The 110,871-nt window shown below is 40.7% G+C and overlaps 3 protein-coding genes across 3 annotated transcripts; 1 reads left to right on the top strand and 2 right to left on the bottom strand.

Annotated features, from left to right (window-relative positions):
• Positions 1–5,941: 5,941 nt before the first annotated feature.
• On the bottom strand, positions 5,942–62,345 carry USP10 (ubiquitin specific peptidase 10). The gene is made up of 14 exons (XM_049805342.1): positions 62,207–62,345; positions 41,383–41,451; positions 37,660–37,705; positions 31,939–32,964; positions 25,935–26,026; positions 24,259–24,368; positions 23,737–23,792; positions 22,221–22,324; positions 21,343–21,442; positions 19,900–20,080; positions 16,099–16,264; positions 10,849–10,993; positions 9,473–9,538; positions 5,942–7,034 (listed from the first exon to the last, which is right to left on the bottom strand). The coding sequence occupies exons 1-14, from the start codon at positions 62,225–62,227 to the stop codon at positions 6,847–6,849; spliced, it is 2,370 nt and encodes a 789-aa protein (XP_049661299.1). The 5' UTR covers positions 62,228–62,345; the 3' UTR covers positions 5,942–6,846.
• Positions 62,346–68,054: 5,709 nt separating this feature from the next.
• Positions 68,055–84,744, bottom strand: KLHL36 (kelch like family member 36). The gene is given in 6 exon segments (XM_049805583.1): positions 68,055–71,536; positions 77,963–78,120; positions 78,929–80,002; positions 83,893–83,974; positions 84,239–84,331; positions 84,333–84,744. Coding segments are annotated over 6 exon segments (2,064 nt in total). The 5' UTR covers positions 84,434–84,744; the 3' UTR covers positions 68,055–70,980.
• Positions 84,745–89,278: 4,534 nt separating this feature from the next.
• COTL1 (coactosin like F-actin binding protein 1) lies at positions 89,279–110,635 on the top strand. Its single transcript, XM_049805918.1, has 4 exons — positions 89,279–89,496; positions 89,963–90,045; positions 99,999–100,156; positions 109,274–110,635. The coding sequence occupies exons 1-4, from the start codon at positions 89,420–89,422 to the stop codon at positions 109,382–109,384; spliced, it is 429 nt and encodes a 142-aa protein (XP_049661875.1). The 5' UTR covers positions 89,279–89,419; the 3' UTR covers positions 109,385–110,635.
• Positions 110,636–110,871: the final 236 nt, after the last annotated feature.

The raw sequence follows: 110,871 nt of genomic DNA, 5'->3' as shown, positions 1-110,871 counted from the left end.
CCGACAGTGGTGAACCATCGTGCCCTCACACAGGCTGCCACCCCCCAAACCACGCAGCTCTGCAGCCCTGACTCATAGCCCTCAGAAGGTGCTGTTCACTCCAATTACCAGAAAGTTGAATTAACTCATTTTAAATCTCACGTACAAATGGTTTCCAGATCTCAGGGAAATTCAGTATTTCATAATCTCCACAAATGTTCCTATGGGAAATTTATCCCTGTAGGATGGTTTGGGCTGTCTGACTTCTCCATCAACTCTGCTGCTTTACAAAGACTCGGTTCTTAAATTTTTTGTTTTTAGTATACACCAGTATGGTTTCACTGTAGAAGTCAAACACGGTGCACGGTTGTGCTTAGGGATGAGCACAGCCCGGAACGAGACTTTTTACCCACCTCATTTTGTCTCGAGTCAGCAGTTTCAGGTCATACATTTGACCAAAGCCAAAACAATCAGAAGTTACTTTTAATCATTCAGCATTATTACCGCCTTGATTATAACGTCTCCATTTCATATGTGGTAAAAGCCACATAAAGCAGGCTGCATATATAAGTATGTATTAGGGGAGAAGGCTTTTAATGCAATAGCCAATGAATAGGAAGAAACACAGATTTCACTATGCCCTCCTAATGGAACATGCAGACAGTATGTCTTGATTTTCAACTTCAACTAAATTCCCCTTTATTTCCTATTCAAATAGTAGCTCAGTAATAACAGCACCGAACATGAGCAGGGGCAAAGAACAGGGCGAGAGACTGAAAGCCCGAGTGCTAACTCCTGTTACTATCTGGTTTTGACTCCTGCTCCAGAACAGAGGGAGTACAAGGGGAATAACGGGGATGAAGCAAACCCGGTGGCAAGAGGAAACATGCAGAAACTTGGCTGTAATTACGTACAAGAAAAACGTAACGGAGAAGACCAGCAACCCATCAGCTACCCCTGACGGACACCGGGCAGGCAGTGGCACTGCCACGCTCGTGTTTGGGGGAACCATCCTCAGCTTTCCTCTCTGCTGACGTTTCCCCTCCAGTTTGGGCTTTATCTCTACTGGAGGATGATGCAGGGGGGGCAGAGGTGGCCGAGAAATCTCTGCTGTGTTTGTCCTGCCCCTCCGCAAGGATGAGATGAAGATGCCCAAGTCTCTCGGGCATGATGCTGCCTTGGAATTATAGGGAGGCTGCTCCAGCGGATGAATTAAGAGCGTGGGGATCCCGAATCACTGGAGCGAAAGCCAGGCATTTATAGGTTTACTCCCAAACACAATATTTGGCACTGTGAACCCCTATTTATTCTCTCTTGCTTCTTTTGGGACAGCTTCCCCAAATGTTTAATCTGCTGATGATACGCAAGAAAACAACTCCCCACAAAACTTCCCAAAGCCTGCGCTGGTTCGTCAGTGCCCAGGTAAAAATTGAGGCAAGACAAGGAAATAAGCACACAAGCAGCAGCAGTTTCAGAAAATTTTGGGGGCACCGCTGACCGCACTAAGTACAAGTGAAACGTGAACTAAAAACTACAAAACACCTCACCTTGTTATTGCAGCTCACCACATTTCCTGGGGACATCTGCAGTGAGAGATGTTGAAACACGCTGTTTTAATACTAAAGTAACAAGTACGGATCTGCAGACTGAAACAGTTAAGAAATATTAACCCAACGCTCATTTTTTGAGATTTCACTCCCAAAGAGAGAAGGTGAATTGCAATCGCAAGCTCCGTAGCCATTACATCTGGTGATTTGCTAATACAAATTCTTTCCAAACCCCTTTGGGTCATTAGAAATAGCCTGGAATAAAACCCACAGTTGCACGAATCCCCAAACATCTTGGGAACACCCAGTGCATGTCGAAGGCGTACGCTTCATTCCTATTCAAAACAAGAGAGAGATTTATACCAGATTTATGAAGATAAACCCCTTGTCAACAGCCCGGGAGCTCCCTGAAGTCTGGGCAGCATTTTTGGCAGCGGCTTGAGAGCTGGAACACCACGAAAGTCATGTGTGCCACCACTGCCCTCTGCTGCAGCCCATCCCGCCTCGGGAGTGACAGCATCTCAGGGGGATATTGTGGAAAACAGTACAGTTTCTTAATTAAAAACCACACGATCTCCCCATACCTCCCAAGCACCTTGTGCTTTTGATAATCTTTCATCCCTCACCCCACCAAATCATCCCCCATGCAGACCTGGCTTGTGGCGTAAGATTTTTCTAACAGCCTTTTGGATTTGCACATCCAAAGTTTCTAGTTTTGAAAACTTGAGGTCTTAATGTGCATTTTTCAAAAACCATTTCTTAAAACCTGGTTTAAACATCAGTAAACAACCACCAGATTGGGGGGGGGGAGGGGGGAAGAGCGTGTCTTGGGTGTTGGGTTGTTGTTTTTTTTTTTTTACATAATCCCTCACAGACAAAGCAAATATCAAAAGGCTGCAAAATCCTTGTTTTGCAACAATGGGAGGAGTTTAATATAGAAAATAAAAATTGTGGTTATGTGTTCACATCAGACTGTTGCCACACACTTTTTAGTCTTTTTCTTCCTTTGAGTAATAAACTGCAGAAGACAGATTTTAGCAACAAGTGCATTTGTAATATCCTTAGTGAAAAATCAAAAAATTAATACCATCTGAACAACTTCCATTTCATAGTAAGAGAGGATTTCAACACTTGCTTTTTAAACTGGCAATTACTCATTGCCATTTCTTTAAAATAATTAGTAACACCTGTAACCTGTTCCTGTTAAGTGAAATGTAGAACTGAATATACAGAGTGAATTGCATTTTTGCAGCAGGAGCTCCTCTTTTATAAAAGTTGTCAGGATCGGACAAGACAACATGTCTATACAGGTCTTTTATGAACAGGAAAGGTCTAGGTTGTACACCAGAACTTGTGTTGTGATATAAATTCATTTTCTATTATTTTAGCCCAGGGGATAATACACAGGACATGAGAGAAGCCCCTGGAGCTCCCACAGCTGCAAAGGAACACAGCACTGTTCAACACCAAAAACCTCCTGATAGCAAAAAATATCAAATAGGATGTTCTCAGGACCAAGCATGTACTAGGCAAATCTATATTAGGTGATTAAACTGCAATTTAAATACTGTAATATTAGTCCATCATATAATGCAGCAACTCTAAGCAAACCTCAGCAGAAGCACAAGCACAGCTCAATGAAGTACTACTAAAATCTCATTAATTGTACACCAGTTCGTTCTTTCTCATCCTAGTCTTCATTTCTTCCTCCCCTCTTCTTCACTTTACCCTTTTTAAGCTATTTCTGCTGTGCTGGACTCCACTTGAAACCGCTCATCACAAAGAGGAGTCCACTCCAGGTTGAACAGTCGTTTCTGAGGTTGACGAGTCACCTATAACCAAGAAGACTCGTTTCATTATTTACGGGAAGACTGAGACTCATACAGCATTTCCTTCTCAGAAGATAACAAAATGCAGGACTTCAGAGAGCAAAAACTTGGAACTTAATTTCAAGGTACACTCCCAAGTCCCCGGAAAGCCTTGCTGCTTGCAAACAGCAACCATCCCCCCTAAATAAAAAAATAAAATTGTTATTACATCTGTATTTTTAATACACCTGTATTAAACCCATCCACACTTGGTTAAGACATCTGTAAACAGTAAAAGCTTTGTGCTAGGAATCCCTCACCATCAGGAGTCCCATTAGTGCAAGAGTAGACCAACAACACGGGGTGCAATTTGTTTCTACTAAATATACCCATTGTCCTACCTGCAAACTCCAACCTGTAGTTTTTGAGTAACATGGGTCAAAACTCACCAGCCAACCATCTTGTCCAGTCAAAACCAAAGTTAATTGCAAGGACCTGATATCGAGTAATGTATTAATTACTTATCATCTGCAATTTTATCTGGACTATTCTGGTACGCCTACACTACCAGAAAGGTACCTTTTCACAGCCCACTAGAGATACAGGTAAAACATTCAACACAGCCACAAGAGAGGGAAAAAAAAAAAAAAAAAAGAAAAGTATTTCTATTTCTGCAGTACAGAAAACTATTTCAACCAGGGTGCAGAAACAGGACATGAATAATAACCAGTACAGAACAGCAATTTCAAAACCTCGTTTCTTTCCTATTTGGAACACCCGCGCACCCCCAAACCCACTTCCCCCGGATTTCAAATTCAAAGCAGAACCAATGTCTCACCAGCACCGGCTCTGGGGTAGTTCCCATCACGGGCAGCCCTGAATTAGGAAACCCTAGAAGCCCCAGCCCTTTGGCAGCCCCCGGCACGCTGCCTCGGTAGCCCCAGCTTTGGGGCACCGTGCCCAGTGAGCAGCCAGGAGCTGAGGTTTTCCCTGCAACTGGCCAAAATCAAACCAAGCTTTGGACAGAAAACTGTTACGGAGTTGGTGGAATGTCACCAAAAATCAAGAAGTGTGTCTCAGTCACAACCTTCAGATCAGAAAATACTAATAAAATTTGCTGATCAATGAAAAGATTAACTATAGGTTTGGATATCCAACTAACAAAAAACCATAAAATTTTCTCAGCATCGGGACTGCGGTAGTGATAGAAAGTTAACATGGCCTAATAATTCAAGAAAGAAACAGAAGATGACCCATTTGAAGATCACCCAACTTTGAGCAGGGAGAAGAGGACCACCGCAAACAGCCTCGCCCCGGCCACGGGGCTGGATGCTCATTCCTGACAACGGAACAGCATCATCATCAGCGATTCACAGGCAGGAAAGTCCCAAGTTCTCCATCGTCTGATGAGAGGGAAGAAAAGCCAGAAGGCAAATCAGGAGGGCTTCCTTCAGCAAGCCTTACTGCCCAACCAACACCTGGGCAAGTCGCAGGAATTTTGTTTCCGCTACAGGAACCGCACATCCACCACGACTGCCCTACACAATGAAATCATGCAAACTACAGCCATGATTTAACACGTCCACCTCTAACTCCCTCCAGAAGGAGGCATGAACAACTTTTCCCTCTTCTGTAAAGTGACCGATTGCGGTTTGACTTGGGCAGAACAGGCAAGAGCGTGTCAATGGGCACATGCTGAAACCTAAAGGCATTTACAGGGCTGCTTCCTTCTCTTGAAAAAGCTAACACTGCTTCTCACTGAAGACCGGCGTCCATCTCCTGGACAGACAGGCCATTCAAAGTAAAATGAAATCAGCAGTTTAAAGAAATGCTGAAGGAATTTATTGGAACACAGTACCTGTAAAATTATGCAGCTAATTTTATTTCCACAGCTTTGCAGAAAATACCTTTTTTTTTTCCTAAATGCCACCTTCAGAAGCGAACAGTATTTGGTCAGAGTATTGGCAGTTTAACCTTTTACTGACAATCCCTGTTAAAATTAGCCCTGTTTCACTTGCTGCAATTGTTAACACTTTTCCAATGATGCAATAAGCAGGTAACACCACTATCATCAAATGAAGGATTAAACATATAGATTGTTGGGTTTTTTTAATCACGTTCAGCAGCAGGGAACGCAACAGGAAGCTGATCAAGGCAACATTTTTACCAAAGATTTCAATGAAAATGTCAACTGGCTAAAGAAGGGAATATTTTAGTCAAGGGTAAACAAACCAACAGCTACCTCCAAAAGAACCACACAAAGCTTTCGGGTAGGATACAGAAGAGAATCGATTCCCTCTTCTGGCCAAGGGGCGTTCAGCCCTGGGACCACCACGTCCCGGGTGCAGGCCCTGTGTCAGACTTGTAGCTGTTCTGGGTTGACTGGTCTCCTCTCCCGTTCCCTCTCTCTCCTCAAAGTTCAGTTCCAGCTCAGTGCCTAATGGGAACATTTCTGAAGTTTTGAGAAGTTGTAAGAGACAAAATCATCTGCCCTTCATCTGGGGATCGCTATCTACACCTTGTGAAAGCGCTACATAGCAATTTTTCGAGTTTTCAAGGGTAGAATTACACTAGAGGAAAAACAAATCCCACACACACACACAAACCTTAAACCAACTTTGTGACTTTTATTGATGGGCGACAACTTTATACTTCTAGATATCACTAAACTGTGTACAATTAGGAACTCAACATTATAGGAGAGCAGACAGCAAAATTAAACAAAGCAGACTTAAAGAAATATCAATCTTAATTATTTTGCCCATTTTTTTTAATTTCATGTACACAGAAGCATAAATGCAGTTTGAAATTTCTTAATAGCAATAAAGTTACAATCACCCATCTATATAGACTAACATCTTAACTCCAAATATTTGATCTGCAATGTGTACTTAAGCAGTTTCTCATCGCACAATTATTAAAATGTGTCTTCCTATTAGGAACCAGCAACTCTGCAATTTGTACGTTTGTACATTTTTTGAAGCACGTAGGACCATTTCCATCTCATACACATCGGCTCATATTTTACCACTTATCAAAAACTATTGGGGAAGCAGAGAGCACTTTTTATTTTTTTTATTTTTTTATTTTTTTACTTAAGTAAAGATAAAACATTTTCACAGAAATCTACAAGTTCTGTTGCTGGTGCAGGGTTTTCTTCTACTACGCAATTAGAAAGTGGGAATCAAATGCAAATCCCCTTTTATTATCTTAGGATTCAGCATTAACTCAGATTAATATTTTTTTTTTGTATTTTTGTGATTCATGAGACTGAGTCTTTCAGCCAAGTGACTTCATTCTGCAAAGTCAAAAGTCAACACAAACTATGTTGTGCACAAACCCAAGGTAGTTTCCATTATCACTCTATCCCATAGTTGCAAGGGAAAAAAAAGAAAAAGAACAAAAAAGAAAAAAGATTCACTCAAAAGAGCATTTACAGGAGAAAAAAGTTAGTGATAGTTGGCGTTCTACAAAGCAGGTATCTTGCACACACAGCGTAAAAGGGGAAAGTTTCACAGCAGGTCAACTCGGCGGTAGTACAGGAGGTAGGCTGTGCGTTCTGCAGACGGCTTCACCACCTGGTACTGATTTATCACTTTGACTGCCTGGTCATCAATGCGTAACCAGCCATTTAGACCAATTTGGAAGACGTCCGTAGTGTAATGGCCACCAGTTGCGCTGTTTCCATGATGATAGACAACTGCAAAGAGAAATTCATGACGCACATATACACTATACGTAGATAAATATCCACTGAAAAAGTAAATAAAGAAAAAATGTCATATACTGCTTTCTCCATAGCAGACTCATGGTTTAGCCAGTTGATATGATCTGGCTTAAGCAAGAATCTTTAAGTGTTTAGTGCCTGCTTACATTTGATGCTGTGTAATATTAGTCAAGTTTCTCCAGAATACCGAATCTCATGATTCTAAAAGGAGGTGTAAGTGAATTAAGAAGCATCAAATTGCTTTTTATAAATTCCTAGAGGATTTTCTGGGAAGGATTTGCCTCACAAAGGCCATCTGCAACAGTGCAGCACACCTTGCAGAGCTTCCAACGGGTACTGCCACACTTAGCAAGATATTGTAAGCTACACATTCACTCTGTCTGCTGACAACAACAGTATGTTATTGAAAAAAAAAGAAAAAAAGTCAGGTAAAACTATGTAGTAGTCTATTAAAAAAAAAAAAAATCGGGCAAGACTATGGAGTATTCTATGAGGCAAAAAATCATAAAACTTTCCTTCATGCAAAAACCCCTAAATTTGAAGACAAAAATGAGATGACATTATGCAACCCTGTACAACAGAACACTTTTCAAATGGCATTGATTGCAAATGTAAGCCAGTTATTCCCCCTCTGACCTTTTTGTTTTGTTTTGTCTTAAATGCAATTTTATTCTGAGAACAGGTTCTATTGAAATACCAATCTACAAGTTTCACGTTTATTAGTTCTCAGTAACCTCCTTAACAAAATTGTGAACTGAACACCTCTGATCAACTGCTAATACTGCTACTTCCAAGACACAAACTGGCTTCTTTCCTCAGTTATCTCCATTGCCAGAAGTGTTCCGCAGAAAAGACGTCTCAGCTCTCCTTGCAGAAACCAAACCCAAAGCTTAATGCTGAGCTCTCAGTGCTACGTGTGGCAACTGCCTCCAAATGGAAGAGATCTTTTATCTATGTAATTCTAATGATGCACGTAAGAAGCTGCATTTAACTCCTTCTAAAAACATGAGAGCCCTAACCATACACTTAACAAGAACAAATAAAAAAACGGAAGGAATTGCCGTGTTTGACACAAGAGCAGAAGTATACAATTATGAAATTGTTTACGCTCTTTCAGACTAGAGTCACACTTCAAGCTCACTCAGATTTTCTTTCTTTCTTCACACTTCTATGAAAATAAACATTTCAGAATAACTTAAGCAAAGCAAAAAGGCAGAATATACTACATATATACATTTGGGGGAATTTAGGAAATAATTTTTTTACAGTAGCTTAAACTTGAATTATTGATGTTCTAAAATTTCTTGTTAGATAGTTAGGCAAACCCTGGATGATATCTGAAACATAATTCTTCAGAAGCTTATTTTAGTAATTTAAAATTCATCTAACAAGCTCAGTTTCTGTGGATGAGAAGTCCTAGACTGACAGAAGACTGCTGAGGTATTGTACTTTTCCATAGGAGTTAGAAAAAATTACAGCGGTAACACATCTTCTTCAAGCCACCTTAAGTACACTGTCTAAACTTGTCCCATGAAAACCACTATCAATAAAAAAAAAAAAATTACACTGCCAGAAACAGTCCTGAATTTCCACAAGAGACAGGTATGTTATTTCCTTCTGTAACCTCAGCGGTCACAAAACTGAATCCAAACCACCAAGTCACATAAGGCCACCAGTACTGGCACACATTTGGCGACGTAGAAGTTAAGACCTCTGGTTCTCCGTTTATTATGTTCTCCTGACGCCAACACAAACAAGCAGGTGCAAATTGTAAACTGTGTAGGAGTTTTAAACTTCAGGAAATTCATTACTGCCCAGAGACCGTTTTGTTCAATATCAAAATGCGGTTTCTGAATTCTTACACGAACTTCCAATCTTAACTACCAATTTAGGTATTTCATATACATCACAGACACTCTTAAAAACATTGCTTCCTCACACAAAAATCATGGTCTCCAAGTTAAACTTTTCCACCTACAACATGCTATTCATACCCTGCCAGCAATACTCATCTTGAGGGTTCAAAGGGATGCAAAGCCAGCATTCAAGGAGCCGTTTCAAAAGACATTTGAAACATTATTCTGAGAATATGTGGTGTATTTTAGGCATAGTTGTATTACAGCTGCATTTCAGCTTCTGATATTTTTCAGGGTGGATCTGTCAGAAAACTCTGTTTTTGCGCAAGCTTCAAGCTGGATCAGTCAGATATTTAAATTAAGATATAGCAATATATGTGTACATGCACATATGCAAGAAATCACTAAATATAAGAACTTGACACCCACAAGTTACTTCAATATAATTTTAAACAAAAGTATTTTATATAATTCAAGAAACTCCAGTGTTTCTAGAATTCTATATGCAGAATTTGTATTGGCAATAGAGGGACTAGAGGCATATAGATAAAATACCTGCAAAGAGCCGGTAGGTTCTTTGGCCTTTAAAAATTTTACTTTTCACACCAGGAGATAGTAGCTCTGGAGGAGGAAAAAAAAAAAGTCACAAAGGCAATAGTTAGCAATTTTAAAATTCCATTTCAAAGGGATCAGTTATTTCTAAGAGAAACCAACACTACCATAGATTAATTGTCTCCTGCAGCCTTTAAAGAATGGTCAAGGTTCTAATACTCAGTTTGCTGACACTAATGTTTACAGAAGGTTTAAAACTACCACAAAAAAAAACCCTGAAGAAAAAGGGGGGAAGAGATCAGACCATTAATTTCTTTTCCTTGCATTCCTGCTGTCCGAAAATGACAAAAATCAATTTCAGATTCATAGCCATACTACAACCAGTTTTGTCAATCAAGGCAAACTGAACTAGTTCTACAAATACCCATTCTTTAAAGAATTTTTAAAATAAAATATTAAGTAAAATAAAAGTGTACTGTCTGACAAAGTATGCATTTCACCTGAGACATGAGTAATCATTATTTTTATTTATTTTTTTCCTACTTAAACTACTGGCTGGCTAACAGTCAATTTGTCCGATCAAAAGAAAATGCATTTAATTTGGCAAGCTTCAGATGCTGGATTATATGAAAGTTTTCACACTTTGTAAAATTGGTATCTCTTAAGACATTTGTTAAAAGAACGAACTTTGTTGCTTAACCTCTGAACTCCAGCTTACTTGTCTGCCTTCAGGTTGCATTTTCTGTAACACAGTTTCCTTTAATCAGTCACTATTTATATTAATATATAATATTCATATTTATATTAATATATAATATGATATTATAATGATTTGCCACTTCTCTGAATGAAATCTGACTTAAAAATATGTAGTATTACTTGGCAACAGCCTTGTATAGGGACATACCCCTCATTCAACAGGATAAATTCCAATATTTGTCCTCAGCAGTCTATAACCTTACTCCTTAAGCCTGCAGGAAGCTCTTACTTGGCCAACCTAACATCCAGGATGTACCACAGCTTTTAAGATCTTTCGCCATAATGTTCTTTGCAAAATGGATGCCCAAACTCACATACAGGCACAAGACTGAACCCAGAAACCTAAATATATTCTTTTTATGGGGAAAAAACACACCACCCCCCAAAAAACCAAACCAACCAACCCCCCCCAAAAACCCACACAAACAAAAAACCACCACACCACACCCCATACAAGACATTCATCCAAATTACTAAGTTTCTAGACAACAATGGAGAAGAAGTCTTGTGCATAACACTGGGAATAAGGAAGAAAACTGAAAAACACAAACAGATATCCCTAGGAAACACAACATTACCTTTTCTCTAAAGAGGACAAAATTCTGTTCAAAAATCCTTACCTTTACTAATTTCCAGATCAACAGGATACTCAATATTCTTGATAAGCTTCTGACATCCACCAGTTTTCTCATACACAAACCGCTTGAGGTGTAAAACAAGAACAGGGGGGAGTTCTTCTAGTGTCACTCTTCGACTGATCTCCACCTAAAACATACACAGAACAAAGATGAAGAAAAACTGTTGTTTTTTGTTAGCTGCTCAAAATTACTCCTTTAAAAGAGGAATAAATATTTAATTTTACATATGCTAGCAGAAAAACCACAGATTTTCTAAAATTAATATTAATTTATGATAAACACTGCAGTTTATGACTTAAAGCAGACTGGGTCTTCAGTCAAAGTGTTGTCTTAAAGGAGAACCCCAATACCTTTTAGTAGAATGCAATGTGTTAGAATGAGCAGAAATATTTGTACTAAAAAGAGCTTGCTGGAGATCCCTCAGGAGAAACTCCTCATGACAGTTTAGTGATTAATAATTCTTAGCAAGCTATTATACTCTAATTGAAGGTCAATAACTTGTAACACATGTTGAATTCAGAGAACTCTAAACTGTAGAAGACAACAGCACCACACCTCAGTACCCAAGGCAATAAGAGCAGACGCATTTTTACAAAAAGCTGAATAGAAGGAAAAATAAGAACTAATCTGAATCATAACTTAATTTTCAATAGGTAAATTAATTATAATCAAAAAATAATCTCTAGAAAACAAAGGCAAACTTAAAATAAAAGATTTTGATGTAAGCACCTAAATCTACATCTATCTTGAGAACTTCCACTGAATGCTTCAGAAATAGTGATTGAAATGGAAAAGCAGTATTACAACTACTTTGCTAAGAAGTTTGAATGCTGTGTCCTTTAAAGAGCATCCTGAGCACAACTCGTGATTCCCCACTGAAATACTAGTTTCTACACCAGACTCCTGCAGTTTTAACTAGTACCGTTTTTATTCCCTGCTTCTCACCAAAAGAATCCTAAAACACTGCTGAAAAACACCTTCTCACAATGGTATCATTAAAATACAGACCTATTCACAGGGAGGATAAAAATAATTAATGTATTATGAGATCAGTACTGCAACATTTCAAAATTTTTTTCACATTAACCAGAAGATGTTTGTCATTCAAGAAGTTCCTCAAAAAAAAAAGTGAGCTGTTACATAGGCTACATAAAAATGAGTAAGCCATCATGACAAGCTGCTATGGAAGAGATTGGTAATTATATATTTTTCTTTCTAAAACAATATGCTGGGTTCTTTAAAAGGTTCTGAAGAAAATTCAAAAAGTACGAGTTATAACCTTACTGCTTTCTACTAAATACTGATTTTTATATAATTATAACCAAAAAAGCCGCAAAGTTACCGTCTGAAAACCTGAAACTGAACTCAGAATTGCAGAACAAAAATGTTTTGCCTTCCTAGAAATTATGACATAAAAACACTTCTCCAAATAACTGGTTTCATTTTTTCAGCATTTTTTTATTGAGAAAAATCTCTTTATTGTAATCATCAGCATATTATTTTTCAATACTGGCCCTCATTCTGCTCGAACCTACTAAGTGTGGAATAGAAACTATTACCTCTTTCCAAGCACAAAAAAGTAAAACCTCTTAGGATGCTGAAGCAAGCAGATTTTGTAGAGTACTTGATTTCCTCATGGTTCTCAGCTGATCCATTTTACAAGAAGCCATTCTACATTTGAAACAGAAACAGCCTCTACAAACTGTGTAAAATTTCACCTGTATCTCAAGGGTTCAAAATATGACCTTCTGCATCCAAAACCCATCAAAACTCTGGCAAACGCAGCAGCTTCACTGAGCACTGAGAGGAGTTGTTTGTGTTTTGTTTTGAGTTTCTTTTAAAACCAGCAAGCTAAACAGGACCCTGTTCTTTTCCATTCAACAAGTGCCTGCTGGTGCCCACCTCCTCACTTTCCAGGAATCAGCATGCAGAGTAAGAAGTTAGAAGGCAAACTCTGAAAGTGAAGGTAACAACATGAGGTTCACACAATTCTTCCATGAACTCATGAGAGCATGCATCTTCCATGCATCTCGGCATGGAACAACTTCTGCTTTTAGCAAGAAAATCCAGAGAGGCTTTATAGAGGGAAAAAAACATGCACTTGATTCACCCGGTTATTCCTATCTCAAGATTTTCCTGTATTGAGTCCTCTAAATCTCAAATCTGAACTTTTTGAATTCAGAGTTTTGTGCAAGAAGAACTTAACAGCTCCCAGCCCAGGAATAGAGGATGCTGAAGATGTCACTGCAGTGGTTTAAGCAGTTGCCATTCTCTGTCCTCAGTAACCAAGCTGGCGTATGCGAACAGATGCCTGCACCTCAGCTGCGCAGCTCCGTATTAGCTTAAACCACAGATCAAAGCAGTTTTGTGTTTCTCTGGTGCCAGACTGAGGAGCAGCAGCTGAGGAATAAGCACGTGTTCTGCTGTCCTGACTGTGCGAAGGGGTCCTGACTTGTGGCAGCAACATTACCAGCTAAAAGTGCCATAAATGTTTGTTTAGTGAACATGAGTCAGAGTCCCAAGAAAATACTTGTAAGATCCTCAAGGAGCAGTTTGAGAACTCCAAGGGATGTGAAGACTCCTTCTCAGGAGTACATGGAAGGTATCCTGGAAAAGCAAATGAGGTAAGGCTAGTTTGTTACTCAAGAGTCTTCACTTTTGTTAGACAACATGAGCAGGTCTGCAAATAGGAGTAAGAGACTGAAAAGAAAATCAATTCAGTCAGGATAAAAATTAAGCCCTTTAAAAAAAAAGGCATATTAACTGTTGAAATATTCAGGATTTAACAAACCGATCTGCAAGACCAGAAGGACCAAACCAACTTTCTTCAAATGCTGGTAAACAAGTGAAATTAAACCAGAAACAGCGTAAGAATGCCACTCCATTTTAAACACCTGTTTTCATTTAAAAAGCCTAATTATTTTAAATATTGCATGAAAAACTGATTTCCTGTTTACATTAATATGCACATAAAATTCAAAATCAGCTCAAATTTATTAAAAAACAAACTTTAAGAGAAACCTTCCACATGTATTTAGAAAAGTTCTTTTCATGTCTATTGTTTATACCTTCAACTTGTAAAGAACACAGTCCAGAATAAAACAATCAGAAGACAGTAATCATTTTTAATAAGGTAATAATATGATTTTTTCGCTTTATCAGTAGTCCTGAGCTCCCCTTTTGTAAAACAGAGATGAAATACTTCTTTGCAATACATTCTGAAAATTACTATCTGCAAAGTCCTATGCTTGTTCTACAATCAGTATGTTCAGTGTTTTCACTACACTTTTAATACAAGAATGGCTATTTTAACTTTTGGAAAAAAAAGATCTAAAAGACATTGTGAATGCTTGTATTTCCATTGAGACTCTAAAATATAAGCCAGACCAAACCTCCAGCACCTAATTTGAACACCCATTTCTTCCAAACCTCGTAATTGAGCACTGGGTTGTCAGTAAAGAAGTTAAAACCATCTGCAGTAAAAACCAAAAAATGAACGAGTAGCAAAACAAAATATATGTGGTAAATAATGATGAGCTTGCATTGCAAAAGTTTTTCACATGGAAGACAACTGGAGAAATAAATGTTCTCTAACACTCCTACTGAGTATACAAGGCAGACAAATTTCAGCTATCCATCTTTAGCTTTTCAAAGAAAATCCTTTCCATCCTTCCTTCATCTAACCATATTCTCATTGGGAGTATTTAGAAAACAGATACAGAAATGAATGTCAGAGAGAATAACTACAACTCAAGAGCCTCCTTCCATCTTGGCCTTCTGAAAGAAGTTATGAATAGTGCACACAAAACTGCCATCGGACCAAACCATGCACACGAGATATGATGGTTTTACTAATGCACAGCAGAAGCAGCAAGGCAATACCTTAGTGGGGAAAAAGTTTAATTTATTACCCTATATCACAAGCTCTCAAACTGTAGTGCCAAAAGCATGCTTTTCTTCCCATGAAGTATTTTTCTACTGCAATTACTATTATGTATTGTATTATTTGAAAAGTAAGATTAAAAAAATTGCAGAGCTGCACAAGAATACAGCATAAAATGTCCTAGTACTTGAAAGTGACAGAGAATCACAGGGTTTGGAGATATCAAAAGGTCCTCCACTCCATCCCCTCTGAATCAATTATAACGATTTCTGTAAGTCCTGACTGGTGTTTCTCCAGCCTTCTCCTAAAGCAGCAAGAACAACTCTACAAGCACTGCAGGTAATACCTAGTCTAGGTCCTATTCCTATCTACTGCTTGAGTATCACTGAGAAAAATCAGTCTTTTCCTTTTCAGAGCAGCCTTTGGCATATTCAGTTTTACATCTGGTTCCATCTCTCCACTTCCATGTTTTTTCTTCTTGATGCTGAACAACAACTCCCCCTCACTCGTTCCTTTTGCATCAGAAATTCTATACTACCATTCATTTTGATTGCTCTTTTCCAGATATTCTCCAACTGTGAAGAACATTTTTCTTGAACTGATGACCTAAAACTGAATACAGTATTACTGACAAGTTGGGGGTTTTAGGGCTGCGTACAGCAAACCAGACCAGTCAACTAGTGCCAAGGACACTGAACAGAGGTGTTACTGGCTATTGAAAGATTTCAGATTATTAATCCAGAAAGAAAGACCGTGACCATCAGATGTTTTAGTGAGGTCTAGATGAACTTCTACCAGGCCTACCACCAGTAAATATTTTCAATTTTGATTTGTAAGTGAAATGTGTAAATCAAAACCCATCGAGGACAGCCTCACAGACAACCACGCAAGTGTTCTGCTACAAGAGTTTTCTTCTTAAAGCTAGAGTGTACTTTCAAGCAATAATCTGAAGAGCTGCTCCTTTAACTAAGAACATCTGGCAATACCCAGGAATCAGTATGTTAAGAACCGCTACAAGCTATTTTACTCATAATAGTATGTATTATTACCACAATTCACCCTGTTAATTTAATATATGCTCCAGTAAAATCTCCAACCAATTATTACACCAACTCAGAAAACATACCTATTTACAGGCATGGTTTTGTTTAAGAGTTAGGTCTCTTCCTTTCAGTGTATAAGTTCAAGTGTAATAAATTTTACCGCTGCAGGACGCTTTGAAAAGGTTAGTACCTCTTTTGTTAACATAAGTAATAGTGTTCAAGTAACTATTTGTAAGGCAAGAGCTGTGTAAAAACCCTTTTAAAAAGTTTATTATTTGGCTGTAAAAAGGGGTCAACAGAACACACCTCTTGCTTGGTTTTTGTGGTATAACCCTGGACAGACTCTCTTGCCACCAAACTTTCCAACGCATCCTGAACTGTGCGTATCTTGTCTGACTGGATATCCAGTTGCAGGGTGAAGAAAGGTTGCAGTGTAGCAGACTCCTTAGAACTCTGCTGGTAAACAACAGATCTATGGAAACAAAAAAAAAGTTAAAATGTAATAAAGCAGAGTCATTTTCAACAATATAGAACCTTCAAGTAAGAACGGCTTGAAGTCTACTTTAGTAACTTGATTTATAGTTAATCCAAAGCAACACACACAAATATAAGATTAAGGATAAGTTTCAATGACTTGAATCCACTTTACTGCAATTTAAATGCTTTTCACACCCACTTAGAGCATACTGAATGGGATAACATTTGAATTGTTTTATTTATGCAAGGACTAAACCAATTGTTGGATAAGCATCAAGTTTAAAGAAAAATAATGAAATTTTTGATAATGCATTTAAAAAGATTCACCAGTGAACTCTTTTTGTTGAGTTTTGAAATTATGTTTTCAAACAGATCTTTAGAAGTGCAAAATACTAGTGCTTATCTAACAGCATGTTCTACTGTAAACATTACAACTGATGCCAGATTCTCCAATAAGAATACACAAATTTTGTAGTCACTTCATTAAAACCAATTTCACAGTGATTTTAAATTGTTAGCTTAAATCTTGCCATAGGAAGTATGAACTATGCTCCATCAAAGACTGGCATTTCCTTTTTCTCCCATCACTTTCTGCGTCCAGGCTTTCTCCATTTACTCCTTTGTACATAAACTGGAGTCATTTGGAAAACTGGTAGGAGTAACAACCTAGTACATGAGAACATGTTTCCTGTTTTTTCGGGTTTTATTTTTGTTTGAAGTGTATTCAGTTGCAGCCTTTAAGTAGCCTGGCTTGGTGATCATTCTCTTGTGCAACAAGACAGTACACTCTTCAGCCACAAGATGACTGCACTAAGTGAACTCTTTCTGATTTTCATTTCTCTTAAACTTCACTGAAAACTTAAAACCATCAAACATGGCTCAAGATTTTTTTTATTTTATTTTGAAAGCAGTACTTGCATCAAAAAGCTCCAGATGCTACAAAAATGAGGTTTTATACAGCCAAAGAAATCATTCATTTACAATATTGTTACGCTTCTCAGTGCCTTATGAAGCTTGAAAGTAAGATAATTAACATAGTATTAATTCATGTAGCCATGCTGAAACTTCTCCAGGTCACGGACAATATGTTAACATACAGGTTTAATGCCTGTACTGCAAACTCCTATCAAAAGAGCCCCTTGACTCAGGCAAAGCCCTGAAGCACCAACAGAAAGCCCATGCATCTTTATATTGGCAAATATATATCCTTTAGAGGAAAGACAGCGTATGAAAAACAGTAGCATCTTTATTTCAGTTTAACACTTCCTCCTTGGCTATATTTAAGGACAAAAACTTCAACACATGGCAAGTGCAGTGTTTCAACAAACAAACCCTTCACTGTTTAAGTCTTGCTGCTTTTGGATACACTTCCGCAAACCCTTTTTAAGCTAACCATTATTTAGTTCAATAATCAACAGAAAAATGCTAACAACTCCCAACAGTTTTCAAATCCATGTATTAAAATTCAATTAATAATATGGATAATATTCTGAAAATATAACATTCAGGAATAATTATTAATATTTTTATTTAAATGGCAACATTTCTTCAAAACATTTTCTTCAAAAAGATATGCAGAAACTGATTTGATAGCAAAACCTTTGCTGGACTATGATTTTCTGTAACAATACCATTTATTAGAATAATTACAAATTTCAATTGGTCAAGGGAAAATGCATCATTCTCAATGAATAATTACTCTCAGGTCCTGCAAGAACTCTACAGTAAGAATTTTTCAGGAATACAAGCACTGCCCATTGCTACCCTGCTTAAACTACAACAATGTAATTGATGTATTTTCTTCTAAAATAACAGTGCATTTGAAGGGAAAAGTTGGTACTACTTACGGAAATATTTAGCAGACTCCTAACTGGCTTGTGAGCTAGCTTGCATAATAAATACTTGAAATTCACACAAGTTGAAAGTCAAAAGGGACTCCTGCACATGAACAAACCAGACCCTGATAGAACTGTGTATCTTTGTACTTACACATTTAAGTCTCACATTGCTTAAGGAAGACTTTTTGGATTGTTGGGGGGTTTTTAAGCAATTATGCCTAAATAGGCATTTAAAAGACAATTAAAGCCTTGAAAGGACAGCCTAAAGTTTCCCAAGCCAAAAGATGCCAATTTAAACCATGTTTTCCTAGCTGCTTTTTCCATTCGATTTTTCCAATTTCTGATGCTTTCCTTTAGCGGAATTCTACTGGTAATTCTGTATTCAATCCTTCCTACCTCCACCCTCAGCTTCAGAGGATGAAGCTTTCCAACATCACAACATGGGATACTGTTTTGCAGTAAACCCTGTGACCTGGTTTGGAGGCTAAATAAAGTGGATGTGGTGACAGCAGACAACAGACATTGGATTGGACCCTGTGGTTCTGTTGCTTAGTGCAAGTTCTTGCCTTTTTTCAGTATTACCTTTGCTGTATGTCATTTTCTGTGGACTTCTGCAGAAGACAGAGCTCTCTTGGTCTTCTTAATTTAAAAACTAATGGAATCATGTAAAGATCTAAACAATTCTGACCATGATAAATATACTAAGGGTATTAACAATACCTTGGGTATGTGAACATACCATCAACGTGGAACTTCATCAATATGTACAAACATCTGTCTGCCAATTTCTATGGAAAATATCATTTTATTTGCCAGCTGTCTGACTCAAATCCCAGAAGAATAATTTCAGTGCATTTCACAGGCAGAAGGCACTAGCCCACATTATTCACACCTCTAGACTGAATACCTGGCAACACAGGGAGTCAAACAGTAGCAATTAAGTGTCTGTCTCCAATTTAAAAATAATTCTTCAAGTCTAGTATTTTTGTTTTGGAATATGTTTTCAGCAAGTGTTTACCTTACTTTCATTTTAAATTACACATTTCTTCAAACAAGTCATAAGGCTTCCTTTCCAATAAATATTCTTTCAGTATCTACTTTCTGCCTTCATCTGGTATCAGAGCTGAATACAAGTAATGTCCCACATTCTTTTCATTCCTGTAACATCTTGTAGTAATTTACATTTTTCCAAACTTCTTTCGCCCTTAACATTAACTATTACACATAACTTTCCTGCCTCTGGGAAGCATAAGTGTCTAAATAACCAAAAGTTTATGATTTTTAATTTTATGTCATTCTTTTACTGACCAGATTTAACTCTTTGCAAATCTCACTACCCCTTAGTATCCTTATTTACAAAATGAGTCAAGACTCCTCAGAGGTCACAAAAATTAGGTAGCTGTAAAGTTGTTTGGAATTCTTAGACGTTAATATGCAAAGCATACATATTTCAAACTCCTCCTCTATGTGCAGTTCAGGGCTTTTGTTCTATAAACAATCTGTTCTTTTAAGACACTTAAAAAAGATTCAGACTCTACAGTAAGTCATAGAATCATTTGCTCATTGATCAATCCTTTGATCATTCTGTTCCATCTTCTGAACTCTCTCTTGCATAACAAATGTTTCATGGTAGAATGTTCACCTCTCCTGGCCTGAACAAACTGTGTAGCAGTCTCTTCCATCCAACTATCCAATAATGGTGAAAAATACAGAAAGCGAAGTAGAGGAAAATGTTAAATGTAAAGGCAAAGCAGCCTATGGCCTCAACAACTTCTATAAAAAAATACTATACCTTATATGACCACCAAAAATATCTGTAATTGGGGTCTGAACAAAGTCAGCCTGCCGAGTGACTGATGATTTGTTGCGAGGTCCTACTTGCTCCCATTCATCCTCACTGCCTTCCCCTTGTTCATCTTGCTCCTCTTCTTCATGAACAGTCTGAGCCTCAGGGCCATTGGAAACTGAGAGCTCTTAAAGTGAAGAAGAAAAAAACCATATTGGTATTTTACAAATAAAACACGTATACAGATAAAGAATTTGAAAGGCAAAAAAATCCAATTCAAATAATTTTCAGATGATAAAATGTTCTCATAGATCATGTATTTGAGAAAGTAAAAGAGAAGTAGTATATTCCAGGCTCACTCACAGCTGGACATATCCATGCATTAACACAATACAGCTCACTGATGACTGTATGTAAACAAATGTAGTTTTCTAGCAAAGTTTGATATATTTTTAGTATTAAATTTATGCGGTAGAAAATTAGAAGTCAAGTGTTACTCTGGAAACATAATTATGCCATTATTAAATACAACTCCTTTTCTGCACAGAAATTTTACAGGGAACCCAAAGCTTAGCAAATATTTTCTTTGCAAGTGCCAAAGTCAGGAGGCTATAAACTGCACACAGCTAAAGAACAAAATATGAAATGATCATTTTATATCATCAAGAATTTACCCTACTAATGAGAAATTGGGTAACTAGTGATCTTAATTCTATGAAGACTAAGCGTTTTGTTTCATTTTTAATAGGGGACCCAAACATAAAGCCACTGTAAAATAAAATGGCATTTTATTCTGCATAAATTCTAATACTTCTTCCAAAGAAAATTTTTCTCCAATTTCGTCAATAAGAATTTTAAAATAAGTTGGTATGTTTTGTTTTATATTAGATAGAAATTAGCCATTAGTCTAGAAGTTTCCAGTTCAAAAAAAGATCTTAACAGTGGTTTAAAGATCAGTGAAAAAACACACTGATGTATTTTTGAACTACCATGGAGAGAGCCAAAACCCCAGTAAACAACTGACATTGCAGGTATTATGAATGGCAGGCAAACGTACCTATGCTTAAGACAAGACTAGTCAGCTTGAGTTAGCCTCAAATAATGCTCAGTTGAGCTCCGTAAAAATTTGCAATACAGAAATTCATTGTTCAGGAAGACCAAGTGTATGACTTATTATTATTGTCATTCAGAGTATTTACAGAACGATAATGCTTTTCCAAATCCCAGTAACACTTCAGATCATTCATAAACTGAACAGAATGGACTCATTTTATCCTTCGGACACTTTTTAACAAAAGATTGTTAATGTCTTTTGAGTCCCCTAAAACATGGCACTCTATCCCTATCTCAACATCTACTCCAAATATTACTCTGTATTACAGAATCGCCACAAAAAAAGGAGAATAATTGAAAGAAATTAAGTTTGCTACAAAAAAAAAATCCACTAACTTTCATTATGTGGAGAGAGAAGTTTCTTTAGGGTCAGCATTTCTTCATGTAGTCCATTGAGGATAAATCCCAAGTATTCTTCAGCATCTTCTTGCCTGCCCTGAATAAAATGGTTTTTTTCAATTATTATATGACATTTTCATGTTTTCATTTTAACAGAAGGTTAATGACATTGAACATCTAGCTTTCTCCTGTAAATTTAGACTCAATAGTTGGTAAATTAGTGAAGTTGTAAAATGAAATAAAGTTTAAATTTTACTATAACAACCCCTCATTAACCTGCCATAAGCATTAAGTACACACATAAGCTTGACCTGGAAACAAGCATTTCTGCATTCTCCTCAATACAAGTTCAATTTAACATCCAAGCTGGTAATTTTTTTTTTTTTGGTTTTTTTTGGGTTTTTTTGGCTATTTCTTTTACAAGTAATATTAAAAAAAGTAATATTAAAAGTTGCTGTCAAACCAAGGCCAAATCAAAAGATGGTTTGAACTATTATCTTTGCTTTAAATTAAAACTAAACGTGAAATAGTATTTTGAAGTCTCTGTGGACCTTCAACCATTCCAAGCTGAATCCCAAGCAGAAATGAACTACTGCTCATTTCTTAAATATAAATCAATAGGTACCTTCTCTATAAAAAGAGATATTCCATTCCAATAGTAATTTATTATTCTGACATACCGAACCGCCAAACTTGTAATTAACATCTTCCTATAATTTAAGTCCCAAGACAGTCTGGTTTCATTGTAATGAACTATCAACTAATTGATTTTAGTGGTATTTAGGCACAGAACCTGATGTATGGCTTTATATTGTTTTAATGACAGTTACTGCCTTGCAATGCAATTACATAAGTCAAAGATTTGTAAGTCACACCTTTTCTGACAGACTTGACTTTATAACCGTCAAAAGTCTATAAATATACGTAGGTTCAAAGGCAGCTCCTGGTCGGATGTCTCTCACAATTTTATCACCTAAAGCTGCAAGGCAAAAAAGTACATATAAATAACAATATATAGAAGTTTTTCTACATTATAGCTTAACACTCTCTTAACACATCACTACATTTTGGAATCCAAAATTATTTTTTTATTAATAGTCTTATTACAATTTTAGTGACTCAAGCTCAGAATTCATAAGATACAACTCTCTTATCCGTACACATTTTTTAAAAGACGTCTTATGTCACCCTACATAGACTTACAGGTGGTCTGGAAAAGTTAGTACTCTTTTTATAGTCAACACTCTGGAGATTAGCAAGAATATCAATAACCATCAAAAAAGAATAATTCTATTTAAATTTTTGTACTACTTTTGTACTCAAAGAACACTTCCTTAAGTCTTCTATATATTTGTAATTCTAATAGATCACTTTTCCTCACTGCAGAGGAAAAAAAAACAAAAAAAACAAGGAAGAGTTTGACAGAATGTTCAACCTAGTGGCAATACAAGGCCTCAGAAACTATATTTGAAAACTTCACAATACAATAAAATGACCTAGAAGTATAAAAAGTTGCATAAGACAGTAAGATTTGTTTTACAGAAATAAAACTTAAGCAGCAAACCACAGAAATGTCTGAACTGTTTGGAAATCACTGGAACAACCAGCTCCTTGTGATATTTTCTTATAACGTTACATAAACACATTCCTGAAACTGTTCTTATTTCTATAAGTTTTTAATACAACAGATTTGGTTCAGAGAATAAAAAAATGAAACCTACAAGATAATTTATTTGCATCAAAAACCCCCATTCTATTCCTCACTACATAATCATCACTGATCCTAAACACACATTAGCAAGACCCATACACTTCTGAAGTTTTCACACTGAAATAGTGCATAGGATAGGAATTAGAAGCCATGATAACATGCCTGCAGGCAATCTCTAACTGCTAAAGAGACATATTACAGCTCCATTTTGTTCCAAACAAAAGTGAGTGTTTAGTATATAAGGAAAAGTGATAGAATCGAGCAAGTTGATAAACCAAACAGCTACGAATATGTAAGGAAGGAAATGGGAGTAAAATACAGTGAGTATCAAATGATTTTGTTACAAAGGGCATGTTCTTAGAAGACAACATTTAAGCTAATCTTCAACAAAAACTATTCTTACTGCACTTGTACATTTGGTCTACCAAATAAAAGAAAAAATTTAAGGTGCAAAACCTATGACTTCTTGACATGAATCACCAGTAAGAAAACACATAACACTGACAGAAATGCAATAACAAACTTTTTAAGATATCAAGAAACGCCATAAGTCCAAAGAGCCATGAAGGGGATTAAGCACCAATATTTAGAGGTCTGAAGTACAATCATACAATGCAGATCCTTACCACAAAGCCTTCTTATCATGATTTTAAGACTTTTCTCCCTCTATTACCACTCACCTTGTTTTGCTTTAGGAGGTACAGGCATATTAGTGAATTCATTCATTAAACGAACACTGAAACAGAATGGAAGGAACAACTAGACATGAGCAGCAAGTTAAGACTTAGAAGGACAAATAATAAAATTAGATCATTGTCATTACTGACCGCCAAAAAAAACCAAACCAAAGAATATCATAATAAGTCTGAGTAAAGTTCACACAAAAATTAACCTGATCATTGCCAATGAAACCAAGGTGTTAGGTTAGTTCTTGCAGCTCTCACGGTTCAGTTTTGCATATTAAACACTATTTAAAACTGATCTTCCTCAGGCAACAGGAACTATCTTCCTTGACTAGTCAAGCAATTGTAAAATACCAAGTTCATTATAAAAACCATATATCACAAAAAAAAACACAAAAAAGACTTCTGGATACATATCAACTTTCAACAATTACAGTAAACAATCATTTGTTAGATATTTCTGAATGAGCTTAGTCAGATCACAGATTTATTTTATATTTTTTTTAACAAGCTACTTACAAACTGTCTATCATTGGTGTTGAGGTACACGGCCGCTGTGATTTTGAATACATTGGAATGGACTTCATTAAATGATACATTGGAGGGCAAGCAACCAAGGCTTGCAGGGTCTATGCAGTGGCATTAAGGAAATATTCAGAAAATGTAATCTGCATGTTAACCAAATATTCAATTATATTTAAAATTATATGCAAAACAAAGCTAACTCTTTATTGTGTAGACCAATCCAATAACTAAATTGGAACAGATGGATGGACTTTTATAATAGCATTAACTAATAATGTACAGAAGTTATACCAAAAAACCCTAGCATCTTGTAACATGCAGTGATTTCACTAGCACTTCAATAATGTCAAAAACTTTAAGGGGAAAGGAAACAATTTAGTCCAGGAGCAGGAGAGGAAAAGAATCTTCATAGGAAAGACTTCATAAAATTAACAATTTGAAAATTGGCAAGTGATAACCCGTAACATGCTTTCTGAAAAGAATGGAAGAAGCCAGCTGACAGACTGCAAGTTAAAGGTGATGATTCACCCCCATAACCAAACCAAACCAAACAACCCCCACTGTGATGTGAAACATTCTGCAGTGTAAGGAAGAGTCTGGAGTAACCAGTAAAACTACAGCCTATGCTGGGAGAAAATACTTTAAAAACATCAAAGTCAGTGCTACTCGGCAAGAACAGTGAACAGAGGAAATGTATTAAAAGACTGGAGAGGCAGTGAAATGACAAAAAAGGCAGCAACCTCTACAGCTAGAGAGATATATTAACTTGGTCCCTGTAGTGTGCAAAAATTGAGTAACAAATTCCCATGCAATGTTTTAAGACTGAAAAAATGGGAGCTAATACATACAATCACATGAGTGCAGAACTGGTTATGTGAGATAAAAGCTGACGTTTAAAGCACGACCGCTGGTCTGGAAATGCGTTATTAGGTTCTGCAATGATCAGTCTTGAAATTGGTCGTAATATTTTTCACTAGCAGTTAAAGTATCCTAATTGTCACTTCCAGTGAGCCATTGTTAACATAAGTGATAGAGATACATTAATAAAAAAATGATTATTGATAAAATTATCATAAGACAGCACTGAAAAAGGAAGATTTCTGTTACCCAAGGTACAAGTTACTTTTGCAGGGGAATACAATTCTAATACATTAAGAGTGAGCTAATCTTCCATCCCTTTGTAAAAGGGTTATTTTAAACACCACATTTACACAGTTGATATGATAGCAACAGCCTTCTCAAGAGAAAACCAAATGATCCACTTACCAAATTGCTAAAACAAAGCCTAAGAATAGTTGACTTAAAGTACAAAAGAGCAATAACCACTTAAGTTGACGCACAAAGAGTCATGAGTAAACATAACCAGAAATTATAAGGTTTTCAGTCATGAGGAATTTAACAGTTCTGAAGTATTTTGACAGAGATAACAGAGACAAATTGTAAACAAGATTGTGCAACCAGCTGCAGGGGAACCCTGGACACATGGTTCAATGATCCAAAATACCCCTAGATTTCTAGATGCTACCCTTAAACATTTTAACCACAGTAGTAGGATATAGGAAGACAAACACTTTTATAAAATACTTACCAGAATAATCCAGAAAAACTTTGACAGATATAATATACAAATTTTAACTTAAATGTATTAATTTTTTCCAAGGTAAGGATACAGCATTGATGTAGCACCAGTTTCCTTTGTTGATCAGCCCTCGCGGTTGCAAAGACACTGGTTTATGTATTAGTCTTACATTTTCCAGTATTTCTGCAGAATGAGAAACAGTAAATTGAGCATCAACAAAATGCACATGCTAGCCATCAAAACAAATATCTGTTGACGCGTTACAAAATATTTCAAATCAATTAACAAGATTCCCAGAAACTTCAGCAAATAATTTTTGCTCCATTTAAACACTGCTCATATTTCAAATCAGACATATTTCTGCAACCAAAGACATCCTGGAATTTGGGTCACAAGGATGCTGGTACAAAAACTAATCATTGTAATTTCAAAACTGAGATGACCTATTTGTTTTTAGCTTTCCTAAAACCCGATACTTTTATTTCTATAAAGATATCATTAGCTATAATCCCTTGCCACCAATTATATGAAGTATTTCCCAAATTCTTTTGCTTTGAAGAGAGATGAAGCTGATACAGCAGTCTCAATTTACAAGTTTCAATACTATCTTACAACAAAAATACCTTAGTGCAAACAGGACAGAGAGATGTTAACATGGTCTTTGGAACAGTATGTTTTATTTACTGGTTTAAGACTTTCAAAATCTACAAGATAACAGGCTTACACAATATAATGTGTACTGTTTTCCTGCTTTCAAAAGCTTCAGCAATGGCCTGAGTTTAAAAATTAGAAACCACTGTACATAAATAAGTCTCAGTTATGAAACTGAGAGCAACAGGGGAAAGATTTTCCAGGAAGTCTGACCTGTTATTTAGGTACCTAAATAAAAACTGTTTAAGGAAAATATTGGATCTGCTATATTTTAAATTTGCAAAATAAGGACAAGAGCTATACAAGACAGAGTAAAACACACAAATAAACATAGCAATTGTCTACTAAGGAGGTTATTTATTTTTACAATAAATGTGAGAGCCTCTAAAGCCCTTATATGTTACACTACTTACACTTAAAAGTTTGAGCTGTTCACTAGAAGGACTATCTAAACAGACAAGATAACATGACATAGGTGGAAAAGCAGTGGCACAAAGCCATGACTAAGCAGAGGAGGTGGCAGAATTGCAAGCAAAATCCATGTCCTTCTACTTGCAAACTATCTCTTTACCGATAAGATCATATTTCCTGATGACACCACCAGTTCTAACCAAATAAAAACAGGCCAAAAAATAGAAAATATTTAAATCAGTCTTCCATTACATAAAAAACCTGACACCTGAAAGGGCAGACAGCAAAAAAGATGTAAAAAGGGAAGACATCAGCACCTAGCACAGATTCAGGTGAAAATTCTTCTGCAAGTGTTGAAATGTTATTTGTTATTAAATTATTAATGCTCAAGTATTTCAGAATATATTGTTAAAGCAGCTAAGTTTGAAACGTGTTATGCACACATACAATCTTTTTGTTAATCTAACTAGGATATTAGGATAACTAATAACTATAACTAGGAAAATTAGGATAAAAATTATGAAAAAGGTATTTATTTTTAATGTCTATCAGTAACTTTTTAGGTTAACTGTCTTTTTCCCTATTTTTGTATCATACTAAATAAAACTGTTATTAGGACCTTTAGCATCCTCTTGTGGTCATAAAACTGCTTTGTAAACAATGTCTAGAGCAATTACAGCAAGTTTTGTTTCTTTCAACAAAGAATTATTTTTGTGTACAGCAATTATATTCAATACCACATTTTCATCTCACATCTAACATTTACACAATAACTAAAGGAACTTTTAACAAGAGTATCAGAAGAAAAAAAACACACTTACAACCATGAGAAAACCTTCTTAAAATTTCAAAGCCTGTTATAAAGCACACGTCACTAACCAGAAAGAATTCATATTCGCTTTGGTGGATACTGACTTGTGAAACAGCCTTGATTTGAAAACATATCTATCTAGAATAGTATTATCATATTTAGAAATTTCTGTTGGTAAAGAGAAAACATTTTGCTAAAATTTATTCACCAGGTGGGGTTATTACAAATACCTGTCACATTTTTTTTAAGGGAAAGAAAAAAGATAATTCCCTAAATCAATGCAAGTCCAAAGTTTAACAAAAGAGAAACCATGTGGATATGGTCTCCATGCTGAAGAGATATGCGTTACAAGTTAGCAATTTAACACTTAGCTTGAGACTATTATTTGGCAAATATCACATATGTCACTCATATCTTCCTTCATATCCAGACAATGATAAAAAAAATGCCAGGACAACACTGCTAGATAACCCTACACAAAATCAGTTTCTGCAAGAATGCATTTTGATAGTACAACACGATAACTTTCTGAAGTTGTTTATAAAAAAGCCCAAATCTTGCTTGCCTCCCTGCCACAATTACTTCCTCTAGTGCTTACCTAGCTTTATTAGTAAGAAAATTTTTTCTACTATGTAACATTGAAACACCTTTGTTACAAATCAAACTAATTCTTGTCTTGTTCATTACAGTCTTGGAAGAGCAGTGACTTGTCATCTTCTTTATGAATTTGGTTTATGTATTTGAAGTTATATCCATGACGACTCCAACAATCTCATCCGAGACAAAGTAAATACAAATTTTCCATGTTTGCCAAGAGAGTATGGTTTTCAAGTCTTACTTCTGTTTTTGCTGCTGCACTATTACATCTTCCTTCAGAAGTAATGCCCAAAGACTAGCACTTTCATTGAGTCCTCAACAGCAACAACAGAATTTTAGTTATCTTCCATCTTTTCCCTGTAAATTGGTATTAACACACAGTGGAAAAAAACTTTGTGGTCTTCAGCCTTACTACAGACACTTATCAATTCCCTGGAACTTACAGATCCTTTTATTCTCTAATACTATTACCAACCATTTATCCTTTGTACTGTATGCTTGCATTTGATTTCTGTTCTGGTGTATCCTTCCATACTTGCATTTACTGGATTCCCCCCCTCCTAATTTAAAATCATTCCAGATTTATTCAGATCTTAAATGTTTGTGCTCTTCAATTCATCTGAAATTCTGCCTGCTGTAAACATATTTTACATGCACTGTTAATTCCACCATCATCCACAATGAAAACACCACAAGAAAACATGACTCAGAAAATCTTTTTAGATTCTCCCACCGAAATTTTTCCTAAAATTACCAAGAACAGTTAAAAGACTACTCAGAGAACAGCTAGTTTTCCAATCACTTATTTCCCTAGTTACTTGGAACATTACATAAGGCATTATTAACTATTATCAGGTTATGCATCAGAGGGTAGTAACTGTGAAACATGGCAAGTGAAGCCTGGAAGAGAGCCTTATTTTTTACAAATATGGACTATTTATAACCTTACTGTCCCTTAGAAATGAATTATTAAAATGTTTGTCCTAGCATCTAAAGTAGGCTAAGGTGTATAATTAGTATAGTTATCCCTTTCTAAATATGCAAGTGCTTTACCTTACTTCTCTACCATTCTGATGCTATCTGCCTTGAGTTTTGCCAAATAAACATCAATGGCTCATAGTTTGCTTTAGAAGTTCGTTTAAGCGGTTCACTAGTGGTGCCAGTAAAGCTCACCATGCACCTTACCCACTTGCTAAAATTAACTCTTTGGTATTTTTTTCTCATCAAGATTAACATGAATTTTCTTTGTCTGTTTTATTTATCTTCTAGTCCTGATCTTCATCTCCTTATCTTATGTAGCTTTTGTTTAAATTTGAGGACCAAGAAACCACAGACCTTTGCAGTTGAATCAAGTAGCATTAAACAATCTCGAAGGTGCCTGTGAATCGTTAACCTCCCTTGTAAGAACTGGTGAAATTGCAGCACAAACCAGTAAATTGTCCCTGGAAAAGTAACTTATCTTCTTGTGTCCTGAGCAGCTGTTCTAAATAAAAACCGTACAGAAAAGCCTCAGAACTCCAACATCAAGTCAGAAGATTTGCTAATTTTGCTTGCTAAACTCGAGATACTTTAGGTCTAGATTTTACCTGTGTTTAGCACCCTACGGCACTTGTGGTCAAAAATTCATTCCCATTGGCACGAGTTGAAACTGGTGAATTCCCAGCAAATCCAACAACAGGATCTCAACTCAGCCACACAGAAAACAAGGAACACAATCAGCAGCTACCTATGAAAAACATACAGGATTGCTATATACCCTTATACAAGGATGTTAACCTAGGCAAAAGATTTGAAATTAAATATGTACAGAAAAGAGCAAATTATCTGTCTGGAAACCAGAAATTGAAACTCATGTAACACATTTTTGAGTGTGGGGGTATGAACAAAGCACTAATGTACCCATTTTACAAACAGGACACAGAACATTAAAAAAAAGAATAGACAATGAAGAAAGTCACCTTTTTCCACAGAGCACAGCACTGATTACATGGCATTCAGATCCTCAAGTAAACATTTTATACTGAAATCAGTAGCATCTGAATTAAAGGAATTGCAGCAATATAACTCCTACCTAAATCAGCTACAATGAGAAGACGAATTCCTTTTCACTGAAAAAGTATCTATACTCAGACTGTTCCTCTGCAAAACCAGCTAGCTAATAGTGAAGGTGCAGAAGAAAACTGTATAAAAATTACATTGCTATTTCAATACATTAAAGACAAAATAAAAAGCTCTGCTCCCACCTGGTGGCAAAAAATAGTATGGAAACAGTAAAAGTCTAGAAAGTTAACTTACAAGCTGAAGCAACTTGGACAAGAGGAAAAAAAAACTTTTCATCTATGGCAAACAGTTCTGGCTTTATGATTGTCACAAAATAGTTTTAAGTTAAAATTCATTCTTAAGCTAAGAGTACAACAAACTCCACATGTATGGGTTCATACAAACCATAATCACCTGCTTATACATTTTTTTTTTTTTAATACAGTCAACTGCATTTGTAACACCTAAGTAAAAAAACACGCAGAAATATAAATTATTCTGACAGCTTTCCTCTCAATAATTTTAAGTAGTGAAACCATTACTGAGTAAGGAGGGGATGAGAGGCAGGCATATACTTCTGGGTATTCTCCAGGTCAGCTTCTGGTTACAGTAAAAAATTTTTACTTAAGCTGTCACACACAAAACACTACTGTACTTGTAAATTAGCTTGTAGCATAAGTAGCAGGATTTGGTACAAGCCTTTTCACATACAGACTATTTCACAGATTAAAAAAAATCATTTTTGTTCCAACACTCACCAGTCAGTGACACAAAATGCAACCAACTGCATAGTCTTTTTCATGTTTTCTAACTGAATCTGCAAAAACGATCTCATGCACATTCTAGCATTTCTCATTAGAACCACAAATATGACAGGACCAACTGTCAAAGCCCTTATGTTATGCACTGCCTTTCCTGATGTACCCTCTGGACAGTTCCTTGTGGTTATTCTTGAATAGGCAATAGCTAGCATTGTTTCTGAATAAAATAATATTGTTTATAATGGTGAAGGATAACTCTTCAAAATTTGAAAGACAGACCTCTCAAACAGCAAATCAGTAGATATAAAAACTATTTCCTGAATTAGAATTTCTGAAGCAAGACCTATTTAGACATTACACTTAAGGTACTCTAAGTGTCCAGAAATTTCAGGTACTTTGGCATAAATATATCAATGCTCTTCCCTTCTTGTAACAGAAGGCATTACAAGATTGTAAATACTGGATAATATAACACACCATTTTCAGAACAAACTTTTCTAACATAATTCTCCTTATTACAATAGCACACAGCTGAATGCAACCAGCCTATTTAAAAATCACAGATCACTTAAAAATATTGTTTGACAAGTAGCAATAGTTTTACCACATCTGGGATAATGACATGGTAATGTCCTGTTGGAATGTTTACTCAGGGGGATACAAAACTAGCTTATTTAAATTACATCTTCCATAGCAGTGTTTGAACAGTCATCTCATTAAGAACATTAACAGAGGAATCTTCTCTATCAATATAGCATGCTCCTGTTTACAAGCAGAGTTAATACCCTTCCAGTGTAACATCCACTCGTGTGTATTAACTATACCTGCAATCTTTATGGCTACAGGATCCTCTGAAACTGGAACAGGTCCCTCTTTGACTTCAACCTGTTTTTCAGGGACCAGAGTAGATGTGGCAGGAGGGGTATACTTAGTCTCAACATAGACCACAGATGTGGAAGCAGAGGGCTTGGAATTGTGAAAAAGACTAGCCCACGATTTTGCAGGCTGATTAACAGGGACTGATCCTGCAACCGGGACTGTTGCCTCAGTAGTAGGTGAAGCTTCCTCAGGCTTAGCTTGGTCTGAGTCAGTGCTTTCCACAGTGTGCAATTCTACCCCATTGGCAGCTGTGTCCTCACCAGAGGATTCAAGTGTTTGTCCATTAGTAACGCCAAGATTTTCAGTAGTATCAGTACCAGCATAAGACTGTACAACAGCTGTCCTTAAAGGGCTATCTCTGCCAGTCTCTGAGGGGATGCAAAACTGTTCAGAATTAGTAACACGGCATACCTCAGGCTGCCCTGCAGTCCTGGTATTGTCTAGTGTGCTAGAAACAGAATCATCAGAGACGGCTTCATTAACGAAGTCCACAGAGTTGTCCGGGCTGTTGCAAGTCCTTGGTGTGGCCAGGGAGGGTATATCTCCCGTCAGTTCCGTATCCTCCGTGCTTATACTGTTTAGTCCCGATGAATTTGCATGGCCATTTACAAGAGCTTCTGTGGGAGCAATGCCATCGCTGACATCTTCCAAGTAACTGTAGTATCCAGGGGGTCTTTTTTTCTTCTTTTTACGCTCCCTTTGCCCAAGGCCTCCAGACAAGCCATCGTTTTCAGCATTAGAACCGCTGTCCAAAGTGAGGGTTGGATCAGTGAACTGGCAGTCAATGGAATTGTAGTTTGTTTCACCAAGAGTATCATCAGGGGTTTTCTGAGCAGGTGCACAACTGAGAATGAATTCTGGAGCCTGAGGATTCAGAGTACTTGAAATACTGTAGTCGGTGTTATTTAGTACAGATGACTGTGTCTCAATAACTTCATTAACACCAAATTCAATCCTCTGATACTCTTCCCCTGGAAAAGCAAAAGCAAACCTAAGTTAGTGAATGACAACTAATCAGAAAGCTACAAAATCAAGAAAAAAAAGCCCTGTATTTTCCTGCAACTCAGAAAACAAACTACATTCCCTCAAACAAAAATAATTCTTATTCTCTATCTCAATCCTGAAGGCTATTTCAAATGTCATTTTCTTAAAGACAACAGAGTACGATTCAGGTTTTCTTAAACAGAGTATGTAATTTTCCAAATCACTGCACAATTCCTGCAAATAACACCTATTAAATTCACCTATTAAAAAACAACCATTAAAGCTCAATGACTTTAGCAATATTCTGCATCAAGTTAATTACTGGATAATTGCATATAAAATATAGTGCAATATTTAACTCCACACTGCTTCTAAAGCCAGTCTTTTCCACTGACAGTTACAACCAAGCCTTTACCTGTTTAACTTTTAAAAATATCCACGTGTGGAGTTTGTTTTTGGGGGGGCGTGCTTTGGTTTTCCTGGTGTGTAAAGACTTATCATCATCCTTAATAACTGAAAAATATTTTCATTAATTGTATGGAAACACTGCAATTACAGCTTTTGAAACTCTAGGCTCATCAATAACTTATTTAGTTTTATCACAGTTGAATTTATTACTATATGAGAATACAATATACATGACTGTATGATTCTATGACAAGAAATATAACAGATACGCCTCAACATAAGTCAGCATTCAACTTGTACATACAACCAGTACTGAAAAATTTATGAACAGGACTGGTTTTGGGGGGTTGCTTTGTTTCGGGTTTTGTTGGGATTTATTTATTTATTTACCTAGGAATTTTTTACAAGCTCTTTAAAAAAACACCAAGAAATATTCTCGTGGCAGGCTGCAGTATCACAAAATAGTCAAAGTACTGCAATTTCATGGAACTTAATGAGTTTTATAATGCACGCGTGGTAACTAGTCACACTGGAATACTTCAGTTACAACTATTTCCATAACTATCAAATAAAGACCTAAAATTAATGTAACTGAGTCTCAGGAACATTAAAGGTTAAGCTCACATTTTAGTAGTTAAAGTTTTGTAGGTCTTTCTATGATATATATGTTACTGTTTCAAAGGCATTCATTTTAATATTTTGTTTCCTCAAAGATGGGGGGGCCAAGAAACACATTTCAAATTTTTAAGACTGTTACTAGAGAACCAAATAACACTAGATACATATTTCAAAAGGGATGTAAGTGGATACACCACGAAACTTCAAAGATTTTGTGCAACATACATTATGTTTGACACATCAACAAATGCCTATTTTCAACTATACCACAGACACCAAGAATGAGGTGTGTTTTTTTTAAAAAAAAAACAAACAAAAAAACCCAACAACATAACAAAAAAGCAAGCAACAGTTCCTAAGGAAAAAAAAAGTTATTCGCACAACTAAAATAATCCTATCGGAGAACAGAGTCTAGTGGAGAATGTTTTGATACATAACTGTCAATATAACTGTTTTGAAACTCTCCAAATACTTTCTAGAGAAATCTGTTGACGAAAGTTGTAGCTTTAAAAAAAAAGTGAAAGAAAAAGAATCTACAAGGTACATAATTTTTTAATATCAAATGAAGGGTAACAAACATTCAATGTGTGTTGAGGTCTGACTTACACATGCAATAGCAACATATTATGAATTAATGAACAAAGATATATAATACAGATTTTAATTGCTTTTCTGCTTTTATCTATTAACCTAAATGAGAAGTAAATACATTTCAATCTTGCTGCCAGTCAGACTAAAGGAAACTTTTTTTTTTAAAAAAAGAGTGAAAACCTCTCCATACACATCTGATTTCTCTAAGTCATGTTAACAAGAGCCTAAATTTCAAATTTTCTTCACCTTCCCCCTACACCCATGAGAAAGCATTTTATAACACCATGCCTGTCAATCCATCATTCATCAACTACTTCTGCAATCACTGACCTGCTATCACCAACCAGAAAAGAGGGCTTAAGTTTCTTTTTAAAAAAATCAGCAGCCTAGAGGCAGGGAGGTGGAAAGCTGCTGCCTGATATCAATATCCACTTAAGAGGGAAGGGCTGGGAGATCTCGGACATCACCTAATAGTTCAGCAGCAACACTAACTGGCCATCAGGGCTATATGCTGGCTGACCTGTCAGGACACAACACAGCTTGAAACCAGCCACAGCTTCATTTGCTTGCAAATGCAGAGCATGGGGTTTTAAGGGGTACAGGACACAAATCCACAACAAAACTATTCCTCATTAGTTCATCTGCTTACAGAGCAACTTGTTAGTTCAAGCATGAACCACGAGCTAGTTCTTTACCCTTTGTTACAACAGGAACAAGCACAAGCAACAACTGATAACAACTAATATTCCTCCAACCATGAGAAGAATGAATTATTTGGCACATTTCAAATCCCTACCAGTTCAAAATAATCAAAACAAAGCACATGGTTTCCCTTTGTGGGCAAGTTAAGTCTACGACAGCCAAAGTGAGAGTTCTCACTTCCGCACTCCTGTCCTGCTCCTCTACTCTACAACAAGCTTCCAGTAGCTGTGTTACCAAAAGCTAACCTAGCAAAAAAAAAAAAAAAAAAAAAAAATCGCAGTGAGTATTTCCAACCCCCCCCCCCCCCCCCCCCCCCCCCCAGTTTTTGGTGAACTTATCAGCTTACTGTACACTAGACAATCACAAGAGGCAACTCAGGGCAACTGGGGAGCAGAAAACAAAACACAACCCTTACAATTATGACACAATGGTAATTTAGCTGAAGGTGCTACATGAACATCGTAAGCTAAAATCCTGCCAAGAGCATAACTGATATTCTAGCATTTAACACACATATTAGGAAGTTACAACTGAGGAACTAAACTTTACATGTCACAGCAGGATTAGAATAATAAACATCAGTAGCTACTGTATAGTTAGTCTATGGAATGATTGGCAGAAGCTCATTTGCCATAAGATTGTGTCAAGTTTGTTTCAAAAAAAGTGAGAGGGATTTTTTTCTATTTGTTTTGACTTTCCACTTTGCTTCTGGGCATCTTTGTTTCAATCTAGTTCACAATGCTATTTCTGAATGGACTGAAACAGGTATATCTGTCATGAACAACATGACATGCATATTGAAACAAGTATCAACAGATACTCCAAGGACAAAGCCTATGTACAATAGCAAAAGCTTTGAATACACAGTACTAATCAGTCTGAACAGAGTTCTGCATATTAGAGCTTCAGCCATGATTTAATTATTCCTAGTGAGTATTAACAGAACTTCTAATTCTGTAAAAGTTAAATACTGCAGATAAGTATAGAAAAAAATTAGACTATGGGGAGTGACAACATGGTCAGTGTATGTCATCTTATTATAATTATAGATATTCTGCATAAGCACAGCATTCCATTTTAGTTTCCACAGCTTCTTATGCAGCCATCACAGTGACAATATGCATGCACAGTACAGTGCAAGCTTGTTAAAGACATTTTTCAGGCAAAACCTAATTTGCTGTCATTACCTAATCTCAGGGCTGGGAGGGGTTCTCTCAGGGTCTAGGAATGATCTGAAAAACATTTGTACAAACCAGCTTTCTGTATGGCTTGTGAACATTAAAATCTCAGTCTTAAAGAACAGAACTTAAATCCATAGTCAGACAAAGCAATCTATGACTGGACACCCCTGTCATCAACAACAGTTGACAATTTATAACATATGGTCCTTTTAATGAACTTTTCAAACTTCTACCTAAAAATACTCAGGGTCCTAAAACTGGTCTTGTACTAAATAAAGGTTCCAAGTTTTCAAAAATGTTGCATATCTGCTTTCAAATGGGACCTGTTGTCCTTCTTTATGACTGGCTATCTTATTTACCTTTAAATCAAGGCCAAAGTAGCCAAGCATAATGATTAGGTGTTCTTAAACATCAATATGTGCATTTTGGTCCTCTTAAGTACTTCTGAGAAATGTCCAGTCAGACACTTGCGTTATTTTGAAGGAGATCTGTGTAAGTCTCAGCTTCCTTGCTCTCCTCTGGTTCAAGGCAAAAATAACCCCACTAATTTACCTTCCACTTAAAATACTGTGAAAGTTCGGCTTAAACTATGGGTTGAGACAGAGTACATGTGTGACTGCTACAGCTTTACAACAGGAACTCTGTAATGCATTTTACATCAAGAGTCATACTTCCACCAAAAGAAAAAGGATTTTCCAGAGAAATAGCTAAGCCAGACATAAACAAGAGTCAAAAGGAACACCAAACAGAGCACTGCTTGTAGAGCTGTCTTCAGGTTGCAACTGCCAGAAAATATTCATGCTATGGCTCTTACAGGAGGGCCAGCTGAATGCCACACTGGTTACTTATTTCTTCAGTACAAGTGCTCTAGCGAACTTCAGCCCCCCCCATTTTTACAGCTACATCCCACAATATTTCAGCAAGACATTAAAAGTGTGTGGTAGCACAATCAGGGATTAAGCATGTCCACTCTAATTAGCTGATGTTCAATGCAGCATTTTCAATACTTTCATGGATCTTATTCAATAAAGTTGTTTAAAAAACTAACCTGCCGAATATATGCATATACCTGCTGAATGTGTTCTAAAGATTTTAAAGAGAGGCTGTAGTAAATCTAAGGTAAGCAGCACAACCTTTAAGTTAAAAAAAAAGATGTTGATTTCTTACCATCATGAAACTTACCTGTGGACTTAATACCACATGAAACTGTGTCATTGTATGGGGGGAGCTGTACAAAAAAGAAATGAAACTTATTTAAAGACAAAGCAACTCTATTAACATTTGATATCAGTTTCATTTGAAACATCTGAATCCTTAGAAGTAACACCATATTAAGGTTTGATTTTCTGAGAGTATGTCTTGAACACATGCTTCTATATTTATCAAATCCCACACTGTAGCTTCAAGTGTCCTTGCAGATTACCACAATTACTGAAAGAAAAAGATTATCTTGGTTACACACCATAGGCTCATCAAATTCTCAAGCAATTCACCTCACAGCATCAGGATCCTCCTTCATCAACAGTACTCACCACAATTTTACAATGAGGAACATATCCTCTTTTTAGGCAAAAACTGAAGATAGACCAAATTACCTGTGAAAGGATGAAACAAAGTTTTGCACAGACAATAGTCACACCTAAACCTTTTGATTCTCAACCTGCTTCAGCTAAAGTGTTGCCCTTGAAATGTTTCAGCTAAGGTGTACTCTTAATCATATTTTTTAAAAAACAAAAGTTTTTGATCATCAGTCTAAGCGTAATGTAACCATAGCATATAGTTTCTATCCCGATTGCAAATATGTCTGGTTGTCCTGGTTTTGGCTGGGATAGAGTTAATCATCTTTCTAGTAGCTGGTATAGTGTTATGTCTTAGATTCAGTACAAGAAGAATGTTGACAACAGACTGATGTTTTCAGTTGTTGCTAAGTAGTGTTTATACCAAGTCAAGGATTTTTCAGCTACTCATGCCCAGCCAGCAAGAAGGCTGGAGGGGCACAAGGAGTTGGGAGGGGACACAGCCAGGACAGCTGACCCAAACCGGCCAAAGGGGTATTCCAGACCATGTGACATCATGCCCAGTATATAAACTGGAGGGAGTTGTCCAGGGGTAGGGGGGTGGGAAATCGCTGCTCGGGAACTAACTGGGCATCAGTTGGCAAGTGGTGAGCAATTGCACTGTGCATCACTTGTTTTGTATACTACAATCCTTTTGTCGTTATTGTCATTTTATTATTGTTATTATCACTATTAATCTCTTCCTTTCTGTTCTATTATACTCTTATCTCAACCCAGGACTTTTACCTTTTTTCTTCCAACTCTCTCCCCCATCCCACTGGGGCGGGGGAGAAGTGAGTGAGCGGCTGCATGGTGCTTAGCTGCTCGCTGGGGTTAAACCACAACACTGGTATAGAACACTCGCATAGAACACTGGCATCATTTTATGGACTCTGGTTGACAGAACCCCTGCTACTGTGTAACTACAGGTGGGCAATTTCTAATCCCCGCCTTGCCTGCCCCCAGACTCCCCCAGAAGTTGAAAGCCTTCTCCTGTTCCTGCATGTGAACTGGTAGCCATTGCTACATTACAATCCAGCAGCTGCCTGGAGAACAGCTGAACTGTTTCTGCAGAGGGAGATAAAACATTGAGAGTATAGTGCAGTTTTATAATGCTATTCTAAATATTAATTATAATGGTGTAACAAATATCAAAGATTTCTCTGTTGGAGTCTTCAGTTCTCTGAAGCTACAGATACTTCACACCACCGCCTTAAAGCACTATAGACAACAGTGCATCGGAAGTGGCAAGAAAAAAATTTCTGAAGTTACCTTATAAAAAAGTGCATAAAAAGAACACATACTGTAAAATCCATTTATAAACCATAATTCATCTTAATGCAAATGAGAATCAATGGGTCAGAAAGAGGCTCCAAGCTGTTAAGAACCTATTATCCATATTAATATTGAACACAGATTCAATATAATTTTATAGTTAGAGCTAAGAAAAAGTTACCCTAAAAGTCTATCAGTTCATGATAAAACATGTAATTCTTGTTTTTCTCCAATTCAAAGGGCTTAAGAAAATACAAAGTAAAAAAAAGTAGTCCACCTATTGGTCCTCTACATATCTGGTTAATCAACAGCACTTTTGTGAAGCAGAGATTTCTGAGTTGACTGTTTTGTACAACTGGGTCATCTGAATCATCTCAGTCAACAGGTATCTAATAGAACATGTATTAAGACTGCCATGTATAAAGAGACATTCTAGACAACTTTTAGCTTTAACTAGTCCCTTGCCTCAATCCACCTTTCAGTCTCTAGGTAAGGGACTTCAGGAGGACACCAGCATCAACAGATGCTGGGACTCCCAGAACTGGCACTGCCCCTAACAGAATGTATGTCAAACACCACTGCAGTATTATAATGTCAGTCTTGTCCTTCTTGAATTTCACCCTATTTTTTTCAGACCACTTTTCTCCAAAATATCTGCACAGTGTAAAACTAATAAGCATAATTTTTATTTCATCATCCAGATAATTAAAACATTAAACTGAACCAGATCAAGGACAAACTTAAGGAACATCGTTCAACACAGTTTTTTATTTTGATAGCTAACCAGTAAGTGGTACACTTGATACAGTTATAAAATTAAGTAAGACTGGTTCTAATGCTGTAGGTTCATGTTTCCTCAACATACTTTGAGAACAGCTTTATAGAAGTCAAGATATGACATTTTCATTTTCCACAATGTAAGCATTAGAATAGCTCATGTAGTACCCTTAAGGTGACACTACATAGGATGCAAACGTCACACTGCTGCTACTGTATTTAATAGTGGGAAAACAGCAATATAATCAGAAGAAACACATATTACCTGAAGAGATACTCTGCATTGCTTCCCACCTACCAGGAAAGACACAAAGCTATCCCTAAAGGCAAGTAGAAGCCATCTTTTTCTTTCTAAACTTCCCCCACCTCACCCCTTTCCCTTCATGCACTTTTATTGTTTACTGGTATACTATACTAACCACACTTGGAAATTAAGTTACAGAAAACTAAGTCACATTAACAATGGCCATCGGATTTGTAAAATGTGACAAAAGGATTTCCCCATCTACAGCTGAAGCATTCATTTCCTTTATGTTGACGGGGGAGGACGGAAGCATGACTGAAATGTTTGAATGGAAATATCTGGAGGAAAAACATGGAAATTGACATAAAGGAAAATTATTTTTCAAGTCTGGAGATTAGGACAATGGCATAATACTCTTCCATACAAAGGGAAATGGCTTCTTCATTCTCTACCAAGGACTACAGAGAATAAGAGTCTACTATCTGTAGTATGTTATGAACTCAAACACACAAAGACAACTGTTTCCACTCCACGGCCCTCATGGTCACTGTAATTAGTTCATTACTGATCCACTTCTCAGACGTCATGCACAGCCTTCCTTGTAAGCATAGCTTTCATGGTTAGCAGTGCTCCACCTGTCAAAAAATATTAAGAATCCCTGTGCTTCAAAAGGCTCACAAGACTTAGAAGCCCACCTTACTTACAACCAAGAGCACTGCTGAAAAAGTTTTCTTTAGATCCACCTCTAAAAAAAATAAAAAATAAATAAATAAAAGCTGAGGTAATAGGGCTGGATAACTCACTTTCAATATCCTAACACTACAATGTCAGCTATACCATCTCTGAAAGATGACAAGCAGAAGGTGGAATATCTTATTTCTAAAAATTGACTTAACATCCACATACATGGAAAGATGACTCCAGTTCAATATCTTCAGTTTGCAAATTAGCAAGCTAAGAGAATGATAAAAATAACTGTATTGTTATATTTCAAATACAAAGAGATGTAGCTTTAAAATGTTACTTCTAAAAGAGGTTTAAAGTAGATCTTACCTCAACAGAGCATCGTGGAGTCACAAAGAACTGATTAAATTCATCAGGGCTGAACTCCCCAAAAATATACTAAAAATAAAAGAGAAGGATCTTTGTTAAAGAATTATTTATATTCAATACAATTAATAAATTTATGATAAAAATCTATTAAGGTACTAGCATTCAAAAAGATCTGTATGCTGGGAGGCAGAAACTCACCTGTTTGCATCCCAGCTCTCATCTTAATTCTTTCCCAAGGCCTTAGCAAAGTACTTTAGGCTCTAAAACTGTATACAATGCATTTTCCTTCAAATTCCCACTGGAGGTAATCACAGCACAAACTGCAGCTCATCCCATGACTGGTTTTAAACCAACATGTACAGTCAGAAGTTTCATCAGTTCATATACGTCCTAGACACAAGCTAGTTTACCTTCTAAAACAACACAAATACCTACCCTTCACAACAGAAAACACAGGAATTACTTTTCCAGAGTTCTGCTAAACTAATGAATTATGCAAGACTAATGGTACCACTACCTGAGTGCACAAGCACAGAAATTAAACTGCATAGGTGTACAAAAATACATCAAGATCTAAATATCATTAATTTTGGTACAACTGCTCTTACGAATTTTGTTACCCCGGTGCCTGAAACTCTGCACAACAAACCTAAGTTGAAATGTCTTTTCCCAACATAATCTCCCTGTGCCTCTTTAGGTATTTTGCATCTAAATTTCTATGGAGAGGAAAAAAAAACCAAAAAAAAAACACCTTACAAGACCACAAAAAACCCACACTAAAATGAGATTTTATATTTAGTTTACAGAAAATGAAACATTTCCAATAAAAAGGCCTGATGTTGGCATTTCATAGCACTTGGAAGCTTCCATAAACTGTTGGCACATGGAAGGATATTCACATTAAGAGTCACTAGTTACAAATATTATGGCTATTGCAAAAAGGTCAGTTTGGTCCAGTATCTTACAATACCACTCTCATTCACTTTCACTGTACTCTGACAGTCATTCTTTGCTATCCTCCACCCTTCCATTAGAAAAGTTTTTTCAGCAGTGTCAAGTCTTGCTCATGGTAAATCCTTAGCTTGCCTATATCAAGATACAACTAACTAGACGGGGAGTTGAAACATAGAAAAAAGTTCTTAAAATTTGAAAAATCACCTCTAGTGAAGTGCAGACTGTTGCCACAAACTGTAGATACAGTAAATCAATCACAGTATTAATTCTCAGACTTCAGGTGGTTTATTCCAATAACTCATGTACTTGCTGTTTGCATTACTCACAGCCATCTACATTCGTAAATTTCAAAGTTTAAGTCAAATTCCACAGCAGTTACAAAATGTATTTTCTTACACAAAAAGTTATTTATATGTGTATCACTATTACGTGTGGAAAGAGCTTAACCATTTTAATGCCCTTCAGTGTTTTTAAACAAATATTAATATAATCTGGTTTAGTTGACAAACAATTCCAACAGTCAAAATAAACTGGAACATCTGTGATACAATGTTTGAAGCCCAGTGAAACAATGCTTTAAAAAAAAAAAAACCCTTCACTAATCAGCTGCTAACTACCAACTGGACAGTACAACACCTAAACAGCACAGGATCCCTAAATTGTATTTGTGAATGGTTTCACAGTTCTTGGCACAGGACTTAAAACTTGGCTTATGCTCTCAATATAACCAAGTCATTTTTATTCAGTAACATACCAGCTAGAATTTATCATATTCCAAAAACATGCCTAAAAAAACCCACTTGCTGAATCATAACTAAATTATATTTTTAGGAGATATTTTTGATGTAGTCATGCCTCAAAAGAAAACAAATCTCAACTCCAGACTACTAAAAGTTATCTAAATCCAACCCTAATTCTTCCATATAATAATACAATCTTTTCATTTACCAGCATTTTTAACTGAGATGTTAGAGGCCTGGTACTTCTGAGCAAAATAAGTGCTTCTTTTTTAATTAGGGAACACCAAACAAAAGTGAAACAAAATGATCATTAATACTATCTTAATTAAATGGTTTTACTATATAATGATGTATACACATAGGGAAATGCTGTGTCTATGCAACTGTTTCTTCTTAATTTAAAACACATTATCAACATCTAACCCAAAAACCAATCCTAGTCTGACTCTAGCACAAAAATCCTCATCCCATTTGGGCCTGAAGAAACCAGAATTTTATTTGATTTTATGGCTTTATTTAACGATGCTTTACACCTGCAAACACAAAGTAAACCAGTTAAAAGATGCCTGCATAACTGAGAAAAATAGTGTTTCAAAATAAACTTACTAGGCCATATGACTGATGATGACATTAAATCTACCCAACTTAACCGACCTTCCTGTCCTCTGGCTCTCAAGAAATAAGATTTCTGCAAGCTGCACACACAGCACCCTCTGCTAGCACGACAGAACTTTCTACCTTTTTTAAGGCACAACTACATGTTGATGTGAAAGAGAACCGAGATTTCACATCACTTTGGAAGTATAACAATCTACACAAAAAAGGACGCAGAGGGGAAAGCCATTACATTTTAAGCAACCTGAAATACCATGCTAGCTCCCTGCCTGCTGTCCGTCCATCCTACATCTCGATGAATCAGTGTGCCTAGCGCTATACAAATGATCTCTGTGTAAGAAAATACTTGGTTTAGCTGTGAAACAGCTTCAGAAAAACACCACTGTAGTATTTACTCTGAACCATTAATTCAAATGTAAAAGGTTTTTCTGCAACTGAAGTGCTTAAGTAGTAAGCATATTTAAGCAAGAGAGCACTAGGATTTTATAAAACCAATACACTCTTACAAGAAATAATCTCATTATCAGTATGAGCTTTTGGGGTCCTAGCTTGTACACTCTAAATTATTCCACATAATTTCAAAAGCCTCAAAGTTAGCTTTTGTCCAATAATTAGATTTTATTTGTCAGTTTGGAACAATCAAACAAAAGTTTAATTATTTACACAATTCCTATACAAGCTTCTCACGATCAGCATTAATTTACCCCACATTCTGTAAACAACATTTAAAACACAGAGCAGAGATACACTAGCATGTGTTAAAGCTTTGCCAAAGCTGTTTCACACTATTTCAATTCCAGTTTTAGTATTTTCAGGTGTGCATTTGCATAAGAAACAAACATATCCATTAGGACTACATCAAATTGATTCCTTTAAATGCCGAACTCTAATTTGCCCTACACTGTATCAACCTTTAAACTTATGTGTACGTCACAGTACTCCGAGGTCTCAATCATGGATAATAGACTGGGACTTCACCACACAAGTTCTAAGCAAAAAGTGGGTTTCAGATACAGCCTGCTTACCATCAGCCCTAATGCAGGCAAGGGATTGTGATCTGCTCGGAGATAAGCTGCTTGTCATGCCGATCATTACCAATGTGTCAGTACATCAACAGCCTCTTACTTTATAGTTACTGTAACTGTACAGTTACCTGAGCAAAGGATGACCACAATCGCTGTGACAATGCATATGAACAGACAGCTGAATTGTCCCAGTTAGCAAAATCCATGCCTATTACTATCGATAGTATATAAACTAAAGCATGTATGGCAACATGCAAAACCCCAAATATTTAAAAATACTACCAGTGAAAAATTGAAGCTTAATTAGAGCTCTACACAAATTTCATTTTAAGGGCGGGGGGGAGGAATCAAGCTTTCTCCACACAAAAAATACTGTTTGGCACTCAATTACATATTTCAAAAGCTAATTTTGATTTATATGCTCAGACAAAAAAAAGCATCTGCTTGAAAAACATGCTAAATAGTAGTCAATGGTATAAGTAGTAACTCACAAGGTAGAGCATGAACAATGCTTAGAAGAGAGCGTGCAGTCTTACACCAACACTGGATTTTGAAGAAAAACTCTAAGAAAATACTGGGGAGAAGTTTTGAAAAATTCCGATTGTAACGTTACCCCTAGACTTACTTTTAAAGATACATAATCCCCAAGAGGCTTAATTCAGAGTCAAATCTGCTCTCCCTCTCCTTCTCAAACCATCTTTGCAACCTACATAGAAGCCTTCTGTTCTGGCTCCTGGGAAGGAATCCTCTCTCACTTTTTTGGGAGCGCATATTTCACACTGCATTTCTCACACTACTCTCCAGATTATTCAACTCTGCAGAGCTATCATTAGCCTTGCATTAAGTGTATTCAAGGATCCCTTCAGATGGCTCACTCATGAGCTTGATTTCTGCTACAGATTAAGAGCAATGTCAAAACAGTATCATATAAATTTCAATGATCTTCCACTTGCAGCTGTACAAGAAAAACAGATGGAAAATAACAGTTTCCTCTGGGGGAGGCAGGAGCATGAGGGTGTGGAGAGGACAAGGCTTTGTGGAATTCTTGGGGGGGGGGGGGGGGGGGGGGGGACACGGATGACCCCTACCTCTACTACCTTTCCACTTTCTTGTCAGTGTTTCCAAACCTCTCCTTTGGAATGGAAAAACAAAATAGCAAACCCAAAACATACTGATGGATCTATTCATTTTGCAATTCATGACTGTAACCCAATTTGACCATTTACTGGAGATGTACAGTATGTTATTAAAGATTAAAATTAACATGATTTTAACTAATGTGAGTAAACATATACCAACATAACAAAATGCCTTTCTTACACTGCATGATCAGAAATTAATGTTTTTTTCCATCTAGTACCTTCCATATTGAGGTTTATCAACCAATCACTTTAAAGAGAAAATTATTCACATGGGTTGGTTTCCACCCTTTTTTTAAATGCTAGTGTCAAGATACTCTGAACTTCTGGGACTTTTCTAATGTGAATGTCTTCTTGCAGATGCTCATATCTATGAGACCAAAGATGAAAATAAAAGAAAAAAATGCTGGAATAAACCTTTAAAATGAGATAGCATTAGGCAGTGGATACATGACAGACACAAAATCTCTCCCTTCAGATACCGACAGAACAACTAGCATAAAGATTAAAAAAATCACTGCAAAATTAAAGATACTTTGTGCAGTTCTAAAACAGCATCTCTTTTCACATGAAGTTGCTGGTGGTATGGGTACTCCAGTTTTTAATTAAACTTTCTTACGTTACCAGTACTTCAGATTTATTTGCCTTATTTCTACCCATCAAGATTTTGCAATTAAAGTCTGAGGATTGAATTCAAAACATTCTCATACAGCTTTGGAAAGTACCAAAAAAAAAAGTTACAACTAAATTCCTGAAAATGCTTGAAAGAACCAGATACAACTGTAGTTCTGAACTCCTGTAGAAAGGACATCAGAAGACCTGTATCTTTGTCACTTTCTTGAACTTAAAATTGTGAGACTAGAATATTATACAAATACTCTGCAGATGAGAAATTTTTTTAAAAGTGTATGACACTTGCAATACATTTTTTTTATAATACAAGTCAAGAATATTGAATGACACTATTGAAGGTGTTATAGTGGAAAGGACTTTCAGCTTGTGTTTCCAAAGCTCACTAGGCGAGCTGGTCTCACCAATTTTAGTGTTCAGTCTGACATGCTGTAAGAGATCAAATTTTCCTGCATCAAGTACCTGCCTCCCAACATTAGTTCTCTTTAAAAAAACCCACCTGTTATAATACCTCTCTGAGCAACAACCCAAACCCTTCTGATTGTCAGTCACTGGTGTTACCAGTTGCAACAAAACTAGAATCAGTTTCTAAGCTAATCTCTATAATATGATTACAATACTATTAATATCTGCAGTCCAGCAGATTCTACACCACTTTGAACAAAACATTTCATGAATTATACCACCTTTACATCTTCAAGATACTAACTACATCTAGGTAACTAACACAAATTACATAAAACCAATTAATCAAATCTATACAAGAAAATTTGTTCTCTACCACACAGGAATGAAAGTAAGATTACTTTTATATTTGTACAATAACTCTGATTACCATAACTGACCAAGTGGCATCTTAACTATCTCTGAAGACCACAAAAGATTAAAATGCTTGACCTGCAAGCTCTCTCCACGTCAACTGTTTTTGCTGTGCTCTCCTTAACCACTTAAAAAATGAATGCTAATATTACCCCATTGCCTGTAATGAAATCTCCACTGGTATTCCAGTGTAGCAACACGAACACTCTCCTGGAGGAATACAAGGAGGAGGAGTACATGTTACACAGCTGCTTGTCCTAGAAAAATGGGTAGAAATAGCACTGCTGATGCATCATCATCTTGGCATCACCTATGCTAGAAGAAAGCTAGGAAAATGAAGTGTCAATTTCTGCTTTCAAGAAGAATTAACATGGCTTTCACCTATTAACCCAAGAGCTTCAGCTCTTCTAGTCAAATTAGTTTAAGCTGCAAATACTCCCATTTCAACTGCTTCTCCACGAACAAGTTAAAAATACAGCTTTTATTAATAGTGGCAAGGAATAACTCAACTGTATCTAAGCAGAAGGTCTAACAAGTCAAAACTAGTTCACATATAAATTGAAATTATTAAATAGTTTATGTATACCATAAACTATACAATCTTGCTCACCAAGCTACTTCTACAAAGTGTACTTATTCTTAAAGCTACCGGGACAGGCTGTGGTAGAGGAAGAAAATGAACCATTCAGACAGAAGTCTGTTTTCTGGCAAGGAAAAAAGGGCACATGCATATGACTACACTTGGGTTTTATTAGCAGAGAAAAAGCTCTTACATTAGTCATCCCAGCAGCAAGTAAGGTTATTTCTCCCGCACCCTTTACTTCTCTTTCATTTTGTCAAGGTTTGTCTATTTTTTTCTGGAAAGTGTAGGGAAAGACAACCTTCCCTCAGGTTCTCCTTCCTTTTGAGCTGAAATCCATCAAGTCTTACTACACAGACAATTACTTAATTTGATACAACAAGGTCTTCTAACTTCCAAATCTCAAAAAACTTACTGGTTAAACACTTATAAAAACACAGACAAAATTGTGAGACTGAAAAACAGGTTGGGTTTTTTTTAAATTCTGAATTTGTAAGCAACAACCCAAAACCAGGTGCTAAGACCACCACTGGCCATATATTTACAGCCGTATCACAGTCTAAATAGTAGTATTTTAGGCAATCCATTTCTGAAAAAATCCGATGCTGATCTATCCTCTTTACGGAAAAATAAAGTCCATTTTTATAAATAAAAATATATGGAAATGAAGCTGTACTTTAACGTGGAGTAGTTGCATATTAAAGCTTTTAACAGTTAAAAATGCAACGAATCATGAGCAAACCCTTAGTACAGCTCATAGTCCTTTATCACTAGCCTGCAGCTTAAAACTAGAATATTAACAAATCTACACAGTGCCTGGAGAAAGATCACAGCTAGGTAAATGTAGGTCAACTAAGCCCATGAGTCAATGCAGCTCTGCCTGTCTACCATTTAAGCAAAGGCTCAAAAATATAGCACATGAGTGTACCTCCTTCCCCCCCACCCCCACCCCCCAGTTCAGGGTTTCTTGGATGTTATTACAGAATTCTTGCAGCTGAAGTTAGGAATTTTCCACACATTTTACATGAATTAATGTAAGGGGAATTTATTCCACTATGAAAAAAAAAGAATTATCATTCTCAAAAGCTCATTTTCTGATCAGAGGAAAAAACAGATCACTGGCTAGTATGAAAGCACAAGTTGGTGAAATTTCAGCTGTAGCCACAGCATTACTGGAAGAGCAGGTTTAACAAACGGCCCCTACAGCCTGACACTATCATGAGGACACAACATGGATCAGAGCAGTTTATCCTGAAGATTGTAATTCAAATCTTCACAAAAACAGAGCATGTTATTATTCATTTTCATCAATCACATTACGTATTTCAAGTAAGAGCAACACACCAAACAACCACCATACAAAAAAGCTTCCAAAACACACGAGTCAATTTCTTACACCCAAACAAATTCTATTTATGTACACTCTCGACTCTATTACCAAAAGTTAGGTGCTTGTTGGCATTCTTCCATTTCAAACAAACAGCAGCTGCTACAAAGCAAAACCAGCCCAAGGAAGCTGTCTATGAAGTGCTGATTGTAGTTAGTAGAGGGGGTAAAAATGGAGTGGAAGAACAACCACCCATCATCTTACACAGACACCATTGCATTTACAAGTACCTTCCCAACTACAGAAAGACTCTCTTATCTTCTGGTCTCCAAAGTAGGACTACCCCAGCAAAAAAGCTCTGTTCTTTCACATTTAAAGCTTTCCCCAATTGATATGTTTCCTCTGTTCCACAAAATGGAAAAAAAAAATTATGCCCAAACTCAGCCATAATTTTATTTTGTAAATAATAATAGTATAAAGAGGGCAATACAGCTGTATCACTTACATGTGATCATAAAGCAACAGCCCAGTGACAGGATGATTCCATATACATTTTATATACCTTTTATTTGTATCCTGTTAGAGAGCATCATGTATTCTTGCTTAGGAAGTATCTTCTTTGTACCTTCCACCCGAGCCCAAGGTAAGAATATATGTTCATGTGTTACACAAACAAGAGCTGCAGTGAAAAGCAGCCATTTTGGGACTACAGCAGGAATACCTGGAAAGTGCACTCCAGACAGCAAGCAAGAGGGAGGATAACAACTGAATTGTTAGGGCTGATTACATCAAATTTTAGCTTTGTGGAGAGCAGAAGATGGAATTTCTGACACCTTTACACCAGCAGCTCCACCACTAGAAGCCCACAGAACATCTGCCAGTGATTCAGAGAAGTAACATTTTCCAATCTATTTTCTTGCAATGTTAAATCAAAATAAAAGCCAAACAAAAATACTTTCCTATTAAGTTCTCCAAGCAGCAGTCCTTGCAAATATCAAAAGAAAAATAAATACTTCCAAAATGGGTAGATAGGTCCTTCCTCAGTTTTGAATTCAAGAACATTCTTGGTAAAACACCTGTTGCTAAGCCTCTATCTTCACACCCTTGTAGAGTTTGAAAACACCAGCTTCAAGCTGGTTGCTCATAATTGAGCAAACACATTTACTTCAAGCTCTGCTTGCACTGAACTAGTTACTGAGTCTAATGCACAAATTGTAAACTCTTCCTATAATGAAGAAGAAAAATAATTAACACCTGAATTATTCTGATTTACTATAGCCTGATAAGCACTGAGGAGAGAGAAGTTGGAACATGAAGTTACTCAAGAACACAGCCAGTTTAACTACTATTTTATTATAGGTGGGGCAGGCAAAACAATCTGACTAATTTTATTTAATACTTCCCAGTTGAAAAGCTTTGGTGTTAGCCATTTTATTCCCCTGCCAGACTAAAATCATTAGGGCTGCAATCTTTTGTGCCAGATACCTACAGCAGAACAAACTTCTAAGAACACGATAGTAAAATCAGTTTTGCATCTGGAGAACGCTGCTTTGGCCACATTAAGTAGCAAATTGTCTTTGAACACGTCACAGCAGTCCACCCAAATTCCAGACATGCTATATAAATCAGCATTTTTCTGAGGTTTACAAAATCTTTATTTAGCAGGCATTTTAGCAACTAAGATTTTGAGGGATTGTTTTCAATGAGCTTCTCTCAATTCCTCCAGGTGGAGGAACAGCACATGCACTATCTTTTCTACCATACACGTAGTTCATAGCACTGAGGAGCCAGTACATTCCTACTCCGGCAAGGCAGGATGCTCTGGGCTACCAGGACAAAGACAGGCTTTCCCTGTAATGGCTTCCAGCTAGCAAGCTTCAGAGGTGCTTGGCAGCACCCTGGCAGAGAAAAGCTTTTCTTTTTCTGGGCTTACTATACTTGCATTTACCTCACAGGCAACTTTTATCCACCAAATCCATGATTTAAAAAAGTAAAAACTAATACATCTAGACTTGGATGAGGTTATTAAAAAGAAAAAGAGAGGTAGAGCTCTGGGAAGAGTGCAATGAGACCCTGAGTTTTAAGAAATTAAACAAGTTTGACTATAAGCACATTTTTAAGTGGTTCAAGGAGATTACAATTGGTTTGATGAGGCCAAACATGAGGAACAAGAGTTAGATGAAGAGATGACACAGGATCTGAAGTTATTTGTAGAGACAGCACAGGAAAAAAAAAAATTGAAAGAACTGATCTGTGCCTGCCAGACCACCCTCCTCTCCGAAAGCTGAACCGTCACCCAAAATTCTGGAATCGCATAATCCTTCAACTGTTAGTCAGAAGGCTCTTTGATTCAGTTACAGCAGTATGTATCTCAGCTCCTTTAATAATACTCCCTCTCTTGTGAATTGCTTCATGTGCTTTAATAGCAGACGCCCTTTTCCCGTACGCAAAGGTGCTAACCTTGCAGATACAGCATGTGAGATTCAGGATGGCACCCTATTATTTAAGATAAGGAAATTACACTGAAAACTATGCCTCTAAAATCAAGTAATCAAAAGCAAAGCTGCACAAAAATTAAGGCTTCTTGTATGTTCATTTGATTCCCGCTAGTTTGTGTACATTTGATATTTTCTCTGCTTATTTCCACCACTCACATCTTCACAAGGACTAATGCCTCACAGAATCAATACAGAGCTCTTCCAGGGGAAAATTCCACCCTGAGCAGTAAGGAGACCGCTGTTCCAGTTTGAAAAGCAAGCTGAAAAATACACTGGAAGATAAAGAAAAGTAGGAAAAGTGCAGCTAAATGTTGTGGAAAACTAAGATCTATCCCTAATAGCACCATGCCTAGCCAAGTCACCCACACAATGCTTTTCACAAGCAATTACTCAGGGCAGGATTTAAGATGGCTAAGATTAGGTGAGGTAAAAATTAGCTACCTGGACTCCATCCTGACAAGGAATACAGATTAGCACCTTCAGAAGGCAGTTGAGCCCACCTACCCAGGACTGATACGCCTCTTCTGAAGGCCTAACTTCACATCTCAACCCCACATTTCAGACGTGATGAATGCTTAGAACTACAGCTGAATGAGATTTAACCTAGAAAGTTTAGTATTAATCTAAATGTGGTGCAAAGTCCTATCAAAACCACACTGGCCACTGAGAATTAAAAAAAAAAAAGACAATGCAAAAGCTAATGATACCCAGAGCTTGTACAGGGGTAACCACCCCGGCAAGGCGCTACACCTTTAACAGTGACAGTAAGAGAAAACACTGGCCCATCATTAAAAGGAAGCATCACCTGCTCCATTCACCAAGGCCACACAGGTTTTACTCACCTTTTCATTTTGCTGGATGCACAATCCCACCTCTTCCCCTGTGCCAGTTCTGGCACACGCTGGATGATCAGCAAGACAATTATACTCAAACTGAGAGAAAATTATCCAGATTATTTATTTATTTATTGCACTGGGGGAAGGAGGGTTAATAGAAGATAAGGAACCAGCATAAAACAAAAGGTGCAAGTGGCCAGGAGCAAGAAAGAATGAGACTTTCCCCTTTGTGAGTTGTGATCTGCCAAAAATGGGTTATAATCTCATAGAGAAACAGCCAAAAATAAACCAGAGAACTTGCAAAAAACACAATGATTGGTAAATGACTCAAGGGGATCACAGAAACAAAACACAACTACCACCACATAATAAAGTCTCCTATATTTTAAGCTCTGTAACTGCTGAAGTTTGAGAGTAATTCTACAGAGGTTCTTACTCTATTTTCTCTCTGCAGGAACTCAAGCCCCTTCCACTACTTCACCACGTGACGTGTGTATGCCGTACATCCCCCTGGCAGACAGAAACTGAGGACACCATCTATTGTTTTGCTTCTCAGTTTATATGCAGCCATCCATTTCCTCTACCAGTCTGACATGTGGTAAGTGGCAGGTGGAAACTTGAGAGGATCTGGCACTGCCCATGACAGCAACTTTGTATTTTGAAGTGGCATGCAAGTTAAAATGAAAATTGGGACACCACACATACGCCACCTCCTCCTGAGATAGTTTTAAAGCTTAAGCATCTGCAACACAATTTTATGTAGATGCAAGATAACTGTTAAAACAAATGCACAAATTAATACACTGCTGCAACTAAAACACAGATAGGAAGCCTAATAAACACCCATATTTTTCAATGGCAGCATTAAAAACTGGGCATGAATATGGCAGTACATTTACTGTATAACAACGTTGTCAATTTTAGAACTTGGGGGGTTTTAGGTAGCTCATTTCAAAAGACTAACACTGATAGTGGTGCTGCTTCATGTCTTTCCTTATACGAGATCTTCTCTTAGCGTTCAGATTTCTTTTGCACATATGAATGAACAGAATGCAAAACAGAGCACTCAAGATATTTCCAAACACATTTACAATATTGAAGATACTGAAATTCTCTTGCTTTCTGAGGAGGAAAGGGGGACTAAACCAGAGTATACTCTGACATACTATTACTGATAAGGCCCACAAGGCTCTGAGATGACAGTACACAACCGATAGCTCATACACCCCCTCCATCCAGGAAGGAGACGGCCACTTCCTTGGCCTGCACATCCAGCCATCTACAAACAGAAATATGGATACACAGCAGGGGAGACAAACACAACACAGCACTGGCTCTTCAGCTTACTCACTGCAAGGACAGAAGCAGCTGCTGTCTGCAGCGTCCCTGCTCACACCCCTCACCTCCACAAGCACATCTGCAACTCCAGCACCTTCTATCCTCTCCCTCATCTGCCTACAGTACAAAGGAGCAAGAGCATTTTAGGGAACCCCACATAAATATGAGCAAATTGCCATCTAATCCACAACGCTGACAAGCTTGAGCAACAACGATGAAACCACACCCTCACATTTCAGCCTGCGCATTGTGAATTTATAATACTTTCCACTTCCAAAAAACACCAATTTAGGCAGCTTTTGAAAGAACATGCTTCTCATGTGGCTGTACATTACCTCCTTTGGTCCCAAATCCAATTAAAAAAACCTTGCAAATCATAAAAACATTTGGTAAACACAATCAGTCACTCATACTGTTGTTCGAAATGGCTGTTTTGCAAATAAGACAGAAAATACAAACTCAACAAAAGTTTCAAGTTAGTGATGTCTACCATTATCAAATATTGCAACCTCTGGATACTCAGTAAACACACTGTGTTGGACACTCATACTTGGAGCTGACCTTCAAAGATAATATAATAAGCAGTTGTTCACTAATTACAAGCGCTTTTTTTTTTTAAGCTGTCATAAAATAAATAAATTTGAAGCACAAACACTTACACAAAACTTGGTATGCAAACCAAACGGCTATAAAACACCTTAGCTCTTAGCTAAGCCCTAAGATTTTTGGCTAGAAAAAACTGTGAAGAATTCAGACTAACTATAAAGTCGTACTACCATGTAAATATTGTACATGCACATGCTGTATAGCTCAGCACACAACTGAGCACTGCTTCTGGGAATGAGGGATCCCTCTAGCCCACCACAACTTCTGAAGGTGGTACCCACCACTACTAGCAGCAGCATAAAGCGAAGGAAAAAAGTGTGCACAACTGCCCTAATGCATCGTTCCAGGGGTGAACACTGATGAGACCTCAGGGAAATCTCTGTATTAAGGATGCAGTTACACCAAAGCAGAAAACCATAATGGCCTTTACGTGACAATCATTAGTACTAAGTGTAATACATGTCCATTGCCTTTATCCTCCCCAATTAAGGAAACTCGGAGTCTGGCAACATCTGAAACGCTGCATGCCAGCATCTGGTATTTACAGTCATTTTGACTCATGTCAACAAGAGTGACCACCACAATTCAGTGTTGTGTTTGAACAAAGGTAAAGTTCAAAAGACTGAGAATGCAAACCTGTTGACATGAGCAAACTCAACAGCTTTATTTCTTCTGCTCTGAAAGCTGACTACTCTTTCACACTATTATGATTCTGCTGCACTTACGTTTTCTGTTGCTTGCAATGCCAGGATAATTTTATTTACTTCATTCTCGCTTGCTATGAAAGCATATTAACAGCATAAACCTTTTTTTTGTTGTCCTAAGATTTGTTAAGGAGCTTTCACTACCTGGGAGCTTAAACTTCTTCTTAAGGGCCAATAGCCTATGGTCACAGCCTTTAGCTGAGAAGAAAATTGGGAATTGCCCAATTAAGTTGTCTTTGACTTTTTTCCAACTTTGTATCAATAAACTACAGTGCTCCACAGAAATTTTCAGACAGTGGCAGCTTTGGTTTTGTATCCCAAAGGCAGCAGAGGAACAGAAAGTGAGGTTTTCCATGCTTTAAGGACATTACAGCACTATTTCTTATTTTCTTCGGTAACAGCTAGCTATTATTAGAGACCATATGATTTGATGGATCAACTGAAGTAGACTGGAACTCAAGACAAGTTGATTCTTCTTCCAATGGAACTGTAACTTGTGCTCACAATGACTCCCTCTCTCTTTCTCTGATTTATTTCCCTCTCCTTTTATCATACCTAGTCAGGTTTAAAATGACAAAACCATCCCATATTACGTACCGGTATAGCATCATTTTTAACCAAATACCCTCCTAAGTAGCATAGTCCAAAAACATTATTTGCATACAATTAATCTAATTGCCTGTTGCTACCATTAAGCTAAGCAACTGAACTTTTTCCATTTCCCTCTCCGTCCGTTCTAATGCTTACAGCAAGAATCAAAGCGATTATCAATATCTTGCCTTTATCTCCCCTCTTTTCCTGTCAAGAGTAATTTCTTTAACTCCCACCTTGTAAAGAAGGTTAGCTTTGAATTCATTTCCCTCTTTAAAACTTACACTCGGCCTGTTCAAATGAGAGCCATGTGCAACAGGAACTCTGCTTCACCAGACAACCAGGAGTGAGAATACCTGTGGTTTCATACCACGTACAGCATTCGAAGTCTTGATATGTTCACACAGTGAAAGTCAGCACATCTAAAGTCACTCTTGTCACTCAATACTTGGTAATCCCACTTGCATTCTAGGAGTTTTCAACGCAAATAACAGGTTATCTTCAACCACCTTAAAACATATGTGTATTTTTGCAATACAGGCTAAAGAGCAAATTACATACATGTTCCTGCTGAGACAGGTATGTGCATATGGCAAAGCTGTTAAGTACTCGTGAAAATAGGTACATTGCCTTGACACTTGTAAGAATCGCTATTGGTAACATGTTGCTATACTACCAACAAAGGAATCCCCCTCCAAGACAGAACATTTTCACAAAAGCCTTCACTTCTTTGCATGAATTATATACAACTTCTGTATTTTAAGTTTCACTGGTAAATCCATTGCTGGTCTGCAACATTCATGGGGAAAAATGAGGCAGGAAACCTGTGAATCACTACAGCAGGCTCTAAATGTTGTATGAAAAAACATGCCCGCTGCACTAAGGGAATACAGCACTGTTATTTCTGCTACTATGTTCAGTTTCAGGTTCAAACAGAGAGAAGTCTTTCATACACAGAATTCTTTGAAGAAAACCTACTTTCTTGTAGGTTTGGTTTTTTTTAAATGCATCTTTTCACACAACCTTTAGAGATATGTTATTCTGTACAGTTTCTTACAGGGCATTTTTCTCTTCTACCTCAAAGCTGAACCCAAATCAGGGGGGTTACTTTTTTAACAAAGTAAAAAAGTTACAGAACCCTTAAGTGATTTCCCAGTTTGTGTTAATATTCCCTTCAACAGACGGTGATCCATATCCCTTTCTTTCCTACTGTAATTCCAATGCTAATAACATACAATGCTTCTTTTAAAACTTCCATACATCATATGAAGTCACATACAATACTATAAGCTGCAAAATTCCCAAAAGCACTCTTGCACGTTTCTTTCAGTTTGTACAGCACTAACACTTGTGACTATCACAGGATCTCAGGAAGGCCCTTCTTAATTTTATTTTAAACACGTGCTTTTCTGCAAGGTGTATGATTTAAATAAGCCTTACACAAACACTTTATTAGGGCTACTGTGATTTAAGCTACCTTCTGCCTAACTACAGCTGAAGAAAAAACAGACCTTGTAGCGCACACCAAAAAAAAATAAATCAGTAAATCTTATGCTGTCAAACAAGGAGGAAAAGTTCTTAGACATATCTAAAATACCAAAAGCATCTGCAATTAAATTAGGTATTAGAAAGTCAAACACAAAATGAAAAAGACTAACATACTTACAAATTTTACTCTACTAGTGTGTTAATGAATATATTAACATGACTGCTAATCTAATGAAAACCTTTTAAAGTGTTTTAAAAATAATCAACATGGCACCATTATTGGGAATACTTAAAACAAGGAGTCTTAAACACACACGTTACAATTTCATGAAGTAAAAATAGGGTTTAGAATCCCAATTTTAAAACACCAGACTGCTCCATTATGGAATGTTCGCGCGTGTGTATATATATACACACACACGCATGTACACACACGCACTTTTTTCCACCATGAAGCATAACCCTTTGTTCCATAATCCCCAGTTGTATGTTTAATGATCACACATAAGACACTTCCATCAAAAAGAAAAAACGCAGTTCTAGCATGTTTAATTCTTTGGAAATGAACATCTACATTGCTGAAATGGCATTAGAGTGACAAATGACTATAATCCAATGGCCCAAGGCCAGCAACTTCTATTACAACAGATTTAGCTGTTTTGTACGACACAGCATGTTGCATGTATATCGCTAAACAGAAATGAGACTGCTTAGTTTACCTATAAACAAAACCCCACTTAACTTTAAAAGTATTTTAACAGCTACATGAATGGAAAAAGCACTGTGTCTAAGCAACTGCCTACAAAAACTGGCTTTATTAATAGGTAAATGGCTGGATCCATTCTAAAAAGTCTCCAAATCAGTGCTGTAGTCTAGAATGCACAGAATAAGTAACAGTGATTCACAAAACCTGTGGGTTTTCTTCTATGATTTGCATGCTGCCATATAGTTCTAAATTTATGTTCTATGTCAGTTTTCCCAGACTTCCTTTTTTTAAGTTAACCGACCCACATTCACCCACTGTACTCTGCATGGATTCACCATTCACATTTTAGAAAGGCAAGTGATACCTTCTGGCTACCTAAACTCACAGCTTCAGCTGCAGCCTGGATTCCCAAGACCACAGAAGCCTAGAACAACTCACTCCATCAGCAAAAACTCTAGCAAAAGGACAAATCCAGGCCCTTCTCAGCAATGAAAGCAGGAACAAAAAAAACCAAAAAAACCCCAAAACCAAAAGAACAGGGAGAGAGGAGAGCCAAATCCAGCTTCTTTACCCCTTTAAAACACAGAACAGCAACTGAGCGGGACAGGGGAGAAGCAGCAACTACAGCAAGATGATGCACTCAAACACCTCTTCACAAATCCACCCACTGGCAGCCCTTGCCCAGAGACACCTTTCATATTGTGTTCAGGGTGTCCCCCATAGTTTTCAACGTATTTCACGAACCTGACAGCATCCACATCGCCCTCTCTCCAAACACTTCTTTCTGCCTGTAAGGACACTGTAACATCAGACACATCTGCATGGATGCAAGCAAGCTAGCACAAGAAACTCATCCAGCTGCATAACAACCATTTTTTAATATTATTTTTGAGACACATCAATTTCCTAATCAAGGTCACCCACAAACATCAGGCAATACACTGTAATAACAGCACAGAACAAATGCCTACAGACTGCTGCTTCTTTTTTTTTTTTTTTCCTTCCAGAAACAGCACTGGCTTAAGGGAACATCAAACTACACCCTGCCAGGGAGCAACACTCCAAGCCAGCCATAAAAGCGGTAGTTTGCAGTGCAGTATTTCAGGGAGTCAGATTGCATGCCATGTTCCTAGTTCCAGTTATTCTGGTTGCCAGGCCAGACACAGGCCTGGGTGAGGATGAGCAGCTTATGAGCTTGTTCAGCTTTTTCTGAACACAAACTCTACTGGTTTGTACTTCAGCTGGGTTTGGGGGCAATGCGGTACATTTAAAATGGCACTGAGTTAATTTGACACCACAGTAATGGTGAAAGAACAAAACAAGCATAAATGATTCATTCTGCTATGGTATCCTTTCTTCTGCTTAACTTGTTTTCACAAGATTTATAAACGATGCGTTTGTATTAATTCTTTCTATGAAAAACAATAGGAAAAGTGGCTAAAACAACTGTTTATACAGTTCCTACAGAGTATTACTCTTTCCAAACAGGGAAATAGTTTTTAAAGTCTTTCTTTTTTGTTTTTAACAGAAGATTTTTAGATGACCTTGATGACAAATGGTTTCAACTATATCCAGTGCTAAATCAGCTCAACATCTGTAGTGTCATACAAAACCTGTAGTGATACAGCAGGTTTACTGCTAGCTCACCTTAATTAAAAAAAAAAAGTACAGCTTTTGAATATACTCAGAACACACCCAGAAAACTGACAGCAACACTTAAATATCTCATTAAATGATTATGAAATAATGACATGGAATACAGAGGTACAAACGACCAGCAATATCTAAACTGTGTCACCATATACTCATGTGCTTGCCAACTAGCTGGCCATCCAAAATTAATGCTCCTTTGAAAATATACGATACAGTCATGTTTCACGATTCATTTGTTAGAACGTGCAAACTGACTCAAATATTTCTGCCCATTATTACATGAATCCATTAATTGGCAGAAATCTGACTATGCATTTTAGCTATTAGAAGAGAATGATTTTCTTGAACTTTTTTTCCCATGTGACAAAAAGAAAGGTCTCAATTACGGTACACCCGAATTACAGTCACATGGAAAAACGAAGCACTTTTGCCTAGGTCTCTGCATTATGACACAAACATAAGGACTACATAATGTTATTTAGTCTTGTGCTCAGAACAGACAACTTTTATCAAAACTCTAATTTTTCTACTGATCTGCAACACTACCATCCTAAAATAAAAGGGAAACACATGCATGTAAAACCACATGCCTGAACTTATCTTCAGGTTCTCCATCCAAAAGAGTCCAAAACATTATTACCTTCCTTCAGCATTATAGCACTATATTGCTCTAGAACATGTATTCACATAAATCCCAGACAGCATTTAAATAAACTGTTTACATTGGGGGGGGGACACGGGATGGGACACAGGGACAGACGGACTTAAACACAAAAATAAGCTGTATTTAATGACACGAACAAAGCATTAACTGAAAGGTATCTCACAGATGTGCTCCTGTAAATTTAAGCAGTAATCCTCACAAGACCTAAATATCAACCTTTGCCTATAGAGGGGGTTGATTTAAAATAGTCTAGGTACAAGTTACTACTAAAGATGAATTTACAGTCTAGTTTTAATTACAGCTATGCAGCGCTTCACCATAAACTACATCGTCAGCTGAACTTTTTTTGTTTCAAGGTACACCAACTTAATTACGTACAGACACAAGAATGTCCTTAATTCTTCTAAATCAAGAAAAAAGCTGCAATGTAAAACCCAGTCTTATCAAACTGACCACATGCACCGACTGCTGCCTAGTATTGAGGGGAAAGCAGCAAGTAAAACAGCTTCCAAGTTGGACACTGAATCCTTTTGATATATGTGTATTTTAACTATCATTCATTAGGATGGTAAGAAAAAAAGTCCAAAACTAAATGAGTTTCATCCACTTTGAAAGAAAAGTTGAATGATATAAAATTTTTAAAAAAATGTTAAATTTTAAGCAAACTCCAGAAACAGCAACTGCCCTCAGAACACCCACGTTAACAAAATCACATCCCTCTTTCTCTCAAACGTAAATAAATCAAGCTGGACAAGAAATGTCATGATAGTTTTCACTGATTACAAGCTTTTGTTTATGGAAAAATAATTATCAGTGAAACTAGTGCGTCACTTCATTAGATGTGTACCTTAACTGCTCTTCAGAAAAAAAAATACAGAATTCAGAATAAAGCATCACCTTGTCTGAAACACTTCGATTTTATGAAAGATATTTTCCACCACAAAAGACACGGTTTCTTAACAGAATTATCTTTAACACCATGAAAGTTCTCTAAATTTCATTATTTGCTAAAAACAAAGTTGCATGAAGTCTTGCAAATAAACACCTCGGTGCACCACACACATTGCATGACATTTTTGTTTTAAAGCCTTCTGGGAGAAAAGCCTTACAGGAAAGAAATAGTGAAGTTAACCCATTCAATCATTTGCTCTGAGCACACACTAGATTAGACCAGGAATCGAGCTTTTAACTTCCAGTGAAAAACTACCGCGACTGCAGTTTTGTGGGTTGGTTTTTTTTGGTTTTTGTTTTTTTTTTTTACTCCGTGCACAAATCTTCTGGCTGGTTTAGTTCGTGGGAGACAGGGAAACTGCACACGCATCCCCATGCATAGTAATCTTGCAACACTCAGCCCTTTGCACCCCAATGCACTGAGGTTTGTTGAGTGTTTGGGCGGGGGGGGGGGGGGGGGGGGGGAAGATTAGTTTACAAATCTCCTTATTCCCTTCTCATTTTAGAATCGCTTGTCTCCCCCCCCCCCAAAAAAAAAAAAAAGAAAAAGCCCAAGCTATCAACTCTTCCAACCATCCCCTCTTCGCAATGGGGTCCAGCACCGACTTCCCCCCGCAAAGGGCTCCCGCAGGCCTCCTCCGCCCCTCCGCTCCCTTCCCCTCGCCCAGCCGCCGTGACACCGGTTCGGCGAGGAGGGGGCCAGCCCCGGCACGCTGGGCCCCTCGGCGGGGCACGACCGCCGTCAGGAGCGCGGGAGACCGCCGTCCCGGCCGGCAGCGAAGCCCCTCCACCGCCCTGAGGAGATTCAATGAAGCTGCAGAATCACCCTGGGCCTAGTCCCGGCCACCACGCTCCCCCCCTCGGCGAACCGCGCCGCGGGGCCCGGCCGCCCCTCGGAGCCCGTCAGAGACACCCCCCTCCGCAACACCCCGGGGCCGACAGCGCGGGGGCGGCCGGTACCTGGGCACTGTTCACAGCCATGGCGCCCCGCGTCCGTGGGGAGCTCGGCGTCTCCCGGGCGCCTCACGCTGCTGCCCCCGCCGCCGCCATCTTCTCTCTCGCACGCACCAGCCGGGCGGGCAGGCGGCACCGCACTGCGCCTGCGCACAGCGCCGCCGGGGAGGGGAGGGGCGGGGCGGTCGCGCCTCTGCGCATGCGTGCCGGCCGGGCGGCGGTGGCGGGCGGTGGCGGCGCAGGCGCAGTGGAGGGCCGAGCTAGGGGGCGGGGCGGCCCTGAGGAAGGGGCCCGGGCGGCGGGGAGCTGTGAGGTGGTTGCCACCCGTGGGGCGGTCGCCACCCGTGGGGCCGCCTCCCTGAGGCGGGGGGGGGGTGGAGAGGGGCGAGCCTGAGGCGGGAAGGTGGGCGAGGCTGCCAAAAAAAAAAAAAAAAAACCACAAAAAACTTCGCTTTCAGCTCCCAGGCAGCGTCTGGGATGGGGGAAGCTGCTGTGAGGCGGGCGGCCATGAGGCCGCTGTGAGGCGGGCCCAGGCTGAGGAGAGCCTAGGCTGAGGGGAGCCTGCTGCCTCCAGAGCCGGTGGTGGAAGGTTGGTTCCCAGGCTGCTGGAGCTGGAGCCACGCAGCCGTTGGCCCAGCTGAGTAACCCGGGCAAGGTAGCACAGCCGGCCCAGTGCTACTGGAGCGAGGTAGTGCCGTGCAGGAGAAACGAAGCTGAAAAAATGCAAGCGTGCAAGCAGCCAGCCTGCCCCAAGGAATTAGTGGTGGCTTCACCTCAAAAGCCTGTAAAAGGCCGCATGCCAAGGGTTACACGGGCAGGTGAGCGGTAGGCTGCGTGGCCGTGTGCTGGCAGAGCCAAGCTGACCCCTGTCTGTCCCAAATAACGAGAGTCGGAATGGGTTCGGCATTTGTATCTGGAAAAAAAAATAAAAATCTAGTGACTAAGCCAATCTCATGATTTTGAGATGACTGAGTCATAACTGAATACTGAAGCCCCCAGGCAAGAATCCGTTAAATTAATCGCTAATTTACTCCATATTTTTTTCCTTGAACAAACTACCAAACCCTGCAAAAGTCTACTTCAGTTGGGAAGCGAGTGTTTGAGAAAGCTTAATGTTACTGTGGAAGTTGAAGGGAAAAAAGGGAAAAAAAGAACTTTGTGTCGTCTTTGGCTGTTCAAAGAGGATGTTCACTGGAAGTGGAAAGAGGATTCCTCAGCCTCTCTAGGATAAGGACATTCCCCTCCCATTTCATGAAGTGCAACACTTAATGTGTGCTCATGACAGTAAATGATTTTCTATATCGGCGTCTGTCCTTTCAGTTGACACACCCTGCTGCCGCTCCCTTTCTTTTGTTTCTAGCAAGTGTTGCTCTTCTGTCCTAAGGCAGAGAACTAGCAGTGAAAACGGCTGTTGAATATTAAAAGAGAGAAACACAAAAGGGAGACAAATGTATAGGCTTTTTGCATACAGCATTTCAAACATCTGAAACCCCCTCTCCCCTCGGGAGTCTAATTTACAAGGTAAATAATGGAGTGAAAACCCTTACGTAGCTCATCTGGTTGAAGGCAAAAATTCCCTTCTGCCCACAATACTGCCTAAGTAAACTGACTGTTATTGCTGGAAAGGCTGCCCCTTCAAATGGCTGAAAATATAAATGTGCGCAGTGCCTCCCACCTGAAAACCAGTTAATTCAAATACCAGTACTGTTAAAAGCCACAGCCGATGGTGAAAACTGACGTGGGCAGAAAGGATGTCACTGTCTCCTAGTTAAGCAACATTTAAAACGCCTTCAATTTTATCCCGTCTTAATACAGTTTCATTGTGAAGTCTGTTAACATTTTACCACAATATTTTGTAATAATGTCAGTTTTGTAAGTTTTATTGTAATAGCATGCTTTGAAGAAACTTACCTGCTGGAAAGTTTCCACCTCAGTTCTGTTTTGTCATTCATTTTTGCCATTTTTAGTGGTCTGTTAGTGCATTACCGCTTACTGCATTGCACAAATCGGTTTTATTTTCTTTCATCCTTTATGCCAGTGGCCGCAAATTATACCTCCCAAACAACACGTTGCTTTTCCAACTTCAAAAAAATGGTGCTGTATTCTTTCTGTGTATCCATGTTCTTAAGATTCACGGGGTAAAGTAATGTTCCTAACAACATGGTACTGACTTAATTATTTTGTGAATTGTTCAACAACAAATGAGGTCCATGGCCAGGGAAATAAAGGACTGTCTGACATTAGCTGGTTAGCTGAATAAACTACTCCCAAGTCAGCTGCCTCCCAGTACTACTGCAATTGTTCTTATCCTATTGTAAATGCAAAGTGCTTGGGAATGGCTCACCCTTCCATACCATACTCCTCATGATTTCCCTAGATCGTAAGGCCTGTACTCACGGCAGCGCCCAGGAGGTGAAGGATTTATACGTATGACTTTTCTGAAGCAACCAGGACCCACACGTCCACTCTTTCAGGGGCAGAAGGGAATGTCTCCCTGTAGTGTTGCAAGAACTGGCTGATCGCTGCGGGAGGTTTACTGCTGTCCATGTAAAGTTTCCTCCCGGGGCTAAGAGCTTTAGGAGCTCTCAAGACTTTTTCTTCAGAGATGCAGAACTTTTGTCCCAATAGTTTCTAGGTACAGTAAGGGCTTTGCTACTTTGCCAGTCATTCTGGTAATGAGATTCAACTGGGAAGAAAAAAACCAGTCAGCACTATACTGTGTTCTGGGGGGGCCAAGACACCGAAAGCTGCTGCGTAGAGAAAAACCAGAAACATTATTTAAAGCACCAGGACTCAAAGGGACCACGGTGGTACCAGCCTCATGCCCGTAATGGCACAAAAATAGTGCTGGGGAGGGAGCTCTTTTCACTCCATCTGCACCGTTGCCTACCGTGAAGGATTTACAAGCAGCAGTCATCTTCCCTGGTTGGATCTCAGGGAGGGGCTTCTGCTCGTGGGTCAGTTGGCTCCTTGTATTTTAAGTTTCCAATAGAAAACCAGCCTAGTCAAGGTCAACGTCCACAGAGGTGTCATTGGCATAGTCTGTCAGAGGCAGCTGCGACAGTGCTCCTCCAGCATAAGGTCCCAGAGACGCCGTGAACTTTGCCAGAGGTAAATCGAGCTGTTTTCACAGTGGTCACGGGGGCACTAAAGCTGTTATATGATGTGGTGCCTATGAAGAGGAACAGAAGTCACTGCTGAAGCAGGTCCCTTTTGCTGCTCATGGTTATAATAAAACATTTTTACAGCCCCACTAAGGTGCTTCTCCTTCCTTTATAGAACTTGCTCAGGTCCTTCTTGTCGAACCTCTTTTTTTGGACAGCTGCCCGTGCTGCATAGTCACTCCTGAGGTTTTCCCAAAGCCTCAGAGAACTCTGAGTGCTGAAACAAGCTGGCAGAATAAGTTTTGAACTTTCTGTGGCCTAAATTGCACAGGTCAGCAAAAGGCATCCCGCTGTTTATGAAGGGAAGTTGAGACCGCAGCAGCGCAGGAATGGTTACGCAGGTAGCAGCAGTGAGCAGAGTAGCACAGGACACCAATGGGAGGTGTTTCATTCCAAAAACGCATTAATGCAAACCTGACTTCAAACTCCACATTCCTAAATTTGCTGAAAATTTGTAAAAAATACATTTAATTTTGCAATGTGAGGAACTTAGGCATGGACTAATTCAAGTTAACCTGAAACAAATTTGAAGTCTGGACAACCCTTTGGTAGATCATGTGGATGCTTGACTCAATACGTTCTGTGTTTCAATTATTTATGCAGAGCTTTTGGCTGAATTACTTGTGACTTATTCATCCTTATCTTAAATATGAGCTTTCTCTCTTCTCACGCAATCGTCTATTTTAGGGCTACAGTCTCAAAAGAACTTGCAAGTCTTTATCTCACCTTCCTTTCATGTTCTGTCACCGAACCCATCATGATAAAAGCAAAGGTACATTTTTTTTCCCAAAGCTACTCTGAGCTCCAGAAAAAGCCTACGTGATGCTAAAAAATGCGTGTGGTATCAACAAACCCGCTGCTGGGCTGTGTGTCTCTCATTTAGCAGCGGCATTCTCAGAAGGGGGAAGGAAGCTGTAAGTAGCTGGAGCTCGTCTCTGCTCTGACTCACACAGCGCAGTGACAGTACATCTCTGTCTGCACTGAGGATGTATCTGCACTGACCTGGTCCATCAGACAACTCAAAGCCGTAAGTTCATGAAGGCGTAATTAGCTTCTCACTCATTATTACATTCATGAGAGCCGAAATATGACAAGAAACTGAAATAAAAGAATATATAAAGCTTATCACGCTAGCTTTTTTTTTTTCCATAGAAACTTCTTACTGGTCAAAGCTTCGTTAAGATGTATCGGCAAGGCAACGATCACAATTAGAATCTGGACTTATTTTCTGTGAGTTAAGTTGCTTCTAAGAAAGAGTACTAAAGGTTAAACTATTTCTTTCAATTCCCTAGACACGAGATACTTTATTGCTGTCATGTAAGAATACTGAATCCTAAACAGCACATAGAAAATCACCAGCATTTGGAAGAAAGCAGTCTCATCTCTTACAGAGAAAGACAGACACCCAGGCCCATTTTTCTCAATTTAAGGTTTCAACTTGAGAACAAAAATATTTCCAGCTTCTTTCTCAAGCCTTCAAAACAACATCATCTCGCACCACAGTGTAATTTTTCCTCAGGGTATCTCGAGGGATTTATGTTATCTAATGTCAGTGTTACAGGCAGCAGCTCCTTGACATGCTGATGCCAAGATACAGGCATGGAAGCGTGGGAAGAGAAAACCTGAGGTTTTTGGTAGCTGTTTTGTGTCAGGTAAAACGAGCTTTTCTCAGAATTTGGCAATAGGAGCCTTTTTAAAAATGAGGTAGAGCAGTAGTTATTTTTCCCCAGGGCAGGAAGAAAGAGCTATGCTTCCTGACAAGCAGTACAATGTTTTACAAAGCTCACAGACGAAGGCAGTGGTATGTACAGGTGCAGGAGCCAGGCTGATTCCCTAAGAGCACAGACCAGGAGGATACGCCTTTTCTCTACCGAACTTAATTACTCGCCAAGAGGGCTGTTCAGACCTTGAAAAATCAAAGTAGAAATCCACTCGCGTCATACATTATTCTCCCTTGTATTTTCGCAGAATTCCAGCACAATTTCACAAAGCAGTTCAGCACTGGGGAGCTTAAGTTATTTTCAAGCATCGTGTGCTATCTACTAACACTTCCCGAGTGATGATAAGCCACGTCCGGGTACACAACTTCCAAAATCAAGGGGCACTCTGCCAGACTGTGCTTTTCGCAATGCTTACTGCTCTGGGTCTCGTAGGTGCAAATGGTAGTAATTTCTTCCTTTAATAATGGAAGAAATGCTTATGGCAACAACAGGTACAATACCCCAGCGACCTCTAATAACCCGAGAGATGTCCCGTACTCACCTATAGCCTCCGGTTTTGAAGGGACAATAAATGGACTGGGAAAAATAAAGCTGACCTTGATGAGTACTGGGGTTATATTTTGCCTATGCAATTAAGTTTAATATTATGAAGTCATAACTGTGTTTATCTACTCCCCATTCAATACCACCTTTGAAACCACAACTAAACTGCATTGGGTCTTTTGTCACAGCTGCAAAAAAATGTGACAAGTAATTTCTGACCATCTGGTTTGAAGCACGATGCAGAAAAGATGGATTAGATAAGTAAGTTATATTTCCACTTCATATTGTTACATTTAGCTTCTGCCTATTAACATGTTTCTACCATTATCAATGCCACCTAAAAATAACTGCACAACTACTTCTTTCCAATTTATCAAAAAGGAGAACCTCAATTAAATCAATACACAAGTCACACAGTGATGAATATAATATTCTAAACTGGATTTATTGTTTCCAGACATTAATGTAATACATAAACACATTAAAAGGGGGGATATATTAACAAGCAACCCATTAACAGAAACAAAGCAAGTCCTTGAAATTTTTGTTCTATACTTACACATGAAAATGTCCCAGAAAGTTAAGTAGTTGTCAGTCAACATAGCAAGGATTTCAGATATTAAAAAAAACCCCAAAGAACTCATTAATGAGTTTGTCATAACCAAAATGTTTGTTTTGTTTTTGTGTTTGTTGTTGTTTGGGTTTTTTTAATTTATTTTTAGGATAAAAAAAAAAGAATAACCATTACCTCATGCAGTGTACAAAGGCTTTAAAACAAATCCATTAATGCAAATGAACAACTAACTCCTGGGGCTTTTTTAAAAAAAAAAAAAAAAAAAAAAAAAAAAAAAAAAAAAAAGGCAAACCAAAAAAATACCTCAGGGAGTTTCACAAAATTAATTTCAACTAGTTTTCTTAAATTCTTTCTTAGCACTGAAGAAGAAACCTGTAGCTTTCTTGCACTCCAGAAATTTATTCAGAGGTACCTCTTTCAATACAAACATGTTCTTCCAATATATGAGTTCTTTAATTTACAAGAGCTTCAAATGAAATTAAGTGCAAAAATGTTTTCTTAGTGTTTTCCAATTATTGAGGTAAATAGTTAAAAAAAAAAAAAAAAGGCGGATAGCAGGATCCCAACTATACGTACACCAGATGGGGAAAAAAAAAAAAAAGGCAAACGTGAAATACAAGGTTATCGTGCATAAGGGAGATGTGAAAAGATTGAGGAAGAAATAACAGCAACAATCGACGGTTGCCCAGCAGAACTTTAAACCAAAGCCCTTGAAATCCACTCAGCAGATCACCAATAGCTGAAAATAAAGCGTGTTTATTAGCATGTCTGGCGAGCTGGACTATTGGGGAAGAGGCCGTACAATAGTCACAATTATAGCTGACTGCCTGACAATGCTGAGAATGTAAATGCGGCTGTAACAGCTGCGTCGCATCCCAACGAACTACACAAAGACTAAAAGATCCATCAAATGATGAGCTCCTGACGGCAACAACGGGGTCACAATTACAGAGCAGTAGCTTCTATACTAAATAATATAATATATGGCAAACAAGAGACTGAGTTAGCAAAACGTGTTATAAAAAAGTATAAAAGTTGTTTTTAAAAACTTTCTAAAAATTTCTTCTTTTGGGAAGGAGGAATATTAACCTGTGGCCTGGCATTATTACAATAATTGAAGTGGTTGTATCAGATTGCTGGTGATCGACTTCTTCCAAATCAGAGGTGCGTTTGTAAAATGCCCCAGGGTGAATGCCTGAAAGCTGGCCAGACAGTCGGGGAATTTTAATATCTGCAGCAGAATCAGCTGTGTTTGTAGAGGGTGGACTAACACTTGGGTCAGAAATCTCTTTACTTGGTATGCGGAGGATACTGTGACACAGAGGATCTAACAGACAATTTTCAGTTCAGTCCCACTGTCTGGATCCCAAACACAGTCCTGAGTATATTTTGGATTTCTTCCTTTTGAGCCTGTCTCGCTGGGGAAGGTGTTCGGTTGCATGCCTGATGAGCCGTGGCTTTGAGTCCCAGCCAAATCCATCAGAAAAGGCTAATCTGATGAAAAGACATTGTGAACTTGAAAACAAAAAAAGTAAGAGGAGGAAAGTGTGAGCTATTAGCTCAGGTAAAAAAACAAGTTGCTGTTCTTCCAGATTACCGAACCCCAATTAATCATCCTCAGTTGATAAGCTTTTTGACAGCAGACCAGTCTCGTACGGGCCCCTGCTCACACTGGCTATTAGCAGTGACCACGGTGAGGCTTGAGTTAAATGGAGTGGATCCCAGCTTCTACAGCCCGGTAGAGCTGGGGAGGGATATCTTCTTGCTTCAAGTTCACCTGCAGGATCCTCCCACCATTTCTCCCCGCTGTTACCCTAATTCAGCAAACCCCAAACTCGCAGTGAGCTCTATCAGTTCCATCCGCTTTGAAGCCCAAGGCAAACTGCACAGTTTCCATCCAAATCCTCAAATCTTCTTTCAAGTTCTTTGATAAATTCCCCCCCCCCCCCCCCCCCGCCCCTTCCAGGACATGTTTTAAAGCCCAGGAAAAACCTGCTATTGTATTTGGATATGAAAAGTGCCACAACAAGGGATGCAAAAGACATCTCACCTTTCCTAGATTTCCAAGTTCCCAATGCTGTCAATCCAAGCCCAGGTCAATCTCATCGACTCTTTAGCCACACAATAAGGTCGTCTTAATCTTAAGAGTACAGTGGAGTTACTCACTTTTCAAGCTGATCTGACCTGCATTCACCAAAAGCAACATTCTCTTTGAACTCTCACATTCCAGAAATCTGATACTAACAGCTCAAGAATGTATTGTAAATGAAATTTAACGTTATAAAAATTAAAGATTTAAAACATCGAAGATCCATTTCATTTTTTCTTAGCAGTTGCTTCTGAACTCCTTTGAACTGCTCTGTAACTTCAAACCAGACACTGACTATTCTGCCTCCTCCCCCTTGACATTATCATCTCGGCCACAGATTCAACCTTATTTTAAAAATGTTGATATAATAAGATATATGTGGAAATGCCATGAACCACAGAAGTAAAAGACTAAGCCTTAACATTCAGGAGAGCAGCATAACCTCTCTTGCCATACCTCCCCTTATATAGTAGGAGGGGTTTTTTTTTTGGTTTCTTTCGTTGTTTTTATCTTAAACATGAGCTTAATCCAAAAAACACATTCAACTGTACATTTCTGAGGCTTCAGAATATGCTTCCCCCCCCCCCCCCACATTTAAAAAGAAAAAGAAAGAATCAAGGTTAGATAGAAATGATTAAATACAAGGTTCTTTTGGAGTCCACCATCAAAGAGTGGTTTTCCAGAAGTAGTCATCTTCCTCGATCTTGATGTTTTTTTGTTTTCGTCTTTTTCTTTTTGTCCTCTGTTTTGGGTTTCAATGCACAGACACACGCAGACACACCAGCAATTGCTTTGGGTAGGTCAGTTCCTTTGTACCACTTATTTTTCTCTTTATCATAAACCTGGACTGTTTTGGAGAAGACTGTTTCTTCCCAGCTGTAGCCTCCGAGGATATAAATCTTGCCTTCCCAAACTGCCACCCCTGACTCACTGTTTGCTTGCAGCAGAGGAGCAACTCTGGTCCACTGGTTACATTGAGGACTGTACGACTCCACACTCAGAATGTCAAAACGAGCCATGGTTTCTATGTTGTCATCACTGCCACCGATGGAGTAGATGTTGTCCTGTAAGGTGCACATGCTGTGCCAACCTCGGGCAGTGATCATTGGCCTCTTCTCCTCCCAGACATCCGTGCGGTAATCATAACACAGCAGGTTTTTTCTATAGGGGCCAATTTGGTAATCATGGCCTCCTGAAATGTACACAAATTCCTTGTAGACTGTTCCAGCATGGCCATAGGTAAACCTAGGACAGGCAAACAAAAATGATCCGACTTGGTACTCACAGATTTTATCAAGATACACAAGCATTCAACAAGGACTGGTACTGAAGAAGAAAATAAACAGTAACTAAAGACAGAAGAATCCCTAATCCTGTCAGTTACCCAGTAACTATTCTTATTCATACCGCTTCACCCTGCGCTGCAGAGTGCTAAGGTACGACAATCACTTTTTAAGGCATCCTTTTCATACCTGGTCGCTACAGAGCGCTAAGGTATGACAATCACTTTTTAAGGCATCCTCTACAGTGTGTCATACAACAGAAGTAACCCATCCTGCTCTAGTTGGCATGGCCTTCACTCCCATTTTCCTGCTCCAGTGCTTGGGTTGGATCAGTCTGAGAGGGCCAGAGAGGAAAAAATCCACATCTCAGCAAGGGTTTCTATGACAGAAAGAGGAAATAATCATGATACCTCTCAGACTTACCAGTAGCAATTAACCAAGAAAAACCAACAAGAAAACTACTGCTGCCTTCCCCTTCCACAGCTTCAGGATCATGAATCACGTTTCTTACCCACTAGCATTCACAGCCCAGTATATTTGCAGTCATGATACACGTAGTGTCCTTTTCATGAGCTATCCATCTGCTCTACCACTTCTGCTATACAGGTGATAACTTCTTTGGTCACCCCAAGACAAGGCAACAGACCTCAGTCAACCATAGATCAGAGTCCATGTTTGAAGTAAGACAAAATGAGATGGTAGAACCAACATCATGTACATGGTTTCCACAGGGCAGGGCAGAGAGAAAACCCCTTTGATCAGCTATAATAAAGCCACTACAAACCTAACGAGGCTGTTCTTAACTTCACACTAGGATATTCCCAACCAAACCCCTTTGAGCTCTTAGAAGTGGAATGCTAAGGCGAGGGACAGCCTCAGCTTCTTTGAACATACCCTTCCTGCACATGCCTTTTTTTCTTTTTTCAGGTGTGGGGGGTGTCAAAAGATGTAGCTGCAGCACCAGCCACAGCAAACTGGCTCACACATCCATACAAAGAGCCCAAACAATTTAATACCCATAGGGATGCTGATTAATATACTCATCAGCCTGCACTCAGAAGCCTCTACTACCATCCTTTGTAGTCAAGGACTCAAGACAACTCAACTTCTATGGCAGACAAACCTACGTTACCATTACTTTAGCCTGGAATGCTTTTGAACCATGCCTGAACACGCTCAAAACTCGATGTGGATAGAACCTTAAGCTGTTTTTATTTCGCATGGTAATAGTTTCTCTCAGCTACACAAACAGTATCATAACTTCTTCCACACGCCTAAGTGCCAAGCACTTTTGTGCCAAGGGAAAAGGTGGAAAAGAAAAGAAAACCCACATTTACCCTGAAAGCACAACACTTCTGAGAAAAGCTAAAAGACGTTTATTATCCTAGATGCCTCCCTGACCAGTGTCTGAATCAGATATTTTAACAGGCTCCTGCTACAAGAAACAGAAAAAGCCTTGACACATTTGGCCTAAGAATGCCGAGTGACCAGGACAGACCTTTCAACTACAGAGGCTGGAGCACCATCTCTGGAGACGTTGCAGAGATGACTTCAGAACTGTACTATTCCTTAGCCACTCATGAAAAAGAAAGAAAGGAAAAAGAGAGGACTAAGGTATAGTTATGAGACTTGATAAACTCAAAAATTCCACAGCTCACATAGAAGGCTAACCATGGAAGCATATAACTCACACTCAGTGCTTCTGTTTGACATGAAATACCCTGAGCACGTGCACTCCAGCTTTCGCACCTGCCAGAAATGCTATGGCAGGTGTAGTGTACATAGATGCTGCTCTACTGTGTTTGTGGTCTCTTACAGACAAGAACTGGGAAAACATGTCTCCAGTGGCACCCAGTCGGGTTGCTAGAGTCTTTGCTTCTCTATATACACAGGAATGGGTCTTAAAAAGTAGACTACCTATCTGGGAAGTGGGATGGACAGCTTGAATTCATTTCCTTTTTCAAACTGCACTAGATTTTAAACCCACATCTAACCAACAAGCTACCTGGAGGACGTGCAGTGCACTCCACAGTGGAGGCAGTGTCAGGTAACAGGCAGTTTTAAGGAGTCAGAAGGAGAAGAGTACAAGGACACTGAATCCAGCACAAAGCTCAGGGTTATTGTACTGCTGATAGCAATCACATTACATTCAGCATTTGAAAAAAAAAATTAAAATGACCTTAAGTTACAAAAAACTTGAGTGACCTTTGGAGAAGTAGGTTAAATGTTTTCCTATGCTAACTGAAAAGTGGAATTCTGTACACATAAGCAAGCAATAGATATTTTCTCTCAAGCGCATGCATGCAATCTAGCTACAGAAAAAGCACTGATGCTTTTCTTTTTGCCTCAATCAATGACTATATCTAGCGAACAGCAATAGCTACAGGAGTAATCTGAAAGAGGCAATCACATCTGAAGCATCAAATCAACCATCAATTTGTTGTTTTACCAATATAGGGAGATTACCTGTTGAAATACACTAGAGGTGTTTCACTTTGCCTGACTTCTGAAAAGCTCATCCAAAATTGCACATACCCGGCTCTACATTAATAGAAAATTGCATGAAATATAATGCAGAAATTGGAAACAATCAATAAGAATCCTTCTGCAAGCCGTATGGCTTATATGGAGGCATTTCTAAACATGCAGCAGAACAGGACACTTCAATAGAGTGAGTCCAGACATCCTCCAACGGAAAGCATCGAGCGTTTTGGCAGCGTTATCTGTAAGAGTGGCCAGATAAAGATAGAGGCATTAAGGAGAAAGAAGTTTCAATTCAGAACATCTTCTAGAGCCAGTTGCCGATTTTTAATAACTTGCCTAGATACAATGCTGCAAAAATGACAGTTTCTGACACAGTAACAGCATTCGGTAAATGCTAGAAAATCTACCATTTGTTTTCTTAAACAGAAGAACACTTGGCCTAACTCGATAAAGCTTTGGGAATCCCCTACTGCAACCAAAGTCCAGGCGAGCTGTGGTTGCTCTGAATCTCGGTGTCCACCTGTTGCAACCCTGCAAGATCATGACACAACTAGCAGAGCAGATACCATCATTCGTCAACCTGTTCCGACACATTTCCTCATACAACTGCTTTCAGTTGTTCTGCCAAACTTTAACCTAGGGCCACTCAATTAATTTCACTGATGTCTGCAGCAGACTTTTTCATGGTCTATCCAAGATGAGAACACACTGCACCAACTTCTGCTCTGCCAAGCTTGTCAGCCACTGCTGCTCCCTTCCGGGCTAGAAACTATGGCAGCAGCTGCTCCCAAAGAGCCTGGGAAAATGGTGAAAAAAATATAGGACCTCTCTGAAGAATGGGAAAGGTATCCCACAACCAAGGACCTGAATGAGAGTCAGGCAAAATTCACTTGTAGCAGACTTGGACCGGGTCCACCCTTTAGATAGCTTGGCTGAGGTTTTCCACGTCAAGCACCTGCCTCAAGAGGCTGTGTTTTCTTCTTCAGTAAGACAGCATTATTTCAGTCAAAACAGCTCAGCTCCTTCCAAGTAAGTGGTTAGGGAAAACAACGTGTTGTTTTGACCATGTTGGGGTGGGAAGGGGGGGGTGGGGAGAACAGATAAAACAGAACTTGCAAAGCTCTTCCTTAGAGCAGCATGATTGTGCCTGTGTACAGCAACATGGACTCAGGATTTGGCAGAGGACAGGAGGCATGTGTATTCAAGGACGCAACCATTGCCTTTCGCCTGAAAATCTCCACACGTGTGGCAAGCTATAACCCTTGGGAAGAAAAAAAACGTAAAACCATTTTCTGCACGTTCAGAGTGGAAGCTTTAACAAAGATAACATCTGAGAGCCCAAACCCACACAGCTCGAATGGAACTACGCAAGCCTACACCCCAGAATGACCTCGACATGTGCCTATTACTCCAGGGAATAGTTTTCCAGGCAGCTGCTGGCTTAGAGCAGTCAGAAACACCACCAGAGCTGCGGGCAGGGAGCCTGCTTCTGGTGGCCATGCACCCAAGAGGACAAGAAGGCTGCATGTGTTCTCTTCAGAGGGAAGAAGACAGAAAAATGCAGGAAACGAGGCAGCTATGTTGGGACATGTTGCCTGATCAGGCAATCAGGAAGCAGAGGATTGGAGCTTCTGATTTCCTCTGCATGAGGAGAAAAGACTTGCTGCTGGTATAGGGCTGGGGAAGATGTTATTTGGGTAAAAAGAGTAACTAAAATCAGTTTGAGGAACAAAAGCATGTGGTGGGGAGGAAAACGGATCAGATCGAGAGTGTGTTGAAGGGAAGACAGGAGTACACAGAAGGAACTGTAGCTAGCATGCTTTCTTCTAGTCTTGAACAGATTACAAAATTCTCTCTCATCCTTCCTTTGCTGTCAGCAAATCCATCTGAAGTACATCAGGAAAGTTCTGCCCAGATCCCTTCCAGCAGCCACCCACACCTGCCAGAGCCACACCTCTGAGCTCAAGCAGCATTCGCTTGTCCCTGCATTCAGAAGGTTTCTTTCTGTTGTCCACCTCTGCGCTCATTTTTGCCTTTTGAAACCTGTATAAAATTTTTTTAGCTTTATTCCTTCTGTGCAAGAAAACGGTTGGTGCAAACAATATAGTGCCCAACGCAAGAGCTCCCCAAAAGGAGAAAGAGGGCTGAAAAGACAGAAAATCTGAAGGCAGTAAGTGTCCATTAAGATATAACTGAAGACATATTGACACACAAGAGAGCAGCTACATGGAAAACTGGGAAACTATCTGGTTCGCTATGCAGCTGCACAATCACCTGAGGTGGCACAAGGGACAGTTAGCACGGGACGAGGACAGAGCAGGCAGGAAAAGAGGATGCAGAACTATTTTTTGGGGATGCAACAATAACTTAAAATAGTGGCTGTACTACAGCCTAACCATGCAGTTTAGCAACCAGCTAAGTCAGTGCAAGTGGGGTCTATCCCATAAGGGGGACTTCTGCCTCGTCCAAGCGGATCAGCTAGACATTCTAATACAAAATTAACACCCCCACGTCAAAGTTCACTTTTAAATGCTGCACCTGAAAATTCCCAAAGCCAACACACATGTAGCAGTAGGAACATGCAGAAAAACTGCCTCTTTTCAGACAGCTTGCAGTCTGCAAGCTTCCCCAGGACTACTTACGTGCTGGGAAAAAAAATATCCATACCAGTTCTAAGGTGAGTGTTTTTCTAACAACATACAAGGCAGTCAGGTCACATCTACATTTCTTTGAAAAATGTTTTAAAAAAAAAAAAAAAGAAAAACAGCTGTGCTATAATTTCTGTGAGATGTTACTGGGATCTCACAGGTCACGCCAATTAACAGAAGGGCTTAGGAACTGAAGATACTCTTATACACAGCTTCCCAGGAAAGATTGTGGTGTTCAGCCTCAACTCCTAGATCTGCTTATGTGAGCAGAAATAAAACGGAAAAAAGCATCCTGCTTCTGAAGAGCACTCGAGCCCAGCTGTTAGCCTGGATCAGACTCGCATTGCAGCACCTGCCCAAAATAGAATTGGGCAACAGGCTTCTGTGCCTTCACTGGCTGCCTATGGCTCTGCAGCTCTGCAGCTAAGGGAATAAGGGAAAAAAGGCCTCAACTCTAAAAGCAAATTGCAAGTATCCTGTTCGTGATGCCAGTAAGAAAGCAAGTACTGCTGCTGAAGGTGCAGGTTTCAGATGTCATGAAAATACCATCCGTATAGCCAATACTCCCGTAATTTCCATGAATGTGAAATATTACTAAATCTGAATAGCTGTTTGCAAATGAAATGCTTTCGTACCATTCTTACGAAGTCACCACTTAAATGTTGATTCAAAATACTAGCAATGTCCTGTGCTGCTATTACAAGAAGAGCTGCAGTACTAAAGCCTCTCAGAAGTAGAGCAGCTGTTTTAATTCAGACTGAGAGAAAGAGAGGTCACATTTGCCAGGGTTACCTAAATAAAGTGGTTTATCTGCAAGAGCCAACCTGAGCAGCCAAACAGAGAGAAACACCTTACAAGGAAAACAATCACACCAAGGTGACAAAGTAAGGCTAAACAAATTATAAAAGCCTTTGATCAAGATCTAAACAGTGCCTCTGAAAAGGTTCAACTCCAAGTGACCTCAGGAAAAATATTTTAAGAATAGTAGAGCAAAATTACAAAAGCTCTCCCTCCCATGCTTCAGACGTACCTCGGGACAAAAATTAAAACCAATCAAGCTGGCATGAGGCACACTGCCTGGAAGAGCTGGTTGCTCAAATACCAAATGCTGAGATGGTTTGTTACTTGCTGATACCACATTGGTTATATATTCCCTTGCCTCCCTTCTAGGGATACCCATTCATCACCTGAAGTCACATAAGCTCCCTTTACTACCGTCTTCAAACACAAGATAACTTTCTGAACAAGTCCATTACCTGGGCAAGCCTGCTATATAGGACCACGAATCCTTCTGAGGGCTGTAGGTCTCAACTGAAGAAAGTGCCCCATTTTCATTCCTGCCACCAACAGCTACCAGCATGTCGGTAATAGCTCCCAGGTAGAAATCTACACGGCGTTGTCTCATGGAGGCAACCTGTCAAAAAAAAAACCAAACATGCTGACATCTTCAAACATCTGGTAAGCAAGCTGACTTAAGGTATATTCATGAGGCTAGGATAGTTGCTTCTTCCCATTTATTTGGAAAAGAGAGCTACTGGTTTTGGCTGTTATATTCATAAAATACTTTTTGTTTTTCTGCAGTAGGATGTTACAGAGCATTCATTTTCAAAAAAGGGGACAACAGGAAGCATCTAAGAGACAGGTTACTCTACAAATGTTTGTGTTACATGGGCGTCCTTCCAAAACTCTGCAAGAAACATATATTGGAATCACTCAAAACCACAACCGAACCACACAGGATGACTGGTTCTTATAGGAACCTGCACTGGCTGCAGGGTTTTATAGCAGGACTGGAAGTGAATAGCTTGTTCTAAGAGACATTTAGCACAGAGACATTTGCTTTTTGCATCAGACCCATTTTTTATTTAGTTGTATGTGCTACTGCTTGAGAAACATGAACACCTCCATAAGTCCATTCTAGCATTATTCCCAAAAGTAATCTAAAGAGTTGCAGGTGGCTGCTGACCAGGAACTTCACAGGTGAGATGCCCAAATCCCAAGTGAAGTTAAGAATCTGCCCCAAACTCTTTTGTTGTTTGTGTAACTTAAGCATTCCCACAAAGGATTCAAGTAGCTGCTTTTCAACTTAACTAACTTGAACTTCCATTTCCAAGTGTTGCTATGTTGGCTATTCTAATGAGCCCCGTCCTTCCACCAAAAAGAAGAAAACACTCTAAACATTAAGGACTTTAAACAGAGAAATAATACAGCATAAGTCTCACCTTTATCCACTGGTTACAGCGGGGATCATACCTATATAGGAGATTTGAAGCTGCATCCCCTCCATTGTCTCTTGAAAAGCTGCCTCCAGCTATGAAGATGAAGCCTCCCAAGACTGCAACACAGTGGTGACTTCGTCTGGCTGGGAGAGGGGTTTCTGCCACCCACTGCCCCTTTCTGATGTCCAAGAAGCAGGTATCATCACTCAGTTCCAGGCACCGTTCGGAAACCTCCCCACCCACAAAGAGGAGCCTTTCCTCACAGGTCCGCAGGGCTGTGCGTTTGTTCTGCAGCACTGGCTGAGCCGTGACGTTATTATGATAGTTCACTGCCTCCTCTATAAACCCCTCACAGTTTGCTTCTTTGGGAAGAAGAGAGCAGACAGCAGGCTTGACTCGATGGAGGAGATCACTTTTAGGTATCAAGGGAAAATGAATGTTATCCAGAACCTGGTAAGCCTCATTCTCCCTTTCTGGGTACTGGGTAAGCCACTGCAAGGCAGCCTGCAGCAAGTCATGCTCACACTCCTGCTGCACGTTGCTGCTGTCCAGGTATTGGCACAACTTCTGCAAGGAAATGTTCTGCAGGAAGTCCGGGGTGAAAGACAGCGTGCCGAAGTTCTGCAAGATGAAAGAATCAATGTAGGAGTCAAGGCGCTTCAGGTTGTAAATAGAGGCTAGCTCCTGCAGGTACAAGTAGTTCTCCTCGCTGACTTCATTCTCCAGATACTCACAACAGAAGTCAACCACCTTCCAGATCTGCAGCAGGTGAGCTGTTTCGAGCACATAGTCGATATTGCCTCCATCTAAAGACAGCTCACTGCCGTAAAGGAAATCCACCACAGCCTTCAGACCAATGTAAGAGGCTCCAAAAAGTTCAACCTCTTTTTGGTGGGCTTCTCGCATACCAATGGTGAACATAGAGTTGAAGTAGTCACTGCAAACAGCGAGGAGGTTCCGATGGGCAGGGACTCTCTGTTCATCCACCACTAGGACAATGTCACAGAAGAGGCCGCGGTGCCTCTGCTCATTCAGGCTCTGAAGAACTAGACTAGAGTGGTCATCCCATCTGTACACCTGGAATAAAAAAACCCAGTATCAGGCAGATGTTATCTTCACCAAGACAAATTTCAGTGTGCACAAAGTGTTTTTGCATTAGATGTAGTCATACACGAGAGCGAGCAAACTTACTTGTGTTGCACGTTTGTAATAAATTCTGACTTGAAACAGTTAGCAAGCAATGTAGTATGAGCCCAAGCTCCTCACCTTCACTTTGAAAGGCCTATGCAGACTTTTACTGCTTCCTACTCGCCCTTTTTTTTTTTTTTTTTTTATAATTTACTCCTACCTCCTCCACAACGCTGCATCCAAACCTCCTCCCTGATGATTTATACAGGCGCAATTTTCTGAAACTCTTCCACTCATTGTCTTCGAGACATCTTGCTGACATTTCCTTTCTTACTTGTCCCCCAAATGACTCCTTACAGAGTTCTTCTCAACTAAGCTACTCACTAAATATTTGGAGTGGGAGACACACATGCAGCAGTATGCCAAATTTTCATTCAGCCCATGTATTGTTTGGGTTAGTGCTTACTTGACAGCTACCCCCTCTTAAATCTTTTCAGAACTCTAAGCTCGTTAGGGTAAAATCCTTTTCTTTCTTTCCATATTATTCCAGGCACACACACTGCATTCAAAAATAATAGCTGTTTATTTATGTGCAAAGCCACACATGCGGACAACTTATTCCCAGAAGACTTCTACTTGCTTCCAGAAGCCGAGGTAGTTTTTGTTTTAATGAATATGACTAAGTATTTTTCTTCTAAAGAAAGGGGAAAATGCCCTCAGAACATGTCCATTAAGTGCCCTTCTGGGATCCCTCTGGTCCAGACATTCTTCCTACCGGCTCCGGATGTGCCACAGAGCTTTTGAGGCAACCAGTGTTTGCCTCTTTCTCACAGACTCACAGTACCAGTCCTAAGAAGAACCAAAATGGAAATGTTTTGCTACCCCTTGAATGTCCTGCAGAACACGTATTGAAAGGGCTGGTCACCCCAGTATGTCAAGCAATGCAGCTTCTAGGACCATCTTTCCAGAGGAATGGAATGCTCGATGGTACAGTCAGCTACCTTGTGATGTCTCTTAATAAAAGCCAGGTTAAGTTAAATGCAAATACTTAACTTTAATTACCAAATCCAAAACGGGCAGAGTTGCAGAGCCTGTAAGAACATGTAAGAGCAATGAAAGGAGGTGGAAAGGAAGCACATCTTTGTATCGTACCTAAGTTAGCTCTGAACAGTTCTGGCTGTAGGACCCTGGGTCCTGCCCGGTTCTACACCCTCAGACTGCATTCCCAGAAGTGACGCCCTGAAAAGGTGTCTCAGTCCGTATCTACTTCGAAAACAGTCACACAGATAGCCCGAGGTCTCTTCACGCCTCTCAGGCATTCAACCTTTCCTTCACCAAACTGTCGCTTCTCCTAGAAATCCTAACTATCTGTGGCTTTCCTGGTTTCCCAAACAGAAAGCACATGATTATTGCTGTCTGGCCTAAGCCATTAATGGGTTGGCTAAATCACGGTGAGACAACCTCTCTACCCACCTGGATGGGACAGGTCCAAGTCCTCAAGCCAGATTTTTTCCCCTGTGCACAACCCTCACTCTAGATATGCATCCTGTGTACAGAATTTGGTAAATGTACTTTTATACGATGAGATAATGAGGATTAATGCACACAGCTCACCACTGTCCAGACGTGATGGCAGCCAATCATCCTGAGCTAATACCAACCTTGGGAGCCTGACCTCCCACATCTGCCTTTTAGCAGTCAGTGGTATAGCAACAGGCAGTCCGCCAAAGATGAGACCCAAATTAATAACCAAATGTGCTGCTCTTAGCGCGATATCCCAGTGGTTTCTCTTTAGTTTCGCTTACGCTCTTTTCCAAACAATGGAGGCTACGCTGCCAAAAAGACTTCTGTTGGAGTAACTTTGTACATGCAAGTGTACAGAGTTAAACCAACCTAAGTGAAGAGGCTTCAATAATTGTAAGTTTTCTGGGCCAAAACTCTTTAATTTGCCTTATACTCCTTGCCTCCTCATATCTCTGAACTTAAAAAGGAATCTATGGCATAGACAACAAAGTAACTTCCACTGAGGAATAAAACTGCCAGAGATCTGTAACAGAAAAAAATACAGGGTTTAAGGACTGTAAAGTTTTTTCTCTTCATTTTTCTGAGGTTGAGGAGCCCAAGCAGAGACCAGGGGACAGAGGAAGTGGGAAGAATAACAAATACGGCAAAGGACAAGCCACACATTTGTGGCAACTACGATAAAGGACAGTGTATGAACAGACAATAACTAACATCTTACAGCACCCTCTTCTGAATCTGACTCGTGGGGGACAGTTATTGGATTAAACTCAAAAACATATTCCCTCTCGCCTTTGTAAATTGGCTGATCATTTCTCTCTAATATTCTCTAATACCACCATCATGCATAACAAGATTACACTAGAATATAAGATTTGCCAGAGATCCCTATTTACTTAGCTGGCTGTCGAGTCAGCAGCATAATCCTGACTGCAAACACGCCTGACAACTTGTACTCCTAAAATCCTTGTTGCCATGTAGAACTGCTGCTACTTCAGAAATCAAGCATAAAATCATTACATATGGCACTGGATGGACTCAGAATATATTAACATATTTCAGCCACTTAGCAAGTTCATTCGTTCAGTGAGCACATAACGGAAGCTGATAGCTGCACATTTCAAAACCAAGACTAATTTTATACTAAACATGAACATCTTTCTCAAGCTATTTATATTCTGTAGAACAGCTTTAGCATTATCTAGTAATTTTAAGTTTAACAGATAGTGACAGCTGCTGTCTAAGCAAGAAAATAAAACAATGCTGTCAAGTTAATTAATTTTTAATGTGGTGTATTATTATTACATTCAGACTAAACCCTTCAAATGGTAGACAAGATCAGCACTGAGGGAAAGATTATATTGGCAGGGATGCATTTAAAAATTAGTCCTATTTATCTTTTATCAATTGTATTCGAACAGTATTTTAACTTCTTTCAGATTCAGCACAGATCTAATTTCTTTCAGATAGTTCATGCAGTACCACTACTCATCAGTGATGCAAAAGAAAATGAGATCTGTCTCATTCAACTTGCATAAGACAGATTCAGGCACTGAAAAGTTCTTCTCTTCCAGCTGTTGTTGGTAGTACGAGGTACTTGCTCTGCAGCATCTGTAACCTAGTGCTCGCACTAGAACAGAAAAGCAGCTTTCACCACTATGGAACAAAGTGAACATCATAATTACAGCTGATATTAACATCTTGTAAATCTTAGGTCATCGCCCTGATGACCTGCATAAAGAACTACCTAATGTGGACTTGTGTCAATTCCCAGCTAAAATCAACGTATTTGTGCAGACAAAGATTTTATACAAAGAAAATTAACCTCACAAACCTAAGAAAACATCTCAAGTTCACTAGAATAACTACTTGCAGGATCAAGTCTCCTATCTCGTACAAAACAGAGACTAAATCTAAAAAGTAATCCCAACTTTGCTTTTGTAACTAGCCTGGATTTTATGAGATGGATGAGTACAAAAAATTCCCAAGATAGACACATCGCATTTAATGACTGAATTTTTGGTGTAGAGAAAACACTGTGCTGCAGTGATGTGGGTTTCTTTTTTAAGTTATGAGTCACGGCGAGCAGATGCCCATTCGCTGCTGCTGCCTTTTTTTTTTTTTCAATCACTAGGTAGCAACTTCTTCTATCAAAAATATCTGGGCAGGTAGACCACCGTTTTCAAACCTTGTCTTAAAAGCCCAGAATATTCACATTCCTCCAAACCAGTCCATCCTAACGGAGAGCCTTTCCCCCCCTCCTGGTTATTTCTGTAACTTGCTTTTTTTTTTTGTAGGCAACACGTAAACGTACAAACCTTTGAGGATTCACTTATCTTGTGTGGACGACATATCCTGGTTTGCCTGGTTCCCTCCATGACAGGCTGATCCGCAGTACTTCTAGAACAAAAGCAAAGAAAAGATGTTAGCGGCATACCAATCCTATGCTAAAAACCCACACTGCGCTGAATAAATAACACAACGGAGACGACCTGCACATGCTAATCTGCAGTTCGACCACGTTCGGGCTCAAAAAAAAAAAAAATTTTTTTTTCGCTCCCCGATGTTGTTTTCTCGTGTTATTAACCCCGACTCGTGTCAACAAGCCAGCCGTACGACCGGGGACCGGCGCGGATCTCCCTGAGGGTGAAGTTATTTACTTACTGCTCGTTCTGGCTGCCGGGGCTGAAATCATTTCCTCGCCAGCGCCGGCAGGAGCCCGTCGCGGCCCCCCGCGGCCCGGGGGAGGCAGGTAGGAGCCGGGCGGCGGGGCAGCCCCTCGGTCCCGGCCCCTCTCCAGCCCAGCCGGCTGCACCGCGCAGCTCCCGCGCCCCGCCGAGACCCGCCGCGGCGGCTCATCCTCCGGCGGCCGGCCGGTCCTCCGGGAGCTGCATCGCCTGCGGTTTTTCGGGTTTTTTTGTTTTTTTTCTCCACAGCGGGGGGAAAGGGGCCTCGCAACCGGCCGTGCAGCCGCCCAAGGTCGTCGTCCTCCCGCGGAGGAAGAGCCGGGGGTTTACCGCAGCGAGGAGGCCCCGAGGGCGGCGGGCAGCCCCGCCGCCATGGCCGGCCCAGGAAATGCCGGCTGGATGGAGCGGGGAGGGACCGAGGCGGGGCGGGAAGCGGCGCCGGGCAGGGCCCGAGGAGGCTCCGGCGACCCCGTCGACAGCAAATGGCGGCCGGGCTCCCCCCCCCCCAAGGCCGCTGGGAGTTTCCCGCCTCGGAGGTGAGGAGGAGCGGCGGGTCCCGGCGGTGCCGCCGAGGCTGTCGCTGCGGCTGTGTGGTAGTCGGCGGGGTTATTCCGCAAATGTGCAGGTTGGGTGTGTTGTCTGTGGTGTGGGGGTGCGTTAAAGAACGGCGAGAAGGCCGCTCACCGCCTCGTCCACCCGCCTTGGCCGGCCGTGAATCTTATCTGACTGCAAAAATGCCTAGCCTGCAGCAATGCGTGCCGCTGTAGGACTTTTTCTCATCGATTAAGGCCCGGGAGGCTTAAAAGTTAACAAAAAAACACCTTGGCGAACAGCAGGGCTGACAGACAGCACGCCTCCTTCAGGGATGAAGACGCAAACACTTTGTCCACAGACCCTACCCAGTCCCATTTCAGTGCAGTGGTCTTCACTAAAACACAAGTAAAAAATCCCCTTTGTTAATCCAGAGATCCCGTGTCTCTTCCAGAGTTTATTATCAGGACAGCAGAGGCCGGCAAGATTGTGTCCAAGCTCCGTCTGCTCTCACCCAGGACAGCCCAGCTCGGACACGTGTCCCATGTGGTGACGGGGCAGCGGTCGCTGGCGTAAGACGACGTGTACAGCGTGGAGCAGCAGCATTTTAAACAAGGGGACTGTGCCAGGGCTGTTAGCACCTTCACCTACCCCGGCTGTCGTCCAGCCCTCTGCTGCAGGTAGCAGCATCCAGCCGGCTGCGTCTGTTCTTCATAGAATCACACAATGGTTCGGGTTGGAAGGGACCTTTAAAGGTCATCTAGTCCAACCCCCCTGCCACAAGCAGGGACATCTCCAACCGGATCGGGTTGCTCAGAGCTCCATCCAACCTGACCTAGAATGTTTCCAGGGATGGGGCATCTACCACCTCTCTGGGCAACCTGCTCCAGTGGTTCACCACCCTCATCGTAAAATATTTCTTCCTTATATCTAGTCTGAATCTCCCCTCTTTTAGTTTAAAACCATTACCCCTTGTCCTATCGCAACAGGCCCTGCTAAAATGTTTGTCCCCATCTTTCTCATCAGCCCCCTTAAGTACTGGAAGGCTGCATTAAGGTCTCCCTGGAGCCTTCTCTTTTCCAGGCTGAACAACCCCAACTCTCTCAGCCTGTCTTCATAGGGGAGGTGCTCCAGCCCTCTGATCATTTTCACGGCCCTCCTCTGGACCTGCTCCAACAGGTCCATGTCCTTCTTACGTTGGGGGCCCCAGAAATGGATGCAGTACTCCAGGTGGGATCTCACAAGAGCAGAGGGGGAGAATCCCCTTCCTCGACCTGCTGGTCACGCTTCTTTTGATGCAGCCCATGATTACAGTTGGCTTTCTGGGCTGCGAGCGCACATTCCCGGCTGGGAAATGCCTTGCTCGCGTCGGAGGCGGCCCAGGCGCACGGGCTCGGCCCGGCCTCTGCGCAGAGGCAGCGATGCACCCGACCACCACGCTCCGGACGACACAGCTGCTGCTGCTGGGCAGCAGCGGGGAGCCCCACCAGCCCCATGCGCGCCTCCGTGCCGGCTCACATCCAGCTTTTCGTCCACCAGTATCCCCAAGTCCTTCTCCGCAGGGCTGCTCTTTTTCAGCCACCCCAGAGATGATGGGTCTCTACTAATCTAACTGATTATCAAGTCTGAAGATAAGAAGCATTTTTTGCTAGCTTTGGTCTCTTCTGTAGCCCTTGTGACCACGGGGACCCAGGATAAAGACCTGCCATTCCTGGGCTGAGTGAAAAACCTACTTTGGTGACAGCCCTAATGGTAACTATGATCTGTAAATTCCTAGCAGCCTTTTCCTGAAAGAGAGTATTGTTCTCTCCATTATTTCCTCTGCTCCTGCACTGAAAAGACAGAGACAGAGAAGCAGGACTGGGGACAGCCACATAGAAAGATCAGAAAAAAAGCAAAAAGGTGTGATGGGAAAGAGCCACAGGAGCAAGGGAGTAGCAATATATTTTAGGAGAGACAGCTAAGCCTCCTGTGGGCCCATAGCTCTGCAGAGTCATCCTGTTTGATCAGCTCCCTCTACCCATTCTGAGGCCCTTCTTGAACTTCATTAGTACAGTCTAGACAGCTGAAGGTCAGTCCAGTTCATGGTTCTGGAGACCTTTTTGTGAGGAAGTCCCTAAGTCCTCTTTTAAGTCCTTTCACTTTCCCTGTTGTCTGTGCTTCCTCTCTGAGGACTCCTGTGAGATGGACAGATGTTCCTGCCAGGCCAGTGACATCTTCCTGCGCAGGAGGAAAAGACCCATATGCAGAAGATGGAGGTCTCCAAACTCCCATATGAAAAGCAAACAGGGCTCACTGAAGTCAGACAAGTAGGTATTTTCCCCCCTCCATTTACAGCCTGATGAAACTGAGCACAATATTTATTCTTCCATGCGTTAAAAGAAAAAAAATCCATGAAAATATGTCAAAGACAAGGAAGAGAAGCAAAGAGAAGAGGTTTGATCCCATGAAGAAGGCAGCATTTCTGAGGTTTGAGTATGGCACTTTAAAGTGTGAGACATGAAGTTCCTAACAAATGTAATTCAAACACTCCAGCCTCTGGGTCACAGAGACCAAAACAAGGTTGAGTTTTTCTCCTTCTAAGGGAAATGACATTTCAGTCACCCACCTCTGCCCTAGGAAACAACAGGAGCTGAGGAACAAGCTTGAAGAGACAAGGACAACCAGCAGTTGTGACAGGTATAAACAGCAGTGAGGTAGTGCCAAAGGATGATAAATGCAGAATATTAAAAAAAAACAAACCACATTTATGAGCAGATAATGGTCAGCATAAAGGCTTTTAAAAAGAAAAAGTGTTCCTAAAGACAGTTCCAAAAGAAAATCAATAGAAATTCGGAACTATTAATGTGTGATTATATTATCATCTGGAGCCTGCAGTCTACAGATACTGAGTGTGATTCAGCCAGATGCCATGTCCTACACTTGTACTGACTTCAGAAATATTTCTCTCTTCCCTATGACCTCATCTACATCACAGAGATGCACTGCAGCAATACGCTCCTGTTTTGGGCCCTGATGCTACAGGGAACCTCATGTCATTCAGGACTCTCTCTGGAAGAAGCTGCATGCAGGATTAGGGCTTCCTATTCTATGGCAGTAAATGATGTATCTGACAATTAGCGCATGCTCTGGTGCTGTTGTTCCTTGAGGCAGTCTGAAAACACCGATTAACTGTGTGGTAATGAGGTTTCTTACTGTTCATTTACAACATATTGACATGAAAATAAATAATGAACATCCCACTGCAAACTTTAAAAGAAACAAAGTGTGATACTTTTTCTCATGGAATGTAGTTTTTATTAAATTTGCAATATCCAGGCCCCCCCCCCCCCCCCCTCAGGTTTAGGGTAGAAACCCACTAACACGTACAAGGACTGCTTTTTAAAACTCCAGTCCTTGGGCACAACAACATGTGATGACACTTATTTCAAGCCGAGTCCTGCAAAGCAAAGGACCTGCCTCTATTTCTGCGGGCGTAGGACTGAAGTGCAATCTTACAGCCAGCCCTTAATCCTTTGGTGTTTTTTTTTTTTGGTTTTTTTTGTTTTGTTTTGTTTTGTTTTTGTTTTTTGTTTGTTTGTTTGTTTGTTTTTTTGCCTAAACCCCTGCATCTCTCCGTAGCGTTTTGACTCGGGTTAGATGGTGTAGTTTTAATTGGCGGTGCTGGAAGCGCAGCCCGGCAGGGGGAGATCGCTCCATCTGAAAGGGGCTACAAACCCACACCGACACCCGTACCCACACCTGAACCAGCAGCGAGCCCTCACGACTCCAAAGTCACCCTCACAGCCCCCCTTAGGGGACCCCACGGAGAGGGGAACGGTCTCCCACTCCCACCCGCCGGCAGTCTCACAAAGCTTTCCCCGGCTCCTGCCCCTGTGTCCCGGCGCTCCCGGTCCGGAGCTTTCGCCTTTCCCCTCGCCTTTCCCCTCGCCTTTCCCCTCGCCTTTCCCCTCGCCTTTCCCCTCGCCTTTCCCCTCGCCTTTCCCCTCGCCTTCCTTTCCCCTCGCCTACCTGCTCTCAGTCCTCCTTTCCAGCTCGGCTACCTCCCGTGCGCCCTGCCCGGCTCCCGGCCCCGCCGCTCCATTTTGCGCATCCTTTCTTCCCTCTTATCCTCCTCCCGTCCGTCCGTCCGTCCGTCCGTCAGGGGCTGGAAAAACACCGAAAAGCCGAAAACCCCATCACTGCGGCGGACCCTCCGCTCGGGAACGAACCCCTCGCCACCTCCCCATCCCCCCACTCCACCCGGGCATCTCCCCGGCTTTGCATCCTCAAGACAGGTACCCCCCCCACCCCGCGACCCCCCCCACCCCCCACCCTCCTCCTTCGTCGTCGTGGTGTCCCCCCCCCCTCCCCGGGCTATTGCATCACCCCGAACCCCCCGCCCCGGGGCCGGCCGGGGGCAGGCCCAGCGCCGGCCGCGGAGCCATTGGGCAGCCGGCGGCGGGGCGGTGGGCGGGCGGCAGCGGGGCTCGGCACTGCGCGGTGCGGGAGCGGCGGTTCCCCCCCCCCTCCTCCTCCTCCTCCTTCCTCCTCCTCCTCCTCTTCCTCTTCTTCCTCCCAGCTCGTCGCCGCTCCGCGCTGCCCCCCCTTCGCCTCCCCCGGCTCGGCCGCCCGGCCGGCCGGCTCCATGGCCACCAAAATCGACAAGGAGGCGTGCAGGGAGGCGTACAACCTCGTCAGGGACGATGCCACCGAGGTGAACTGGTAGGTGGCCCCCGGCAGCTCCCGGACAGGCACCGGTGCTCTGTGATTCCCCTTGTGCTCTCCCTCCTCCCCAAAGGATGACTTCTATAGACCTGATTCCCCTTCTCCTCTTCCTCCTCTTCCTAAAGGATGGGGGGTTTTGACAGTATGTTCTTCCCCATCTCTTCTTTTCCCTTCCTAAAGGCTGAATGTTAAATGCATTATTGCCCTTCCCTTTCCCCCATCCCAAAGGCTGACTGTTAAATGCCTTATTCCCCTTCTCTTTTCCCCTTCCCAAAGGGTGACTTTTAAATGCCTTATTCTCCTTTCCCCTTCCCAAAGGGTGACTTTTAAACGCCTTAGTCCCCTTCTCTTTTCCCCCTTCCCAAAGGGTGACTTTTAAATGCATTATTTGCCTTCCCTTTCCCCCATCCCAAAGGCTGACCTTTAAATGCCTTATTCCCCTTCTCTTTTCCCCCTCCCAAAGGGTGACTTTTAAATACAATGGCTCTACAATCGTCCCTGGAGACCAAGGGGTAGACTATGAAACCTTTAAAAGGAAATGCACAGGTAAGCTCCGTCTTGATTGCTTTGGCACCTTACCGGGTTTCTTGCTGCCCGGTGCAAGGGGGGAAAGGATGGGAGAAAACTTGGGTAAACTGGAATTAGTGCTGCTGCTTCCCCGTGTCTGCCCTGTCCTGCATGATTGGTTTTCCAGCCGCCACAGAGTGCAACTCACTGAAGTCCATAGTCCAGCTGGTCCTTTGTCTCACCCTTAGACTTAAGGTCCTTTGGGCTTCCCCCACCCCCTCCCCCCCGCTTTGCACAATTTTTCATTGCTTCTCGGTTATAAACAAGATAAAACGCTTGATTAGCAACGGTCTCCTTGTTTAGCACTGCAGTTTCAAAGCAAAAAAGACTCAATTTTTGTGGCTAAAAAGATGCGGTCATACAGATCGTTTTGCAATAAAATTCTTCGGTAAATTGTATTCGTAGCGCTACAGTAACTCCAGTTAGAAGGCTTGCTCGGATTTTTTAAGAACATGAAACCTGAGAAGAGAGTGCTTATGCCGGAGATTGGCTTGAACAATACAGCACTGAAAACAATCGTATATGAGGCATTGCACAACCGCAACAGTTGCGGCTCTAGGTTTAAACGTGGCAGTTGATTGTTGAACTGTCGGTTGTAGAACATTAACAGGAGATATGAAGAGATGGGGAAAATGAAAATAAGTTGAGAAATATTTAACTTCATCTGATCTTAACTTTTGACGTGTTTTACAAAAGCGGGCTTTGATTTTTCTCAAAGTAACTTCTACAGGGAAATTGTATAGCTTTTCCTCCTACCTTGGCTGCTATTTAACAATGTCTCCAAGTGACAAGCTATGGAAGCATTTGTAACTAATACTGGACTATAGCAAAGTTGTCTTCACTGATCTAGTTACTCTACAATCAAGTATTATGGTTAACCTGTATCTTTAAATTATGTATCTGTATTGCGAAGGAGCTGTGTATTGAGCAGTCTCTCCCTTCTCAAGGTGGGGCGAGTCCCAGAGGCACTGTAGTCAGAGTCCCACAGCTATTGAAACGCCAGTGCCTGTCCAAATGGTCTCCCCTGAGATGGAGGGGAGAACTTCTAGTCATTTAAATGAGAGCAGGACTGGTCTCATCAGTCAATAAATATCATAGGAGAAAAATACATTTTAGCCCTTGGAAAGCAGCCGGTAAACCAAGACGGTTTAGACTGCTCTGCTACGACATTTGCAGTGGGGTCTTACCAGGATTAACACAGCAACTCATTTCCAGCTGTTCTTGAGATCTTTGCAGGGAAAATTCTCAAAACTGAAAAGGATCCTCTTATAGTTGATGTCAGAAAAGCTGATACCCTGTACTGCAAGAACTCCTTCCCACTCAAGTCTTCTTAATGGGCAACATAAGGAAAAAAGCAATTACCTGTCATACAGGGAAACCCAGGGCTCAGCACTTCTGAAGTTCATGCCTAAAGGCTTAGTAGTTTTCTTGGGAGGTCAACTGCTTCAGTATCTGAGTGCCACGTTCTCTGTCTCCTCTTGTGGCCAAGGTAACTGAGCATCTCCAGCATCTCCAGACATCTGAGGCTTGCAAAGGAACCTTCCCCATTTATTTTCTCTCCCTGTTTTTTTAAGGAGTCCATGTCTTATTTTGTCTGAACGGATTTTTAATGTTTTGCCTGGAGTGGCACCCTCTCAAGAACAGTTCCTAGCTTCCTTTCTGTAGCAAAGGGAATACTTTCATCCAGTGGCTCAGCAGGCAGAGGAGCTTTGGCAGGGAGCAGGCACCAGTTGGGCTGGGTAGGATGCATATAACAACTAATGGACGCACATACTGCACTTTGGAATACGGCCAGGTTTGTTTTCTTGCCATCATTTGCATGTGCCAAACCCTTATTTATAAACAGGGTATTATAACAGACAGAGTTCAAGGAAACCTTGTTTTATACCAGCAAAGTGTCAAGCTGACCCCAATACTGAAGCACGTTTAGAGCAAAAAAGGAAATTTTGCATATTTTAGGCATAAGCACAGTAGGGGAAGAGTTAAATAAGGGGCATCTGTGGGGTAGACTGTGGCCTATGGTTAGCCTTTAATGTGGAGCTAAATCCTTTAGAGCTGCTCCATCACCCCCCTTCCCTCTTCCTTCTTTCCTTCTTCGTTCGCATGCACCTGGTATGGGCTGCTCCTTGGCAGACCAGGGGCAAGAGGTTGTTCTCTAACTTACCTCTGGAGCACAGTTGTTGGAGAACTTAAAAGAACTGTGCAAATTCCTGTACCGGGTTCTTGGCTCAGTGCTAGAAAGGATCTTCCTCCACCCACGAATTCGGGTGCAGCAGTTGGGGAAGGAAGAGATGCAAGTTTTGGTGCCTCCATCTGTGCAGCAACTCTTCACCTGGACCACTAGACGTAGTCAGAAAACAAGGCTCGTGCCAGCATTGAAGTTAGAGCTTTCTTTCCCATCTGGAAGAAAGGCGCCAAATGTTACTATGAAGTAGAGCTGAAGCAAAGTCAGTAAAAAAGAGTAGGGGGGGATGGGAATTGCTGCTAAATATTATTTCTTCCTACTGCTACGTCTCTTCCCTCGTGGTCTGCGCTCCATCTCCTTCTACATTTTGCTGGAGGGGAGAAGAGCTACTATCAATGCAAACAGCTTCGGAAAATGTGATTAAAAGATTGAAAAAATGGCATCAGAATAAATTTCCTTCCTTGTTTTGGATTCCTGTTTTGTGAAAAACACTGCCCTGAAAGCCACGAAATACTGCAGCTGCCTCTGGTAGAAGCTGAGCATAATTTGGTGGTTGAAGGTGAGAGCGGGAACTGGAATTGAAAACCTCAGGATGCAGAGTGTCACCAAGCCCCTCTGTCAGAGCTTGCTCTGTTCTACTTTCTGCACCATGTATTTCACGCCATTCTGAGTGGCAAACATCTGTCCCTCCCACTTTCTTTAATAACCATTCTTATTAAAAGCACCTTCGGCATGCAGTACATATTGCTTGCCTCCAGGGCATTAAATTACCGAGCAGGCGGTGTCAGTGTGTGCTAATTCATGTGGCTCTGAGACCAAGAAGGTCTTTTGAACCAGTTTGGAAGACATTTGCCTGTGGTGGATGTCCTGCCCTTGTGCAACGACAGAGGTTAGGAAGGGCTGGAGGGCAGTAGGGTTGCATTTTTGCTTTTTCTCCACACCCCCACCCCCCGTACATAACCCTTTTCATGCAGACCGTGGCCCAACCCATTCCTGATTCTGCATACCTCCTCGGGGAATGAGAGTGGTTGACGACACAGGGAAAAGCAAGAAACTGAAATTGCTTCTTTTAATGGAAGTAGCAGTTCAAAAAGACTCTGTTAGAAACCATCTCTCTGCAAACCTCCAGCAACGCTCTGTGGGCTGCCGTTGAAGGAACACACGACAGACCGAGATGCCGAACTCCTGGGGCAGTGAAGCCTGTGCCCTGAGACAGGAGCTGCTGCTGCAGCCAGTCTGCCTTGGGCAGGTTTCATTACTCTCACTCAGATACGCGTTGCACATCAGACCCCGAGGTCACATATCCTGGGGTGGAGGCGTTTTCTTCCTAAGCTCTTTACTAAGCTTTAGGTAGTAGCAGAAAAGTTTAAGGAACTGCATAATCAAACTATCAACCTTTTCCCATCCCACTGTTTGGGGACAGCAATTGCCACTCTTAAAGGAAGAGAACATGGTAGGAAAAGCTTCTTCAGTGCTCTTTTGTTCAGGGTCCCAGGATTATGCTGCAAACACAGCCTGAACCCTCCACTTCTGCCTATCAGTTGCTGTCACGCTGTTGCTGTCAAGGTTTGCATCAGGCTGCAAGACTTATACGGTTTGGCTGGGGGGTAGTGGGCACTGCTTGAGTCTCAGGCAGTAGTCTTCTCTGTCCTCCAAAGACCAGCCCCAGGTGTGTGAACGCCTCTCTGCCGGTCTATCCCAAAGTAAAGTCGAGGAGGTTGGTTTAAACCACCAGCACAGTAAAGTCCTCATACGATTAGGAGGTAGCTGCTGGTGGCATTTCCTCTTGCAGACCTGCATAATGACCAACGTACATGACTGTATCGGCCTTTGTCTGACCCAAGGAGTCTGGAGACCAAAGTTGAGGACATTAATTGTGTCAGGGTCATTAAACACACAGCGTAGACACCCCCTGTGTCTTCTGGCTAAGGACTGTTTTGGTTGGGCTTAACAGCACAGATCACCTCTGCATTAAATAAGGACTTAATTTAAGGCTTTTGATCCATTTTACTTCATAGTTACAGCTCTTGCCTCTGCAGATGGCATGGATCCAGACGTAGCATTAATTTGGTGTGTAGTAGTACGTGCCATCAGTACACTTTTAAAAAAAACAGCTGAGCTGGTGGATTTGAAGCCAGAAACACAGATAAGAGTTGAAGGTTATTGTACGGAAGGATGTGAAGGCTCTTGGGGTTTTTTTTGTTGTTTTTAATTTCAAACTCTCATAACTGGGCTGGTGATGCTGTTGCTGAGAAGAGTTGAATGACATACAACTGAGATACTGAACTAAAAGTCCAGTCAAAAACATCCACTTAAACTTTTGTGTGTGTCGGTAATACCTGACTGCACTGGACAGCTTGCCTCAGTTTCTGTATTATGAAGCAGCAGAGCATCGCATTGCCTGTCTGTGCTTTACTTTAGTTTTTTTAAAGTATGTATTCTGCCATTAAGTAACGGACAGGTTGGAAAACTCTGTTTCCCCCATGCCACATGTGAACAGTTGTTTTTCAATGCATCGCTGACAAAAGAAATAATGAGCCTTTTATTTGGAAAGCCCCAGTCCAGATAAATAATTGCAATGACAGCATGAAATGGGATAGTTATTCATGTGTCTGAAAAGATCAAACCAAAACCACACTGTGCATTCAGCATGAGGAAGAACTGAAAATCTTTGGGCTGAAATAAATACCCTATAAAATCATTTCTGGTTGACATAAAATATTGGGAAGAAAATAGAAATAGAATCAGCTCCTAAGACAAATGCAGGCTCTTTGGGGCTTATGACAATTGTCCTATAAAGCCTGGCCTGCATATAAAATTTAGGAGCTAAGAGTTGAGAGATCACCAACATTATGTTGGCACCTTAGGTTGTAGGAAAGGTTTGTAAAAATGCACGAGGTCGTATAATGAGATAGGTGCTTATCTGTATTTGGCTGCATCTTAAGTTGCTAAAATGGGCTTTGTAAATCAGTCTCCTACTGCTTTTGTTTTTCCTCTTTAATGTTCCTCTTGCCTGCTTTCCCTTAATATCTATTAAAGGAAGACCAGGGGCCATGGGTGGCTTATGGGAACTTCACACTGACTTTGCAGCATTTCCCTGCCCCTGTGCCCTCCCTGCTCACTGTGAAAGTCATGCTCTTGGGAGGGTCCGCTGAAGTGGCACATGTTTGACAGCGATCTCCTGCCAGCTGGAGCTGTGGCTTAGACTGTCCCTTGCAATGTACAGGAGGTTGTTCTAGGGAATGTTCCTCACTCGTTTTTGTGGGAGTAACTCATCAGGTCGAGTTCCGCACTGAAATAGTAACTCTTTGCATTCAGTTTAGTTTTGTGATGCTTAATTAAAATAGCATAACTAACATAACCATTCCTTCCTTCAGAGAAGGGAAACAAAGATTAGCTGGATCCTCTGTTTCCTCCCACTCTGCCCTCCAGTACATACCCAGGTCAGGTGAGAGACCACTACAGGAACACTGTCACTGGGGTAGCAGCAACTCATTCTGACAAAACGCTGCTGGGGGCTTCGGTGGACCAGAGAAAGCCAGAGAAGTCAGCGTGGGGTCATCCTCCCCAGGCACTTGTGTCCCAAGGACCCCGTACTCACGTCAGCCACCCCAGGTTACATGGAAAAGGTTTGGTGCCCCAGCTACAGCATGCCCTGTGGTTACGGTCTTGAGGTCAAACATTTTGTATTTGTCGTAGATGACTTAATGAACATGTCTGCATGGTGCAAGGCAGCATTGCATCAGAGATATATGGGCTTCAGTACAGGGTTAAAGAGGGACAAAACAGTGTAGTGAGAGGTGGGGAAGGTTTTCTGTCTGCACTTCTAGCCACGTGACTACAGGGGTGACTGAAGAGGTGGAAAATGGACAAATTAATCTAAAATGGATTCATTTAAAACAAACAAATCCTCATGAAACCTGTCACGAGCTACCAGTAATTCATTGTTGGACAGAACGCAAAAGCAAATCATTCCATCAGCTGCCTTGCTGTATGTGACCTTGATTTAGCAGGCAGGTGAAGCTGGGAGCGGTGGCCTTATCTTGGCATCTCTCTGGCTTGGCCATTCAGAGCCGTAAGGCTAAGAATGGCGAAGCTTTTGACGGTGTATTTCTTTCCCTGCAGCTATTATCTTCTACTGATGAGTCAGTGCATTTTAATCTAATGGGGAATTTTTTAGTACAGCTGAACCAAAGGGTTTGAGTGGATGAAAAAGAGGAGAATACCATCAAGCGTATCTCTGCAGCTTGGCATTGAGCTTTGTTGACAGCCAAGGGCAGCTTAGTCAGTATATTTGGAAAATCCTGCCTACTGATAAGTAAGGAGTTTGGAGAAAAATACTAAGTGATGCTCATTAAGGCATTCATTGTACTCTTCGGTGTTTCTATAGCCCTATTGTCATGCTGTACAACCACAGTTAAAGGAGTAGTGATATTAGTAGGAATTAACGTTGTTAATTTCTGCTGTTTGTAACTTTCCAGATCTTCTCAAATAAAGCTGCTATTTCAGTTCTATTATTTGCTTCTCTCTGCCCTGAAATTCATGGCTTAGTGACTAGGAAGGTGGTTAAGTTGAGCTAGGCAGGATTTCCTCTTTTAGAGGAAATCTACTGTCTCTCTGATTTGTTACACTCCCCCACACACCCGGCAAATTCCTAAAACCACTATAAGTGCTTTTGTGTGAAAAGGGGGTTGGGGGGGTGTTGTGGATATTAATGCCTTGAGATTTCTAGCAGAGTTGGCACTGATGGCATTGATGCGTTCCAGCACAGCAAGGTGATCTGCAGGGTAGAACTGATTAACTGTGAAAGAGGAAATCTGGGAGTATAAAAGAACTTGCATTTTGATCCCGTTATCACTCTGAACATGCTTCAGACTAATTGTGAAATTCAATCACTTCTGCTCAGGGATTTTGACCTGCAGTCGGAGGGGCTCATACCCAGTCTGAGCTAGTGCTTAAAATCTCCGTGTCTGTCCCTGTTGCCCTTTTAGGAAAAGAGACATGTTAATTGCTAAGGGCTCCAATTCACATTCCCTCTTGGCTTTATCTGCAGCTGCTGAAACGCTCCTCAGCTGCTGCAATTCACAGACTGGCACATCAAGTTAAAGCATCACGTATTGGTAGTTTATATTAAAAACACTGGACTGAAAATGGTGGCAGCTGAAGAGCCTGTTCTGCCTGCTGTGGGGACACAACCTCCATGGGGAGACAGGAGGAGAAAGCACGCAGCTTGGGTGTAACCTTTCAAGCCCCCACAAGTAAACCAGGTAAATTCTGCCCAGGATGGTGACTCAGAGCCCCGCATCTAACCTCAGTTGCTCATTAAACTTATTGGGACTTAACATGATGAAGTAAGAGTTGCTCATAGTCACTGAGTAGTAGATGATCTAATAGATAAAAGCCCAGGTGGAATTGCTGGGTTTGGCTCTCTTTGGTGCCACTGATCAAGCTGCTTTCAGACAGGATGGGAAAGCACTCAAACTCTTCTGCTGAGAAGCAAATCCTGCTGCTGCCAGTGATCTGTGTGTTCATGTCAAATTAAAGTTCGTGCTGACGGATAAATTCCTTCAACTTCCTTTCTACATCGCTATGAAAAAGCACTGCTTTTTCACATTCATTGTATTTTTGCATTGTTTTTATTATAAAGGGGCATATTCCAAAGCAGTCTTCAGGATCTGTAACAGCCTTTGGTAGAAGGGGCAGGGATGAAAAACCTACATACTCAAGGTGGAAAGCAATGGGTCCATGGGAAGGCCTGTGACACGGTTACAGTATAGTAGGGGCCAGGACTTCATGACATTAAAGTGCTTTCCAGCACTGTGTTCCCATAGGAATCACAGTACAATTCTTAGCGGAGTGTGGCCTCCTTTACTGTCAGATCTGGGAAAGAAAGTTTTTTTCATAGAACTGTTAATAGTAACGTTAGGGGATTTACTGTCTCTCTTCACCTTGGGTATTTCCTGGCTGTCGGTTCATTTATGGTTCTAATCAATCTTGGGAAGAGGATTTACTGTCAGAAACAGGAGTCCCTCCGTGCATTTCTTGTACTTGAAAGTAATAGGGTATCTGAGAGAGAAGTTTTGTTTGCCTGCGCTGTGGATACACATGACTTGCTCTCCTTCCAAAGATCCATCTGGATTTTTCCTTTGAATAAGATCTCTCTTTCTCTTTGTTTCAGTTTTGAAATCTAGGGAGAAGTTTGTTTTAAGCACTGTACCGGCTCACACACATCCCTACATACATTTTCCAGTTTTCCCCAGTAGTCCTCTCTCACTGGCAAAAAAGTACATAGAGAACAAAATAAGGAGAGCATAGGTGGATTTTTTTCAGACTTAAAAACGTCTTATCTTTTATCAAGGGGTAGTTGTCTTTACTCCCACTTTGGCAAAACAAAGTGTTAAAGAAGCTTTGAGATCTGTCAGCTTTCAGAGAACATCCCACTTTTTTTGCATTGACTTCAAGCAGCTTATTTTCTGGGGATGAGCAATTTAGAGCTGCTTCTCCCCTATTCCCAGAGCTCCTGGGGCCGTCCTGACTGTTCACAGAGCATGCTGTAACGGATCCAAGGATGGGGATGTTGGCAAACATTGCTACACCTGGAGCCTGCGTTTCCACCTGGCAGTAGTCAAGACAGCAAATAACTATAAAGCATGTTGAACTGGTCACAACAAGCGTAACCAGGATTTGCATGATTCTTTTCAAACAGCAAGTTTGTTCTTCTATTTTGAGTCATCTCATTTCATTAGGAGGTCTGGAGTGACCTCTAACAGATGAAGTAGCTATGATTAGGTCTATTCCACGATTGCACAACTGTCCATCTGCTCTGCTTTTCTGCACAATCCTGGTTGAAGGCTCCAGTATGGTGTATGCCACCGAGGCTGGGGATACGAGTGGATGGTATCACATGCTTTCCAAGTGCCTGTGATCATGAAGGCGTCCAACTGCCTCGGTTGATGAGTCACCCTGCAATGAAGGAACGAACTCTTTGAGACAAGGAGTTTACAAGGTTTTTACACATATGGCCAGACTAAATAACTCTAGTCTGGCGTGATATAGCAGAAACCAGCTGTGAAACAAAGATCAGAACAGTTCTAAAATCCAAGGCCTTTCTCTACAGGGCTTCAGAAGGAGTAGAAAAACACATCTGGGGAAGTAATTGCAGATTTTTCTTCTGCTCCTTCTCCCCTCCTCCTTGTAAACTCATACTACAAGTGAGCCAGAAATGTTGCTGAAGGGAAGGAGGGAAAAGGATCAGATTTGCACAATGGCCTGGGTATATGTTATAAAATGTGACTCAAATCCTGCTATCTTGTAAGAAAGAGATGCTGGGAAATCACTTTCTTCCCTTCTTGAACAGTGACCTGCAGGTGAATGATCTGGCTGAATGTGTAACTGGGGTTAGCTCTGTCCTCTTGAACTGTCCATTGACTGTATTTTAGCCATTTCCAAACTCACTAGCAGCACACTAATGTGGTGTGGGGTGGCCAGCACAGCCAGCTTCCTCCCAGTAACTCAGAGCACCCCAGGAAGGGCAGACCTAACGCTGGCAAAGTGCACCTTGCAAGCAAAGGGCAATATGAGCAAAGCCCCTGCATTGCCCTGGTAATTCTGAACGATGGTGTTGTAACACAGGATCAGTAGCTTGGCTTGGTCTTTAAGCTGACAGCAATAGTCTCACCCTGGAAAATGGCAAGGCAGGGATGTTTCTTTTTTTAATAATTTTATCCTTTTTGCTTTGTCTCTCCAGACGATGTTCGATTGTTTGGCTTTGTCCGATTTACCACCGGTGATGCCATGAGCAAGCGAGTCAAGTTTGCCCTCATCACTTGGATTGGAGAGGATGTCAGTGGCCTGCAGAGAGCCAAAACTGGGACCGACAAGACTCTGGTCAAAGAAGTAGTACAGGTAACCTCTTCTTTCTGCTTCTAACCGCCAGTTCTCATCACTTTCAGGTCTACAAATGCCAGCAGGAGGTGAGAGAGGGGGAAGGATTGGATCATCCTTCAACTTAGTAGTTAATCCTTTAAAAAGAAGACAGTTTCCTATTGCCTGTCTTCCTGCTAGGAAGACTTAACATCTGCCCTTTGAGCAGTCAGGCATAAAGAAGCACCTTTGAGCTTAAGGCCGTCTTAACTATTTCATGAGGAGGGAATATATGCACTCCCCTCCTTGTCACCATTAAGATGCTTCCCATCTCCTTCCTTGATATGGAAATAATATAATATTGAATGGTGGAGAACAAGGCAGTATCAAGTTAAGCCAGTAAACATAAAACCCCACGCCCTTGTTTAAACTTCTCTTGAGGCCTTTTGTCTCTGCACAATGAATTCCTGGACTTAATCAACTCAAGTCTGAAGTCCCTATCAGTACCAATTAACTAACAGCTCTTAATAGCTAACTAGATTTGAATAGTCTTCTGTTTGGCCTTGGGCGTGTGAGGCAAAAAGAGAAATGCGCTTGGTACACACCTTGGAAGGGTTTCACTTGCATTTATCTGCCCCCACTGAGCTTATCATTTAACTCTCAAGGCCTCCTAGGGCACTCTGAGCCAGGCTGGCTCTGTTGGGCTCTAAGCGCAGTCCAAGCATGAAAATAAGCAACAGCCGCAAGAGAAGTGAATTGTGGAAGGCTGCAAAGAACTGCTGCTGAAAAGCTGCCTTTAACAGAGAAGATGCTAACATTTAGCATGTTTCTTCTGAAGTATTAAAGCAAGATTAGCTCTTTCAGCTAAACCTAGGGCCAGCTCTCCAATGCCTGAGAAATGGTCTTTCTTAAGTGCTTGGAGAACAGACTGACCATTGAAATAATCTCCCTCAATAACTGCGTTCTTGCCTGTGTAAAGAAATCTCCCAATAGGACAACATGAAGGATGAGAATGAAGTCCCCTCAATTCATTGGTAGTTTGTATGATACGGAAGATTATATTTAGATAAGAAGCATGAAGAATTCAATAAATTTATATCCTTCCAGAAGATAAGCACTAGTGCTAAATGTTTCAAAATGACAACTACGCAGAGGGGTCCTTTCTGAAAAGAAACTTCCATAATGACACCTGAGAGATAGGAAAGCAAATCTCTGTTCATGTGAAGCAGCTGAAAGTATGTAATTGTAGCTGAAGATTAAATTATAGAGTACTAATGAATGACTCATATAAGAGTCCCTAAGCCCAAGATTTTTTGAAAAATATGTTTAGACAATTTATTCCTGTTGAGTTGAATAGCATTCCTGAATGCTCTTCTAAGATCTGTCCCTCAGGTCTGTTACATATAATTTGCAATTTCACTTGTTTCATCTTTGATTAGTAGTCTGTATGAGTTAATAAACTGGTGGAACATTAACCGTTCTTGGCTGTTACTTAAAAGCTTTCATATTCCAATTAATCTGTACTAAAATATGAAAACAATACAACTTGTGCTTAATACACTTCTTTTGAGCAACCATGTATATAACCCACTCCACAGCATTTCTGAATGTAATGTCAATGGTGATCTTTACAAAAGACATTATCTTGACAACTATTTTGAATAGTTTTACATATGCAACTGTGGAATCCCTCTGCGTAGGATAAAAGCAGAACTGTTTTATTCTTTTTATGCATGTAACCTTGCAGATAATCTGTCAAAACAAAAGAGGACAAGAAAGTCCAACTGGAATTTAGTGGAGGGAATTTATTGCAGAGCTATTTCACTCTTCCGAGTTCTTTTGACCTTCAAGTACATTCCCAGTCACCCCACTGCTTCTGATTTTTACAGAGATTATTTGAGATGTGAGTTATACATAGAAAAATGCAGTTGGTTGTTTGCTGTAATGATAAACTACAGATCTGACTCAGTGTTGGTTCATCATTTGGAATAAGTATTACCCTAAAGTGGGAATTTTTTTCTTTACAAACCCTGAAGAGAATCTAGGCTATTGATGCAGTTTGGCTCTCTGCAGTTTTAGTTGTGTGCACAGCCCATAGGTGCACTTACCCTGTGCGACATGGCTCCCCTTCCAAGGAAGTGTGGTACAAGGAGGCTTTTTGTACAGCACATAACAGCTTTGATTTTGTGATCTATAGAAACGATTGGTTGGGATTCCAGAACAACAGCTCTTCAGTCTGAGAAGCCCTCAGTAAAACTTGAAGGGCTCTCACTATCTTATATTTGCAGAAGCTAACTGTGGCTCTCTATTTAAGACCAAAGCTCCAGTGTGAGGGGAGGCCTGCTTTATATTCTCTGCTATGTTGTAGATGCATTGATGAGCTACGGTTGAGCTCTGCTCAAAGCTGAACAAATGCCAATAAATGTTGTTCTTCCACTGAGACACTCAAAGTGAAAGACAGTCAGCTTGAATACCACCTAGCAAGCAAAACCCACCATGTTGCATCTGTAGAATAAAGAGGGTTCACACATGGTGATTATTAACGGTCTCCTAGAAGCACCTGCCATAAGGAAAACGCGAGGGATATTAACTGTTGAAGAGTAGATTATGGGCTTGTGAACAAAAGGATGAAATATTATAACGCAAGGAGAGGAACTGGGTTGCCCTCGCTTTTGTATTCCTCCCTTGGAAGGGGGAGCAGGTGCTGTGAATTCTACAGGGAGGTGGCTTGGGAAGCAATGCTGATAGTCAGCGGAGGAGGTTGCCAGAAAATCTCTCATGAAGAAAGGACAATTGATTTTTAGCTGTAATAACTGTAAAATTACAGGGATGAATCTCATCTGGTACAAACAGCCATAGTTCTCCTGATCTGTACTAGCTGAGAATCAGGTCTTCTTGCTTATTTGGGACTATCTTTATTACCTCTTTAATGTTGTTGGAAAATGGGTTTTGCATTTATTGTATTTATTTTGGATTGCAGAAAAGTGCATTTTGCATTTAAGGAACATTCAGTAGCTTTTTTCCACAGCCATTTACTTTCCATCCTTTCCTCTTTACCTCAGCTGGAAATCTTGGATCAAATCAAGCCTGTGACCTGGTCCAAGTCATTCAGCTGAGAGCAGGTTAGAAGTAAGGCCAGGATAGGGAACAAGTATTTATCTGTATCTTCTTAATGGTATAACTAAGTACTAATGTATGGAGACTTTCCTGTGTAAATGGAGACATGGAGTAAGGTGATGCAGTATCCCATCTTTTCTCCAGTAAGCTGCTGTCTAGGCCAAGGACAGACCTAGGGGTGGGGGGTAGTAGCACACAACGTCCCATGCCTTGCAGGCTGTTGCTTAAGATGTTTGGGAGTTAATTTCTGCGGTACAGCCTACACCTAGGTCTAGAATGATCTAAACTTAACAGCAGGGGAACTTTATGAAACAGTAAGCCAGGATGACTTCAACTACAAGGTTGCATCTATTTTGTCATCAGCATGTCTCACCTTGTACACGTGGGTGAACTGGCAGATGCTTACTGTGAGCCACACACACAGCAGACCCCACAGCATTTGTGTCCTCCGCACAGCTGCAGTTTGATCACTGTGTACCACTCCTTGTCATGCCAAGGTTGTACCCAGCTGCCAGTAGATACCAGCTGAACAGAAAGGCTTTGGGCATATTTTCTGCTCGGCTAAAAAGGAGATCATCCAGAGCTTGTCTTAAACTCATGTTTTATGTCCCTGGCAGTAAGGACGGTTCTGCCTTTTACCTTCTTTGTATGCACAAGCTGTGGCTCATTCAGCCTTAGTACAAATCCATCCAGGAGACTCTCTGTAGTCTGCGGGCTGTTGTTTTGACCTCTTTTATTCCAGAGGCCCAGGAGAAGGTTGGTCAGCTCAGCTTAAGCCCAGAAATCAAGGCTATTGTATGCTGCTCATCATGGCTAGGAACGGCTGCCAGCATGAGGTTCAGTTCAGCCAGAAAAATTCCTGCAAGGTGAAACCTGGCAGCTGTGGGTTTTAAGTACAGGAGCGTCAGGCCTTCCAGTGAATGAATGGCCCCATTCACTTTGGGGAGAGGCAGAGGGATGATGTTATGGTGCTTTTCTTCGAGTGAGGACAAGCCCAGGCACAACGGTTGTGGGGCTGGGAGTGGCAACTGGTGCTAAAGTGGTCTGGTTTTGATGTAAATGCCAAAGAACTGAAAACAGGACTCAGTTTCCCTCTGAGTGTTGCTTCCTCTCTGTGAACTTGTTGCCCTTCATGACTGCATTTCCTACCAGGAGGTTTCAACCCTTCATTAGGCAGTATGGAGGTCTTTTTCCTGATGGGACTGTATTTTCCTGCAGGGCTGTCTCAGCAAAGGGACTGCCCAACCTTTGCCAGCTTGTCCTGTTTTCCATGAATTTTGACTCTTCTCTGTTTTCTTCAGCACTCCTGCCCCCACAAAGTCTTGTGCTCTATTATTTGCCTAAATTATATTCAGGGTAAAACAGCTCTGTTTCTGTGAGCAAATATTCATGGCATTTTATTCATGATTATTTTTGGTGAGGAATTTGCCTGGCTTTAGTGATGTCAACAAGTTTACCAAGTTCCTGCTTTGGAGCTCATGGCTGGATCTTCTTTTGTTCACCTTTCTCTTTCCCTCTGGATTCCTCACTGCACCGATGCTGGTACCTCATGAGGGAGGACCCACTTACGGGGTTACTGTCCCTGGTCTCGGGACAGATAAAGCATATACAACTCTATGTATGTGCATTAGGTTTCTCATGTTAGTACAGTGGCCTAAACAGAAGATGGTTGAATAGCTTTGTTAGAGGCAGTCAGAAAATCAAACTCATGTGGTAACGACTATGTCACGGTGGCTTTGAGAGAGTCTTTCTCAAGAGGGTGAGTGAGATCCTGCTGGGAAGGCAAACAGAATTGTTCTTTTTGACTGTTTTTCCTCTTCTGGTTTACTGTAATGACCATACCAAATGGATATAGATTTACGAGAACTCTTAGTCGTAGTCTAGAGAAGGTGGTTACTTTATAAGTAACTTTTTCAGGCCAGAATAAGCAGCTTCTCATCACCCCATATCTGACACACAACCCTGTGACTTTTCCAGTGGGATGCAGCACAGATAGGAAGAATTTGCAGATCAGCTGAAATGTAGTTCCCGTTGCTGAGAGAATGTGTTTGCCAGAGGTTTGGGCTGGCTTCTCCCAGTAGCTGGAATTGGTCCATGTAAAAACTGGCGAGGAGTAAATTTGAAGAGAGGGGTTTTGCTGATAGCTTGGAGTCTGACAGCTGATCACAGGACCAGGTTTGGTGTAGCCATAGTAGAGTGACAGGCAGTGGTACTGTACTGCTATCGGCGCTTGTCACTTTATAGCTCTCCTGGTACTCAGAGAAGGCCTGCTAGAACATACCTCTGCTACAGCCATAGGATGTGTCCGTTCTTCCCCGTGACCCCAGGTCCAGGACTCATACCGTGCTGGAAAAGAAACACGGGAGATGTCATCTCCTCTGTGCTGCATCTGCACTGAAAATCAGATGACTAGTGGATGGGAGTGGTGACATTAAGCACAGTGGAACTGAGGATTTTGAACATCAGTGGAGGCTGCTGCAAGCCCAAGTGTAAATAAAAACAGCAAGAAGCTGCTCAACTACCTGGCACCATCCCTAGCTGCTAAGAACCCAAGTGTCTGTAGACGATATAAGGATTTTCCTTCTGGCTTCAGGCCTACCCATGCTGGGATTTATAAGGGCCTCTGCAGACCTTTTTGGTACAGTGTCTGCACCAGACAGATTTTCCCTTGGCCAGCTTAGGGAAATTTTATGGCCCCATATGCTAAACATTCAGCGCCTGGAAGAGGAAGAAAATCTACTCCACCCTTTTTTTTCCCCCATAAAGTTGTCTGGAAGAGAGAGGCTGGACTGAGCTTGCTGTACAAATTTCATGCTTCCCAGGGAGAGATGCAGGCTCACTTTCCGCAACCTGACCTGCATGGTTGAAGCCCTTTCTCTCTGTGGTGTCGCATGGAGGTTGACCCAGGGGATTGGATTGCAAAATTGTGATCCTCTGCTACTCAGGCACAAAGTGAAGCACGTGTTAGATAGGTGTATTGAAGAACCATGAGTAAACTTTATTAACTTTACTTTTTACATAGCATTCAGTGATTTGAGAGGCAAAGCAAAGAGACTGTGGTCACTGTTGTGTCACGAGAGTGATAAAGATAAATGGCATCATTGTTTTTGTTATCTGTAGGCTGCTGGTGACTCTGGGGTAAATACAAAGGCTAGGATTCATTCACAGGGCTTGCTGCGGTTGTAAAAAGCTTGAGGACAGGGGGAGGAGAAGAGAAAAGGAAGTGGAGGATGTAAAATGAAGATGCATGTCAGCAAAGCAAGGTCCCAAGCATCAGAGTTATGCACGGTGCCTTAGGCGGCTCTAAGTTCTGCAATTCTCTTGAAAGGCATTAGATATCGGTATGTGTGGGAGAAGAGAAAGCAGGGACTTTCCCCACCCCAGTCTTTTATGGGCAGAAAGAAAATCCGGTGGCACAGCAGAAATCTGGCTGAAGTCGGATGCCTGTTGGCATTGCTGTTAGCCACTGGAAGCTAGGATTTTTCCTGGTGGTTTGCAGGAGCCAGTTTGCTATGATCAGTTATTTATAATTGCAGGTGACAGTCATGCCAAATAAGGACCATTGACTGGTCTAGCTAACATCAGACCCAATTAAATCAGTTGGGAGTAGTTTTACGTTCCAGCAGTTTCAGTGGGGGGCAAAAAAAGAGCGGAATCTGGGTAAGATGGCCCTCAGCTGCAAAGTGCTGCTGTTGATCATGGGTGCCCAGTCACCTGATCTGAGAGCCAGAGTTCTCCTCTGATCGTGTATGAGTGCACTTGCAGTTTTAATTTCAGAATCAGCTGGATTCTGCAGAGTAAGCATTGAAGGAAAGCCTCCCCGCATTTATAAAATACACATACTTTTCATGGAGTCCCTCAGAAATTATTTTATGGGCCAGTCTCAGTTCTCACTAAACTCAGGGCAAAGACTAGCACTGGAGTCAGGTAGTCCTGGATAATCTGCTTCCTGAGTTGAGGAAAATTTGTTAACCCTGTTAGCACGTAGAAAAGAAATTGAAGCGGCTCAGCTCAAAAATCACATAGGTAGCACACCACAGTGAGCATCAAATAGTTGAAAATCCTTTGTTTGGTCTTAGCAAGAGCTGAGCTTTGCAGAGATCTCACACAGGAGATCTGGAAGTAGGACACTTGTGAGCATAACCAAATCTGATGTTTCGGGCAGTTTGCTTCTTCATTTCCACCTCAGAAAAAGGATATTTTTTTTCTCTAAATAAACAATTTCTTTCCCATTTTCCCTGAACTCTGCTAAGACATGGATGAGTGCCTGCAATGTCTGTCTGTCCTCACACCAAGAAAGCTGACCACTGAAGCGTGGAGCAAAATGGTGCTGTGAAGCAGTTGTTATTTCTTAGGACTTTGTCTAGCTGCAGCTGAACTAAAGCAGAGCAGACAAGGCTTCTTGTAGCCGCTATAAGTTTTTTTTTCTCCCCCCCCCCGCCCCGAAGCAACTCCTCAGTAGTGAGGATTTCCTACAGCATGAAACAGGATCAGCCGCAGCCTGGGAGACTGGCGGGGGGAGGGAGCTGTTTTTGCTCTCCCTTCCATTTCTTCTACCGCATGAAAGAGGTGCTGAGGCTCTTTCAAGCTGAATCCTTCTCCACCCCCTCCTTTACACGACTCTGATCCCAAACTGAGACCCTTGAGATGCTGCCAAATAAAGAGCTCTCCCATGGCTTAAGAGTCTGAAATCAATTAGAACAGCCCCCCCCTCCACAGTTGTGCTGGGGCTGTTCCAGCACCGGGGAGACCCACACAAGATGACTGCTTCTTCTCTCAAAGCATCACCTCATTCTCTCAGGCAGCCTCCGTCCATCACCTTTCGGGGCACTCGCTGCCCAGGGAGCCAGGCATTGCAGCTTCCCTGAGACATTGCAGCAGGGCTGCTGGGATTTTAATTCTTTTTTTTTTTTTTTTTTGACGTCAGTTTGTCCCTGGCCCTGCGGAGTGCAATGGATGCTTGTGTTTTTCATGCTGTCTAAAACCTCTGTGGGTTGGGGGAAGGGAAAGACACATGCAGTGTTCTCAGTTGTGGTTAGGAAGGGAAGGAAAATGCTAAAGCAAGAAGCAAATGCGAATGTTTGCTGAAGCATCTGTGCACACACATGCATGCCACCCTTGCTATGAGGCAGGAGGGCCCCCACAAAGGAACAAATCCCTGACTGTAGTGACACCGCCGTGACAAGTGCCCTAAAGGCACCATGGGATCCCATTCACAGTGATCTGTTCCAAGAAAGGTTTTCTCTGTTCACAACCTCACATCGCAGCATGCTACCGAGGCCTTGCCCAGCTCCCCTAAGTTGCAAAGAGCATTCAAGCAGCTAGATAGCTGCTCTGCAGTACACAAATGTATTAATAAAGCGTATCCTTAAAGGTCACTTTGGATCATTAGACCACAGAACATAGTGGAGCCTATTAACAATACCAGCAGCCTGTCTGGTACAGTATCTTGGTTTTGGCCATGATGCGTATTAGATAGTTGAGGAGTCAGTAAATCTACTCAAGTAGACTTATTTGCTCCTGGTACCATCTGCATGTTGCTCAATCTTTAATTGAAGCATCCTCCTATCCTACGCCAATGGAGTATGATACTGTAGTGTACTGTGGTATAGCACTGTTCTCCTTTTTTTTGGAGAAGGGATCCTAAAAAGGGCACAGATGGGATTAGTGGCTTGCCCAAGATTATGCTGAGGGTCAGTGGCAGTTAGAAGGTCAACAGTTTTGAGCTTTTTAGTTTGCATACTACTTAGGAAACTTGACCTAACCTAGCCTGTGCATTTATCACTAGGAAGAGTTGTTGCATAGGGCAGGATTGGGTCTTGCAGCCGGTGACTGCAGAAGTAGACACATAACATTTTTCCAGGTTAAGTCTTGGGTTTTGCCATCACTATTCTTCTGTCTCATCTACAGCTTCTGTTTATCATCCCTACCACCCAAGGGTATGCAGCTCATACAGCCATGGAAGCTGGATAACCTGTCTTTATTCAGGTATTTGGACAAGCATCCCCGTTTTTTAACTGACTTTTTCTTTATCTCTCGCAGAACTTTGCCAAAGAATTTGTGATCAGTGACCACAAAGAGCTGGATGAGGATTACATCAAGAACGAGCTGAAGAAAGCAGGGGGGGCTAACTATGATGCACAGACTGAGTAAACGCACAAACCTCCTGGCACCATCACCTGGATCTCAAAGGGAGGGGAAAGGCACAACAAACTAACACAACTGAGAGATGAGGCAACTGAAATCCCTGGCTTTCTGTGTGTGCACCTAAGAACTCCCTTTCTTTGCATACAGTGGACTTTTATTTTCCATTCCATCTCATGCAACATCCCTCTCTGGGGTTCTGTTTTTCTTTTTTCCCCATTTTTTACTCATAACTCTGTCCATGTTCTCGCATCTGTGGAATTTAGGTTTGTCTCTGCTTTGGTCCTATTCAGCATTGTGTTTGTAGAGGCTTGCCATTGTGTCCTTCGTGTGCCTGCGTGTCTTTGTGTTTAGTTGGGCTCAACCTGGTCTCTGAGGGGAGAAAGTTTTGGGGGAGTTCTGAACATCGATTACTTTTTTAAAAAATTATTCTGAATTATATTCTTGGGAATAATATTTTTTGCTGTGCCAGGCTCAGATCAACTTGAGTTGACTTCACTCAACCTTTGATTAAATTGTCTCAGCTTAAATGTCCAGCTGAGACGTTATCTAACAGCTTACACAACAAAGCGAACAAATGAAAAAAATCTTCAACTCTTAACAAATGGGAATAAATTTGCCTTAAACATTGCTTGACAGTTGCTATGCTATGTGTTGCATCTCTATCCCTCCCTCTTAAAAATAAGATCCAACATGATCTGAATGTGGGGGTTTTGTTGTTTTTTGGAGGTATCATGGCACAGTAAACTGAGGGGCTTAGAAATGTCTGGGCACTTGTTCACTATTTTGTGTACATTGGTCTCTGGGTTTGTATTTGACTTTCCTAATGCTGGGGCTCAGGAGGTGAAACTGAAATGCATAGATTTCCTTTCTAAATGATGTCTGCAAAAATAGCAGCCGCTGAATCCTAGCAGCCTTCTCTGCCCATGTCCCCCCTATTTTTATTTTTTTTTCAGTTAAACAGAATATCTTCAGTTATTTGGGGCCTTCAGGCAGTGAAACATCCTGCAGCTGTGACCGAGGGATGGAGCAGGGCAGCTCTGTCCCAGTCGGGATGAAACAACAGCAGAGGCCCAGAGGGAACCTGGGCACAGTTTGTTTGGAACCAAACTGTTTGTTTGGGGGGCTTCTTTGTATGGCTTTGTTTTTCCATCAAAGGTAATTGTCCCCAGAATTATGTGTAGGGGGAAACTGTCTTGTACTGGGGCTTGGGAGTCAGCGCTATAAACCTGTTACAGAAATAAATGTTTTTCAAGAACAGTTCTCAGCGACTCTGTTGTTCTTTTACCTTCCCTGCAACAAGCAGCCTATATTTAGGAGGTCTCTTAATCCTGGGTGCAAGGCTTTGAGCTCTTGCAATCTTGGGGCTATTAGGAGAATTAAACACTGGCTTAAATGTAAAATGATCTCGGTGCCTGCAGCCCTTGTCTGCTCATCTCTGCTCTGAAAGACAGAGGTGACCACAGTGCATCTGACATACTTTAGTTCAGCAGCTC

Source organism: Accipiter gentilis, chromosome 7 (assembly GCF_929443795.1).
Source record: "Accipiter gentilis chromosome 7, bAccGen1.1, whole genome shotgun sequence".
In the NCBI taxonomy this organism is placed as follows: domain Eukaryota; kingdom Metazoa; phylum Chordata; class Aves; order Accipitriformes; family Accipitridae; genus Astur; species Astur gentilis.
The sequence above is the reverse complement of the archived record's forward strand: the minus strand, read 5'-3'. Positions and strand labels throughout refer to the sequence as shown.

Coding starts and splice junctions, on each gene's coding strand:
- USP10 (XM_049805342.1), bottom strand. CDS start 62,227: ATGGCTGTGAACAGTGCCCAG. Junction 22,325..23,736: donor ACCTCCTAAAGCAAAACAAG/GTGAGTGGTAAT, acceptor TTTGCCTTGCAG/CTTTAGGTGATAAAATTGTG. Junction 16,265..19,899: donor ATTTTTGGTGGTCATATAAG/GTATAGTATTTT, acceptor TTGTTTCCATAG/ATCTGTTGTTTACCAGCAGA.
- COTL1 (XM_049805918.1), top strand. CDS start 89,420: ATGGCCACCAAAATCGACAAGGAGGCGTGCAGGGAGGCGTACAACCTC. Junction 89,497..89,962: donor GATGCCACCGAGGTGAACTG/GTAGGTGGCCCC, acceptor CCCCTCCCAAAG/GGTGACTTTTAAATACAATG. Junction 90,046..99,998: donor CTTTAAAAGGAAATGCACAG/GTAAGCTCCGTC, acceptor TTGTCTCTCCAG/ACGATGTTCGATTGTTTGGC.